This window comes from Doryrhamphus excisus, linkage group LG4, assembly GCF_037039965.1.
Source record: "Doryrhamphus excisus strain RoL-2023G ecotype Guam linkage group LG4, RoL_Dexc_Guam_v1.1, whole genome shotgun sequence".
NCBI classification, from domain to species: domain Eukaryota; kingdom Metazoa; phylum Chordata; class Actinopteri; order Syngnathiformes; family Syngnathidae; genus Doryrhamphus; species Doryrhamphus excisus.
This window is the reverse complement of record NC_136360.1, coordinates 23,818,119-23,940,817: the sequence shown is the minus strand read 5'-3', so window position 1 is coordinate 23,940,817 and position 122,699 is coordinate 23,818,119. Positions and strand designations below refer to the sequence as shown.

Here is a 122,699-nt window from a genome sequence, read left to right as displayed (position 1 = left end):
ATGATTATATTTGTCCACCAGGTGGTGCTATTTCTTTCCCATTCGAAGCATGCAGCAAAAATTCTCACTGTTTACTTATTTATTTTTTATTTATATAATTTTTTAAATTGTTTTATTTTTTTAAATGTATTAATTTATTAAAAAATGAAAAGAATATTTTTAATAAAAAATATTAATTTTTAATAAATATATTATTTTTATTTTTTGTATTAATTGTATTATCTTTATTAATATAATAATAAAATAATAATAATAAAATATGCTATGTATTTTTTAGGGGTTAAAAAATTATATAAATTCAAAAATTATATACCATAGTTTATTATTATTATTATTATATTATTTAGAAATGTATATATATATATATATGGGCCAGATGTGGCAATGAAAGAGGCCGGGGGGGTCTGGTACCGTGTAGCTATAAAAATGATAATATTTTTTTTAACCCCTAAAAAGTTTTCTAGCATATTTTATTACTGGTGTAAAATGATACATGTCCCGTATATCTTTTGCAGAAAACGGTGATAATTTTAGCTGCATGCTTGGAATGGGAAATAAATGTAGCACCATCTGGTGGACAAATATAACAATATAATATATATATATATATATTATATAGGAGTGATATTTGAGAAGCTCTTAGGGTTAAATAAAGTTGCCGTCCTCCATTGAGAGAGGAGATGGTCAGCGAGCCACGAGGATGCTACGTAGGAGCGACCACGGTACCCCAAGCAGGAAGTTTATGGATGTGACTTATATGATGAAACATAATCATGCTATGTTGTGGCGGACAGCAATCAGCCCAGCAACCATGAAAGGTCCCACATTGGGTAAACGGTAAACGGTACCCGGACTCCCCAATCTTTTATCAGGAATCTTTCTGGTCCCTTTGGGGCGAGTCCTGAGCTACGTCTGTTAGCACGGAGTTTGCAAATGAGGGCAAAGAAGCCAAACGGGGCGTGACATAACGTGGTACGACGTGATACTACATGGTACTATGTGATACTACTTCATGGATTGTGCTTGTGTGCGTCTTGGATCCTGGCTTCAGTGCTTGTCTTAGTTTTTGTCCCGTACCGTATCCCGTATCTCCTCATGAAATACTCGTCAACCTGTAATTCAACCTGCGACCACACGGCCGTACCGTTGGGAACATCAATAGCTGGACCGCCGACCTCTGGCTTCCCCTGGTACCATTCCCAGCCAGATATACGTAGTATATGGACATATACTATATATATGTATATATACTATACTAGCAAGGAAGACAGAGAGCATGGCAAATATAAAAGATGAGCTTTTGCATAGATATAAGAACCCCCCCGCCCCCCCACCAAGGCTGCAGCCACGCCCATCAAGCACCAAGGTGCTGAGCAAGGCAGCACAGCAGATTAGGGAACCTTTGGTTGGAAGAAAGGACGTCGTGCTTCCGCATAGAAGACGGTACTTCTCATGGGCTGCCTTGCTCGTTGGCTTTTTACTTTTCACAAACCATCGACTCTTTTCTCAAGGGACAATATTATAGAAATACTACAGTAGTATAGATATTTACTATCCACATCCCCATAGAAATAGTACTGTAGTATAGAAATAGTACAGTAGTATACATTTACTATCCACATGCCCATAGAAATACTACAGTAGTATACATTTACTATCCACATCCCCATAGAAATACTACAGTAGTATACATTTACTATCCACATCCCCATAGAAATACTACAGTAGTATAGAAATAGTACAGTAGTATAGAAATAGTACAATAGTATAGATTTACTAACCACATCCCCGTAGAAATAGTAGTAGTAATAGTAATAGTAGTAGTAGTAGTATAAATGTAGTATCCACATTCCCATCTGTTTCCCATTCCGGTCCAAGCTGCATCATGGCTGCTCCACCAAGACCAGCGCTCAACAAAGACTCCAGTTTCACCGACTCACCGGTACTTGAGGACTCAGGTTTCACTGACTTGTGTGCTAGACCGAGACTGGACTTTCACTGACTCACTGGTGCTCGAAAAAACTCATGCAGAGGCTAACACTCGATGAAGACTCAAGTTTCACTGACTCACGAGTACTCGAAGACCGGACTTTCACTGATGCTGGAAAAACTCGTCTCACAAACTCACGGTTTTTGACAAAGACAAGCACTCAACAAAGACTCGAGTTTCACTGACTCACGAGTACTCGACAAAGACCCGGATTTCACTGACTCACTGGTGCTCGAAAAACGTGTTTCACAAACTTGCGGTGCTTGACAAAGACAAGCGTTCAACAAAGACTCGAGTTCCACTGAGTCACTGGTGCTCGGAAAACATCTTTCCCAAACTCACGTAAAAGCTAACACTCAAAGAAGACTCAAGTTTCACTGACTCACGAGTACTCAACGAAGACCGGACTCACTGACATACTGATGCACGAAAAACCCGTCTCCCAAACTAAACGGTGCTTGACAAAGACAAGCGTTCAACAAAGACTCGAGTTTCACTGACTCACCAGGACTCGACGAAGACCGGACTCACTGATGCTGGAACAACGGAGACTAGTTGCACGGACTCGCTGGTGTGGATTTTCATGGTCTCACAGGTTCTCACCGACCATCTCTTTTAGCCAGACTTGGTGCTTTGCTGAATGAATGAACGACTCACGTGAACGGATACCCGATTCCTTCCAGTGAGTGATTGATGAGAACTAAAGGAATGATGAATCCGTCCAATGAAAAGTTAGCGTCGTGGGAAGTGAAATAAAGATGGCTGAAAGATTCCGAGCTGAGAAGAGCTGAAATGGTGTGAAAGCGGATGGAGGCCATGGCTTGGCGTGTTTTGGGTGTGGTGGGCGTGGTCTGGTGTTGGCATCAAAATAAAACTAGTAGGAAGTAGTAGGAAGTAGTAGGAAGTAGTAGTCGGCATGCGTTTGGAGTAAGGCTTACACAACCTGGCTAAACATTCCATGAATGCAGGAGGTTCTCCGTTTAGTCTCAAGTGCAAAAAGGGAAACTTGTTGAAAAGTCATGCAGGACTTCAGTTTGTTCCCGTTTTTCCAAAAAGGGGACGACGACTAGCCAGGAAGAGAAATTGGAACGTTTCTCTCTGAATCCATTCTTGAGTCTTCCAGAGAATCCCGTTTTTCCGCCAAGTTGTCCGTTTCCCCCCAAAGAACTCATCCGTTGTGTGCGAACACGAGGTCCCTCTGTGAGAGTTCCGCTGTTTGAGTCCGTTTGGAATTGCTGTGTTCTCTAAGGCATCGTTCATACAATCTCCACCCCTTCTTGTGCTCTGGGGTTCCGTCCAACCGGTCCCAGGGAACCAGGGTGAAAGATAGCCGCTTCATTTCAGCTACCGGGTGAGAGGGGGGGTGGGGGCGCATACTACCTTTAGCATTCCTCACATGTCTAAATGAAAGGCTCTCATGAGAAGGTCCAGGTCGCCAATGTTTGCGGCCTGGAAGAGTTCGGGTTGGTCCATCATGGACAAAGCGATCCTGAGAGCAGCCCAGATGTTTCCCGACATCACCTGATGGGACTGCTGGCGACTCCGGCTTTTCCGCTGAAGGCTCAGGGCGGTCAGGAAGTTGCTGGCCGCCTCTCTGGGGGAAGCAACGATAAGTGGAATTAGTGGACTTGCACCATCGACTTGGACCCGACACCCACTCCTAACCTCCGTCGGTTATCATCATCATCATCATCATCTGTTACTCGTCAAAAATCATACAATACTGCACATTTGAATTATCGTTGCTCCAAAGTAGATCCAACAATGAAGCATTTCCAGCATGAAAATGGCTAAACAAGATCAAATATAAACACAAGGCTCGTTCAAAGACGATGATGTCATATTCTACACTGGCCACTAGGTGTCAGTAGTGTTACATTGGGACAATAGACACTGCAGGAAGTACAGTACACAACAGGAAGTTAAAAATGTCCTCATAATGTTTTGTCTTATTTTCACTTAGTATACCACTTAGTACAGCATTCAAATATTTTGGTGTATTATTATTATTATGTAAAAAGGTTATGAAATATCAGACATAACCAGTCATTCACAAGCACCAATGATAGCAATCTTCAAGCCATGTAGTCTTGTGTGTGTCTAAGATATTGGCTAATAGTAACATAAAGGTGACTATAGGGGTGTTATTTCCTATCTGGAGGGCTCTAGTAATGTTATCATGTAGTAACAAGTTTTCTATGCTCTAACTACAAAAAATATTTATGAATGATTATTATTATCACAGTGGGTCGGGTCTGGAGCCGATGAATGTGGTCCACATAGACGGGTTGTTTCTACCGCAGTGCTTTTGTGCCTCGTTCTACCGTCCTTAATTCCCGGCCGGTATCGATCACCTGTGCGCCCCGAGGTTAATGCAGCTGATTCCCAGGTTGTAGCGAGACCTGATGAATCCCGGCTGCAGCTCCAGGGCTCGCGTGTACGCCTCCACCGCCTCCTCGCTCCGGTCCCCGTTTGCCAGCGTGGCCCCCAGTCGGTTCCACAGCAAGTAATCCTGGGTGAAATATACACTTTATTCATATTTTTTTCTATCCGTTCGATTTGAATAATTTGCTTGGCAAACATCACCCAGTTAGGATTTTTGCAGTGGGGGGGGGGGGGGGGGGGGGGGTGAGTCTTTGGCCAGCGGTGCAGCCCCCTGCTAACCTAACGAGGGTCATTTAAGGTGAGCTGACTTCCATCACTCAGGGTGTCCTTGTGCTTGTTCCCCACCTGGAGGCTCACGTACACACGGAGGTCACGGTCTACTACAGTGGGGGGTGGGGGGGGGGGCCTTCATCTCTCTGTAAGCCTTGCAGTGGGGATATAATGATCTCCTTTTGCGTTCAGAGATCCTTTCCCAGCAGGGGGGGCATATTACCAAGTCAAATGCAGGGGGGAGGTTGGATTTAATGGAGGCTGTTTGTGTCACCCTGGAATGTCATGGGGGGGGGGGGGGGGGCAGAGACTGATTTTCATGAAGTTTTTTTTGGATTGATGTTTTCTCGTGTTAATGAGTGTTGAGCAGATCTGGACCGGTGAGTGGATCCATCCAGGTACGACTCGGATCCCCGTACGTTTTTGTGAAGGCTTGGAGACGGCAAAATAATGTGGGTGGGGCTGGGGGGGGGGGCTCTGCACTTTCAGCTGATATATGACACAGCTTGTCCACTTGGACAAATTGACAATAAAATGTCCGGTGTATCCGTTTATGGAGTAGGGTCAAACGTGGAGCAATGCCCTAACGTTCCCAAGAAACTTTTGCAAGATCCTGAGAAGGATTTGGGAGATTCACAGAGAATTTAGAGATCTCAAAAAAGTTCCGCCAGATCCTCTGAAAGGTTTACACGATTCCGAGCAACTATTGTACACTCCCAAGAGAATGTTGCGGGATCCTGAAAAACCAGTGTGAGATCCCAAGTAACCTTTGTGGGATCCAGAGAAACTTTTTCAAAATTGTTAGAAAGTTTCACAAGAACCTCAGACTTCCAAGATTCCGAGAAACCGTTAAGAGATCCAAAGGAATCTTTGTGGGATCCCAGAGACACCATTAAGGGATTGTAAGGAAGCTTTGCGAGATCCCGACAACCAAGGAAGATTTACAAGATCCTCCAGAAATATTTCTGAGGTTCTGAGAAAACTATTGGGAGATCCTGAGAAACTTTTGCAAGATCCGAAGGAACATTTGTGGAATCCCAAGAAATGTTTGCGACCCCCCTAGGAAGTTTTGCCAGATTTTTGAGATTTCCAAGAGACTGTTGTGCAATCCCGAGGGAATTTTGCATGATTCTGAAAGACTTGTAAGATCCCGAGAAACTTTTACAAGAAATCCAAAAGGAACCTTTGTGGGATCCTTAGGAAGTTTCCAGAGATCCCAAGAAAATGTTGCAAAATTCAAAGGAACATTTGTGGGATCCCGAGAAACCTTTGAAAGATCCTGAAAACAGAGTAGCAGAGTCTTAGAAAGGTTTTTGAGATTCCATGAGACCTTTGGGAGATCCCGAGAAACTTTTTCAAGCTCCAAAGGAACCTTTGTTTTTTTGCACGAATCCTAATCCTGACAAAGATTTACTAGATTCAGAGAGATTATTGCGAGATCCCAAGTGACTACTGAGTAATCCTGAGGGAGTTTTGTGAGAAACGGTGAGAAACTGCTGTGATCCTAAAGTTTCTAAAAGTTACTTGTGACATCTCAGGGTCACCTGGTGTTCATTTTGAGATTGGCGTCAAACATAAAGCCAAAATGTGATTTGCTGTGGATATGGTTTTCATATTTCTATATTTCTAAGCTACCTCGGGCCGCACTGACAGGGCCGTGTTGAAGGCCTCCACCGCTTTGTTGAACTCGCCGCTGAGGTTGTAGAGCACCCCGAGGCCGGTCTGCAAGTCCGGGTCCACGGTGTCTGAGTTGTGCTGGACGGCTTCCAGGAAGACCTCCTTGACCTCTGGTAGCATGGCGCTGTGGACAAGGCGTGTCAGATTAGGATTAGCCATGTGACTGCGGCCTGCTTATTGTTGAGGAAGACAACGAGAGGGAAAAATGGATCTAATTCAATTTGTTGAGCTGAAAGAGTTCTGTCCTGTCTCCTTCCCTCCAAGGGCAGGCATTACTAGCGGATGGAAGAAAGACAAGAAGAACAAGGCCGTTTACCAGCCGGGTTAAAGGAGAAGGATGGAGTGAGCAGCGGAAAGAATAGTGGAGATCCAGCATGGATTAACTGGACCGTCACAGTAATTGAGATGTACTTGTACTTGTACCTGTACCTGTACCTGAACCTGTATCTCTTCACTTTGACCAGACCATTAATGCTTTTGTTCCTCAGGAGAAGAATGAAGCCTTCGCTATCTGATGTACAAAGATTAAAACCCTCGTTTTTAACGGCTTAAGATAGAAACGTCTTCCTACAGCAAAGAGCCACAGAGTGCTTTGAGGAGGAGCAGGAGGCCCTCTGGTCTACACGAGATACGATGGTGATGGAAGTCTCAAATACCGACATGAATGAAATGATACGCCCAAAACACCATAGCCTGAAATGCTGTTACCAAAATACCACAACCTGAAATGATACAACCCAAAACACCATATCCTGAAATGCCATAATCTGAAACACCACAACCCAAAGCGCTGTAAACCAAAACATCACAACCTGAAATGTCATAACCCGAAACACCATAGCCTGAAATGCAGTTACCGAAATACCACAACCTGAAATGATACAACCCCAAACACCATATCCTGAAATGTCATAACCCGAAACACCATAGCCTGAAACGCTGTAAACCAAAACATCACAACCTGAAATGTCATTACCCGAAACACCATAGCCTGAAATGCAGTTACCGAAATACCACAACCTGAAATGATACAACCCAAAACACCATATCCTGAAATGTCATAACCCAAAACACCATAGCCTGAAATGCCATAATCTGAAACACCATAACCCAAAGCGCTGTAAACCAAAACATCACAACCTGAAATGTCATAACCCGAAACACTATAGCCTGAAATGCAGTTACCGAAATACCACAACCTGAAATGATACCACCCAAAACACCATATCCTGAAATGTCATAACCCAAAACACCATAGCCTGAAATGCCATAATCTGAAACACCATAACCCAAAGCGCTGTAAACCAAAACATCACAACCTGAAATGTCATAACCCGAAACACTATAGCCTGAAATGCAGTTACCGAAATACCACAACCTGAAATGATACCACCCAAAACACCGTAGCCTGAAACGCCATAACCAGAACCACCAGAGTCTGAAACATCATCACATGTGTGAGGGAGCTGCCAATCCTCCCTCACTGATCACTACACACCCCACCTACACACTGTCCGGTTTCTCTTTGTGGCTTTTGTTATTTACATATATTTTGGTTAGTACTTTAATTATATTTCTTTGCCATTTAAGTTGTTTAATTGCCACTTTAGTTAGTTTTTCATTCAGAAGTCATTTGTGGTGTTCCTAATTTCTCATCAGTTTCTCCTTTTTTTTGAGGTGATTGGTCGTGGCCCAAACATGGAGGCGCGCCCATGGGAGTGCAGGCCAGAGGCTGATCACCTTAATTGGACTCTCCCAAGTGCCACCTGGAGGAGGGGGGATTAACTGGGTGGTAGTTCGGGAATCTAAGTTGTTAGGTGTACTTGAGTGTTTAAACAAATACAGGAAGTGACACTTCAGTGTGGAACTCTTGAAAGACTTGTAATATAAAAGAAGGGGGTATGAATGTAAATCGGGTACCTTTTGGAACATTGCTTCACCCTCTCGTTGGGAACTGTGGTTGGCCCTTCACAGGTAAAAGGGGCTGGGTGAACTGGTTTGGGAGAGGCCAGTTGTGTGTGCTGGGGGAAATGCTGCGGCACTGTCTTGCCAAATAAACTGGAAGAGCTCTCAAGTCCTGGTCTGGTGTACATTTCAGCTGCTATGGCTATCCCGGGCTCGTAACAGGCCATTGTTTTCCAACTGAAATCTTACAACATGAAACGCCATAACTCAAAACATCACAAACCAAAAAATTGTAACCAGAGGTAGCGGTAACCTGAAACACTGTAGCTTGAAACTCAAGAAATACCAGAAATACCAGAAATACCACAATCTGAAACAACCTAACCTGAACGGCCATAACCTGAATTGCCACAACCCGAAACAGTCTAACCCGAAACACCACAGCCTGAAAATGCCACAACCCGAAGTTCTGTAGCTGAAAACATCTCCACCAAAATGCCACAACTGGAAATGCGACACATGGAAATGGAATATTCAAATACCATAAACCAAAAACTACCTGAAACATAACCAGTAGCGCCGTAAGTAAAAAAAATCATAACCAGAAATGTCGTAACCCGAAACACCATAGCCAGAAACGTTGAAAGCCAAAACGTCATAACCCGAAACCTGATACGAGTAGCGCCTGAACCAGCCGTGGTTCTGAAGAAGTAGGTTCTGTAGTAGTAGAAGTTCTGGTGCTTTGTCATGCTAACGATCATGCTAATATTATAATCAACATATTACTACGTAAAAGTTTCTCTGTGCCAACCAGAACGAGATTTGACGCTGGTCACTTTTTTTTGAACCTCGATCAGAATAAAAACTTTTCAAAAATTCAAGAAACAACTCATGGCAAAACCGGAAGGAGGTGTCCGTGGTGAAGTCCTTTCTGGAAGGGGCTAATTGGATTGACATTAGGTTTGTCTGTATCCACGACGACAACAGAGGTTGAAAATGGCGGCGTACCTTTCATGCCGGCCCACGTTGGGCGCATGCGACATCCTGCGCTGGGCGTTAGGCGAGCCCAGCAGGTGGTTTTTGCCCTTCAGAAGCTGCTTGTACTTCGGGTTGTGTCGCAGCCAGCGGAGCAGGGCCTCGCAGGCGTCGTAGCGCATCCCCGTGTTGGTCAGGCTCACCGCCAAGGCCATCAGGGCCGGGAGGTTGTTGGGGTGAAGCTCCAAACATCTGCATGAAGACAAGGACGTGGGGGGGGGGGTGAGGTCGCTTGCAGGGGAACTTTGTTGTGCATCGAAAGTGTCCAGCAGATGAAGAAGGAGGAACATTTTGGATTAGTTTAAAGACGAAAAGAGGAGCCAGAATGAGATTTAGCGACATGTACTCATGTGCCAAGATCTTAATCTCTGCTAAATTATTTTACTCCTCACCCCAGCGTGTTGGAGGTGAGGGTCACATTAAGTTCCGCCCAAATCCTCTCCACACACTGTGGGCCCTTGTCGTCTTCATTCCAAATCCCAACACACTACAAATAGATTTGTTTCACTTGCATGGCACATCAAATGAAATATCGGAACAATACGAAATGTAAGCGTAAAATGATTGGACACGTGCCAGTTAAAGCCTCGCCGTGGCAACCCTGACAGGACGGATGCCAGGTAAACATCTAATCGGGCTTCGTAGCGACACATGGCACACAGATGGCAGTTGTTGCATAACAAAAACAAGCCCATATTTCACTGCTGGATTAAGCACAGCTCTGACAAAAAAGTCTTTCTAGTCATTTTGTTTACTTGGAATATGCTGCCGCAGTGATTTTAATCTTTTTCTGTCGGCTTTTTGTCATGTAATTCCGTGGCGGGTCTCTTGTTGATTCCTGCTCACAGACCAGCACTCGCAAAGTTTGACTGGTTTTCCTTTTCTGCTCAAAATGTATGCCCATGTTTTGCCTGAGTTTGTGTGCATTTGAAAATGAGCATACAATGTAGCACGCGGCTTATTCATTCAATGCATTATTTCAGCAGAAAACCCCCTGCTAGCATCTTTAGCTTAGCTAACAAAATGGCAGCCAGAAGTTAGTCGCATCGCCCATCTGTGATGTCATCAGTGTTTGACACTAAAATTGTTAGTACAAAACACGTTTTTATAGTTTTACCATTTTTATACTTATTTATTCTAAATGATTTGTAATTAACCACCGCCACCTTCCTGTTTTGCCATGAGTTACTACTTGAATTCATTACTATTTCTCACCCTCTTTATTAAAATGTTGCCATTTGAGGTGAGAAATAGAGAAGTAACTCATGGCAAAACAGGAAGGTGGTGGTGAAGAGGGTGAGAAACCTATTGAATTCAAGAAGTAACTCGTGGCAAAACAGGAAGGTGGTGAAGAGGGTGAGAAACACTAGTGAATTCAAGAAGTAACTCATGGCAAAACAGAAAGGTGGTGGTGAAGAGGGTGAGAAACAGCTATTGAATTCAAGAAGTAACTCAAGGCAAACCAGGAAGGTGGTGGTGAAGAGACTGAGAAACAGTATTGAATTAAAAAAGTAACTCATGGCAAAACAGGAAGGTGGTGGTGAAGAGGTTGAAAAATAACTATTGAATTCAAGAAGTAACTCATGGATAAACAGGAAGGTGGTGGTGAAGAGGATGAGAAACAGTATTGAGTTAAAAAAGTAACTCATGGCAAAACAGGAAGGTGGTGGTGAAGAGGGTGAGAAACCGTATTGAATTCAAGAAGTAACTCACGGCAAAACAGAAAGGTGGTGGTGAAGAGGGTGAGAACGGTATTGAATTAAAAAAGTAACTCATGGCAAAACAGGAAGGTGGTGGTCAAGAGGGTGAGAAATAACTATGGAATTCAAGAAGTAACTCATGGCAAAACAGAAAGGTGGTGGTGAAGAGGGTGAGAAACACTAATGAATTCAAGTAGTAACTCATGGCAAAACAGGAAGGTGGTGGTGCCAGTCGGTTAATCGATTGTCGATTAAGGAACAGTTGCAGCTGTAAATAATTCAACATATTTTTGTACGAAACGTAAGTGTTCATCTCCCACGGATGCAAACACAGCAAAGTCCTTAACATCTACGAGAAGGCATTTGATTGATGTGATTTCTGTATGTATTTACCTCTGGAGGGAGACAATGGCCGCCTGCTCATTCTCATTTTCAGCCTGGGTGGTCCCCAGGACTTGCCAGGCCTGCAAAAGAGGAACAAGGTTACAGTAAAGGAGAACTTGGACTCAAGTGCTTTAAAAATAAATAAACATTCTCCATAGTACTTAAAGTTATAGAAGACCATTTCTGCCACTGACAGAAAAATAATTATGCACCAAAAAGTTAAAATGATGAAATAAAGACATAATCGTGAGCTAAAAAGTGGAAATTATGTGATAAAAAGTCCCAATTGTGAGAGTAATTATGAGTCATAATTAAGAGATACAAAAATCTAAATAATGAGAAAGTAAACATTCTGACATGAGTCATAATTATGATTGCAGAAATGATGAGAAAAAGTCAAAATAATAAGATGAAGTCATAATTAGTGTCCATTATGAGATACAAGCTGTGCACTGGCTGCCATCTTGGCTGGAACCTTCGTCACGTGTGCACTTTTTATCTCATCATTTGGATTATGGATCTCATTATCAGGACTTTTTTCTCATAATTAGAATGTTTTAAGTATAACTTTGCTATCTCACTGAGATTTATCGCATACTTTTTAATCTCATAGTTATGACATTATCCTCATAATTTAGAATTTTTATGTCATAATTTCAACTTTTTAATCTCATAAATATGACTAAATATGACTCCCCATTGGTGTAAATCGTACAAAAAGCTAGTCTCTTTGCTTTCTGCAGGGAAAATGATCATTATGTCACTATGTGTATTTTTTGTTCATATTTCCGAGTGTCTAGAACGTTATTGAGACAAAAAAATAAGTCAAGTTTGCTTAAATGAGCAAAAGAGCGATGGAGTGATGCGGTGAAATTTTAAAGGAGAAGCATAGCGAGGGATTACTGGAAGGGAAATTTTCCAAAAATAAGGGAAAATTTGAAAGCGGTAAAAGAACGCTGAACTTTACGCTGAAGTTTAACAGGTGTGACACCACCGTAAGACAAGGAATATATTGGATTAGATCAACTTGTTGTCAAGAATACGATTCAAGGGAAAAACAACAAAAGTTTCCTGTCATCCAAACCGGAGGGCAAATTGGCTCATTTTGAATCCATAATGTGAGATTAAAAGATCAGCAGCGTGTAAAACCCGACTTTAAAAGCTAAAAGCTAAAAGCTCATCCCTGCATACGCCTTTTGTTGTTGTTGCTACACTCTTTTGAAATAAAAGGAGAAGTGATTTCTCCCAGGGTCTTCAGAGGGTGCGGCAACGAGCCACTAAGCGCCCTGGGTGGAATTTGGGAATCGTATTAGTTCCATACACTGAGGGATTATCCTTTCCCTGCAAAAACTGGCACACTGCTGCGTATTCCGGGGGATTGGGAGAGCGCTCGGCGTTGCAGGCTTTGCTCTTTCAACCTGCAAAGAGGTCACTCTTATTAAAATAGGGTGTCAAAACGAAATGGGCTATTATTCATCTCAGCGCTCAAATGGAAATTGTCGTCGCGACCATGACCAGGAGGGAGCGTTCCTTACAGGAAACTACTCAAGACGGGGGAAAAAGCCAATCAGGAGGACAAAGTCTGTACTGGTACAGTACTGGTACAGTACTGGTACTGGTCGGCTTGGACCCAGCGTTCTCTTGGACTAAATGATTGATTTCCATTTTGAGCCTAAAATCATCTTTTTCTACCGGAGAAATCTCTTCCTCTCAAATTCAAGCACTCGTGGCCAAATTTAGCACCAAATTGACGCAGCCGAAATAACCCGCAAGGCATGCTGGGGAACTCACACAGGCATACTACCACGGGAGGATGTTCCCCAGCATGCCTTGAGGGTTAGGAATGACGCCAAAATTATTCCTTAGCTCATCATTATTTTAAAAACGCAACGCATCCGTCTGTGCATTATTTTTTCAATGTTCCAAATATTTAAACTTTCTTCTAGAACAATTGTGATATTAAACAATAGAAATTTGAATATTCTCATAATATTATTAATTTAAGTGCTGTATTAGTTTTTATATTTAATATTTTAATAAATATTTAATATTTAATAAATATTTAAATTTTAATAAATTAAATATTTAAATTTTATAATTATATATATAAATATATCCCAAAATTAATTTTCAAAAAATTCCAACTTTATTCGGTTCAACACCATGCCACTAAAATTAATTTTTTTCCTCATAATAGTACAAGTTTATAATACATTTTTTTCGCTTAATATTTCTGCTGATTTTTTTTATTGTCACCTTATTCCCCTTATTCTTGTAACATAACTTTTCCACAAATATTGAACAATGTTTTTCATATTATAAGTTCAAAAAATATTTCTTCTAATATTTCAACTTTATGCTGCAAAAATGTTATTTCCCCTCCTAATATACTGTATGTTATGTCATATACTACATGATTCTTGCAACATTATGACTTTTCTCATGTGACTACAACTTGTAAAATTATTGCAGATTTTTCAATTTCTGGTGTTGTTAAAAAAAAGTGATCATATTATATTTGTAGAATGTGCCCCACTTTGGACACCCCTGATGTAGGTAGACGAAGGGTAGTTCCAAGTAAGGACATGGCACCCATACTTTGTGTTTGATGATGAATGTGCACCAATGCATTGACCTCTGAATCGTGAGGATCCTGCAGGACGGCGGCTTCCAGCAAAAGCACGGCGTTTGGCAGGTCTCCTTCTCTCGACTTCTTAAGCCCCTCCTCGAATGCGTTGGGCAAGTCCTTATAAGGATTATCCGTGTGGAAGTAGTAACCCTGTCAGCAGAAACAGAAGCACAACAAGAAAAAGCCAGTTGAGCGGCGATCTGGGCTGCAAAAGCGGGCGCTGCTGTCCCCCCTCCCAGCAGTTTGAGCAGCAAGGAATCGATCTTTTGGTGCAACACATCAAGCCCAGCCTGAGCTCCCCGGGGCTTTTCTGTTCTTTTTAAATGTTAAACTTTGAATTTTCCAAGCGTGATTACCCGAGTGTGTTTACGGCAGCCTCTGAGCAAGACCACTTTGAAAGGAGCGCTTCTGCACTGGGATCAATCAGGAGGCCCACAAGTGGCCCCTCTGAAGGCTTCCTCATAGGGAAGGTCAGCTCACGATGAAGTCCAGCTCTGCTTTTGACTTGTCGGGCCTTTAAAATTCAACTTACTGACTTGCATTATTTATGTTGGATACTGCTGGACGATATTCCAAGATTGACTTGGAAAACATCGTGTGAATGCTCGCACATTCCCCAATCGGCACTCAAGGCCGGAAGCTACTTTACACTTGGAAAATCCCAGTATGAGCGCTACTGCGTTGCTCCTCCGTACATCACTCATCTTTTTACAGGCGCATGCATCACAGACAGGCTTTAGTGACCTTCTCATGGGGCGAGACCGTGGAGGGAATCTGGCCTTGCTCGTTCTCCGTGAGCCAGTTCCGGCGAGCGAGTTCCTCCCACTCGGCCTGCATCTTATCCCAGAACTCCGTATCCGACTACAGACGGCACAGGGACAGAGGTGGGAGGACGGGATGGGAAACAGAGACACGGATCAATGATGGGAGCACGGCAGACGTCATTTCATGTCATCGCTCAGTGTGGAAACATCAGCTTTCTTCTGCTCGCTGGCTGGAGGGAATATGATGACTTCCAATGACTCAGGGCCTTGGAAGGGACAGGAAGGAATTAAAGGCACACAAAGCAACCGTCATTCCTAGAAATCCATATGCAGCACAGGGATGTCAGTCAAGCGTGACGCTGACGCTTCTGATGGCCAAAAAAAAAGAAAGTAGAAAACGCCGATCGACATTGTTAGCATTCCCGGTCCTGGCTGCTCAAACACGGGGACCGTCATGAAGAATAAAGATTGTAGCGTTGAACACGGGGAAGGATCTGCTCCTATTAAAATGGACAGTGATAACCAAGCAGTGCCATGCTAGGACCCAAACTTGTTCTCCTGTACAGGTTTGGAACCTATCACAAGAATGTTCCCATTTAAAAAAGTAGGGCTGTCAATCCAACGGGATATCAATTTGGGAACATTAAAAAATAGTCAGCAAACATATTTTTGTATTACTATTTTTCTTCATTATTAGCATGTTAGCTCTTAAACTCGCCCACAAACGTTCAGCAAACAATTAAATAAAAATAAAATAACAAAAAATAATCCAAAAAAATGTCTGTCAGCCCAAAATAAGAATTGTTTATTTCTGATACTTCAATTCTAAATGTTTGTTTAAACTATTTAGCAACATCCAGAAATTATTGTTTTTTTAAAGATTATTAAAGAATTGCCTGAATGCAGCTTTCCTTCATAGAATGTACAAACGGAAACACCTAAAACATTACAGTAAATATTATTTTATTACAATACTCTGTTTCCACAGTTCTTGAATGTTTAAAGCGATTTGCGATTTGTCCTACTTTTTCGACGGTCATTGAACGCACCGACGCACCGTTCTCCGACGCAAAGAGGGCCGTATGGATGGATTTGGATGGATTTGAGCCCTTTTTCTTTCACCTCATACTCGCTCCCGAATGCTGATACTATGTGGGAACGCATAAAGGTAAGATTTGATGACTTTGAGCGCTAATGTGCATCATTGTGGCAGTTCGATGCTAACTCGCTAACGCTAGCAAAACACTGTAGTCCAGCCACCGTCATCACATCGACGGCCCGTCAATAGCAGCTGGAAATAAATTGAATTTAAATTTACAATTTAGCTGGCTGTTCGATGCCAAAATAACCAGAGACGTGTAAAAATGTGGAAAAACACTGGTTAGTTGTGCCACTCTTATGCTATGGTAGCACCGGATATGACAATAAAAACAATACCTGCACTGCTCCAGTCCATGTAATCCGTGATAAGTGAAACACAGCGACAGTAGATAAATAAATAACTTTGGTGTAACTACAAGAGCCGTCTAACAGGGCTTTGAAGCTAACTTTACCAATATAAATACTCTTTTCTTCCATTTCCCATCAATATCTGTTCCTGCTTGTGGTAAGTTACCTGCTTCAACAATCAAACTACGGTGGGCGCCGAGGGTCAAAAGGGGGCGTTACATCAAAAAATGTAACGTTAACTTTGACAGACAAAACACATTTTATCCACAGTAATTATGGATACATGCAGAATTGGTGCAAAAATAATGACAAATAAATGAATGGACAACTGAACATTTAACATCCATTTTAGTTTTGGATGTTAACTAAAAAACACGCTAACAGGAGTCGGACGTTAACAGAGGTACTGCTGTAATTTGTAACCTGCAAGGCATGCTGGGTAACTTCCTGTTGTGAAGCTGTGCGTATGAGCTTCCCAGCAGCCATTCCGTCCCAGAAGGTCCAACTCAAACCAAAAAGGACTCTAACCAAAGCAAATTTTCTCATTGAAAATAATGCAAAATCCAATTAATCTGTTTCAGTCCCCCCCAAAATGTTAATACAAAACACATTTTATAGACAGTAATTATATATTTTGTGCAAAAATAATGACAAATGACAAATGAACATTTAACATCCATTTTACCTTTGGATGTTAACTGAAAAACACGCTAACAGGAGTCAGACGTTAACCGAGGTACTGCTGTAATTTGTAATTTAAGGCTAACTTTGAGAGTCCTTAAAAAAAGCAATTTCTTTGGCCCTTGTGAGAGAAGTGACTAAATATTTCCTTGTCGGCGGTTTTGCATCTCTCATCTCTCCACCCGCTTGATATTTGAACTGTTTGTTGGCATTTGAGTGCCGAGCTCATCCTGAAAGGTTACAATACTGCTGCAAAATGCATGGAAGATGCCAATCTCCACTGGGAAGTAAATAGATGTTCATATCTGTCAAGCTCAGTGTAATTCCACACACTTTTCGCTTACTGTGTGTGGACTTCAGCACGTTGAAAAATTGCCTTTCGTTCCCGAGTGTGTCCTAATATTGATATTAAAAACTCAATTTGCTTGTCAACTGTACAATATACAATCCCCTCCAAAAGTATTGGAACAGTGAGGCAAAAGCCGACTGGAAACGTTTGGTTTGACACCAAAAGATGAACATTTCAGCTTTTATTTGCAGGTATTTACATAAAGAGTTTAGAAGATAGAATTACATATATGAAATATGCTCATAGTTTGTGTGTTTTTTGTTCATCCATTCATTGCTATCGTTGAAGAATGAATGCCAATCAAAGCAGAACAACTCCAGCGAATCGCACGCCGACTCGTTCATCGTCAGGAGCCAAAAGGCCTTTCTTTGGCATCCCGCCGTGTGCGCTGACACTCGAGACGGGATGACGGCAGAGATCCTCTGTGAAAGAGCGCTGCCGATGTCATAGGTCCTCTCATCAGCTCTCTGCAGAGGCTTGTGATTGACATGCAGGCCATTGTGGCTCCTGACAGGCAGCACGGCAGGTAATTGGCAGATGCTGACACTCAAAGCCACTGGAAGGGAGTTTTCATCCTGAGGTGCCTGGTGTACATCACACAGGAGCAGGAGTACACCAACCCTTCTTACTGTAGTCATACTGTACAACATTTAAAGGCAAATGAACCTAGAAGTCATACAGCAGCTCCTCTCCACGAGCGCCGGGTCCTCCCACGTGAATTCAGAAAACAACAAAACAAAGTGACAGAAGCGAGTTCATTTGTCGCTTTTTACGTTTTCTGCTCACTTTTTCTAAATGCGTCATGGCCAATTAGGTAAGAAAAAGTACTGTACAAACCCAAGAAATGTCTCTTATATTTAATGTGCTGTGTCGTTGTTGTTATGAAACATGAAACGGCGTCTAATACATGCAGCCAGCAGAATGAAAATGCTGTCATATTTCTACATCACTCTGAGAAAAGTGTGTGTGTGTCTGTTTTTTTTATTTTTAATAACGCAGGCATTTTCAGCGTAATTACGTGGAACAAGTCGAGGTAATTTACAGCCGCTGTGTCGCTGGAGCGAGCTGTTACTCTAATTTATAGCGTTGCCGACGGAGAGTTACTGAAGGATGCATGCAGGCTGAGCATGAATAACACGGAAGATGATGATGATGCCAACATTATCTAGAGCTGCTTGGAAACAAATAGGAAGTAGGACCTGAAGGAGGCTTTAAAAGCTGCTACTTTCATTTTCCTTGAAGGAATATTCCGCACACAACCACAACAAAACAGCAACATACACTTTCTATTTCCCGATAATGAAAATATTTTTAAAATACCACTGTTTGAAATTATTTCATACCAGTTAATCCTAATTTGTAACCCGCAAGGCATGCTGGGTAACTTCCTGTTGTGAAGCTGTGCATATGAGCTTCCCAGCAGCCAATCCGTTCCAGAAGGTCCAACTCAAACCAAAACAGACTCTAACCAAAGCAAATTTTCCCATAGAAAATCAAGCAAAATCCAATTAATTCGTTTCAGATACGCAAAAATGTGAATACAAAACACATTTTATACACAGTAATTATAGATTTGGTGCAAAAATAATGACAAATAACAAATGAATGGACAACTGAACATTTAACATCCATTTTACCTTTGGATGTTAACTGAAAAACACGCTAACAGGAGTCAGACGTTAACAGAGGTACTGCTGTAATTTGTAACCTGCAAGGCATGCCGGGTAACTTCCTGTTGTGAAGCTGTGCATATGAGCTTCCCAGCAGCCATTCCGTCCCAGAAGGTCCAACTCAAACCAAAGCAAATGTTCTCATAGAAAATAATGTAAAGCCAATTAACCTGTTCTTCCTGTTGTGAATCTGTGCATGCGGGCTTCCCAGCATACCTTGCGGGTTGTACATTAGCATAAAGCACAAGTAGTAGCACATATTTTCTCATGTTTTTGTGAAGTGAAATGAACAAGCAATTGTTCATTTCAGTGATGTTGACAACCGTTTGTGTCGACGTGAGTCGGCCTGTTTTGAGGGGCGTCGGCTTAAATCCAGGTTCCTTTGTATTGTCACATACAATAATCCAATTATTCCCTTGAATTGGTTCCAGACCCGACCATACCGAGTGAATTTCCAGGAACTTAGATCGTTTTATTGAGAAATAAAACATTGTTGTCATTAGAATGGAACATAGAAAACCTGCTTCCAACCTTCTCGATATGTTAGAGCCCTCATTAGAGCCCTCTAGACATGAAATAACACCCCTATAGTCACCTTTACACTCCAATGAGACGGTATACCGTGCTTGGGTGTGTTGCTGTAAATGGGTTTGTGGTGCTGGGGGGGTGGAAATGCGTCTTCTGATTGGCGTATAATATTAATATTTGCATATTTGTGACAGGTAACAGGCTGTAGTTAACCACAAAGCAGCACGGTTTATTAATTCATATGAAAGCGTAAAGCGGGGAGGGATTATGTTGCTATCCAGCTTGCTAGCATCCATATGATAGCAGCTTTACTGCTGAGATGATCGGGGGGGGGTAATTATTCATTGACTTTCTCCATTCCTTCCCAGCGTTGTCTGGACAACATTTCTGTGTGATAATGCCAAGACGGGCTCAGACTGATGTTCCAGGAGATAACGGCGCACCCGTCCTGCTGTTGTTTCCATCAAGGAAATGCCACACTCGCAGTTTCGCTTTCGCCTTCGCTTTCGCCTTCGCCTTCGCCTCGCCACTCAGGGAGCTCTGTTTCTCACGCAGCACCGCCAAAACTAGTCGCAATTGATCCTGCGTGATTCAATATAAGTGTAATGGTATGCCCCGGGTAATTGGAAGTGTCCCAATGTAGCATGAAGACACTCACCCACCTGGAAGATGGAATATTTCATCAGCTTTAACAGACGCTTTTTGTCAAATGATATTTGGGAGTCTGCTTTCTCATCTCTTACGTTTGTCTGCTTCATCTAATCATCTGCTTTCTCATCTCTTACGTTTGTCTGCTTCATCTAATCATCTGCTTTCTCATCTCTTACGTTTGTCTGCTTCATCTAATCATCTGGTTTCTCATCTCTTACGTTTGTCTGCTTCATCTAATCATCTGCTTTCTCATCTCTTACGTTTGTCTGCTTCATCTAATCATCTGGTTTCTCATCTCTTACGTTTGTCTGCTTCATCTAATCATCTGCTTTCTCATCTCTTACGTTTGTCTGCTTCATCTAATCATCTGGTTTCTCATCTCTTACGTTTGTCTGCTTCATCTAATCATCTGGTTTCTCATCTCTTACGTTTGTCTGCTTCATCTAATCATCTGGTTTCTCATCTCTTACGTTTGTCTGCTTCATCTAATCATCTGGTTTCTCATCTCTTACGTTTGTCTGCTTCATCTAATCATCTGGTTTCTCATCTCTTACGTTTGTCTGCTTCATCTAATCATCTGGTTTCTCATCTCTTACGTTTGTCTGCTTCATCTAATCATCTGGTTTCTCATCTCTTACGTTTGTCTGCTTCATCTAATCATCTGCTTTCTCATCTCTTACGTTTGTCTGCTTCATCTAATCATCTGCTTTCTCATCTCTTACGTTTGTCTGCTTCATCTAATCATCTGGTTTCTCATCTCTTACGTTTGTCTGCTTCATCTAATCATCTGGTTTCTCATCTCTTACGTTTGTCTGCTTCATCTAATCATCTGGTTTCTCATCTCTTACGTTTGTCTGCTTCATCTAATCATCTGGTTTCTCATCTCTTACGTTTGTCTGCTTCATCTAATCATCTAATCAACTGTGATTATAGCGAGGGATGACGGTCATCCGGGCAGGTAGGTCTTTAGCTCCACAGAAAAGGGGATGTGGTTATAGCTACTAAGGCTACGCTGATCTGATTGTGTGGATTCCATACTGAAAACTGAAACCCAAACGGCACGAGCACGAGCACGAGCACAAGCACGAGCACGAGCACGAGCACAGAGCTCCATGAAGAGCGGCGCTAGGAGATAAAGTTACCAATCGATGATCCATCACTCTCACGCCGCAGACGCCAGACCGCCATGGACCTCATCTCACGTGGAACCTGCCCCGGGGCCGCCGATCCTGACCCAAAAGCCAAATATGCCGAAGGCTTACACAACCTGTGACGTCACTGCTAAATTTAGGACGGGATCCCCAAGCGGGCGAGTCGCGCTGCCCCTTCACTGCTCCTCTCACTTTCCGACCATCTTTCTGTTCCTCTTCTATTATTCATCACTGCGGCGTGCAACAACGTGTCGTCTTCAGTACGAGGAACTCAATCATCTGGCTGTGGGAAGTCATCTTTGTTCTCATTATTTACTTTGGTTACTGTCAAAAAGCAATCTTCAAATAGTACGATTTTCTACTATACACTGTAAACGCAATGTTTATAGTACTTAAATAAATGAAGTTATGCATACTCAAAGTTCTTTAAAAAGTTCTAATGACTTCATTATGTCAAGTTCATTTAACGTGTTGTTGCATTTTGAGTACTTTTAACTAATAGGTTTTGATTCAATTCAACTATGCTAATGCTAATGCTAATGCTAATGGTAATGGTTTAATTTCATTTGAACATGCATCAGATTCCAATTGAGTGCATCCCATAATCAGTTCCCAGTTCCACATGTCCAAAAGGAGTAGGAAGAAGCAAAGCTTATTAAATCCTACCCCTCCATCTGGTACTTTTACAATCACTAACTGTTACATTTGTTCACTTCCTGCTTTCATAGTATAGTTTAAGGTTTTTTTTAAATTATGGTTAAAACTATGGCTATATTAAGTAAGATTAATTTAAAAACATAGTTCACATCCAACTTAACTGTAACACTGTAAATCCAAATGTTGAAAATAATGACTTGGTATAAGTATAGTTAACATTCTACTTGTAAATGTTGATTGTCAGTTTATTTAACTTGTCATTTTGATTAATATGAACTTTTTGCAGATTTGTGTAACCTACTTAAAATAATTAAATGTAGTTACTAAAAAAAACATGAATAAATCAAAGCAAGAATCAATGAAGAATAAATCCATTGATCCATCAGATCAGGTTTATACTGTGTAGGTAACACGTGCACGCCTTCTTCCTATGGAAAGATTGAAATAGAAGGAAAAGGAAAGAATGGAGAATGCATGGCAGAGAGAATGAGAAAAAGAGAGCTATTTCTCTTTTCAGCCCAACATTAATAAATAAAAGTATATCTAATATCATCTCCAAATATTTAAGCTCTGATATAATCAAATGTTTGAGTTTATGAACTCCAAAAAAATGTGGCCTCACTTTTTTGGAGTTCTGAGAACTTATTGGAGAATACGGTGGAGGTAACAAAAACATTCCATGATGTCCCAAACCCTTCCAATGACAGATATTATATATATAGATATTATATATACACTCCAATATGGAATGAAGCCATGTCTAATTACCGGAACCCGCCCGCGTGATATCCGATATGTCTCGTCACAAAAACGACTGACCTACTTCCTGTCACGTAGTTCGCCAGATGAAGATTGGGAATGAGTTTTTTTTTTCTGGGTCAAACACTCCTTGAACCGGATTGTGTGGATTTGACGCGGCTTATTAGCTTGTCAACTGTCACAGCAGTCAGCGCTGATCTTTGGCTCAACCTAATTGGACCGAGGCTCCGTGGGACCTCAGGTAGGCTTGGCATCGCAGCCGCCATCATCAGGCTCAACGTGTGCTGGTCCAATATGGTTTCCTGCCGTGAGCGATGCAAGGCACATCTGTGCTTGGTCTTTCTTTGCATATTGTTGCTGCCGCCGATTAACATAAATGAGATTGAAGTGGATTTTGGGGGGGCCGTGACAGAGGTCTGACCTCTCTAGGTGTTGGGTTTTTTTTACCGATCCGTGATAAATGGGCTGTTGGATGGTGTTATATTGGATATCCACCACCTTCTGTAGTACATTAGAGGAACAGTTTTCAGGTTAAAACGGCTAAATATTTCATGGTTTCAGCCTGGGACTGGGAAAATCGTGTAAGGACACTCCCGTCCCCACCTTGTCATGTGACCAGGAGCAATATTTGACGACAAGCCGACATGATAGCTGAATATTTGTTGATATGCCTTGTGTGATTTGCCTATCCTTTTCACCCATTATTCCCTTCCCGTCTGGATGCAACTATTTGCTAATTCGGCTAATTCGGGACACAAGTTTTTTGGGCCTTAAATGATATCTCCAAAGTAAGGAAAGACTTAAAGCTGGTATTATTTGCGGATGATACCACTGCTTTTTGTTCTGGGGGGAGTACAGATGAAATCATTAGAAAGGTCATAGAAGAAATGGTCCCACTAAAAAGTTGCTTTGATGATAATAGATTGTCCTTGAACCTAAATAAAACTAAAATCATGCTGTTTGCTAACAGCAGAAAGGACACGTACCAGCAAATACGAATAGACGATGTAGACATTGAAAGGGTGGAGGAAAATACATTTCTGGGGATCACAATAGATGAAAATATGAGCTGGAAACCTCATATTACAAATATACAACATAAGGTGGACAGAAATATTTCAATATTGAACAAAGCAAAATTTGTTCTCAATCAGAAATCACTCCACACTCTTTATTGCTCTCTGGTTCTACCATATCTTACTTATTGTGTGGAAATATGGGATAATAACTATAAAAGCAATCTTCACTGGCTAAATGGACTGCAAAAAAGGTCAGTAAGGGACAAAAAATAAAATAAATTAAATGAATAAAATAAAAAATATTCATTAATGAACCAAATGAAAATAAAATTAATTAATAAAATAAAAAGATATTCATTTTTTCATGAATGAATATTTTTTATTTAAGTAATAAAATAAAATAATAAAATAAAAAAAATATTAATTTGTTCATTTACTCATGAATGAATATTTTTTATTTTATTCATTTATTTTAATAATTTATTTTATTTTATTTGTCATGTACTAAAGTACAAAATAAAAATAAAACAATAAAAAAATAAAACAATAAAAATAAAAAATTAATAAAATAAAGTTTAAAAAAAAGTTAAACTATATTATGAAAGCAGGAAGTGAACAAATGTAAGAGTTAGTGATTGTAAAAGTACCAGATGGAGGGGTAGGATTTAATAAGCTTTGCTTCTTCCTACTCCTTTTGGACATGTGGAACTGGGAACTGATTATGGGATGCACTCAATTGGAATCTGATGCATGTTCAAATGGAATAAAACCATCACAATTAGCATTAGCATTACCATTAGCATAAATACAGGAGCCCTGTTTTAGTCTACGCCCCTCAGATTGTCTGACTCCGGGCTGGATGTTCGCCCCCCTCTGCTCTACTCCAATGGCGGTCACATGATTGTAAGTGTATTATTTTCTGTAGAAGCATGATACAGTTAGCATATATACATCAATGCCCCCCCCCCCATTAGGCTGAAGAGACAAACATAGCCAAGCTCTCCCGAGGCCACGAGGTGGTTTTTACCTCAACGGCAGCCTTGGCTCGTTCAAACTCCTCCTCCAGGGACTGATGTCTGGACAAAAGGGCGCTGCCCCACCGCTGATCCTTGGTTAGACGAGCCTGTTACATATACACACACGTTTGATCATAATATATATATAATATATATATAGTACACATGCACGAGCACAGCCCATCAATCATCCACATATACGGCCACGCACACACATCAGCCGGGGGGGGGGCAGGCAGGGACATTGGCAGGACTCAGCCTTCTTTCTCAGGGACCGCTCGACATCTCTGATACCCTCAACAAAGTCTATGACATGCTTAGCGGGGGGCTGCATTTACTTCATTCATTGGAAAAGAAAAGAAAACTCACAATAGCACTCACAGTCTATGAACATCCAGCAGCAACACAATGTTTTGGCGTGACTACTGTTTCAATGAACCGAGTCAAGCATCCACCCGGAGACGAGCTTGTTTACTCTGCTTTAGCTGAATGATGTCCCTTCCTGAAATGAGGCTGAATTGTGAGCGCTTGCTGGTCACGGCTAGCTAGCGCCATCAACGATAAAAGTCATTAGAATTTACTCTTTGCTTTTTCAACAATTCAGATCATAATCACAAAGAAATGGAAGATTTAAGCCAAGATGCTAAATCCCGTCAGGGACCCTTAAAGCTTTTTGGTGTGCCTTGACCTTCCATGGTGGAGTCAAACACTGAAGAAGAACAATTAGCAGGAAGGGGGATTTTCCGATGCTCGTTTGTGTTTCAGCATTTTGTGTGCGTCTCGGAAAATCCACCCCAAATCTCTAAGCCCTTTCCAAACCTTTCTAAACCTTTTCCATCGTGGGTCACATGCTAAAAACACCAAAGGATGCAAGGACTGGTGCTGCTCTTGTATTCTCATTGGTTGATTGTACAAATCCTTTTTGTAATGGAATGACAATAAACAGAAGATTAGTCGATTTTTTGGCTAATTCTGGCATATTGACGCACTGTAAATAAATAATAAAAAAATAAAAAATGAAAAAAATTCTGATTTATAATATTTGCATAATAACATTTTTTGCTCAAACTAATTTTCAAAAATATTACAACTTTATTTTGTTTCATGATTCTCATAATATTAAGGCTTAATTTTTTTTCTTTAATATTGATACTAAATTTACTTTATTCCTCTTAATATTTTGACATTATCTTTGTAAAATTAGTCAAAAAAACCCAATTATAACTTTCTAGTTGCAAATGTTATTGACTATACATTTTTCTTTAATATTTAGTTTTATTTATTTATTTAATTGATTTAATCATAATATACTACGTTATTTTTCCCAAATTGTAACAACTTTTTTTTTTTTAGTATTCATATTAAATTCTATTTTTAGAATGTGCCGTGGGCAGCAAATGGTCCCCGAGCCGCACTTTGGACACCATTGGTCTAGATTAGACGAGTTTCCTTTGCACATCCCGGTTCCACGATGAAAGAAACGGAAGCAAGTATCGTAACGTTGTAATGTGCCGTAGCGCCAGGAAGGGAAATATTTGATCCTCTGCTGATCAAACATTTCATTCAAATAGATTAGTGTCATTTGAGTGTTCAAGTGTCTGAAATGTGTCAATAACTTGTATGAGCGCTAGTACAGCAGCTGCTACTCTTTCCTAAAATCCCATGCATTTTCCGGCATAGAACACGAGATGCGTTCCAGAGCTCACAGAAGCATCTGGAAGCATCTGGAAGCATCTGGAATGGAGAACATTTGGGATCCAAAGGACTGGTTGAGCTCCAATGCTGCATGATTATGGTGGGGCTGGATTTTTCCATGGATTCATTATTCCGTTCACTCGCAAGGAAATTTCATGCAAAACGTATCTTCAGTTTTTTGCATGCAGCCTGTGTGTGTGTGCGTGTGTGTGTGCGTGTGTGTGTGTGCGTGTGCGTACGGTGGATACCAACTAGCAGGAGACGCTGGATGGAACTTGTGCTCCACCAAATTTAGGAGCGCTTGTGTCCATCTGGGATGGCTATCTTTAATCCGGAATGAATTATTAAGGGGGGGGGGGGTGCTGAAAAGGTGACGTATGTCCAGATCAACACTGATGGGCTCGGGGTAAACGTCTTAATAATTCATGGACTATTCATCTAATAATGGCATGAGAAATAAGAGCCTCTTATGCAGACCTACACAGACGTCCACCCAGCAGGAAGGCGCCTCACATTTGGACCTGGTAGGACCAGCAGGGAAGTCTTAGGGTTAGGTTAGGCTCGTTTAGGAAGTCCAATTTGCCAACACGGTGCGTGATGCTGGTTTGCCGGTGCAAATGCTGGCGTCTTCCGTGTGAAATGAAAGGATGCATAAGGAGGCTTACATGTCTTCCACTAATATACGGCCTGTTGAGCTGAAATGGAAGAATTGGACTCGTTAGGACAAATGACGGGCTAACAATCACAGCAGGATGCTAACCTGGAGGGTTGGCATGCAGTGGGGGGGGGGGTGTTAACGGGGTCTAACCGTCTGCCGGTTCAACACTGAATACAGAATAGGATGATAGGATGTTGATCACCGTCGCTACTCACTTGAGATGCGAGAGCCGACTCTGGCTCCGCTTTGGTGTTTGATTCCACGCTGTTCTTATTCAACGGCTCTAGTTGCGTTTTACACTCAATGGACCTGAAGTGGAGAGGAAGTGGTTGACATTAGTGCAGTATTGACATCAACTGCACCTGCGGCGGAACCCCTAAAGCCCACCGTCCCCCAAGTCCCCCTCAAGTCGCAATCAGACACAATTTTATGAAAAAGTGGCAAACACGTTCCAATATGATGGTGAGCATCTCTGATGAGCGATCCATGAACGACTTGTTCAAAGTCTTTTTTACTGAATCGGGGCTCGCGGATACTCTTTTGTCTCAATTGGGTCTACGGGAAAAGCAACAGATCTGGTCCTTGCCTCAAATCACCTCCATTTTGCTGCATCACAGACTTCCCCAAACGAACGATTCACTCGCTCAGCCCGAGAGTTGCACTGACTCATGGGTGCTCAACGAAGACTTGAGTTTCATTAACTAACTTGTACTTGACACAAACTTAAGTTTCATCAACTCATGGGGTGACCAAGACTCGGGTTTCACTAACTCACGGGTACTCAACGGAAACCCAAGTTTCACTGACTCATGGGTACTCGAGGACTGATGCTTCAGCAATTGACGGGTACTTGACGAAGACTAGAGTTTCACTGACTCATGAGTTGACAAAAACTGGAGTTTTTCTAAATTGTGGGTACTCGACAAAATCTGAAGTTTTTGTAACTCGTAGGTACTCGACAAAAACTGGAGTTTTTCGAACTCGTGGGTACTCGACAAAGACTGGAGTTTCTCTAACTCACGATTACTCAACAAAGACTAGAGTTAACTCGAGGACTGATGTTTCAGCAACTGACGGGTACTTGACGAAGACTAGAGTTTCACTGACTCATGAGATGACAAAAACTGGAGTTTTTCTAAATTGTGGGTACTCGACAAAAACTGGAGTTTTTTGAACTCATGGGTACTCGACAAAGACTGAAGTTTCTCTAAGTCACGGTTACTCGACAAAAACGAGAGTTAACCTAAATCACAGGTACTCAACTGAAACTCAAGTTTCACTGACTCATGGGTACTCGAGGACTGATGTTTCAGCAACTGACGGGTACTTGACGAAGACTAGAGTTTCACTGACTCATGAGTTGACAAAAACTGGAGTTTCTTGAACTCGTGGGTACTCGACAAAGACTGGAGTTTCTCTAAGTTGGGGGTACTCGACAAAAATGAGAGTCAACCTAACTCACAGGTACTCAACGGAAACCCAAGTTTCACTGACTCATGGGTACTCGAGGACTGATGTTTCAGCAACTGACGGGTACTTGACGAAGACTAGAGTTTCACTGACTCATGAGTTGACAAAAACTGGAGTTTTTCTAAATTGTGGGTACTCGACAAAAACTGGAGTTTTTTGAACTCATGGGTACTCGACAAAGACTGAAGTTTCTCTAAGTCACGGTTACTCGACAAAAACGAGAGTTAACCTAAATCACAGGTACTCAACTGAAACTCAAGTTTCACTGACTCATGGGTACTCGAGGACTGATGTTTCAGCAACTGACGGGTACTTGACGAAGACTAGAGTTTCACTGACTCATGAGTTGACAAAAACTGGAGTTTCTTGAACTCGTGGGTACTCGACAAAGACTGGAGTTTCTCTAAGTTGGGGGTACTCGACAAAAATGAGAGTCAACCTAACTCACAGGTACTCAACGGAAACCCAAGTTTCACTGACTCATGGGTACTCGAGGACTGATGTTTCAGCAACTGACGGGTACTTGACAAAGACTAGAGTTTTACTCTCATGAGTTGACAAAACTGGAGTTTTTGTAACTCGTGGGTACTCGACAAAAACTGGAGTTTCTCTAACTCACAGGTACTCAACGGAAACCCAAGTTTCACTGACTCATGGGTTGCCAAAACTAGCTAACTCCAATCTGCACGTGTTTGACAAAAAGGTATTGAAGTATCCATGCTGGTTCTCACCATAGAAGTTCACTGGAGGAGTTCTTGGAAGAACGCCGTCTCTCCAACTTCCACTTCCTGTTGCCATTTCTCTCGGGGTTGGGGTTCAGGTCTTCCCATTTATCCAGCGGCGAAGCGATGATAACTGCACAAAGATTCATTTTGCATTCTTGTCAGCATATCAGCTCAAAGTGGACGAACGAGCGGAAAAACAACAATTAGTAGCGTGAGATCTCCAAGATCTCCAAGATCTCCAAGATCTCCAAGGTCTCCAAAAACAGCCTGTGGCTGCAGTCCAAGCAGGTTTTGTTGAAACAACAGAAGCATTATACTCCCTTCCATGAATGATTCACCAGACCGCTGTTCAACTTCTTGTGGAATTACTTCCCAGTGAATGCTTTATTCCTGGGACTAAAAGTTCAAACGGCCTTACTTCCGTATGGGAATGTTTTTGGAATGTTTGCACGCCGTCCATACCCGAGTCCAGCGACGCCCTCTCCGGCGTGGGCACCCTCTGCTCCACCTCCACGTGGATCAGCTCCGTCTCGGCCGTCTTCTTCCTGTGAGGGCTGTTCAACTTGTCGCTCCGTGCCGAGAGAGGACTCTTCCTGTCCTTGTTGTGGCGCTGCTCGCTGGGCTCGCTCAAGTCCAGCAGGTCCAGCGTTGACGACAGGACTGTGAAAGTTGTGGAAGTCTACATTTCTTGTGTTCTTTCAAGGAAAAGTGCATTTAAAAATACAATTCCATCCTTGGGGAGGATGAGCAACATTTTTTCCTGTGCACATTACCCATTTTTTACACGATTTATCTGACACAGCAACACAGGTCAGCAGAATCGGTGTTGTGTTGCTAGGCAGAGTTCAGAGGGCTCAATTATAAGTGCCCCGTCGGCCAACAAAAACATTGCCATGTGTCCATACCTGTCAACATCTGCGTTTGGAAATAAGGGAAACTTGGCTACACGGAAAAATCACATCACTCGACTTAAGTGGGAGGCAGACGTCTAAGTCAAAGGAAAGTGAAAGTGAAAGTGAAGCCAAATGAAAACATTGTAAAATGCTCAAAGTGGAGAAACGCTGCAAACCAATCTGCTCCTATCAAATTTTTCCCTCCTTATATGACTTTATTTACGTTTTATTCCGTTTAATATCACTTTTCGTCCAATCTGATTTTTTCAAAAATGATCATTTTATTTTGTTTAGTTTCTCATAATATTAAGGCTTTTATTTTGTCTTGACTATTTCAACTCGATGCTACTAAAATGCCATTTTTTTCCTTCATAATATAAAGTTAATTCTGGTTAAATTTAGACTCCATTTTCTCGTAATATTTTGACTATTAATATTTACTTGAAAAGCCTGTCTCTCCCTCTGTTGCAACGCCCCTTTCAGTAGCAAAACGTTTCATTGGTGTATTTATTGACTTTGTTGTTATTAGCTTGGTATTAGACAGAGGACCTCCTGTGTTTATATTTGAAATGAAAAGTGTAACCCTTCCACTTCCTGCCTGTTAATGGTGTTCATAGTCATAGTTCCGTAGTTCCGTAGTTCCGTAGTTCCATAGTTCCATAGTTCCATAGTTCCATAGTTCCATAGTTCCATAGTTCCATAGTTCCATAGTTCCATAGTTCTATAGTTCCATAGTTCCATAGTTCCATAGTTCCATAGTTCCATAGTTCCATAGTTCCATAGTTCCATAGTTCCATAGTTCCATAGTTCCATAGTTCCATAGTTCTATAGTTCCATAGTTCCATAGTTCCGTAGTTCCATAGTTCCATAGTTCCTTTGCAATCATCTTCCTGCACATGACTGCCTTTTTTGGGACGCCTGTACAGTGGGTGGCAAATATTGCAATGTAACATTTGTGCAATCTCACTGAAATGTGCGGCCCCCTGGCTGACTGTTTCCACGGCGTAACGAGAGCTCAGAGCGGCACAAAGATGACGAGATAATTGGCGCCGCCGTTTCATGATAACCAGCTGAGAGGGTTTGTTGACTGAAATCGGGGCGTAATCAGAGCGTATGCTTGTCGCCCGTGACTATTTAGATGACAAGCGCAATTACAAATCCGTGGGGGGGGGGGATAGTGTTGCACTCACGGGGAAGGTTGCCTGAAGTGTTTTTAGCATCAAAGCCAAACACCAAAGCGAAGGCATTTGTTCTAAAGCAGCTCTGTCAAAATGCCCGGAGACCCTTGAGCAGCAACTAATGACAATGGCAAGACCATCCTTCCAACTGGGAACCAACTGGGAACTTTTATTTAGAAACCTCCATTTTCCATGTGGTGCTTGATTGGAAGGTTGGTATGATGCCCTCAGACTAAACAAATAAATGTGGCAATTGGGGTATGTTTTGTATTTATATAAGGCTGTTGATTTTAAGAACATTTGTTTTTTTTAGGTCTTTTTCTGACTTGGGAATCATTTTTTTTTGTGGAGTTCTCGCCGCATGACGCTTTGACTTTCACGCCTTTACTGTATCACGCTCTTTATAATATATACCGTATTTTCTGGACTATAAGTGGCTGCGGAGTATAAGTCGCACTAGACCAAAACATACATAAGTCGCATTTTTTGTGGGTTATTTATTTATTTTTCAAGACCAGGTGAGATTTTTTAAATCCATTTTATCTAATCTAATTTATTTTCCAAACGACTTGACCAAAACAGACATTACATCATCTTGGAAGGCCAGTTGTAATATTAATAAAAGAATAGAGAACAGGCTGAATAGGTGTAAGATATGCTAACACAATGCTTATTCAGCTACACAAAAAATAAACATGAACACAAAAGGAACATAAACACTTTTTTCATGTATAAGTCGCTCTGGAGTATAAGTGGCAGGAACAGCCAACCTAGGAAAAAAAGTGAGACCTATAGTCCGGAAAATACGGTATTCATTAATAAATCATAATTTTTCATGGTTGAATATAGCCTGTGATTAGTCAAAATTATGCATATTGAGGCAAATTAAAAAAAATACATTTTTGGTTTAGGCAAAGATTTTTTGGTTATCCAAACTTTTTCCAGGGAGTTGCAAAAAAAATAATGAAAGGATGTGGGGGGGGGGCACTTTGACATATTATTATTATTTTTTAATTTACAGAAAAAAAACAACAAGCAACTTTGTGTTACGTGTTGTTTTTAATTTTTACGTTTCCAAATATTTCTTCATGCTCTGATTCTGATTTTATTTAAGGACAAGTCGTCAACCCCTGATTTCTCTTTGAGATTCAAACCCGCAGCCGCCATATTGAACCTTGGCTGTTTTCGTTGGACCCATGAAACAGAACTAGCAAGTCCTGCTGGATTTGCAAATATTTCAGCTTGTCATTCAAATTCTGCATTGATTTTCTCCGCTTGCTTCCTCCTGCTTACTCCAGCATCATTCCCAGCTTCTGGAGTCCATCACGTTGTGGGACAGGCTGACAAAGGATCACACCCAAATCCACTTCACCAGACGGTGGGAGGAGAGCGGTTCGAGATCTTTGCTCGCCTCGTGAAACAAAACCTTTCCACGGAGATCTTTTTGTACGTGAAGAATCCATCTTCCTTACGTTCTTACGTGGCCTTCAGGAGCTACGTCAGATGTTTGGAATGCTGAGACTTTCCCACAGCATCTTCAATGTAATGGGCGGCCGCTTTAAAGATGAGGGATCATCTGCTGCCACTCATGTTGACGTCTTATTTTTATCACGGTTATTGTACACTGGAAGGGACGTTGCAAGGGAGGGAGAGATAGAGAGATAGGCTTATCGGGAGGAGGAACATTCTACTGTCTCGTTTTCCTTTTCACTTTCCTTTTATTGACCAAAGGCCCAAAAAATGTCTTTTTTGTTATGATAAATGATTAATGGGGGGGGGGGGGCGTCCTAACCACGGAGGTTCATAACAAAACGCCGTAACACCAAACGTCATCATACAAAGACCGCCTATGGTTGTGAAACACTTTTAAAGACGCATCCACCACTGTGAAGTACTGCGAAGTACTGCGAAGTACTGCGAAGGTAACATGCTAAGGTGTCTCCTTGGCTGCTTGTACCTGCTGTGTTGGACGTCACCGGGCGGGAAAGTCCATCGCATTTGGTCTCGCAGAGGAAATCATCAATAGACGGACTCAGAAGAGGGCGGCTCTCTTGTTGCTCACCCACCAACTGGAACCACAAAACACACAATCACTCCTCAACACTTTGCCTGTTTCAGACATCCCAGTAAAAAGTATTTGTATTGGTGATACTGGTACTGATGCTGATATTTCATTGATTCCAACAGTTGCAGTACTGGCCACTCCTAGTAGCAGTCAAAATGAAAAATATGTGTATCAGAGATACTGGCTTTGTACACACTTGGTATGGGCTCCATTCCAAACTTTGTAGTAACGGCCACCTCTTAAAGTAGAGGAGTAGTACAGGAAGTGGGTAAGACAGGTACTGAATGAGGTCCACCTGTGTGGCAGGAGAGGTTAAACAACAACTACTAAAGAGAAGACGATTTGGACAGTAAATAAGAATTCCGAGGGGGAACGACGTCAAGACGTCACTTTGGGACCTTAGCTAACAAAGTAGAGAGTCACCACTCAAGTCCAAGATGAGCTTGGCTGTGCGTAAAATCCAGTAGACGTAAGAAAAGCAATCACCCGACATCTTCCTTTTCATGACAAGCGTTTTTTTTTGTGTTCCGTTGAACCGGACTTCCAGTGGAGTCCAATTCATTTGTGCGATGGCGACGCTCCGACGCTCCGACGCTCGGACGCTCCGGGAGGCCAATGGCTGCTTCGTGATTGCAGGAGCCACCAGCCAATTTGGTCCCGGAGGAAGGAGGTAAGCGGTGGTGTCAGCTTGTGTGCTTGGCATGGAGGAAACTTGACATTTGCTGGTGTTGCCCCCCCCCACACCCAACCCCCCCCCGGGTTGAATTTGCATAGAGAATTTTAATGAATCACCATTAGCACACAATGACTAATTATACTGGAAGTCGTGGTAGTGGGGATCTACACCATTGGATGGATTTATGCTTCACAAAGATAATGTTGCTGCCCTGCTAAAAACACAGAGGGGGGCCGGGGGGGGGCGTCTGTAAATATATCAACAGAAAGGTCGTTAGTGTGTTCCCAAAGAGTTTTTGCCACGCTGCAAAAAGATGACCCAGCACAGGTAATTAGAGTTTGTGCTGTGTTAGAATAAAAACTTGACTTTATATTGATGTTGTAATGTTGTACACCAGCTCCCAGCAGCCAACGCTGGATCTTTACAAAACGTACATGACAACTGGCGGGAACAACTCAATCAAACGTTACACCTCATACTCAAAAGTAACAGCATAGAACCTGTTTACAACCTTCTAAATATGCCTTTTAATATTATTAGAGCCCCCCACACATGAAATAGAAGACCTATAGTCACCTTTACACTCCTATTACCCAATACAGTCGACATAATAAGACAAAATATGACATATAAGACATAGAAAACCTGTTTACCAACTTCTAAATACAATTTTAAACATTATGAAAGCCCTCTAAATATGAAATAACACCCCACATTCATCTTTATACTCCTATTACCCAATATAGTTGACATAATAAGACATAATACCATATATAAGACATATAAAACATGTTTACCACCTTCTGAATAAAATTTTAAACATTATGAAAGCCCTCTAAATATCAAATAACACCCCACAGTCATCTTTATCTCCTATTACCCAATACAGTCGACATAATAAAACAAAATATGACATATAAGACATAGAAAACCTGTTTACCAACTTCTAAATACAATTTTAAACATTATGAAAGCCCTCTAAATATGAAATAACACCCCACAGTCATCTTTATACTCCTATTACCCAATATAGTTGACGTAATAAGACATAACACCATATATAAGACATAGAAAACATGTTTACCACCTTCTGAATACAATTTTAAACATTATGAAAGCCCTCTAAATATGAAATGACACCCCACAGTCATCTTTATCTCCTATTACCCAATATAGTCGACAAAATAGGATATATAAGACATAGACAACCTGTTTTCCAACTTCTAAATACAATTTTTAAACATTAAGAAAGCCCTCTAAACATGAAATAACACCCCACAGTCATCTTTATACTCCTATTACCCAATATAGTAAACATAATAAGACAAAATACGACATATAAGACATAAAAAAATGTGTTTACCACCTTCTAAATACAATTGTAAACATTATGAAAGCCCTCTAAACATGAAATAACACCCCACATTCATCTTTATACTCCTATTACCCAATATAGTAAACATAATAAGACAAAATACGACATATAAGACATAAAACATGTGTTTACCACCTTCTAAATACAATTTTAAACATTATGAAAGCCCTCTAAACATGAAATAACACCCCACAGTCATCTTTATACTCCTATTACCCAATATAGTCAACATAATAAGACAAAATATGACATATAAGACATAGAAAACTTGTTTACCACCCTCTAAACACAACTTTAAACATCATAACAGGAAATAAGACATCAAAGAAACTAGTGTACCACCTTTTAAATACATTTTTGAAACATTATTAGAGACACCTAGGCATGAAATAACAGCCCTATAGTCAGGTTTCCACTCCTATTACCCAATATAGTCGACATAATAAGACAAAATAAGACAAAGTAATACTTGTAACATGATTAGATCCCTCTGGGTGTGAGATGGTAAATGCTTCTAGTCACTTCTACACTCGCCGCCTCGGGCTCCATGTTTGCCCCTCAATCCAAAGTTGCTAATATGAAATATTCCTGCTCAGAGGCATGGTATTCATCCGCAGTATCGTGCTTTATTGTTGACATGAAAGATGTACTTTTGCACATATTTCCAGCGTGTAAAAACCTTTAATAAAGTGCATCCATGTACTGTATAAATAAATACTCATGAGGGCAACTTGTATTCCAAACGTAAACGTTATTCCTAAATACACGTTCCCTGAATCAGAGGAACATCATCCAGAGGAACAGAGGACTCATCCCTCCCTCGCCATTCCACGCTTCCAATTGGCTTCTCTCTCTCTTCTGTCATGTGTTTTTCAGGAATATGTGAATGAATAAAGCCTCATTGTTTGTGGTTGAATACGGTCTATTATTAGTCACAGGATAGACATACGTATTTTACTACAGTTGATCTACTTTTTGCTGAAAATATTCCAAAGGTGCATTCAAATACTATATTGTTTGTGGTTGTGGTATGTAGTATTCTACACTGGTCACTACACGACAAGTGTCGGTAATATTACATTGACAATAGCCACTGCAGGAAGTACTACACAGAACAGGAACAAGAAACTCTCACAATGCTAACATGTCTTAACAGTTTAAACTGTCTTATTTCCTTTAATTATGTCTATGTCTATGTCTATATTGGCTAATAGGAGTGGAAAGGTGACTATAGGGGTGTTATTTCATGTCCAGAGGGCTCTAATGATATTAAAAAGTGTATTTAGAATGCAGTAGACAGGTTTTCTATGTCTTATTTTCCTCTTATATCTTCTATATTGGGTAATATGAGTATAAAGGTGACTATAGGGGTGTTATTTCATGTCCAGAGGGCTCTAATGATATAAAAAAGTGTATTTAGAATGCAGTAGACAGGTTTTGTAGGTCTTATCTTCCTCTTATATCTTCTATATTGGGTAATATGAATGTAAAGGTGACTATAGGGGTGTTACTTCATGTCTGGAGGGCTCTATTAATATTAAAAGTGTATTTAGAATGCAGTAGACAGGTTTTCTATGTCTTATTTTCCTCTTATATCTTCTATATTGGGTAATATAAGTGTATAGGTGACTATAGGGGTGTTATTTCATGTCAAGAAGTCTCTAATAATGTTAAAGCATATTTAGAAGGTGGTAAACAGTTTTTTATGTATTAAATGTTTAATTTTCATTTCCAAATAAGGCACCCTACTGGGCAGCAATTCTCCTATCACAGTTGAGTCTGGAGCCAATTAAAGAAGGGATGATAGTACTCAAGAGTAGTCAGTGTACAGCTTGTAAAGCAGTTCTTAGACATTCAAAATGAGTCAATGTGAGATATTTGTATCATTTTTTTAAAATGAAAATGAAAAAAAGCTATACATATGTGCCTTATGCATCACTGATGTAGTTTGTGTCCTTGAATGCAGCATCCATGTTCTGTGTTTAGTACGTGTGTGAGGCGTACTCTTACTCATACTTTAGGGCTTAAACCTGGACGGCGTCGCCAGTGAGCGACGGCCATTGGGAGTGCAATGGCCGGGTTATTGCAAATTGGAAGAGGGGGGGGGGGCGAACCTTGAAGTCATCTCTTCAGCGTTCCAATAATTATTTTTTGTGAGGTGGTGCAGGGTGCAAACAGCAATTAGCAGCGACAGCGCTAGCGCTAGCGCTATCTCTGCAAGGAGTTTGTCCTTTCCTCTAGCGCCTCCAAGCAAGGCACCTTGACTTGACATTTTGCCCGCCGCTGCTTTCAGGAGGAATCTAGTCAATTATGTCATGGAAAACTTGCGCTAATTGTGTCGCTGAGCTTTACTCGGGAGATGCTGGGATGTTGCTGTCAAGGGAGCCGCCTGAACTCGTCACAGCTTCCGAGGTGATGTTACATAAAGTTGGGATAAAACCCAGAGGCCTGGTGAGGGACGGGACCAGGCAGGCGGGTGCTGACGATACTTGATCCAGAATCACGTTGAGTGGTTTTACCTTCAGCTTGCATTCAATATTATTCATCATGTTTTTCATCCTTTGCTCTTTCTGAGATTTGATGTTCTCTCTACTAATATTTCTATCCTTTTCCTGGAAGCTCTTGCATCTTTTCCTTATTTTCAATGCTTTATTTCATTTGAATGGAAAAAAAGCCGGCATGGGAATCAATTATCAGATGTTTGCTCAACCTGAAAATGCCTTGGCTCTGCTGGGGACTCGAACACCTGCTGCTGCGACCTTTGGAGATGTCTCTTGGCCTATTTCATTGTGGGAACATTCTTCATGAATTTATTACTCTTATTGTGTAAACGCTGGGAAGCATCCTGCACCACTTTACATCTATGGTAATGCTAATGGTAACGGTAATGCTAATGCTAATGCTAATGCTAATGCTAATGCTAATGCTAATGCTAATGGTTTTATTTCATTTGAACATGCATCAGATTCCAATTGAGTGCATTCCATAATCAATTCCCAGTTCCACATGTCCAAAAGGAGTAGGAAGAAGCAAAGCTTATTAAATCATACCCCTCCATCTGGTACTTTTACAATCACTAACTGTTACATTTGTTCACTTCCTGCTTTCTTAATTTAATTTAATTTAATTTAATTTAATTTAATTTAATTTAATTTAATTTAATTTAATTTAATTTAATTTAATTTCATTTCATTTCATTTCATTTCATTTCATTTCATTTCATTATGATGATGAGTCAGTGAAACTGGAGTCGTGAGTCAGTGAAACTCGAGTCTTTGTTAAGTACCCGTGAGTCACTGAAACTGGAGTCTTTGTCAAGTACCCGTGAGTCAACAAAAACTGGAGTCTTTGTCAAGTACCCGTGAGTCAGTGAAACTGGAGTCTTTGTCAAGTACCCATGAGTCAGTAAAACTGGAGTCTTTGTCAAGTACCCATGAGTCAGTGAAACTGGAGTCTTTGTCAAGTACCCATGAGTCAGTGAAACTGGAGTCGTGAGTCAGTGAAACTCGAGTCTTTGTTAAGTACCCGTGAGTCACTGAAACTGGAGTCTTTGTCAAGTACCCGTGAGTCAGTGAAACTGGAGTCTTTGTCAAGTACCCGTGAGTCAACAAAAACTGGAATCTTTGTCAAGTACCCGTGAGTCAGTGAAACTGGAGTCTTTGTCAAGTAACCATGAGTCAGTGAAACTGGAGTCTTTGCCAAGTACCCATGAGTCAGTGAAACTGGAGTCTTTGTCAAGTACCCGTGAGTCAGTGAAACTGGAGTCTTTATCAAGTACCCGTGAGTCAGTGAAACTGGAGTCTTTATCAAGTACCCGTGAGTCAGTGAAACTGGAGTCTTTGTCAAGTACCCATGAGTCAGTGAAACTGGAGTCGTGAGTCAGTGAAACTCGAGTCTTTGTTAAGTACCCGTGAGTCACTGAAACTGGAGTCTTTGTCAAGTATCCGTGAGTCAGTGAAACTGGAGTTGTGAGTCAGTGAAACTGGAGTCTTTCTCAAGTACCCGTGAGTCAACAAAAACTGGAGTCTTTGTCAAGTACCCGTGAGTCAGTGAAACTGGAGTCTTTCTCAAGTACCCGTGAGTCAACAAAAACTGGAGTCTTTGTCAAGTACCCGTGAGTCAGTGAAACTGGAGTCTTTGTCAAGTACCCGTGAGTCAGTGAAACTGGAGTCTTTGTCAAGTACCCGTGAGTCAGTGAAACTGGAGTCTTTGTCAAGTACCCGTGAGTCAGTGAAACTGGAGTCTTTGTCAAGTACCCGTGAGTCAGTGAAACTGGAGTCTTTGTCAAGTACCCGTGAGTCAGTGAAACTGGAGTCTTTGTCAAGTACCCGTGAATCAGTGAAACTAAAAACAACAGCGACATCAGCGGGTTCCCCTGTACTGCTGTACAACACTAAAGTATGTACACATTTCCACATTGCAGTAAAAGCTGCAATCGAACATTTCCTAGTTGTTAATGAGCATCGTGCAGCTTGGAACGCCGCTGTGCCGCATCCAAAAGCCTTCCGTGATGGACAAGCATCCTGGTTGGATGGCAGCTTATCGGATGAGACATTAGGAATTCAATCCAATATAAAGGATGCTTCGGCTTATTGGATCAGACACAAAGACAACACACACACACACACACACACACACACACTTTACCTAAGCAATCAAGGAACGAAGCAACCAAGAGTTAGTACAGGTGTGTGTGTGTGTGTGTGTGTGTTAAAAGTTAATGAGGAGGTTTATGAGACTTGATTAGCGAGATTAAATGTGCATTGACCCCCTGGGTAATCTAATCCCTCCTGGAAACATTCATAGACAATAAATACTGACGTGGAAATTAGAACATGACTTTCATGGAGGCCATGTGAACATTTAGCGCTTCGTGGAGTTGAACGGCAAGACATCTGAGACACTGTTTATTTTTATTAGGATCACATTTTAAAATTCTGTTTATCTTTTACTTTTTTTTGTTTAATTTTGCCCTCTGGTTCTACCATATCTTACTTATTGTGTGGAAATATGGGCTAATAACTATAAAAGCAATCTTCACTGGCTAAATGTACTGCAAAAAAGGCCAGTAAGGATAATTCATAATGCCGCCTACAGAGAACATATTAACTCCTTATTTCTAAAATCATAAATACTTCAACTTGCTGATATAGTTCATCTTCAAACAGCTAAAATAATGCATAAGACTAAAAATAAGCAATTAGCTAAAAATGTCATCCAATACTTCTCTACAAGAGAGGAGAAATATGATCTCAGGGAAGAAGTACATTTGAAACACTTCTATGCTAGGACTACGTTATGCTAGCCATAGCATTTCAGTATGTGGAATCAAACTATGGAATGGATTGAGTAAGGGAATCAAACAATGCACAACGATGAGCCAATTCAAGAAACAATACAAGCAGTTGATGTTTGCTAAATACAAGGATGAAGAGTCTTGAACCAGTCATGATGTGCTATATATATCACTATATTGACACGCACTATGGTACCCATTATGGCATTGGATGCTCATATCATATACATAAATTTTAATTTAATTTAATTTAATTTAATTTAATTTAATTTAATTTAATTTAATTTAATTTAATTTAATTATGAAAGCAGGAAGTGAACAAATGTAACAGTTAGTGATTGTAAAAGTACCAGATGGAGGGATAGGATTTAATAAGCTTTGCTTCTTCCTACTCCTTTTGGACATGTGGAATCTGATGCATGTTCAAATTAAACCATTAGCATTAGCATTAGCATTAGCATTAGCATTAGCATTACCATTACCATTACCACTACCATTACCATTACCATTAGCATTACCATTAGCATTAGCATTAGCATTAGCATTACCATTACCATTAGCATTAGCATTAGCATTAGCATTACCATTTTATTTCGGGGCTAAAAACAACTTTGAGTTACACCTTGAAATAAGTAGACGAATAAATCCAGAATAAAAATAAATATAATTAAAATAAAAAAGCAATATGATCTAACTGTAATCCAGGAAAACATGACTGTAAGTGTCCTTGTCGTCGTTCCTGCCGCTTCCTAAATGAGCTCCATCCTTTCCTAAATGAAGCGTCAGAGCAGCCCAAGATGAAGAAAAGTGAAATGTACGTGTTGAAACTGAAATCATACGTATAAGGATGTCAAACGGCAGTATAGCATTACAGCACGATCATGTGAATGCATCTTTGGCCCCATCCCGACCCCCTACAGCCGCACACCGGCAATACATAGCTGTGGATATGCTAGCATCGGTTAGCAATGGAAGCTTTGTTATTGCATTTGTCTGCACAACCAACACAGGAGGCAGGGGGATGTTCTGGAACGGTTGTGCCCACCTTGGTAGTCACTGTGAGGAGGGGCTTCCCTTCTGACGACGCCTTACTGGGTATCTCCTTCAGGACCATGGCAACAGTCTTATCTGCAGCCCTAGAGTCTTTGCCCTACAACAGTGAGATCAACAATGACTTGCGTCAGGACAGTTGGACATCCACGGCGTCTTACAGACAAGACTTGATCTTATGATGATGGAAACACTAAGTGAGGCTCTCTACGGCGACACCACATCCACAAGACTATGACCATGGGAAGTCACGGGACAATGTGTGGACTTCAGACCGTCATGGGCGGGGTTCATCCACAGCCAGGATGGCAGCTCCTTGGTTTTGTGTTGACTTCATGGTGTGTTGCAATATTGGCAACCTGATCGTAGAAGCTTAAACGGGGATGGTAAATTGTGACGGCGGTATGCCGGCTCCAACTCCCAGCTCTCAACGCGGGACCGTAGTTTCAATCTCTTAATTGGACTTAATTAGCTTGGACTTCATGGTGAAAACGACACACAACACCAACTACAATCGCACTGCAAACACACGCTACAAATGTAGCTCTAGCCGCAAGGCATGCTGGGAGTGATTCTGGCTCCCAGCATGCTTTGCGGCAACTTTTTGTTACAATATAAACTGTATGATTCTGGCCATCTCAGACAAAAGATGCGTCATCGTGGTTGACATCGCAGCAAGGCGGGGTCAAATAGGCTAGCAAGCGGCTAGCAAACCAATGGCGCCAACCAATGAAACACACCATGAAATAACATAAACACCATGGCAACCACACGAGGGCTGGGATGACGTGTCCACGCCATCGATGACATCGACACAAAAAATACGTCGACACAAGGACTGCATGTCGATGCGCCTTCAATTCGTGGTGAGAAAAAACTTTCATTTCAGTCATTCTGCTTCATTCGGTAAAAAGATCCGTTCATTTCGCTCAATTGGTCGTTAGCCTGTGATCTCCCCCTGTGGATATACCCGGTTACTTGTATCGAGTCAGTCCGTTCACTCGTGTTCACGTTGGTTCCGACTCAACAGCTCACTAACTCGTGCTGTGTCGGTCATGAACAAAACGGCCGGCGGACTGAACGGGTATTTTATGAACGGTTCATTCGTTCGCAAAAAAGAACTAGTTCTTTTGACCCGTTCGTTCACCAACTCCACACCACTACTCAGAATCAAAACAAGTAGTATTTGTGATTTTAGAAATAAGGAGTTAGTATGTTCTCTGTAGGCAGCATTATGAATTATCCTTACTGGCCTTTTTTGCAGTACATTTAGCCATCTTTTTAGTGGGACCATTTCTTCTCTGACCTTTCTAATGATTATTAATTCATGAATTAATCCATTACAGAAATAATGGTTTAACCCAGCCCTAGTCCACACAGTCCCGGCCTCTTATCACCGCCATCATCGGCGCCATCAGCGGAAAATACAAATGAGATTGAGGACAAACTGAGGCCTAAAATGTCTATTTGAAGAACAAAGGTCACACACTAATCACCCAATGAAGGTGCGTTTAAAGACTTTTGGGCAAGGTTCCTTCAGGTTCCTTGTCTGGTTGTTCCAAAAGTGTGTGATGGGGTTCTTCCACCTCATGAACATGAACATGAACATGAACATGAACATGAACATGAACATGAACATGAACATCGCTCGCTAACGGTCAACTTTTTGATCCGAGTCCTTCAGGAGCTCGCTGACTTTGAAAGTCCCCTCAGCCAGACGAGGCCTGTTGGCACAACTAGCGGCGAGACTCACAGATGCTCAGTGGAAACTCGAATGAGCCATTAAATTTGGGGGGACGAATCCTCTGCTGGTCGCGTCCTTGAAGCGACAAACGGGAGGCCTTAATGGCTCCTAAACGCATCATCATGTTAAATAGCGATGCACAAAAGGGCGCGGTTTGGCGTGGATGGAGGAATTTGTTGCTCAGTGTTGATAACATCTCTTGGCTAGCAGCTAGCCAGTGTGGCGAGGTGTCACTACGCCATTGATGTAGTTCTTTTGGAATTCCTTTAGTCATCCATGAAAGCAACCCCGGTTCCCATCGATGAACCCTTAACTATAACCCTAACCCAAACCCTGAAACCTAACCCAAACCCTGAACCCAAACCCTTAACTATGACCCAACCCAAACCCTTAACCCTAACTGTGAACCCCAACCCTTAACTCTAACCAAAACCCTGAGCCATAACCACTAACCTAAATCCTTAGCCCTAACTGCGAAGCCTAACCCAAACCCTTAACCCTAACCCAACCCAAATCCTTAACCCAAATCCTTAACCCAAACCCTTAACTATAACCCAACCCAAACCTTTAACCCCAACCCTAAACCCTAACCGTGAACCCCAACCCTTAACTCTTACCCAAGCCCTTAACTCAACCTAACCCAGCCCAAAGATATGCCTTTAAGATTAAGATATGCCTTTATTTGTCCCTCAGTGGGGAAATTTGCAAACCCTTAACCCTAACCGTGAACCCCAACCCTTAAGTCTTATCCAAACCCTTAACTCTAACCCAACCCAAACCCTTAACCCTAACCGTGAACCCCAACCCTTAAGTCTTATCCAAACCCTTAACTCTAACCCAACCCAAACCCTTAACCCTAACCGTGAACCCCAACCCTTAACACCAAAAACCCTGAGCCATAGGAGGAATTTGTTGCTCAGTGTAATTGATAACATCACGTGGCTAGCAGCTAGCCGGTGTGGCGAGGTGTCACTACGCCATTGATGTAGTTCTTCGGTGTAAAGGTTTTTTCCATAAACCTTTATTAGTGACCTATTTTTATGTCTTGTATTTTTATGTCTTATGTCTATTTTTATGCAAATGTTTTTTTTTTAAAGTGTACTTTAAACTCTAACTGCACGCTCCCTGACGTCATCGGTGTTGTTTTTTGGTGAACTTTCCAAAAAGCTGAGACATGTCATGGCTAACCTGAGCCGCCCCCATCAAGGACCCAAGCTTATCCAACGGCGAGGGATTAGTTTTAGCTTTATCACAAAGGCCTGCAATCTTTGTCCCTGGCAGGTTCGCTTCCTCCCTGCGTCCTTTTCCTACTGGGAATAACAGATGGCGGGAGGCTTATGGAGCTCAAACAATTCATTGACAACTTTTTTATTTTTTATTTTAAAATGTAAACATCCTCTGAGTTCAGCTCATCAAATGTAAATATTTTAGAATTCCTTTAGTCTTCCATGAAAGCAACCCCGCTTCCCATGGATGATGATGACACAGCATCAGGAGCAACTGGGGGTTCAGTATCCTGGCCAAGGGTCCTTGGACCTGGTCACAGGAGAACACAGGATCAATGCTGTCATTTTCAAGTCGGGAGACGATGAAAATCCTTTCTGGTCCATTTTCCTGACTTTGAGGTGTAAACTTTGTTACTGTGGAGGTACGGAGAACATTCTGTAGTCCTTAACGGTGATTTATTCATACAACCTCTGAGTCCCAGTCGGGCAGCTAAAGCCGTCTGGTGCTGCTGTCGCTGTCCGTATATAATTATATATGTTCACACGGGCGTCCCTGTGATCATGGATGACATTGTTTGCGACCTTTCTCTGTGAAGCCAAGAGCGAATGCAGGAGGTGGCAGGAGGTGAGAGGGGAGGAGCATCAAAACGCCCGCGGTGCATTATCCCGCTCTCTGATGTAGCACGTGGAAAACGTTGCTTTCCTTCACAGTTGGGACTTCAATCACATTTTTGATGACACATCCATGCTGGGAAACGACTTTCCCTGGAAACAACGTCAACAACCAAACATTAGCTGGGGAGAAATCAATTTCCATTGCTTGGCTCCTGTTGGGACGTCTGCTGTGCTGTTTGACAGGAAGTCAAACACCACTGCTGAAATATCCCTAATCCAAACCCTTAACCCTCGCGGCTAAACCGAAAACCGGAACTCTAATTGATAACCTCAACCGCTAACCAAACCCAAACATTTAACCTTAAAACAAGCCCTTAATCCCAACCACTAACCCCAAACCAAACCCTTAACTCTAACCAAAACCCTTAGCCCTAACAGCTAACTCAAACCCTTAACCCTAACCGCTAATCCAAACCCTTAACTCTAACCAAAACCCTTAACCCTAGCCAAAACCCTTAGCCGTAACTGCTAATCAAAACCCTTAACTCTAACCAAAACCCTGAGCCATAACCGCTAACCCAAACCCTTAGCCCTAACTGCAAAGCCTAACCCAAACCCTTAACCCAAACCCTTAACCCAAACCCTTAACCCAAACCCTTAACCCAAACCCTTAACCCAAACCCTTAACCCAAACCCTTAACCCAAACCCTTAACCCAAACCCTTAACCCAAACCCTTAACCCTAACCCAAACTCTTAACCCCAACCCTAACTGTGAACCCCAACCCTTAACTCTAACCAAAACCCTGCGCCATAACTGCTAACCCAAACCATTAACTATAACCCTAACCAAACCCTGAACCCTAACCCTTAACTATAACCCAACCCAAACCCTTAACCCTACCTGTGAACCCCAACCCTTAACCCTTAACTAACCAAAACCCTGACCCTAAATCCTTAGCCCTAACTGCGAAGCCTAACCCAAACCCTTGACCCTAACCCAACCCAAATCCTTAACCCAAACCCTTAACTATAACCCAACCCAAACCCTTAACCCTGACCGTGAACCCCAACCCTTAACACCACAAACCCTAAGCCATAACGGCTAACCCAAACCCTTGGCCCTAACAGCTAAACCTAAACCAAACCTAAACCCAACCACTAATTGACACTATGAATACAGTAAGTACTGCATGTATTGACATATATTGGTTCTTGTTATGTGTAATATTAGTCAGCGATAACAAAGCTCACTGTTTTTCTCCAGCTTTACCCGTGAAGACGTTAGCTTGACCTGACCTTGTGTAACATGTTTGGCTAAAGTCCTTAAGTGTTACATAAGATGGAGGCCTGCGTGTTAATGAGCACAGTTACACGGACGGTCCCATTATAATGGGTTTTGGGGTGAGACAGGCCAACTGGGAATTGGATATGCGGCGACCCATCACAAATGTTTGGAAACTCTGGAAGTACACTTCCAAGTTTTGGCAATGGAGAGTCTCCAACTACACCCCCTGACGGTGTGAGTCCTCCACCCGGTCTTCCAGCCAATCATTGACTTCCAGTGGGCTTTAGGATAAGCCCTGCTGATATTTATGAATGTTGGCTTCGTTTCATTGCCTCATTTCCTCTAATACCCGCAATGACGTCTTTTCCTGTGTCGGTTTGACATTTCCTGCCGCTGTTTATTGCCTTTCATGACTTTTACGACGAGCGAATGTTTATAACGAACGGGAATCCTGGCGACACGACTCACGTGTGACTGACAATTACAGCCTCGTCTGGACTAAAAGATTAATAGAATGACAAGTTGCGGCGTGTATATGTGCACTTCCTGTCATCCATCACTGTCACAAAGTGTTGGCTCGTACCGAGACCGGCTCTGAAGGAGGCTGGCGACAAAGACCAGCCATTCCTTGGCCAATCGTGTGTCCTCCTGCAGCCTGCTGTAATTGTCACTAAAACCACTACACCACGTCTTGTCTCCATCTTGTCTCCATCTTGTCTCCATCTTGTCTCCATCTTGTCTCCATCTTGTCTCCGTCGGCCGCGTTTTCCTATCTGCTCGTGATGACAAAATGAACGTGACGTGAAGTCATCGGCCGTTGGCTTGTTTTCGTCCCCAGGCGACATTCTTTTGTGCCCGGAGCAATAATGACCTGATTTCCCCGGAACCGTTCTTTGTGCTCGTCATTACGAGCCTGAATGGCAGCACGGTGGCTTCATGGCGGCTTCATGGCTCTTCTCCAATCACTTCCTTTCTGAGACTTCTGAGGTGGCACAAAAGTTGTTCTACTCATTTAGCTCTCATATGCGCTCATTGTTGCCACGCCCCTGTGACACAATGTTGGAAAAATACACGACCGCTCCAAAGTTTGGGATCACTTGGACATTTGAGATCTGGCTTTTCCTTGGCAGTCCTGCTATGAAGTCCAGCATCCTGAAGTGGCCGCTTCACTGTTGATACTGACACTGGTGATTGACGCCTACTATTTAGTGCAGCTGCCAGGTGACCACCTGTCTTAAACTACACACTCTCACATATTTGTCTGCAGCGTTTTTCTGTCCTTGTTAGACCCAGTTTGTGCTGCTCTCTGAAGGGAGTAGTTAACAGCATGGTAAGAGATTTTAGTTTTAGTTGAAACCCCTGGGAATCCCATTATATATTCATTGGGATTGGCACTTTTCTTTGGGAATGATGTGTATACAAAGGTTAGATAATAACCCCAATGGAATTGTAATATTTGGTCCATGTACTATACGTGGCTAGTATTTGTTATTTTCTATTTCTATTTGAACACAGCACGGACTGTTCCAATGCTAAATCCCTAGCACTGTATCTGATGACCTGGTAATTAAAAAGAAATGAAATGGCCGCCATAGCAGCCAGCTTAAGGAGGATGTCACGCTCATAAAAACTAATCAGCTTTCTCACTCTTTCATTTTTCCCTCCCCCGGTGTGGCATTAAAGTCAATAGTTCCATCAATGCTGCCCTCACCTGAAGGTGTGTTGTGTTTGCTTCTGGTACTCCAGCAGGCATCTGGATTGGAACCCTCGCTTTTTATTTCAGAGGCACCACATTTTTTTTCTCCCTTTTTTTCTTGCATCAGCACTCTCGGCCAAGGGAGGGGGGATGGAGGGGGGATGGAGGGCTCACTCGTACGGTTCGTCCCGTCTTTGGCTGGGAATAATGCTCAGGGAAAATATGTATTTAAGATTTAGCTTACTCAGTGCTCATATTGCTGGGCGGGGAGGGGGTTGGCCTTTTAGCCCCCCCAATCTGTTTGCCTCTATGATGTTACAACGCTAGTAATTAATCCTTTACAATGACGGACGACCTATCCCTGGTGGAATATGCCTTTGTATTCACACTTTGTCAACACAAATCATCTTGTACTCCTTTTACTGACGACTGTACTACAGTTCTACTTAAACATTTGGATTCTCTTTAACGCTTGGAGATTTCCTTGATCTGGATGAGTGACAATGGACCCGACCAAAGGTGAGCAAACTACAGCCCGGGGGCCACATGCGGCCCACCAAGTGTTGGAATCCGGCCCGCCAGTTGCTTTTTCAACTTTTAACCTACACTACCGCTCCAAAGTTTGGGATGACTTGGAAATGTTTTAGTCCGGTCTGAGATCTGTTTTTTCCTTGGCAGTCCTGCTATGAAGTCCAGCATCCTGAAGTGGCCGCTTCACTGTTGATACTGACACTGGTGTTTGACGCCTACTATTTAGTGCAGCTGCCAGGTGACCACCTGTCTTAAACTACACACTCTCACATATTTGCCTGCAGCGTTTTTCTGTCCTTGTTAGACCCAGTTTGTGCTATTGCGAAGGATTTTTTTTGTCTTAATTAATTAATTGGTTACAGACCTGTTTTTAATTATTTCCACAATATAGGATTCCAAGTCAATACATGGAATATTTTTGTAGTTGGAGCACGGAAAATTCGTTTATGACTTTGTAAATACGAGGGATTTATGTTGCCGATTTTGATACCAATCATCCATGAGTGAAATTGAGCGATTCTGACACGGATCATATGGAATAATTCTTCTTTGTTTCTTCTTGCACAGTTGTGCAGCGTTTTTCTGTCCTTGTTAGACCCAGTTTGTGCTGCTCTCTGAAGGTAGTAGTTACCAGCATGGTAAGAGATTTTAGCTTTAGTTGAGATTTTTAGATGGCTTTTCTAATCACCTATTAGCCTTGTTTGTGAAATGCATGAAAATGTGTTTTTCTTTGGACATTTACAAGTGACCCCAAACTTTTGAGCGGCAGTGTACAAACCGGCAACATGACTTGCAAGTTGGATGTCTTATTTAGTAAAAAAACAACAAAACTTTACAATTAAATTCCGGACTTTGATGTGGTCTGATGTTTAAAGTATGAGAACATACAGCTGACACTTTTACACTTTTACAGATCAAATTTGACAAATAATTCAAGGAAAATTCTAAGCATAAAATAGTGTGTGTGTTAAGTATACGTTCTAGGTCTCCTAGCTGTGAGGTCTGCGTGCTAACCACTCGTCCACCGTGCAGTCCACAGCACTAACCTATGACTAACTAACGTATATGAACGTATTCTATTGGAGTATTCATAACAATTAGTCAGGCGGCTGTAAAACGTAAAGCACAATAAGCCAAATATGATCCTGAGATAATTGATTAGAAGGCCGCCATCCAACGTTTCTGATATGTTGTATGAGTCAAGGCTTAAAACTCACTACTCTGAAAAACTATTATCTCCAAAAAAACCACATTTTTATAAGACGGGGCTTATACTTATCTTTATGTTGAGCCCCAATTCATTAACCAGAACATAATTAAGTGCAAACTCATCCACCACACCAGCTCTAATTGTCCCCTATTAGATTGGGAAGGAAATCATTACTCTGACAATTTCCTGTTCAGCCCGTCCCCCCATAATGCTTTATGATCTGGATAGATGGCCACAATGGCTTCCTTGCGGTCTTCAGGCTGATCCTCTACGGGGGACAGCTGAGCAAATATGTAGGAATAGATATGACAGAAAGTATGTGCCAGATTCTAATGAACCAACCGGCCACCAGGCTACTTTGAGTTCCTGGGCGCTGAGCAGATGTTTGCCAGCGGCCTGTTGGCAAGAGTTGCAGGGACGTGGACGTGACACTCACGGGACCGAAGAACACTTTGTCACCTTTCATTCTCATGACGTTCAAATATGGACTCACTATATGGTCTCTTGCCGCAACACTGAAAACCGTAGGTTGGCAAAACGCTGGACTTGTGTACAGTTTCGGTATAATACTCTACCAGGGGGGGGGCAAAACTCAAAGCCTGCTTTTGAGTAGGTGGTCCCCAACTTATTATTTATGTGTAATTGTCAACACTTGTATATTTCTGCATATTGAAAGTATTAAAAAGCTTTTAAGCAACATAATTGATGAATGAAGAACACTTTGAAACATGAAATACATTAATACAACATAATACAATTAATACATTAAAATTAAAAACATTAATACAATGAGGTTGTGTTTTCAGGTTGGGACAAAACGTGCTTGACAGCTGGTGAATGTGTTGTTATGTGAAATGGGCAGATCACGCATTTCCCAGCATGCTTTGCTGTCGTTACAATGATCACTTTTGACTGTCTTATGCCAATTATTTAGACATTTGGTCTGAATCCGCCACCCTGATTAACTCATTCGCGACCAAAGATGTGTTTGTATGTCGCTTATATTCTTTGGTAAGGTGATAATGCAATACAACATTTCATGTTATGATGTTTCGTTTTATGGTATTTCATGTTATGGCGTTTTGTTTTATGACATTGGGTGTTATGGCTTTTCATGTTAAGGCATTCCTGGTTACAGCATTTCATGTTATGGCGTTTTGTGTTATGGTATTTCATGCTACATTTCATGTTATGATGTTTGGTGTTATGACATTTCATGTTACGTTTCGTTTTATGACATTTCATGTTATGGCGTTTCGTGTTATGACATTGGGTGTTATGGCTTTTCATGTTAAGGCATTCCTGGTTACAGCATTTCATGTTATGGCATTTGTCTTATGGTATTTCATGCTACATTTCATGTTATGATGTTTCGTGTTATGACATTTCATGTTACGTTTCGTTTTATGACATTTCATGTTATGGCGTTTCGTGTTATGACATTGGGTGTTATGGCTTTTCATGTTAAGGCATTCCTGGTTACAGCATTTCATGTTATGGCGTTTGTCTTATGGTATTTCATGCTACATTTCATGTTATGATGTTTCGTGTTATGACATTTCATGTTACAACATTTCATGTTATGTTTCGTTTTATGACATTTCATGTTATGGCGTTTCGTGTTATGACATTGGGTGTTATGGCTTTTCATGTTAAGGCATTCCTGGTTACAGCATTTCATGTTATGGCGTTTGTCTTATGGTATTTCATGCTACATTTCATGTTATGATGTTTGGTGTTATGACATTTCATTTTATGATGTTTTGTTTTATGATATTTCATGTTATGGCGTTTCATGTTATGACATTGGGTGTTATGGCTTTTCATGTTGAGGCATTCCTGGTTACAGCATTTCATGTTATGGCGTTTGTCTTATGGTATTTCATGCTACATTTCATGTTATGATGTTTGGTGTTATGACATTTCATTTTATGATGTTTTGTTTTATGATATTTCATGTTATGGCGTTTCGTGTTATGACATTGGGTGTTATGGCTTTTCATGTTAAGGCATTCCTGGTTACAGCATTTCATGTTATGGCGTTTGTCTTATGGTATTTCATGCTACATTTCATGTTATGATGTTTCGTGTTATGACATTTCATTTTATGATGTTTTGTTTTATGATATTTCATGTTATGGCGTTTCGTGTTATGACATTGGGTGTTATGGCTTTTCATGTTAAGGCATTCCTGGTTACAGCATTTCATGTTATGGCGTTTTGTGTTATGGTATTTCATGCTACATTTCATGTTATGATGTTTGGTGTTATGACATTTCATTTTATGACATTTCATGTTATGGCGTTTCATGTTATGACATTGGGTGTTACGGCTTTTCATGTTGAGGCATTCCTGGTTCATCGTGTTATTTTCATGTAAAAGGACCATTTTTCGTATTGTTTATGTTGCAAACCTAAACCAGCTACCGGCGGGACGCACATGGAAGCAACTACAAGGTGATAGGAAACCTTTCCACATGATCCACATGAATGGGATCCATATCCAATATGGATGCCGTAAGCGCGTGATGAAACCTGAAACACGGGCAGCCTCCCATGAAACATGAACATGGGATGACATAGCATGTAAAAAGCATGTCAGTGTCATCTCCTGGGGCAACACGCATCCTCCGCCAGGTGATGTATGTTCTAGTCATAAATATGGAAGCGCTGCTGGGTACGCCATCCCGTGGCTGCAAATCTTCTGTCCACCGGTGAACAGGAAGTGTTGCCATCAGTGGAAGGAGTAGCCCAGAGCGTTCCCCCCCCCCTCTCGTGTTACTCCTCGTAGATATCTTGGCTAATGAGTTCTCTCGTTAATGAGCTTCTTATTTGGCAGGAACAACACAGTGAATTTGCTGATGTTTCCTCCGTGCTTATTTGCACAATTTGCAGTGTCTAATTATTTTCTAATTATGACCACCCTCGACTCATTTTTAACGTCATGTGACCTCGGTTGCACTTTCACATAAGGCACATACGTGTTAGGACCTTTCGTGTTAGGACATTGGGACTCACGGCTTTCCATGTTAAGGCATTCCTGGTTACAGCATTTCATGTTATGATGTTTCGTGTTATGATATTTCATGTTATGATGTTTCCTGTTATGATATTTCATGTTATGATGTTTTGTGTTATGATATTTCATGTTATGATGTTTCCTGTTATGACATTTCATTTTACAGCATTTCCTGTCACAGCATTTCATGTTACAATGTTTCATGTTACAACATTTCATGTTATGTTTCGTGTTATGATATTTCATGTTATGATGTTTCCTGTTATGACATTTAATTTTACAGCATTTCCTGTCACAGCATTTCATGTTATGATGTTTCGTGTTATGATATTTCATGTTATGATGTTTCCTGTTATGACATTTCATTTTACAGCATTTCCTGTCACAGCATTTCATGTTACAAAGTTTCATGTTACAACATTTCATGTTATGATGTTTTGTGTTATGATATTTCATGTTATGATGTTTCCTGTTATGATATTTCATGTTATGATGTTTCCTGTTATGGTATTTCATGTTATGATGTTTCCTGTTATGACATTTCATTTTACAGCATTTCCTGTCACAGCATTTCATGTTACAATGTTTCATGTTACAATGTTTCATGTTACAACATTTCATGTTATCATGTTTCGTGTTATGGTATTTCATTTTACAGCATTTCATGTTATGACATTTCAGGTTGCAACATTTCCTGTCACAGCATTTCATGTTACAATGTTTCATGTTACAACATTTCATGTTATGATGTTTCGTGTTATGGTATTTCATGTTATGGCGTTTCGTGTTATGACATTTCGTGTTATGACATTTCATGTTATGATGTTTTTGTGTCATGACATTTTCATTTGAGTAGATTTAACCTCCATCATGTCTCCCTAGGTTGATGTGAAATTAGACTTTGAAAAATCCCCCAAAAGTGAAGAATAAAGAATAAAGATGGCATCTTTGACCATGTGAAAGGATCCGCTCCGATAAAAGCGAGAGTTGTAACTCCACATATAATAAATCTTCTTCATGTGTTCATGTTTAGACCAGGCTTACACTAAAAATCTAATTAAGACCAGAAGTGAAACACAGACGGAGGACCTCCTGTACATCATGTAGTGTACATCATGTAGTGTACATCATGTAGTGTACATCATGTAGTGTACATCATGTAGTGTACATCCATGTAGTGTACATCCATGTAGTGTACATCATGTAGTGTACATCATGTAGTGTACATCCATGTAGTGTACATCCATGTAGTGTACATCATGTAGTGTACATCATGTAGTGTACATCATGTAGTGTACATCATGTAGTGTACATCATGTAGTGTACATTCATGTAGTGTACATCCATGTAGTGTACATCATGTAGTGTACATCATGTAGTGTACATACATGTAGTGTACATCATGTAGTGTACATCATGTAGTGTACATCCATGTAGTGTACATCCATGTAGTGTACATCATGTAGTGTACATCATGTAGTGTACATCATGTAGTGTACATACATGTAGTGTACATCCATGCAGCCCATGCAACCCACTATCATGTCAAATGTGCATTTTGTCACCATGGATGTTACTTTTGATGGCCAGTAAACATCAGACACCAATCAGAGTTGGGGCAGCATCTGTTCATGCCAGCGAGTCCATATGCTTTACGTTTGCATGTTGGACTTTTATGGAGCTAATTGACAACACCTGCATTAGCGACATGCTAGTCACACGTACGACGCGTCACGCTGTTTGCTGCTCACCTCAACGCCTTCTTCTCTAAACATCTTCAGACTTCTGCTCTATTAGGTAACATGGCGCCAAATAATCAACTCTTTTTTTATTCAATTTTTCATCTCTACATATTTGGACTGCATTGCTGATGATTGCTGTTCCAGGCCTGACACACGAAGGAACATCGCTCGGCCATTTGCACCAAATGTGGTTAAATTCTTGAGCCCACCATTCCATCCTTTTAGATATCATTACAACACCTTTACATTCGGTCTTGCTGACACACACTCACATAGCACAATCAGAGTTGCACAACACATACATATGACTGATGGAGAAATAATTGGTCCTTCTCCTGTTCAAGAAGTAATTAAAAAAAATGTTCATTTGGAAAAGTTAAAATATTGTGCGGAAAAGTCCAAATATTTAGAGAAAAAAAGTTGAAATCTTTTTGGAAAAGTTATAATATTGTGGGAAAAAGTCCTAATATTTAGAGAGAAAAAAAGTTGTAATTTTTTGGGAAAAGTGGTTATATTGTGGGGAAAAGTCCAAATATTTCGAGAAAAAAAGTAGTATTTTTGGGGGGGGAAAGTGGTTATATTGTGGGGAAAAGTCCAAATATTTAGAGAAAAAAAGTAGTATTTTTGGGGGGGGGGTGGTTATATTGTGGGGAAAAGTCCAAATAACACCATTTTAATAGCATAAGTTTGAAATAAGGTTGTTTTTTAAAGTTGTAATCTTATGAGAAACAAACAAAATAACAAAAAGTTGCCATTTTTGGGAAATTAGGTTGCGGAAAAAAAAACTGTTCCAAGAATACAGAGAAATGATTATTGGAATAAAGTCACACTACAAGAACATTTACGAGAAGAAAGTTGAAATAGCAGAAAAATTTTAGGAGAACCAAAAGCGTGTGAAAGTGAAGTGAAAGGTCTTGGAATGGACAACAAACACGTTGCTGCTCAGGTTCAAAACAGAGTGGAAAATGTTCCATTCCTACCGCTACACTAAACCTATCGCGTGTCTACCAATCCACATCTACCGTTCCTCCGGAGAAGAAACAGTGGTTCAGGAAGAGTGACTTTAGAGCTTAAAGGGGCCAACATAATGACGGCGTTGAGGCGCTGAGGCGCTGAGGCGCTGAGGCGCTGAGGGAATGAAAGTGGCTGAAAGTAATGGAGGATGGCCCATAACCACCAGACTCCTTAACGGAACAAAAGCCCTCTCCTGGCTCCCGTGGCCAATTTCCTGTCTTCCCATTACCTCGGCATTAAGGCAAACTCCGGCAAGCAAGGACACGGAGATGCGTCCTGCACGCCGTCATTACTCGCACTGCAGCCTCACAGCTTGGCCGGCGGCCGCTAATGATGAGCGATGGCGGCCAAAAGCAAGAGGATGTCGTCTGAGTCTAACCTGATTACGAGCGACTGGCTCTACATTCTCGCTTTCTCTCTCTCGCCGCCTCCCGCCGCCTCCCGCCGCCTCCCGCCGCCTCCATCGCCGAGGCTGCACGGCCGTCGGTTTCTGTGGATGAGTTTATCATCAAGCGGCGCCTTTCGCCTTTCCTTACTCTCGTTTCTACTCTCCTTTTGATTTAATCACCCCCCCCCCCACCAAGGGATGCAGATCTGGCCTCCTTTCAATTACGGAGACATTAGCCGCTGTGTGCCGTCGGGGGTTATAGCTGGGAAGTGGACAGCGCTAACGGGTTCAAACACCAGCAACGTGTGATTATGCAACGTCTACGCTGGGAATTGGTCTCACGGCAATCTTTTACTCCGATCCACTTCAAGAGGAATATGTGGCTTTTATCATTTGGATACCGGAAATTCTGTCTAAAATAGACGCCAGCTATTTATGGAACCAACGAGGCAGACAGAAAAAAACATGGCGTCTTGTCGACGTCCTTGTTGTTAAAAAAAGTCTCTGTCAGCATCGCTTTATATAGCTGGACGTCTATTACTGTAGTACGTTACTGTAATACGCTACTGTAATACGTTACTGTAATACGCTACTGTAATACGCTACTGTAATACATTACTGTAATACGATACTGCAATACGTTACTGCAATACGTTACTGTAATACGTTACTGTAATACGCTACTGTAATACGTTACTGTAATACGTTACTGTAATACGTTACTGTAATACATCCACCACTGGAAGCAATCAGTCTGCAGCTGCAGCGGACTCATACGAGGCGTCCATGGAGGATGACCAGGAAGCCAAAGTCAACCAGAACTTTATTTAGAATTTCACATGAATAAGGTCAAAATGTAAACAGAAAAAAATTGTAATCTCACATGAAGTTGTAATTTTTATAATATTTTTATAATAATTTTTATAATAATTATTTTAATAGCAAAAAATGCATAAAAAAACAAAATGACAAAATTATTATTCAGCAAAATTAAATGATCAGGATGATAAAGTCAAAATATCATGGGGATAAAGTCATAATTACAATAAAGCAGAAAGTCAAATTATTACGACAAAAAGTTGCAATTTTATGGGAATGGACTTGTAATTTCTTTAAAAGTCATAATATTATGAAAAACAAAACAACAAATAAATACATTTTTGGGAAAAATAGATTGAGATAAAGTTATTATATTATGTTATGTTCTATTATTTATTATATATTATTAAGTTTATATATTATGGGAATAAAGTCATAATTTGAGAAGAACATTTACAAAAATAAATGTGGTAATGAAATCAAAAGAATAGTTGCAAAAATACAAAAAAACAGCAAAAAATTAAAAAAATACTAATTTGATGAGAATGTCAAAATACTAAGAGGAAAAATGTAAAATTCTAACAAGGACAAAAAAAATCATATTATTAGTCATAATAAAACTAAATTCAATGAAACTAAATAAACTAAAATTATACTAAAAGTTTATATATTATGTGAATAAAGTCATAATTTGAGAAGATTTGAGAAAATTTACAATAATAAAGTTGGTAATAAAATCAAAAGAATAGTTGAAAAAATACAAAAAAAACAGCAAAAATTGAAACAAACTGTAATTTGATGAGAATGTCAAAATACTAAGAGGAAAAACGTAAAATTCTAACAAGGACAAAAAAAAATCATAATATTAGTCATAATTATGAGATTAAATATTTACAAAATTCAACAAAAAATATGAACAAAACAAGTATTAATATGCTTTTTCACCTATATGGCTTATTCTTGAAATATATATGTATGTATATACCTCTTAGCATTTTAGCATTTTACATGTGTTGCTTTACAAAATAAAGTAGCAGCCTTTCGTTTTCCCGTTGTGGCCCCTCGCTGGAAAAAGTCCCTGATTTAGATGTTCTCCTGCCATCAGCAACTGCTGACTTCAGTGGCGCACACACACATGCACACACACGCACACACACACACGCACACACACACACACACACACACACAGTAATCAGGTCTCCAGACGTGGACCCATGAGGCTGATTTTTTCCTTGGTTGACTCTGGCCAATTAAAAGCTTTGGAAGCGTCAGCAGCCGGGATGGAAACCACTGGGAGGGAGGAACAGGAGAGGGTGAGGAAGTGGTTCTCGTCGCTACCAACGCTGCTCCTTTATTCGACTTTGCTGGTGCCATCACGTTGGGTTGACTTCATGACTGCAGTTTCCTTGATGTTGTGGACGGTTCATTGCGGTTGCGGTCATATTTGAAGTGCTTGGATGATTGATTTGTCTGATTATAGATTTTTGGTAAGACTGCTGCTGTCCTCAGTGAATGGTATGGAGCACATTGTGGCTCTTTATTGTGGACACACTAGGTGGCGGGTGGGCTAGTGTCCTGTGGGTCCACAAACGCATCAAATGTAAATAAAAATACATCATACCCGCCAGAGGTGCCGAATATTTATATATAATAATAATTTACATAATCCACCCTTTCCTTGCCAAAGCACGACAGACTATTTAGCATCACATCACTCTTCAGCTCTCAGCAACCAATGAGAGGACAGGAAAATGCTGACATTACTTTGAGCCAGCTAGCTGGCCCGATGAGGTGAATCTGAAATCTGATCGCTTAAACAAACTATGCCATGTACTATCGTACCTATAGGAGTGGGTACTATCGTTCCTATAGGAGTGGGTACTATCGTTCCTATAGGAGTGGGTACTATCGTTCCTATAGGAGTGGGTACTTTCGTTTCTATAGGAGTGGGTACTATCGTACCTATAGGAGTGGGTACTATCGTTCCTATAGGAGTGGGTACTATCGTACCTATAGGAGTGGGTACTATCGTTTCTATAGGAGTGGGTACTATCGTACCTATAGGAGTGAGTACTATCGTTCCTATAGGAGTGAGTACTATCGTACCTATAGGAGTGGGTACTTTCGTTCCTATAGGAGTGAGTACTATCGTTCCTATAGGAGTGGGTACTATCGTTCCTATAGGAGTGGGTACTATCGTTCCTATAGGAGTGGGTACTATCGTTCCTATAGGAGTGAGTACTTTCATTTCTATAGGAGTGGGTACTATCGTTCCTATAGGAGTGGGTACTTTCATTTCTATAGGAGTGGGTACTATCGTTCCTATAGGAGTGAGTACTTTCATTTCTATAGGAGTGGGTACTATCGTTCCTATAGGAGTGGGTACTTTCGTTTCTATAGGAGTGGGTACTATTGTACCTATAGGAGTGGGTACTATCGTTCCTATAGGACTGGGTACTATGGTTCCTATAGGAGTGGGTACTATCATTCCTAATAGGAGTGGGTACTATCGTTTCTATAGGAGTGGGTACTATCGTTTCTATAGGAGTGGGTACTATGGTTCCTATAGGAGTGGGTACTATGGTTCCTATAGGAGTGGGTACTATGGTTCCTATAGGAGTGGGTACTATCATTCCTAATAGGAGTGGGTACTATCGTTCCTATAGGAGTGGGTACTATGGTTTCTATAGGAGTGGGTACTATGGTTCCTATAGGAGTGGGTACTATGGTTCCTATAGGAGTGGGTACTATGGTTCCTATAGGAGTGGGTACTATGGTTCCTATAGGAGTGGGTACTATGGTTCCTATAGGAGTGGGTACTATGGTTCCTATAGGAGTGGGTACTATGGTTCCTATAGGAGTGGGTACTATGGTTCCTATAGGAGTGGGTACTATGGTTCCTATGCATGAATCAACTGGAAAGGAGCCATCAGTGTCTTTATTTTCGTCTCAAGTCTAAACCTGCCTTAGACCCATGGGCCAAGGCACTACACGTTTCTTTGATACTGCCCTCACATAGTGTGATATCCAAGGCATACCAATATATTACAGCATGTACTGTATGACCACCAACAAGGTCAAAATAAAACTAGCATAAAAGTAGGAGGCGGCCCTTTAGCCGTGCATTGCTAACGGTATGGTTGAGCAATGCTAGGTCAAGTGTGGGTCTCCTGGAACCACGTTGATTAATACGACATCACACTCGGCTCCTCGTGGAGCCTTGACACTCCACTCCTCCTCATCGCCGTCGGCCACCAAGCCTCGTGTTGGTTGGCCGGTCCTTGGCTGGGATGCGAGGCCCCGAGGGGCTCGGCTGATAGGCTGCTCGCCAGGGCTTATTGTTGGAGGACCCTCACCCGTGATGGGGGAGGACATGAACGCTCTGGAGATGCACGCATTTGCATATGGCAATAAAAAACTGGAAGGATGCCACGCCTTTGTTAGCTACGCTGGAACCACAAACAAATGCTCATCTTTTCCAAAGCAAAATGCTAGCATATTTTTACCTGAAATGTAATTATTATGCTTTCTTGGGGGGGGGGTCTTTTAAGATGATGTTTGATACCCAGTGGGCACTATCGTTCCTCCAGGAGTGGGTACTGTCGCTCCTATAGGAGTGGGTACTATCGTTCCTATAGGAGTGGGTACTATCGTTCCTCCAGGAGTGGGCTCTATCATTTCTATAGGAGTGGGTACTATGGTTCCTCCAGGAGTGGGTACTATCGTTCCTATAGGAGTGGGTACTATCGTTCCTATAGGAGTGGGTACTATCGTTCCTCCAGGAGTGGGCTCTATCATTTCTATAGGAGTGGGTACTATGGTTCCTCCAGGAGTGGGTACTATCGTTTCTATAGGAGTGGGTACTATCGTTTCTATAGGAGTGGGTACTATGGTTCCTCCAGGAGTGGGTTCTATCGTTACTATAGGAGTGGGTACTGTCACTCCTATAGGAGTGGGTACTGTCGCTCCTATAGGAGCGGGTACTTTCGTTCCTCCAGGAGTGGGCTCTATCATTTCTATAGGAGTGGGTACTATCGTTCCTCCAGGAGTGGGCTCTATCATTTCTATAGGAGTGGGTACTATTGTTCCTATAGGAGTGGGTACTATCGTTCCTCCAGGAGTGGGTACTATCGTTTCTATAGAAGTGGGTACTATCGTTTCTCCAGGAGTGGGTACTATCGTTTCTATAGGAGTGGGTACTATTGTTTCTATAGGAGTGGGTACTATGGTTACTCCAGGAGTGGGTTCTATCGTTACTATAGGAGTGGGTACTGTCGCTCCTATAGGAGTGGGTACTGTCGCTCCTATAGGAGTGGATACTATCGCTCCTATAGGAGCGGGTACTTTCGTTCCTCCAGGAGTGGGCTCTATCATTTCTATAGTAGTGGGTACTATCGTTCCTCCAGGAGTGGGTACTATCGTTTCTATAGGAGTGGGTACTATCGTTTCTCCAGGAGTGGGTACTATCGTTTCCATAGGAGTGGGTACTATTGTTCCTCCAGGAGTGGGTACTATTGTTTCTATAGGAGTGGGTACTATCGTTCCTCCAGGAGTGGGTACTATTGTTTCTTTTACTTTTCTTTTAATATTACGGTACTGAAAGTCAAAATATTATGCGACATAAAGTATGCGGAAAAAAAGCAGAAATATTTGTCATAGTAAAGGTCATCCTTAACACAAAGCTGACATGTTCTTTAAATATAAAAATACATCTTTGGATAGAGGATTTAGATTTTTTAGAACGTGCTTTTTCAGGGACACATGGAGGTCATGTCAGATCCAGTCCTAAAAAAAGAGAACAAGTCCTTAGTTTTGTCCCTGTGATTGTGCTGCACAGCGGGAGGGGCGTTGCAAGGAAGGGAGAGACGGATATAGTTGGGATATAATCTGCAGAAGGTGCTGAGGTAGAGAGTACAAGATAGTCTGGAAAGGACAAGCTCTTCTCCGCCCTGATGTCCTCGTAACAGCACACCGAATCCATGACTCCGTTAGCATTAGCATTCAACCATTTGTATCCATAATAACAGCCGCAACGGTGGAGCGGTTGGTGGGAATGTTTTTAATGACTTGATGGGAGCATTTCGTTACGTTTAAAACATCGGACCACCTGACCAACCGCAGCAACCCCGATGTGGGCGGGTACTTTTTTGCCCATACTTGATTGAACGACCACATGTCTCGATGCTGGATGAATATTATCACAATGTTTTATTATTCATCAAACGCTCCCACGGTTCCAAGAAGACGTCAAGTGCCACAAAGGACATGCAAAGTTTACGGGAGGACTTCCCTGGGGGGCGTTAAGAGGCAATCATGCACTTAGCAAATCATTTGCGCCTGCTGATGTTTTAAAAGCCTTGACTGGACGGACGTGCTCGGCGGAAGCAGTCGGTGGCCATCGGCGTCTTCGACATGCTCTCAGACGTCAACTTGCACTGAACGGCTAAAGGGAAGCCATCTTTGGTTGCTCTTCTCTTTCTGTTTTGCTTTCCAGGGATTTGTTGTATCGATGATGCGCTTGGCCACCATGTTCCCGCACTGCAGGCTAAAGATAGGCACGTCAATCATGGCGCTCCGTGATGATAAAAGCGTATGATGCATCCATCTGATGAAAGGGATGCATACGCACCTGGCTTCCTTTGTGTGCCTTTTAGAGGAAAAGCTACACGCTGATCTCACGTCAGGATTCAAAACATTCAATCTTTGATGCCCCCCCCCCCGAATGTTATTATATTATATTATATTATACCACATTGCTCACAACTCACTCCACTTTGCCCCAGGATGAAATGCAGCTCCATGTCCATTTGCATCGTGATGCCCTTGAACTCATCTTGTGGATTCCAAGTTGAAGTGACACACGGATATAAAATAATTACATGTTGGATTATTTGGGGGTTTAGGGACCCCCCCAAAAGGGGACAATGACATTGCTGAACGAATCTTTCTTTGAACTCTACTTGCACTTGACCTGATGTTGTATCAGTTGCTCTTCTACAACATCAAAGTGTGACGTTTACCCCTCGTGACGCCTCGGGGCCAAAAGCCAAAGGCTCCACTTTGGAAGATGGAAGGATGTCCGGATAAGGAATAACTTCTGGCGATATCGGCTATTCAACTCTTACATAAACGAGTGGAGCTCCTTCTCCGTCTTCAACTCCAATAACGTAGATGCTAAATTATCCCCGGTCTGTGATTGACAGGTGACCAGTCCAGGGTGTACGCCGCCTCTCGACAAAGTCAGCTGGGATAGGCTCCAGCTCCTCCATGACCCCAAATGGCATAAGGAGAAAAAAATGACCTACCGCTTCTCTGATCCCATTGAGTACTTCAAGGAACAATGGCTTCCCTCTAGGGTGATACCCTCAAAGGTACCTTGAAACTTTTATCACTTGGCTCAGCAAAAAAGGTTTATTTTGAGGCACGATGTCATGTTTTGTTACTTTAGAGGTCAACTTTGGGAACAAAAGAAAAAACAATACGGTGAAGCATAATCTCTTCTAGGATGCTGGTCAATCTATAATACATTTTTCCCACAGGAAATCATGGAAGTTAATCAGTTCTGGGGTCAGGGTGTTGTACCGCTATGTCTTTAAAGAGTCATCGTTTGGGAATACATTTGGACCGCCACAAATAATGGAACTGTAGCTTGTCGTTCCAATTCTTCGCAGTAGATGCTTAGTAAGTCGGCTTCTTAACACACCACATATGCCCTGGTTTGCCAGAGAATAAGAACATGTAGTAGGAGGTATCAGTATTGTCAACTTAGCAACACGTTTGCATCTTTTTTGGTTTTATTGGACACACTTATTGCACTCTAACATGAAATCCCGTACAGACGTCCCTTGTTTACGGCGGTTAATTAGCTCCAAATCAGTGAATTTCCGGAAAATCGGACACAACAAAGAATAACTGAGAACCGCTGATTTACGGCAAGAATGAGTTTGCATCTTTTTTGGTTTTATTGGACACAATAATTGCACTCTAACGTGAAATCCCGTACAGACGTCCCTTGTTTACGGCGGTTAATTAGCTCCAAATCAGTGAATTTCCGGAAAATCGGACACAACAGAGAATAACTGAGAACCGCTGATTTACGGCAAGAATGAGTTTGCATCTTTTTTGGTTTTATTGGACACACTAATTGCACTCTAACATGAAATCCCGTACAGACGTCCCTTGTTTACGGCGGTTAATTAGCTCCAAATCAGTGAATTTCCGGAAAATCGGACACAACAAAGAATAACTGAGAACCGCTGATTTACGGCAAGAATAAGTACAGTTTGCTTAAATATGAAACACACCACGCTCATGCGGACGGATTCCAAACCGTACGACATAAGGAGCGTTTGAATTCAGAGGTTAAACTTGACGGTTGCTTTAAACTCCCCAATCCTTCTGGTAATGTGACAGCTAATCAATCCCAACTGGCAATGGGCTACTCGGGCCGGATACCTTTTACTGCAAGGGATGATAAAAGTATCTGGAGGGATTTTCTCCCTGAGCCTTTTATCACAGTAAGACTGATGTCCTGATAGGGCAGCTCCTACGAAGTCAAAGTACACTTCAACAGGTTTTCAGGAGACCATGGCTCTGCAGTCAAATATCAATGTTGGTTAGTTCACTGAATTCTTCCCGAGACGTTTTGTTTTGGTTCTTATTAGTCCAAGTCCCATTACCGTCACGCCCGTCTCATCTGGCGCTAAGGTCTAATCCTGCTAAGATTGCTAATTGCTATTGATAAGGATGTTTTTTGGTTCCTACATTGGGGGAGTAAAACGCCTGGAAGGTTTTTTATGGGGCATTACAGCCTGTGAAGTCAATGCTAACACATCTTATGCTAGTTTGTTGTTGCTCCATTTGTACACCCAGCAGTTTTCTGTACTGTTTGTCCTATTGGAATGCTGGAGCCTATCTCAGCTGTCGTTGGTCGAGAGACAGGCTACACCCTGGACTGGTCGTTCCTCCATTTGTGCATGTTTTGGTTTGGATTCTTACAATATATACAATATGGCAGCCTTGACTATCAACCGACATCAACATCAATGCAATCCAATATCGCATGAATCATAAATATTACTTATTGGTGTCGAATGTTCGATCTGCTAAGGCAAAACTGTAAATTTACCAGTTGGCGTTCCTACCCTCATCTACGGTCTTCAGCTTTGGGGAGTGACTGAAAGGACAAGGTTGCGGGTACAAGCGGTCCAAGTTAATTCCCTCTGTCGAGAACTCCGAGCATTGAGAGCCAGATGAGGTGGCTCGGACATCTGGTCAGGATGCTTCCCGGACGCCTCCCTGGGGAGGTGTCCATGGCCTCCGACCGGTAGGAGGCGTCAGGGAAGATCCAGGACATGTTTGTTGAGAGGCTGTGGTTCTCAACACCACCGGATCTGCTGGGTCGGAGCTCGCAACCAGGCAAGCAACCAGGGAGAGGAAAGTCTGGACTTATGGTCTTTTTGGGGATTTGACAATAAGTGCAGTCAGATGGTCGACGTTGTTCTTCTCCTGAATGCTAATATCGAGGATATTCGATTGAGGTTGATATAATCTGATAATAGTTTTTTGCTGATCTTGGAACAAGATTGAGATCAGAGCAGGGCAAAGTTTATGTTGACCAAAGTGGTCGACCATATCTACGGATGGACCAGGACTTGATGAGACGGGTCGATGGCCTGAACAGGGTAGCCTTAAACAGGATTGGCTGTCAGGATCGACTTTCAGAACCTATTCCCGAATGCAACTTGCTTTCTTCTCGTCTGAACGGAGAAGCAAAGTGTTCGATTCCAGCGTGATTTCCAACTCCAATGTGATTTCTATTTGTTATCAGGTTATTGCGGCATAATTCAATCTGTTATGGTTAATTCATAATTGCATAATTGAATCTGTGTCATTTATTCACCAGAACACGCTGAACCGCATGCTAGCAAGCCACCAGTGGAAGCTGCCGTCTTCATCAATGGGAATGAAATTTAGCATGACAATTTTCTCACGCTCGGTCACTCGAGTCTCACGCGGCCCAGATGCTAATGTTGTATCGCTTCCCTCACGGAAACGTCGCCTTTTCAGAATAAATCTCCATAGCGAGGAGTCATCAAAGGGCAATTTGTTCACTGATCACCCACAGTGGCTCCATGGCACGTGGATGCGTGGATGCGTGTGTGCGTGGGTGCGTGAGCGCGTGGTGGGAGCCCCTCATACGTGATTAGATGCGAGCAACGCCGCTGATTACACAAGGAGCTCGCAGGGCGCGCACACGCGCGTCACGCCATCCAGTTCCAGTTTGTTAGCATCTCACGGATCCGCGTGGCAGCCTGGAGTCCTTCCCTTCCTTCCTTCCTTCCTTCCTTCCTTCTCCTTTCAACAACTTAGCCAGGAAAAATAGTGTCAACAGGATCACAATGCAATCACCACAATGCTCTGAAGAGGCTGCCGTCTTTGATGGTTACTTGAAATATGAAATATCCCCCCCCCCCCACACACACACACACTTGTGATGATTGAAGTTGGCGCCGATAACCCCAAAACGACTTGTAGGACGACAATGCATCCTCTCCCCATTGAAAGAATGAAGGCTGCTTAGGTTCCATTTCCATAATGAGGATGATGCCACATCACAATGGAGGAGGTTTATGGAGATCATGTTGCTCATTTGACTAACATTATGGACTAACATTATGGACTAACATTATGGACTAACATTATGGACTAACATTATGGACTAACATTATGGACTAACATTATGGACTAACATTATGGACTAACATTATGGACTAACATTATGGACTAACATTATGGACTAACATTATGGACTAACATGGACTAACATTATGGACTAACATTATGGACTAACATTATGGACTAACATTATGGACTAACATTATGGACTAACATTATGGACTAACATTATGGACTAACATTACGGACTAACATTACGGACTAACATTATGGACTAACATTATGGACTAACATTATGGACTAACATTATGGACTAACATTATGGACTAACATTATGGACTAACATTATGGACTAACATTATGGACTAACATTATGCATGCATGACTTGCACTGGAAACTTAACTACACTGGAAACATGGACACATTTACATTGGAATCACTGGATTGTTGGAAGATTGGAAGTTCATCCGTTCATTCATTTTCTACCGCTTATCCTCAGCAGGGTCGCAGGGGTGCTGGAGCCTATCCCAGCTGTCTTGGGGTGAGAGGCGGGGTACACCCTGGACTGGTGGCCTTATTATGTTTGCTATATTGGATAATAGGAGTATAAAGATGAATGCGGGGTGTTATTTCATATTTAGAGGGCTTTCATAATGTTTGAAATTGTATTTAGAAGGTGATAAACAAGTTGTCTATGTCTTATATGTCGTATTTTGTCTTATTATGTTTGCTATATTGGATAATAGGAGTATAAAGATGACTGTGAGGTGTTATTTCATATTTAGAGGGCTTTCATAATGTTTAAAATTGTATTTAGAAGGTGATAAACAAGTTGTCTATGTCTTATATGTCGTATTTTGTCTTATTATGTTGACTATATTGGGTAATAGGAGTATAAAGATGACTGTGGGGTGTTATTTCATATTTAGAGGGCTTTCATAATGTTTAAAATTGTATTTAGAAGGTGATAAACAAGTTGTCTATGTCTTATATGTCATATTTTGTCTTATTATGTTGACTATATTGGGTAATAGGAGTATAAAGATGACTGTGGGGTGTTATTTCATATTTAGAGGGCTTTCATAATGTTTAAAATTGTATTTAGAAGGTGATAAACAGGTTGTCTATGTCTTATATGTCGTATTTTGTCTTATTATGTTTACTATATTGGTATTAGGAGTATAAAGATGACTGTGGGGTGTCATTTCATATTTAGAGGGCTTTCATAATATTTAAAATTTAGAAGTTTTGATGTTTTCTATGTCTTATATGTCGTATTTTGTCTTATTATGTGTACTATATTGGGTAATGAACTTGGATTAGCAGCCATAGCAGGAGATTGATGCAGAGGACTGACAGTTGTTGATAGTAGGCCTCTATGCAAAAATATACATCCTTCTTTCAAAATCATCTCATTCATTTTCATTGTTTGGGAAATGCAAAAAAAATATTTTTCTTTGGAAACCAAAGAACCTTTTGAGCGGTCGTGTATTATCAATGCCTTAATATCGATGTCCCGACATGTCACCCCTAAAAATGGTCTCCTTTAACAAAGTGTTTTGAGATGATAATTGGGGGAGAGACGTGACTATCAATGTTCCGGTACCTCTCCGCTTAGGATGGGAACAAACTGTTATGAGACGATATTTGGGGGGACCACTAACAAGCTGTTTTGCCACCAGGCGGGTGAAGGACCAATTGTTCACCAGTCAATTTAGAAAGGTACGAATCCTTTTGGGTGAAAGGTGACACGTCTTCAGCAGACAAGAAGAATCCGGTTTCCTGGATCCAACTTCAGCAGGACTACCCCAACCTGGATGACGGAGACTCTACTCAGACCCAAAACCGTATACCTGCCGTGTGTGGTTTTTCGGTGAAAGCGCCTTATGTCTATCTGCTCCATCGTTAAGGATGTTGCTGACCTTTCCCATAGCAACCCCGTCTCACCACCCTGGGGTGTAGATGCCTTCAGGATCCGCCTTAATTGATGTGCTAGCATTGTTGAGGTTACAAGAGGGTTAGAGTGGAGCAGGAAGTGGAATGGAGAAATTGGAAAGGCTTGCACTGCAGAGTTTGAACATGCCTCTTCATGACAAAGAGGGAAGCCGTACATCCATATCCATATCCATATTCATATTCATATATATCCATACATCCATCCTTCCCAGTGCCGGGTCGGAAGATGCTAAAAATGCTTCAAGGTGAACAGAAGTCGTTTTTTCACTTGGATTTCTTGATAACCATCTTACACTCTTACACTTCCTGACTGCACACTTTTTCAGCAGCTTATGTTTTTTTATTTTTGGGAGGGGGGGGGGGGGGCGCCAGTGCCAAAATAAAATGCCTAGTTGTTGGAAATGTTCCATTACGGAGACATGCAGCTGTTATCGCTGATTGCTTATCTCTTGACGGTAAGACGGCTGCTTTTAAGATAAAGTATTTTTCTGTTTCACTCGCTGAGGACGTCCACGGATGGATGCATGATGTTTTCATTCATTCTCTGTTATGCTGCACTATATCACAGTCTATATCATATCAATATCATATCACTATATCAGCTCATTACTACATCCAAAACAGAACTACAGAACTACAACTGAAACGCAGGGTAGCAATGGGGCCATGGGAATATACCTTGTAACATGAAAATGTAGTACTAGTGTCACGATGTGGGCGTCACCCTCTCGTGACAGCTCCTTTAGTTTCCTTCCTCGCCTCTGTTCATGCCCTTATTTTGGTACTACTTCCTTTCTGGTTCCGTTCTGCTTTCTCTGACTCATTTCACACACCTGTCTCTAATTTCCACTCTCCCTATTTAGTTCAGGTGTGTGCTCTTTCCTTTGTGGCGTCATTGTCTTTGTGTTGGGTTTGCCTGTAGTTGCTGTCTACGTTGCTTAAACGCCATTCAATTCCTTGTACCTCCGTTTCTGGTCCTGCTCCCTGCATCCTGGGGTCGCATCGCTAAGCTCGCAAGCCTGCTCGTGACAACTAGTCCTAGTACTAGTCCTTTTCTATGAATATTGTACAGAGTATATCGTGGCAAACACCCCACAAGAGATCGTCTGAGAGCTTCTTTAACCCTTCGATGCACGAGTGACTGGACCCTAAACTCTTCCATAAGTGGGCCAAAAGTCACCCATATTAGAATCAATGTGTTTTCAAGCCATTTTTGCCATTTTGGTTAGGAATAATGCTATAGCTAATGCTATACATTAGCAGTGATCGGGAAGCCTGTGCATTATAATGTAAAGAGTCTGAAAAATGATGAAAAAAACATATAAAAAAGTGATAAACAGCGTTTCTATGAAAATATTCCATGTATGAATACCACCATAACCACCATAAACAAGAAAAGACAATAATCACAAATAAAAACGTGAAAACATGAGTTTCCCCAGGTTAAAAATCCAACCACTATTCCTAGCGAGACCGCCATGACCGCTTCATCCATGCTTCCATGGAAGCATCTCTAGTCACATTGCATCAGTACAAGTGAGAAGAACCAAGCTTGGTCTGTCCCATCACGGCATATTTCATTTTAGGACCTTCTCAAACACGAAGCCTCCCCCACACAGACGTGGACTTGATAAAAGGCTGGCCAAAAATAGCATCAAACTCTGCTATCTTTGTTATATGAAGAAGACTTGCAAGCAAATGATACACGAGCCCCGCTGGTGCGATAGCGACCGCGTGGTGTACACACTCATTACTGCTGTCATTGATGGATGACGCCCCCCAGGAATCAATTGGACGCTACAATGGACCAATGTTTGCCTTGTCCACCTTTTAAACAATGAGACACATCAATTGTCCCTGCTTCCTGTGTCTTTTATGTCTTTTACGTCTTTTATGTCTTTTATGTCACATGTCGTCCACCTGGCGCCCAAACAACGGCGTCCTGCTCACGTCCCGTTGGCGGGATTTGCTCTCCTTACCGCACCCGTACTGCATCATTTAGCAAAATGCAGCAATGTGGGCTAATTGCACCATAAAACGCCATGTACTATAGTATGGTATAGACTACAGTCTACAGTATATACAGTAATGGTAATGGTAATGGTTTTATTTCATTTGAACATGCATCAGATTCCAATTGAGTGCATCCCATAATCAGTTCCCAGTTCCGCATGTCCAAAAGGAGTAGGAAGAAGCAAAGCTTATTAAATCCTACCCCTCCATCTGGTACTTTTACAATCACTAACTGTTACATTTGTTCACTTCCTGCTTTCCTAATATAATTTAAGTTTTTTTTTTTACTTTATTTTATTAATTATTTTATTTTATTATTATTTTGTTGTCCCGTACCAAAGTACTGGGTGATATGAGCATCCAATGCCATAATGGGTACCATAGTAAGTGTCAATATAGTATGTTCTCTGTAGGCGGCATTATGAATTATCCTTACTGACCTTTTTTGCAGTATCTGCTTTGAAATAGGAAACATGAATGCCAAGTTGGATGCCTGTCTGTAAATCATGCGGCGAAAAAATACATCGGCGAACCCATGCGCGTATCAGCCGATACCGATTCAAGTAAAGAAGGCAAATATAGTCCCGATATATGGATGTATCGGTCGATTATTAATATACAGCATATACAACAACATAACATGAAGGAGATGCTACAGTGCTAACTCACATTTTAACAGCAACATCATGCTAGGTTAGCTTATTGGCTAAGAAAAACACACTCACAGCTCCCGTGTGACTGATCAAGCTCCAGGCTGTTTTAGGACGTGTAGCGAAGCCTGCTGAGTGGAGCAAAAAAGTGAAGATATGATAGATTTTTCTTACCGTCGGTGGTCTTAAACATACTGGAGCGCAGAAAATATTAGGAGAATAAAGTCCTAATAGACGAAAGACCCGCCCACATTGTTGCCCATAGTTGCCTAGCAGGATTTGCTAATTGGCTAATAAATAAATAACAGTGTTGTGCTATATGCAGCACACAGCTTCCATAAGGCTCCTATACCTCAACGTGCCATATTGTTCAGCATAAAATAGGGAAGCCAGGGTAGCGCCACCTTTGACCCCGCATGGCTCTAATACTGGTAAATACTGGTAAATACTGGTAAATACTGGTAAATACTGGTAAATACTGGTAAATATTGGTAAATACTGGTAAATACTGGTAAATACTGGTAAATATTGGTAAATACTGGTAAATACTGGTAAATACTGGTAAATACTGGTAAATACTGGTAAATACTGGTAAATATTGGTAAATACTGGTAAATACTGGTAAATATTGGTAAATACTGGTAAATATGACTCGCATGTCTGTGTCTTTTCTCATGACTTCTGCTTGTGTCAACATAACAACCCTGCCCGCGTGCTTATGGGCATCCAGATGCATCCAGATGCATCCAGATACACGCACGTACTCGGGTTCCGCATTTGGGAAAAAACGTGATGGCAAATATTTAGTGAACCCGCACTGGGAGACTGGGAGACTGGGAGAGTCGGGTTCACAACCTGTGGGTCGGCTCCAGGCGGGCGACGGCATCCTGCTTGAGAAAAGTGCCTGCCTTTTTTCCACCGCTCAGCCGGTGTACCCTTGAACTCGGCATACGTACCATCTGCACACCCCCGGCCCCCCCTCCCCCATCCCCCCTAACACAGCCCAGCCCTCAACTTCTGCCAGGGAGTTCATTAAGCGTACGCTACCTGCCATCACCTGCCGTCACCTGCCGACTGATGCACGCCAGCAAACCCCATGAAAGATGCCCAGACTAATGCAAGAAAGCTTCTGCGTTCTATTCAATTCAGTTCTAGTCAAAGGGAACAAACCATTCCAGAACTTTATGGCGAGACACCCAAACATCCATTCCGGATTCTGGTTGTCCTCCATCACGTCATCACCACGCTGGTGTACAAATGTGAACCAATGTTCAGTGGTGGCTGAGAGGCAGGATTTGGCAGCCATGTTTCCATCAGACGACCGCAGGGCAGCTGTAACTACAGATGTAGTTTACCACCACCAGGGTATGGCTTTGCTTCATTGTGGAACGCTCTGGGTGCTGTGAAAACATTCATTCATTCATTCATTCATTCATGCATTCATGCATTCATGCATTCATTCATTCATTCATGCATTCATTCATTCATGCATTCATTCATTCATGCATTCATTCATGCATTCATGCATTCATGCATTCATTCATTCATTCATTCATTCATTCATGCATGCATTCATTCATTCATGCATTCATTCATGCATGCATTCATTCATTCATTCATGCATTCATTCATGCATTCATTCATTCATTCATGCATTCATTCATTCATCCATGCATTCATGCATTCGTTCATTTTCTACCGCTTATCCTCACGAGGGTCGCGGGGGGTGCTGGAGCCTATCCCAGCTGTCTTGGGGCGAGAGAGAGGCGGGGTCCACCCTGGACTGGTGGCCAGCCAATCCCAGGGCACATATAGACAAACAACCATTCACACTCACATTCATACCTATGGACAATTTGGAGTGGCCAATTATTTTTATTTGTTTTTTTTTTAAATCTTATTAAATAATATTCATGCATTTTTTCCTCGTAATATTATGACTATGGTTCCACGATATTTTGAATTAATTTCCAGAGTATTATTTGAAATTTCTTTTTTGCAACTCGTGTTTTGTCTCTCATATTATTTTGATTTATGATATTATCACATTTTTTTGCTATTTCAACTCTAAATTGTATTATTTATTTAATATGATGTTATTCTCGTAATATTGTAACCTTTTTTCCATTACAATACAACTTTTTTCCTTCATATTTTATTCTCAATTGTTTTTTTTTTTGCTGTTTTTCCATTTGTGCTTTTAAAAAGTTCCAACTTTCTTATTGATTAACCTGGAATGTTTTTGGAATGTGGGAGGAAACCGGAGTACCTGGAGAAAAGCCACGCATGCACGGGGAGAACATGCAAACTCCACACAGAGATGGCCGAGAGTGGAATTGAACCCTGGTCTCCTAGCTGTGAGGTCTGCATGCTAACCACTCGACCATTGTGCCGCACTGAAAATGTACAATTTTATAAAAATGAATATTGGAGGAAGAATTCCATATGTGCTAAGTCAGCAGACGCCATGTGGATTGGACGTTCGGGGAAATGGGAATGTCACATGTTACGTGGATTTACCCACAATGCTACACGGAGATTATTGATTTGCTGATGGATGCTTCCCATTCCACCAGCACCTTCTTTTTCCGTAGAAATCAGCTGACGAGCGTAATCATCCATCCGTGGCGTTCTTGCTACGGCAGCCATTCGCCTCTCGCCGTGCGCCTCCTGCCCAACTCTCCCACGCCCCCCCGGGGAGGTGTGACTGACAGCTGGAACAGCCCTGATTGGAACAGCTGCTCTAAGTCTGCCTTTGCCAGCCACGGTAACCCGCTGCCTTGACTTAGCGTTATTGTGTTATGCTAGGCGTGGGAACGCCCACCAAGCGGTCGCCAATTGTCATTTATATTTCAGAACATGGGAAGTTTAGCCACAAGCTAATTGGCGCCACGACTAGTTTAGCCACAAGCTAATTGGCGCCACAACTAGTTTAGCCACAAGCTAATTGGCGCCACGACTAGTTTAGCCACAAGCTAATTGGCGCCACGACTAGTTTAGCCACAAGCTAATTGGCGCCACGACTAGTTTAGCCACAAGCTAATTGGCGCCACAACTAGTTTAGCCACAAGCTAATTGGCGCCACAACTAGTTTAGCCACAAGCTAATTGGCGCCACGACTAGTTTAGCCACAAGCTAATTGGCGCCACGACTAGTTTAGCCACAAGCTAATTGGCCCCACGACTAGTTTAGCCACAAGCTAATTGGCGCCACGACTAGTTTAGCCACAAGCTAATTGGCGCCACAACTAGTTTAGCCACAAGCTAATTGGCGCCACAACTAGTTTAGCCACAAGCTAATTGGCGCCACAACTAGTTTAGCCACAAGCTAATTGGCGCCACAACTAGTTTAGCCACAAGCTAATTGGCGCCACGACTAGTTTAGCCACAAGCTAATTGGTGCCACAACTAGTTTAGCCACAAGCTAATTGGCCCCACAACTAGTTTAGCCACAAGCTAATTGGTGCCACAACTAGTTTAGCCACAAGCTAATTGGTGCCACAACTAGTTTAGCCACAAGCTAATTGGCGCCACGACTAGTTTAGCCACAAGCTAATTGGCGCCACGACTAGTTTAGCCACAAGCTAATTGGCGCCACAACTAGTTTAGCCACAAGCTAATTGGCGCCACAACTAGTTTAGCCACAAGCTAATTGGTGCCACGACTAGTTTAGCCACAAGCTAATTGGCGCCACGACTAGCGTGCTAGCGTGGTCCTTACATCTGTCTGACTAGAACACCCGCTCGGAAGGACGGGTCTCTTGCGTTGGACAAAGGCCGCGGGTTCAAACCTGGAGGTGCCATGTCAGGAGCCAACATATGAAAAGATGAACATCTCTGGCTTGAGGCGCTAAGCAGATTCCCTCAGCAAAACCGTCAGGACAAAGGTGCTCTTTTAAGACCGGGATTTTTGATACGGAAAGCTGCTTCAGTTTCCTTCACTGCAAATTCCACGCTACCCCCCCCCCCCATCCTCCCCCACCGCCACCCCAACCCCCCCAGGGGATAAACAACATGCATGCTTAGCCGCACGTAATGTATGAGCTTTAGCAAGTGTTTTTGTTTAGTCGGCAGAATATCAATTCTAGGATGTAAATCCAACCTCCTCTCCTCACAATGGCATTCCATTCACACACACAATACAAACGTCTGTATGTCCATTCACATACACTACATCCATAACACAAATATATGTCCATAATACATACATAACACAAACAGCTGTTTGTCCATTCACTCAGTTTGTCATTCAGATACTCAAGGTGCAAAAACCTGTACATCCATTCACACACACTGCAAACATCAGCCTGCTTTTCCATTCACATACACGCGTGGAATAAGCATCTGTCCATCCATCACCGCACACTGTAAATATTAGCCTGTTTTTCCATTCACATACACACATCAAAAACGTCTGCCCGTTCATTCCCACAGACTGTAAGTAAGCATCAGTCTGTTTTTCCATTCACATACACACATGGAATAAGCATCTGTCCATCCATTACCACACACTGTAAATATTAGCCTGTTTTTCCATTCACATACACACATGAAAAAGGTCTGCCCATTCATTCCCACAGACTGGAAGCATCAGTCTGTTTTTCCATTCACATACACACGTGGAACAAGCATATGTCCATCCATCACCGCACACTGTAAATATTAGCCTGTTTTTCAATTCACATACACACATGAGAAAGGTCTGCCCGTTCATTCCCACAAACTGGAAGTAAGCATCAGTCTGTTTTTCCATTCACATACACGCGTGGAACTAGCATCTGTCCATCCATTACCGGACACTGTAAATATTAGCCTGTTTTTCCATTCACATACACACATGAAAAACGTCTGCCCATTCATTCCCACAGACTAAGTAAGCATCAGTCTGTTTTTCCATTCACATACACACGTGGAACAAGCATCTGTCCATCCATTACCACACAATGTAAACATCAGTCTGTTTTTCCATTCACATTAATGTATGAAACAAACATCTGTCCATCTATTCCCACAAAAATAAATATTAGCCTGTTTTTCCATTCATGTACACACATGAAAAAGGTCCGCCCATTCATTCCCACACACTGTAAGCATCAGTCTGTTTTTCCATTCACATACACGTGTGGAAGGAACATCTATCCATCCTTTCACAAACACACAAAATGGACGTCTTAGCCATGTAAAGTTCAGGTTTAAGATCATAAGTGTAATGAATATAGCTCAGATCACAGCACTAGCATATGGATATGGATATGGATATGGATATTATTCCTACTAACAGTAGTCCCATTCAAATACTAAACTAATGTGTTGTAGGAGTTGGAGGCCACATTGTCTTCCTCACTCTGTCCCTCTTAGCAATGGAATGAATGAATTATCCTACACAAATGTTGTCATGAGACGAGGATAGGATTCATCCAGCGGCCATAAATGTCAACACCGAATCTCACAGCCGTCCGTCCTCGAACCTCCATCACTGCAGGTCATCGTAAAGGACAGCCGGCAAGGTCAACACTCTCACCTTCCGAAATGGCAACTGTCTCACAAACAATAAATATTGGATTCACAGATGCTCCAGATTGGCTTTTTGGGTTTTACCAATAACCCGTGTCGCGATATTGTCCAGATCTTCATTATTCATACCATAGTGATATTGTCCAGATCTTTTGGATTATTGATACCAATATTGGCAGCACCCCCCCCCCCTCAAACTGTGTATACTTCTTTTACCAGGACAAAAACTGCAATATGAAATACAAGTTGAATAAATGAATAAATGATGGCTGTTTGGGTGGTAGACTATGGTCTATTATGGTCTATTATGGTCTATTATGGTCTATTATGGTCTATGATGGTCTATTATGGTCTATTATGGTCTATTATTAGTCAACATAAAAATACAAGTCAAATGAAGTATTGTGGTATTCACTAGGTGGCAGTAATGCCACATTATATCACCGCACCTTTGGCTCCATGTAGCCAGCCATGGATGCAGAGTGAAAAAGGTTCTCCTCCCATTAGGTGTGGAAGTGGTGATGTTTTTGGCTTCTTACTTTTTGTTTCTTCCCCACTCCATATGAAAGCCTTAGTTTAGAAGAAATACATTTCAGGTTAACTGGTTAGCTTGCTAGCTCACTTGCTTGCTAGCAAAAATCACATTGCACTCCCTTTGTCCTGACTTTTCCCCGCCCGGGCCAATAGTATTATCATAATTAAAGTAGTAATATTATAAATCAATTTTAAAAATTTGAATTTAAAGGGCTTAGTATGCAGATCAAAAAAAGATGCGCCGTGGCGACTCCGTAATCAGGAAAAAGCCGAAGAAACAAACAAGAATTATTCCATATGATCGGTGTCGGTATCGACCGATTTCAATTTCCATCTAAAAATCTCAACTAAAACTAAAATCTCTTACCATGCTGGTAACTACTCCCTTCAGAGAGCAGCACAAACTGGGTCTAACAAGGAAAGAAAAACGCTGCACAACTGTGCAAGAAGAAACAAAGAAACAAAGAAGAATTATTCCATATGATCGGTGTTGGAATCGGTCAATTTCACTCATGGATGATTGGTATCAAAATGGGCAACATAAATCCCTCGTATTTACAAAGTCATAAACAGATTTTCCGTGCTCCAACTACAAAAATATTCCATGTATTGACTTGGAATCCTATATCGTGGAAATTAATTTATCGCTGGCAGGTCTGTAACCAATTAATTAAACCAGGGGTGACTGTAATCATGAAAGAAAAAAAAAATCCTTAGCAATAGCACAAACTGGGTCTAACAAGGACAGAAAAATCCTGCAGACAAATTTGTGAGAGTGTGTAGTTTAAGACAGGTGGTCACCTGGCAGCTGCACTAAATAGTAGGCGTCAAACACCAGTGTCAGTATCAACAGTGAAGCGGCCACTTCAGGATGCTGGACTTCATAGCAGGACTGCCAAGGAAAAGCCAGATCTCAGACCGGACTAAAACATTTCCAAGTCATCCCAAACTTCCCCAAACAGAAATTCCCCAAGTAGGGTCCAGTTCAGTCCAGTCCACAAAGATGGTGTTCACATCTGCCACACCAAGCACATATTTATCAACCAAGCGCTGTCGTCAGCGCAGGAGCGCACCCTTCCCTCTGAGGACCAAATACCTGCTGCCTCAAGTCCAACACGGCGAGTCCTGCTTTGTGGAGCAAATGAATTCCCAGGTGGAGAAGGAGTGTGTTATGAACGGCTTGGTAGAGATGGATGGGCTACCTATTCTTCCACGGCCCCGCGCTCACGCTAACAAAGATGCTGAGGCTCGTCCTACTTTTGTGAGGGGGGGGGGGGATGTGTCTTTGTACAGTAGCTCAGGGGACTTTGCGGGGCTGCTGCGTTAACACAGTCGGCATCTAAGGGTGGAACTGATGTATGACCATGAACCAGACCATACGTCTCTCTATGATGTATGATATTTACTTCACCAGGTCAACACACGTCTTTAGAAAAAACGTATATTCAGCATTCTATATGACAAGCAGGGGTCTCCAACCACCGGGCCGGGACTCGGCACCGGTCTTTGGGCCCAGGATGTGGGAAGCTTTCAGGTACTCTGATCGCATGTATATTTTGTTTGTTGCTTGTAATGGTAATGGTAATGGTAATGGTAATGGTAATGGTAATGCTAATGCTAATGCTAATGCTAATGCTAATGCTAATGCTAATGCTAATGGTTTAATTTCATTTGAACATGCATCAGATTCCAATTGAGTGCATCCCATAATCAGTTCCCAGTTCCACATGTCCAAAAGGAGTAGGAAGAAGCAAAGCTTATTAAATCCTACCCCTCCATCTGGTACTTTTACAATCACTAACTCTTACATTTGTTCACTTCCTGCTTTCATAATTTATTTTTATTTTTTTATTTTTATTTTTATTTTTATTTTTATTTTTATTTTTATTTTTATTTTTATTTTTATTTTTATTTTTATTTTTATTTTTATTTTTATTTTTATTTTTATTTTTATTTTTATTTTTGCTTGTATTGTTTCTTGAATTGGCTCATCGTTGTGCATTGTTTGATTCCCTTACTCAATCCATTCCATAGTTTGATTCCACATACTGAAATGCTATGGCTAGCATAACGTAGTCCTAGCATAGAAGTGTTTCAAATGTACTTCTTCCCTGAGATCATATTTCTCCTCTCTTGTAGAGAAGTATTGGATGACATTTTTAGCTAATTGCTTATTTTTAGCCTTATGCATTATTTTAGCTGTTTGAAGATGAACTATATCAGCAAGTTGAAGTATTTGTCATTTTAGAAATAAGGAGTTAGTATGTTCTCTGTAGGCGGCATTATGAATTATCCTTACTGGCCTTTTTTGCAGTCCATTTAGCCAGTGAAGATTGCTTTTCTAGTTATTAGCCCATATTTCCACACAATAAGTAAGATATGGTAGAACCAGAACCAGAAGCAGGTGTGTTCCTTTAAGGCGCCATTGTCCGTATGCTAATTTTGATATCAGATGATATCAGATGGACTAAGTACTATGTTGTATTTTGACCTTTTTTCTTTCACCTTATTTTCGGTGTGAAATGCTGATACAATATGGGAACGCGTCAGGGGAAGATTTCATGACCTTATTGAGTGCTAATGAGCATATTTGTTGGTTCCGCCAGAGATTTGTGGGAACACGAACCAGTCCGTGGGTGGAGAAAAGTTGGGGAGCGCTGCTCTAAAGGACCCACTTGGGCACGGGTCGGTTCCTGGTTTCCAGGCATACCATAGTATAAGAAGGACCCATTATAAAGAACTGCTAGTCAAAGATCCTCTATATGACAATGCTTTGAGATGGTTTTCCACATTTGCTGGTTATTTCCGTACCTTGTCTACTTTAAATTCATTATAATGTCAGATTTGACACGTCTATTAATTCAAAGTCAAACGTTGTGAGAAAAAAGAGCTGAAAGGAGGTTTAATAATAGTAAGGAATGCTGAGTCGGGATAATTCTTTATAAACGCCTGTCATATTACTTTTTATATGTGGGCTTTTTTTCTGGCTTCATAGAAACTTCCAATGGTCTTCCTGCCGGTCTTCATCGGAGGTCTCAGAAGGACAGTTCTTGGAGGGCCTTTCTGATCCTGATATAACCCATCAAGTCCAAACCAAGGCACCACGCATCCCATCTCAGGCCGGTCGGGCCTTAAACGCACCAGGGTTCTGAAAGCATCATTTCTCAGCTTCATTACCTCCCACGAATGAAAATGTTTAACTTCCTGCCCTCTCTCGCCCTCTCTCGCCATCTCGGAGAGCGTTCACTATCTTGGGCGCTTTCGTTCCGGTCGGGGGGGCACCTTATTCCTCTCATTATTCGGGCTCCTCAACTATTCAGGGCTATTAACTCGCTTTTAATCAAGACCATGCTTCATTGTATCGAGGAGTAAAAGTAAAAATAGCAGTTCCGCCATGTCACAGATGGATGGCAGGAGAACGTCAGTGAAGGGTCTTCCATTCTTGAATCAGGGTCTTGAGTCAGGGTCTTCCAGTCCTGAATGGAAGCTCAGTGGAAGATGCAAATCATTTATTTGAATGTTGGATGGTTAGGGTTAGGGTTAGGGTTAGGTTAGGGTAGGGTAGGGTAGGGTAGGGTAGGGTTAGGTTAGGGTAGGGTTAGGGTTAGGGTTAGGTTAGGTTAGGTTAGGGTAGGGTTAGGTTAGGGTAGGGTTAGGGTTAGGGTAGGGTAGGGTAGGGTAGGGTTAGGTTAGGGTAGGGTTAGGGTTAGGGTTAGGTTAGGTTAGGTTAGGGCTAGGGTTAGGGTTAGGGTTAGGGTTAGGGCTAGGGTTAGGGTTAGGTGCCTGCCTGGAAAGAAAAACAATCCGTCCACTGTTGTTGCACAAAACTATTGGGTCACCACGAGCTTTATTGTTGTATTGTAATGACCATTGCCACTTATGGGGCAGTGCGTAAAAGAAAAGGAAAGTTAAATGAAGTGTCCCAAGCAGAAGCAGGCTCTTCCGGTGGGAAGTGCGTAACAGAAAAGGAAAGTGGAATTGGAATTAAGTTTCCCAAGTAAAACGGGCTCTTCTGGAGAAGTGCGCAAAAGAAAAGGAAAGTAGAATTGGAATTCAGTTTCCAAAAGCGTAAAACGAGCTCTTGTGGGGAAAGTGCATAAAAGAAAAGGAAAGTGGAATTGGAATTAAGTTTCCCCAAGCGTAAAATGGTTTCTTCTAGGGGAAGTGTGTAAAAGAAAAGGAAAGTGGAATTGGAATTAAGTTTCCCCAAGCGTAAAATGGTTTCTTCTAGGGGAAGTGTGTAAAAGAAAAGGAAAGTGGAATTGGAATTAAGTTTCTAAAGTAAAACGGACTCTTGTGGAGAGGGTGCATAAAAGAAAAGGAAAGTGGAATTGGAATTAAGTTTCCCCAAGCGTAAAACATGCTCTTCTGGAGGAAGTGTGTAAAAGAAAAGTGGAATTGGAGTTAAATTTCCACAGTAAAATGGGTTCATCTGGGGAAAGTGAGTAAAAGAAAAGGAAAGTGGAATTGGAATTCAGTTTCCAAAAGCGTAAAATGGACTCTTCTGGGGAAAGTGCATAAAAGAAAAGGAAAGTGGAATTGGAATTAAGTTTCCCCAAGCGTAAAACATGGTCTTCTGGGGGAAGTGCGTAAAAGAAAAGGAAAGAAAGTTGTCAAAATTGTTTGTTCAAGATTTTCAAGCTTCATGAAGAAATAAGCTGGTATCAATGAACATGTGAGAGGATCTGTTCCTACGAAACGGACTACTTCTGATCAGCGATAAACTCTGCAGAGATCTTCCCTGGGGGGTGTGGGGGGGTTGCATTATGGTAATCAAATGATGTAATCATGCTGAGCTTAACAGAGTAAACAAGCCAAGGCCTTGGAGTATCTCTGCCATTAATCCAACATCTATTTTGTTCTTGTAATAGAACCACTCCCGTGATTTCATTTACTGTAAAAAATATGTGTGGGGGGGGGTGTTTGGGTGCTGGACGTTGGCTGATGTGGTCTTTGTCAGACGGAGTGCAGTAAAATGATCCCGCCACACTTCCATGTCCTGTTTGGGAAGGAGAAACCCAAGACTCCAGTCTGGCGTTGCTTTTCTTATCAAGTCGTCTGGGTCGCCTGCCAAGGCTTGATGAGTCCATTTTTGCATCGTTGCCGAAACCCAAGTCCCGTCTGCCTGGACATGTGAGCCACCTGATCGTGTATCATCTTGTGCCGAGTCACGGGAACACGGGAACACGGCAAACGTGGTTTTGGATCACCATGTTAGCTCAGCGTATTTATGCGTGTGAAGATATTTGGAAGTAGAAGATGGAGACAATAAATATGAGCGTCCGCCAACCTCCCTGCGGTGTGCTGCACACGGCCGCTTTTTTATTGGACTGCTGCACATTTTCAAAATATCATTATCAGTCTTTTTACAAGGAAGTAAACATTCAACAAAAGTCAACATTGAAAAACGGCATTTTGGTAGCAGCAATTTTAGCATGATATAAACCATACAGACTGGATTTGGTGCAAACGTCTCACGTTTCAAGATGATTCTGCAGGGTTTTTACGGTTGAATAGAGCTTTATTTATTACTTTATTATTGGTTTTGGAGGAAACAGCAAAAAAGACGGTATAAAGGTTACTGGATAAAGACTGTAGCAACCATGTTTACCATCTGTTGTCGGGAGCTGTTGTTAGCTTTGAGCACCCATTCGCTACGCGGCGCGATTGGAGATCCACACAAAGATACAAAGGAGGAGAGGCTACATAGCTATAGTGAACCGCAAAAAAGACGGTATAAAGGTTACTGTATAAGGACTGTAGCAACCATGTTTACCGTCTGTCATCATGGGGAACGTGACATGGAAGCGCTAATGGCGCTAACCCGGCTACAGAGAGACTACTGTGACTTCAGTGTATCTTCTGCAGGGTTTTTAGCGTTGAATAGCGCTTTATTTATTACTTTATTATTGGTTTTGGAGTAAACAGCAAAAAAGACGGTATAAAGGTACAAAGCAACCATGTTTATATCTGTTGTTGGTAGCTGTTGTTAGCTTTGGGCTTTGCTACATGGAGCGATCAGAGATCCACGCAGAGATACAAAGGAGGAGAGGCTACATGTAGCAACCATGTTTACCATCTGTCGTCATGGGGAACGTGACATGGAAGCGCTAATGGCGCTAACCCGGCTACAGAGAGACTACTGTGACTTCAGTGTATCTTCAGCAGCGTTTTTAGTGTCGAATAGCGCTTTATTTATTACTTTATTATTGGTTTTGGGGGCCATACCGACCCCTTTAGCAAGTATGCAGCTATGGGTGTTCATCTTGTTAGCTTTGAGCACCTCTGCGCTATGCCGAGCCATAGGAGAGCTATACGAAGATATGAAGGAGGATAGGCTAAATAGCGGGAGTGAACAGCAAAAAAGACGGTATAAAGGTTACTGCATAAAGACAATCATGCTTAGCATCTGTTGTCATGGGGATCGTGAGACGGAAGCGCTAATGGTGCTAACCCGGCTACAGAGAGACTACCGTGAATGCAGCATGATTGCACTGAATACTGAACATTAGATTTAACTTTTTCTATATTTATTACATTTAATATACTATTTGTATTTCAGCAGATATTGTTCTATAAGATTGTAGTTGCGACTCAATGAACAGCACCTCTGGTGGCTGCAGCCTGGTACTGCACCCCACGGAGACCCGACCAATAAGTCAAGTAGGGATTGTTCTTCCAGGCGTCACCTCCTATGATGACGGTGATGGTCGGTGTTGTCGTGGTATGATGATGTCTGGGCCGGAAACGTCTCAAATGGGCCTGAAAGCTGGTATAACGATGGATGATAAAGATCTATCTATCCATGTGTTGCACCCCGTCCCTCACAGAGCCGCTTCAGTGGGCCGTGATAAATAACGCTGCAAAATCAGACCACTGGCTTTTCATGCATTTTCAATGAATACTGCATGCTTGAGTAATACGTCATGAAATATTCAAGTTTGCTCTATAATGCTGTTGCATACTGACTCCGGCGTTAGCATTATTACGCAATCATGTGTCTGACAGACCCAGTATCTTTCCCAACCTGGCGACACCATGTCCTTACAACACGGGGTCTTACGTCCGTTCACACAAGCCGCTTCCGGGGAACTGGACCCTATCCCAGGTGACTTGTGGGTGAGAGGTGCGGTACACCCTGGAGTGCAGTTGTAGGGGTGTTATTTATTGACTGATGGGCTCTAATAATGTTAAAACGCGTATTTAGAAGGTGGTAAACAGGTTTTGTATGTATTATGATGTTTACTATATTGGATAATAGGCTTATAAGTGTGACTATAGGGGTGTTATTTCATGCCTAGAGGACTCTAATAATGTTAAAACTTGTATTTAGAAGGTGGTAAACAGGTTTTGTATGTATTATGATGTTTACTATATTGGATAATAGGCTTATATGTGTGACTATAGGGGTGTTATTTCATGCCTATAGGACTCTAACAATGTTAAAACTTGTATTTAGAAGGTGGTAAACAGGTTTTCTATGCATTATGATGTTTACTATATTGGGTAATAGGCTTATAAACGTGACCATAGGGGTGTTATTTATTGTCTAATGGGCTCTAATAATGTTAAAACTTGTATTTAGAAGGTGGTAAATAGGTTTTGTATGTATTATGATGTCTACTATATTGGGTAATAGGCATATAAAGGTGACCATAGGGGTGTTATTTATTGTCTAATGGGCTCTAATAATGTAAAATCTGTATTTAGAAGGTGGTAAATAGGTTTTGTATGTATTATGATGTCTACTATATTGGGTAATAGGCATATAAAGGTGACCATAGGGGTGTTATTTATTGTCTAGAGGGCTCTAATAATGTTAAAACACGTATTTAGAAGGTGGTAAACAGGTTTTCTATGCATTATGATGTTTAGTATATCGGGTAATAGGCTTATAAACGTGACTATAGGGGTGTTATTTCATGTCTAGAGGGCTCTAATAATGTTCAAACTTGTATCTAGAAGGTGGTAAACAGGTTTTGTATGTATTATGATGTGTACTATATTGGGTAATAGGCGTACAAACGTGACTATAGGGGTGTTATTTATTGTCTAGTGGGCTCTAATGATGTTAAAAGTATATTTAGAAGGTGGTAAACAGGTTTTCTATGTCTTAGATGTCATATTTTGTATTATTATGTCTACAACATTGGGTGACAGGAGTGTAAAGGCAGTTATAGGGGTGTTATTTCATGTCTAGTGGGCTCTAATAATGTTAAAATGCATATTTAGAAGGTGGTAAACCGGTTTTATATGTCATAGATGTCATATTTACGATGATTATGTCTACAACATTGGGTAATAGGAGTGTAAAGGCAGTTGTAGGGGTGCTATTTCATGGCTAAAGGGCTCTAGTAACTTTAAAATGCATATTTAGAAGATGGTGAACAGGTTTCCTATGTCTTAGATGTCATATTTTGTATTATTACGTCTACAACCGTGGGTGATAGGAGTGTAAAGGCAGTTATAGGGGTGTTATTTCATGTCTGGAGGTCTCTAATAATGTTAAAAGGTGTATTTGGAAGGGCATAAACAGGTTTTCTATGCTCTAACTACTAAAATATTCTATTTCTAAATGAGGAATCCTACTTTGTTTATGACTTTGAGCAAGTATTCAGACCCGTCTAGGTACTTTTCCCAAATAACGATAAGTGACAAATCCAGTAGAGATGTGGGCTCTGTCTTGTTTGTGACATTGAAAAAAATAACACCAAAAAGATATTTCTTCTTTTTCCTCAGTTTGAATGCAAATGTGATGATTGTCTTAATGTTGCAACCCCACGGCCCCAAAGTACCGCTGCCACAAATAGATGCCCCCACCCCAGCCACAGACTTTTAAAGCAAAATAACAAAATAACAAGTCAGCAAAAAGCAGAGGTATAAATATCAATTTCATCAGTCTCGTATGGACGGATGGATGATATGATAGGCGGATGCTCCAACCTCTGGAGAACATAAAACTTCCCACTGAGATGCTCCAAACCAGACACGGATCCTGACCCCCAAAAATGGAATCTCTAAGCCGCACTCGTCTTTTTCCATTTATTTGTATCGTGTTTGATTCCTTCTGGGATATTTTATCCGTATTTTGGGGAGTGTGACCCCAGTTTGGCTCGTGCACTGGTGATGTAACACACGTTGTCTATTCAGTTACACAAAACAAGACAAAAATGACGTCAAATTGTGGTGACGTCACAAGGGCAGCAGCATGCATGGAAGGGAAATAATGAAGTGTGACTCCCTTGTGGCGGGGCTGTTTACATGATCCAAGTATTTACGTGTATAAATACATGAAATACATATCAATACATGTATTCATATTTCCAGGCATTGCGTGAATTGGCGGAAATGATCATCATCGTCCACCTCGACATCCGACACAACATGAAACGTGTTCTTCTAAGCGTCCCTTACCTGTAAGTGGCCCTGGTACATATTGAGGCTCGGCGGGCGGACTTGGACTTGGACTTGTTCCGGACTTGTCAGGCCGAAGGAGAAAGTGCTGACATGGAGGAGAAGCCGGTGAGGAGTTGATGATGAAGAGGCGGGTGAAGCGCTGCCGTCCTCTGCTCAGGTGCGGAATCGAACACTTGTTCTTGTCCCGAACGACGAGCGGCAATGCCGGCATCGCTCAGGTAAGGAAGGAACGCACTTCGGTCATCGTCGCTCTCTCTCTCTCTCTCTCTCTCCCTCTCTCTTCTCCTCTCTCTCTCTCTTCTCCTCTCTCTCTCTCTCAACGGGAGTCGAACGGGACAAAAACAAGTCCCGGTGTCTTCTTCCTCCTCCTCTTCATCATGTGGATGGTGCTGGGCTGGAGTGGAGTGTGCTCCTCCGTCGCGGCTCCTCTTCCTTGTTGGGCGGCTGTGGTCCCTGGAAGTCTGCCCCCTGGTGGCCTAGTTCAGCACCAGCCTCTGGTCCTCAGGACACATCGAATACTTCCTGCTTTTTTTTTACATCATATTTTTACTTTACTCTATAAATATTTGTTATTTTATTGGATTTTATTGATTATTTTATTGATTTTTTTAGTATTGTCCTTTGACAAGATATGCTTGCTGAAATGTGAAGGCTGTACTATATCTACATATCTACAATAAAGTATAGTTATGTATTTTTCCATGCCTGAGAACCAGGATTTATATTCTACCTAGCAACAAGGGACCAGCCCAGCATTTTATAAATATTTTTCAATATTATATCATATATATATATATATTTTTTTTTTTAATTCTAATTAGTTTGTTTAAATATTATATATTAAATTATTGTATATATTATATGATACATACATAATAATAATTTAATTTAATATTTTATTTTATTATTTTATTCGCTATTAATATTAGACATTAGTAATATGCATAACTATATTTGATATTAAATTATTGTATATATGATATGATAAATACATAATTAATTATTTAATATTTTATGTTATTATTTTATTAGCTATTAATATTAGATATTAGTAATATGCATAGATATATTAAATTATTGTATATATTATATGATACATACATAAATAATACTTTCATATTTTATATTATTAGTATTTTATTGGCTATTAATATTAGATAATAGTAATATACATATGTATAGTACATATGAAATTATTGTATATGCTATATGATACATACATAATTAATAATAATTTAATATTTTATTTTATTATTGTATTAGCTATTAATATTAGATATTAGTAGCATGCATAGATATATAGGATATTAAATGTTATATTGTATATATATTATATGATACAATTAATCATCATTTCATATGAAATATTAAACATATTGCATTTCACTGCAATTTTTCTTTGAAATACGTTTACAGAATGATGGCATATAGGTGAATGAATAAATACATAAATGTACGTAAACGTGAAGTGAAATAGAAATATCGAGCATACAGAAGACACATTGAAAAGGGTTGATATGATATGTTGTGTTCTACGCCGGCCACTAGGTGTCAGTAATGTTGCATTCATGCCACAATAGACAGGAAATACAGGAAGTCAAAAAAGATCAACAACACAGAACTATGCTAACAGAGCTTAACGATGTGGCGCTCATCAAGTGGCACTACGGATGAGCATTGTTGATAATTAGGATAAATGTGTGATGATTAGACACGAGAGCCTCGATCAACGTTGAGGAGGATTTGGACTTTGTGTATTCATGACACGGCCCCCCCTCCCTCCCACTTAAGCGGCAGGTGGACATGGCTGAAATAGAATTTGTGAGATAAATGGAGGAAGATAAGATATTCCATTTAGTAGAGAAGTGAAAGTGATGAATGGATTAAAGCGTCGTTAAGAGGACAGAAATAGAGGAAGATGGCGGCCCATTAATGATAACGTCACACGTGATAACGTCACGTGTCCTTCTGACAAAGTGACCAGTTCGAAATGAACATTTGGAATCGTTCTATCCAACACTACCAAACACACACCTCACTTCCTGTTGGAACGGCACATTGTTAGCATTGTTAGCATTGTTAGCGAAGCACCCGGAGAAAACCCACGCATGCACGCATGCAAAACACATGAATGAACATGTCATTTTTACAAGAATAAAGTCCAAATATTAAGAAAAAAAAGTTGTCATCTAATGACAAAAAGTTATAATTTTCCAAGAATAAAGTGGGAATATTATGTGGAAAAATAATGTCATTTTACTAGCACAAAAATAGATTACATTTTAAAAGTAATAATATTATGAAAAACAACAAAAACTACAAATAAAGTTGTAATGTTTGGAAAATTAGGTTGGGTAAAAAGTTATAATGTTATGAGAATAAAGTCAATATGATAGGAATAAAGCCATAATTTGGAGGGAAAAATGTACAAGAATGTACAAGTTAAATAAACAAAAATTAGCTATGATTTTATTTGGCTGAAGTGAAGCTATTAAAAGAACAAAGTTGTATTCCAACATGAAAAAAGTCACAATTTTAGGAGAATAATTCATAATATTATGAGGAAAAATATATATTATTATATTAAATATATATGAAATAATAATATTAAATATATTAAATAAATAATATTATATTAAATAAAAAATAATGTTATTTTCTCTCAAAGTCAACTGGGATAGGCTAATGAGGATAAGCTGAAAATAGAAAATAAATGGATGAATACATCATTTTTGAAAGTTGTACCATTATGAAAAACGGGAAATGGTCACATGATGTGAATAAAACTGTCTCCTTGGGAGGAGCTTGATCTTTGATCTAAGACCAAACGACGAGAGCGATTCATCAAAAGCATCGCGCGGCTATAATTAAAAGTGTCACAATGTGATGTCCTGGCGTCCATTCTCGGGGCGTCGTACCGTTTCATCAATATTTGATGTGTAGAATAAAGTACAGTGTCAGTCGGTGACAGGATAACTGCTGTCTGGAGATGGAAGTCGTGGACCATCACTCATATGGAAAATAACCAAGAATATGCCCTTCATCACTGATTTTCTTCCTAGCCTTTATGGACAATATTTTAATTAATTTTAATTTTAATTTTAATTTTAATTTTAATTTTAATTTTAATTTTAATTTTAATTTTAATTTTAATTTTAATTTTAATTTTAATTTTAATTTTAATTTTAATTTTAAAATTCCACATGTCCAAAAGGAGTAGGAAGAAACAAAGCTTATTAAATCTTACCCCTCCATCTGGTACTTTTACAATCAGTAACTCTTACATTTGTTCACTTCCTGCTTTCCAATGTAATTTAAGATTTTTTTTGGCGGTAAACACAAATCCAAGCTAATACATGTGGAATGAGTGCAGATTCTGGAAGTTCTAGGAGTCCACAAGTCAATACAAAGAGTAAAAAACCCTTGAAGATTTGAATTAAAGTTAGCAGCTTTTAATTGAACTGCTATTCTCAATGGAAAATGTTAGCATGCAATCACTTGGACGATGCTTCTCAGATGTTTATGATGTTTATGATGTTTATGATGTTTATGATGTTTCTGATGGCCCCGCCCAGTGCCGTAATACCGGACATGTAGTCCAGGGTCAGGCAAACATGTGAGCGCGTGAAAGACTGCCTAGACGGGAAAACAGCCGAATACTTGGGCATTCGATGAATCGGACGTTTCTCCACGTTCTCCGGCGTTCTTCAGTCAGCATCACGAGCGAATGTTTGCAGTGGAGATGAACCGCATTTCTGTGTACACATCTGAGGGAATATTTGAGATCCATAAATTATGAATCCCAATCCGTGCACAGACAAGCGGCGTAATGAAGACGGCGGAACAGCGAGATGAGCTACGTATTTAAAGAGGCTATTTCCTTTAAAAATAAAAATAAAAATAAAAATAAAAATAAAAATAAAAATAAAAATAAAAATAAAAATAAAAATAAAAATAAAAATAAAAATAAAAATAAAAATAAAAATAAATGAATAAATGAATAAATGAATAAATGAATAAATGAATAAATGAATAAATGAATAAAAATAAAACCCTAACTCTAACCATAACCCTAACCTTAACCCTAAAAATAAAATAAAATAAAATACAATAAAATAAAATAAAATAAAATAAAATAAAATAAAATAAAATAAAATAAAATAAAATAAAATAAAATAAAATAAAATAAAATAAAATAAAATAAAATAAAAATAGGATGAATATTTCCCTTAAGTTATATTTAAACAATGTAAAAAAAACAGCCCTGCTTGAACTGCATATGTCAATGTGAGTTGGGATGTGTGTGTGTGTGTGTGTGTGTGTGCGTGTGTGTGATGGACTTGATGGTCGGAACGAACCAGATGACCATTTGAATGCGTCTAACCCTTCACCCTTCTCCAGCGTCCAGGAACAGGAACGTCATACCAATGAGTATGGAAAACGATGAGTCATCCCTCATTTGATCCCCCCCCCCCCCACTCTCTCTCTCTCTCTGCCTGTCATTGACTCTCTCGTTTGATTGGCAGGCGGCATGTTCATAGGAAAGGTGAGGAAATGCTGAGATGAACTGCGTTGGCATCCAGATGGAGGGGGCGTGGCCAGAGGCGGGTTAGCTTAGCTTGCGTGCGCTGCTGGATAATTAGCCGACTTTTACAAAGAAGCTAATTAGATATCCTCCCCCTTTACGGCAGCGTCTCCACAGGAGCTCCTGGGGGGGGGGGGGGGGGGGGGATGACATACGGGGACCATTCTACAATACAGTTCACCTGACACACTTCATCATATTTTACATTCATATTCACACGCTTTGATTGATATGGATAGAAATATGTCACATAGATTGTTCCATGCACGTGGCAAATCACTTTTTACCCACGGCGCAGACGTTACGAGCTGTTCTGATGCAAACGGGTTTGGTGACACATCTTCAAGTTAGCCTTTCGGACTGCGGGGAGAGGCGCAGCAGCTTGAGAAAAATAAAGAAACTCCTAAGTTCATTCATTCATTCATTTTCTACCGCTTATCCTCACCTGGGTCGCGGGTGGCGCTGGAGCCTATCCCAGCTGTCTTGGGGCCAGAGGCTAATGTCTGTAATGTCTGTTTTGGTCAAGTCGTTTATAAAATAAATTAGCCGCTTAGTATACTCCAATTAGTATACTCCAATTAGTATACTCCACTTAGTATACTCCACTTAGTATACTCCGATTAGTATACTCCAATTAGTATACTCCACTTAGTATACTCCAATTAGTATACTCCACTTAGTATACTCCAATCAGTATACTCCACTTAGTATACTCCACTTAGTATACTCCACTTAGTATACTCCACTTAGTATACTCCACTTAGTATACTCCAATTAGTATACTCCACTTAGTATACTCCAATTAGTATACTCCACTTAGTATACTCCAATCAGTATACTCCACTTAGTATACTCCACTTAGTATACTCCACTTAGTATACTCCACTTAGTATACTCCACTTAGTATACTCCAATTAGTATACTCCACTTAGTATACTCCAATTAGTATACTCCACTTAGTATACTCCAATCAGTATACTCCACTTAGTATACTCCAATTAGTATACTCCACTTAGTATACTCCAATTAGTATACTCCAATTAGTATACTCCACTTAGTATACTCCAATTAGTATACTCCACTTAGTATACTCCAATTAGTATACTCCACTTAGTATACTCCAATTAGTATACTCCACTTAGTATACTCCAATTAGTATACTCCACTTAGTATACTCCAATTAGTATACTCCACTTAGTATACTCCACTTAGTATACTCCACTTAGTATACTCCAATTAGTATACTCCAATTAGTATACTCCACTTAGTATACTCCACTTAGTATACTCCAATTAGTATACTCCAATTAGTATACTCCACTTAGTATACTCCACTTAGTATACTCCAATTAGTATACTCCACTTAGTATACTCCACTTAGTATACTCCACTTAGTATACTCCAATTAGTATACTCCAATTAGTATACTCCAATTAGTATACTCCACTTAGTATACTCCACTTAGTATACTCCAATTAGTATACTCCAATTAGTATACTCCAATTAGTATACTCCACTTAGTATACTCCAATTAGTATACTCCACTTAGTATACTCCAATTAGTATACTCCAATTAGTATACTCCACTTAGTATACTCCAATTAGTATACTCCAATTAGTATACTCCAATTAGTATACTCCACTTAGTATACTCCACTTAGTATACTCCAATTAGTATACTCCACTTAGTATACTCCAATTAGTATACTCCATTTAGTATACTCCAATTAGTATACTCCACTTAGTATACTCCAATTAGTATACTCCAATACTAAATTTTTTGTAATATTACAACTCTTTAAAGAAATTTTTTCTTCTGACTATTTCAACTTAATGCCACTAAAACGATGTTACTTCTTCATAATGTTCTGACATTAAAAAATGTTAAATATCATAAAATGACAACATTTTCTTTTTACATTTTACAAGATTTTTCATGTCATATTTTAATTTTATTCTTGAAAAATTACAGATGTTTTTTTATTTAGGCTGTTGGTGTTTTTTTTTTTACTTTGCAACAATCTCAACTTCATGGAATTATTTTTCTCATAATTATGACTTTAGTCGGGCAATATTTTGGCTTTATTTTTGCAACATTATAACTTTTTCATTGTCCAAAAATTACAACTTTATTTGTTGTTTTATTTTTCTCTTACAATGTTATGACATTCAAAGAAAAATATTTTTTCTTGATTTGTTCAATGTTCAGGCCACACAGCTAGGACACCGGAGTTCGATTCCACCTGCTTTGAAGGTTCAGATCCCAGGGGTCTGCCAGAGCGAAGAGCAGGGGAGGCTAAATGCATCACGTCGTGGTTTCATCATATGGAACATGAATGGAGTGACATCACCAAGGCTTCTCAGTCGGGACGCTTCAACAGCATCAACACGCCAACACGCCAACACGCCAACATGGATGCTTTTGCTTGGCAGGAAGACCAGCACAAAGAGACAAAGCTGCACGGTAATGTCCTACAAGACAGAATGGGATGCTGCAACACGGCAACACATTCAATCATCATTTCCACCGTCGTTGGAAAATGGGGTGTTGGTGTCACGGGCCATTTGCTCTGCTAATTGGTTTGGGACGTTCTTTGACCCAATTGAGGATTTACACATTTATCATTTCATATTCTCTCTTCATGGTACAGACCAAGTCTTCTTCACACGCGTTTGCTAATGCTAATGTTTTTATTTCATTTAAATATGCATCCCATAATCAGTTCCCAGTTCCACATGTCCAAAAGGAGTAGGAAGAAGCAAAGCTTATTAAATCCTACCCCTCCATCTGGTACTTTTACAATCACTAACTCTTACATTTGTTCACTTCCTGCTTTCCATAATATAATTTAAGTTGTTTTTTTAACTTTATTTTAGAAAATATTTGTAAAAAAAAATTTCTTTTTATTTTTTTCTTGTTCCCTTTTTTTTATGTTATTTATTTATTTTACTGTTACATTTGTTCACTTCCTGCTTTCCTAATATTTTTTTTGATGAATTTTGATTTTTTTTTATTTTATTTATTTGTTACATTTTTTGTCACGTACCAAAGTACGAGGTGATATGACCATACAATGACATAATGGGTACCATAGTATACTGACAGTTACAGTTACTGACAGTAACTGTCAATAGTATATTGACAGTTATGTCATTGTATGGTCATATCACCTCGTACTTCAGTACATGACAAATACAATAAAATAAAAAATTAAAATAAATGAATAAAATAAAAAATATTCATTGATGAATAAATGAATTAATGAATATTTATTTTATTCATTAATTTTAATTAATTTTATTTTCATTTTGTTCATGAATGAATATTTTTTTTATTTTATTCATTTATTTTAATGTTTTTTTTTGTCACGTAGCAAAGTACTGGGTGATATGAGCATCCAATGCCATAATGGGTACCATAGTAAGTGTCAATATAGTGATATACATATGTATATATATATATGTATAATATATATAAATTAATTTAAGTCTTTAAATTAATTAAGTAATTAATTAAGTAATATATATGTATTAAAAATTTAAACACAGAAAAACAGCATATATATGTATGTATAATATATATATATATATATATATATGTTTTTTGTGTTAAATTTTACTTAATACATATATATATGACTATAAATATATGTATTATAAAAAAGCAGAAATGCATATATATGAATATATATATATGTATACATTTCTGCTTTTTGTATTTATTTTTCCCAATATGTATTAAGTAATTAATTTAAGTCTTTAGGTCTTTAAATTTTTTAAAGTTTTTTTTAAAGTAAATAATTAATAATTAATAAATATATATGTATTAAGTAAAATTTAACACAGAAAAACAGCAAATATATATATATATATATATGTGTGTGTGTGTTTGTGTTAAATTTTACTCAATACATTTATATATATATATAGATATAGATTTATATATATATATAAAAGTTTTAAAATATTTTTGTTGTTTTTTCAAAGTTTTTCAAAGCATATAATTCCCATTTTTGCAGTTTTTTTAGTGTTAAATTTGCCTTAATACACGAGTCACAGGCTGCAAATGAAGAATGAAATACACATACAGTAAACTCAAGTGGTTTAACAGATAAAAGATAATTCATTCAAATTGAAACGCAAACATTTGTTGCTGAGGTTTCCCGTTGGAAGTGAAACCCAAAGTGTTGTGAATGTTTGGCTCCCCCTGCTGAGAGAAACTAAGCAGTGCATCCCAAAACATTTATTCAACTACTCCATAGATAAATGGAAGTAATATTATATCAGATTATATATATTATATATATTATATCAGCTCACGCTATACACAAAGCTTATCAATGCTTGTCCAGTCAGTTACACCTAACCACTTTCTCCAACGTCTCCTGGGTCTTCCTGGTCTTACACGTCCCTGAACGCCACCCCATCCTGGCCAGATCAGTCTCCTGGGTCTTCTCAGTCTGACACGCCCTGAACGCCACCCCATCCTGACCAGATCAGTCTCCTGGGTCTTCCTGGTCTTACACGTCCCTGAACGCCACCCCATCCTGACCAGATCAGTCTCCTGGGTCTTGCTGGTCTTACACGTCCCTGAACGCCCCCCCATCCTGACCAGATCAGTCTCCTGGGTCTTCCTGGTCTTACACGTCCCTGAACGCCACCCCATCCAGACCAGATCAGTCTCCTGGGTCTTCCTGGTCTTACACGTCCCTGAACGCCCCCCCATCCTGACCAGATAAGTCTCCTGGGTCTTCTCAGTCTGACACGCCCTGAACGCCCCCCCATCCTGACCAGATCAGTCTCCTGGGTCTTCCTGGTCTTACACGTCCCTGAACGCCACCCCATCCTGACCAGATCAGTCTCCTGGGTCTTCCTGGTCTTACACGTCCCTGAACGCCACCCCATCCTGACCAGATCAGTCTCCTGGGTCTTCCTGGTCTTAAACGTCCCTGAACGCCCCCCCATCCTGACCAGACGCTCCTCCCAATGCGTAGGAGCAGAGGATAGCCCCGGGGCCGGGCTTTGGACATCCCTAGTTGAAGCCGTTTAAAGTCTTTTGGTCTCCGCCTCCCAAACAGGCCTGAGGATGACTTCTTTCCTGTGGGAGAAACTTGTGAGTTTGACCTTGTTTGACCTTTCCCGGCGCTGCAGCAAACGGCCAAAAGACACGGTGACCTTGATCAGCGCTAGCATGCAGGACAGCTCCACCAGCAGCAGGACGCCGTACACTGTTGCTTGGGATTTGCAATGACTTGACGTTCTTCCTTTGTCGTTCTTGCGTGTTGACCATGACTGACTCGGCTCCACGGGACAGGCGACGACTCCAATTGTTGGGGTTGTTGGGGTATTTGGAGTCGTGGTTGTCATGGTGATAGCAATTGTCGTCAGAGCGGTGCTGGGTGAGGTTGTGGTTGCGGTTGTGGTGATTGTCGTTTGTGGCAACGTGCGAACGGACATCGTCGTTGTTGGTAGCGGAGTTGTCGGTGAAGTTATTGTTGTTCTTCGTAAAGTGGCTTCTGTTGTGGTTGGCGGAGGAACTGTAGCTAAAATGGCGGTGGGAGTGGTTGCTACTTGAGATGTTGTACTCGAAGCAGGAAGGGTTGTGCTCGGTTGTGGTGTTGTCGGTGTTGGGGTCGCGAGGACGGTGGTCGGTTCTGCTGAGGTTGTCGATGGGAGTCGTGTCGTGAGGATCGGTTGTGTCGTTGAAGGTGTTGGGGTCGTGAGGACGGTGGTCGGTTCTGCTGATTCCGGTTTTGCGGTTGTCGATGGAAGTCGTGTCGTGAGGATCGGTTGTGTCGTCCAAGGTGTTGGGGTCGCGAGGACGGTGGTCGGTTCCGCTGAGGTTGTCGATGGAAGTCGTGTCGTGAGGATCGGTTGTGTTGTCCAAGGTGTTGGGGTCGCGAGGACGGTGGTCGGTTCTGCTGAGGTTGTCGATGGAAGTCGTGTCGTGAGGCTCAGTTGTGTCGTCGAAGTCGGTAACACCCTAACGGTTGCGGTAGGATCTGCGCGGCAAATCAGTTCCTCCAGCGTCAAGTTTGCGAGCGCCTGTCCTTTAAGGTGTTCCGGATACGTGCACGCAACCACACTGGGAACCAGCTGGGAATTGGCCTTGATCCAGATGTGGAGAGGTACAAGGTTGCAGTCGCAGTTCCAGGGATTGCCATGGAGGTAAACCTTGGTGAGTTTCGGTACAGGTTCGAAAATATCCTCAGGCAGCGTTTGGAGGTTGTTGCCGGACAGATCAAGCGTACTTAGAGATGGAAGCTTCTCAAAAACGTCAAATCCCAGCGACGCGATGGAGTTGTTGCGCAGATTCAAAACGGCGACTTTGTCCAATCCTTCAAAGTAGTCGGCCGACAAAGCGGCGAAGTGGTTCCTTGATAGATCCAGCCTCTTCAGTTTCTTCAGCGGACTGAATATCGCCTTTGGGAGATGACTCAGATGATTTTGACTCAGACTCAAATCTGTGGTTTTCATTTCTCCGAAAAGCACAGCTGGAAGACCGGCCAGTCGATTCTTCTGCAGCGTCAGCGTTTTAAGATTTGGGAAGCCTACAAAGAATCCCCCCGGTAATTTTGCCAGTCGGTTGTCGTCCAAAAGAAGCTTTGTGACTTTGTCTTTATGTGGAAACTGATTTGGGGACAAGTCGCTTATTTTGTTGCCCTGCACAGAAATTTCCTTTAAATTTGGCAAATGATGGAAAATATCCTCAGGAATGGCGCTCAGCTGATTTTCATAAAGCCGAAGCGTTTGCAGTTTGGTCAGCTTGGAGAACCAGCTGGTGGACACGGTGGAGAGGTTGTTTTTGGCCAGATGAAGCGTTGTGAGGTTCTCCAGGTCATCAAACGTCCCGTCTTGGATGGACTGGATCTCGTTGATGTGCAACTGGAGCTCCCGCAGCTTCTGAAGGCCATCAAACAAACCTTTGGGCACATGACGGAGCTTGTTGGACTTTAGGATGATTTTCTCCAGATTGTCCACCCCTGTGAAGACTCCCACTGGGATAGACTCCAGCAGCGTGCCGGAGACTTCGATGTACCTGGCGTTGATCAGACCTTCAAAAGCTCCCGGCTCGATAACGGTTATGTTGGTGTTCAGGAACTCCACCTTTTCCAGGTGGGGGTTTTCCACAAAGGCTGCTTTGGGAATCATCTTGATCTGGCTGTTCAGGAAGAAAAGTTCAGTCACGCCCGGTCTTAGCGTACGAGGGATTTCTGTCACATTGGAACCTAAGACCACTTGGTTTCCTGAGGGACAGTCAGTCTCCTTTTCACATGGTTGATTCCCAGTCAGGAAGGGATTAAAGAGCGCCAGCAGGAGAAACACAATCAGGTCTGGACTCTGCATGGCCAAGCGCTGGAAAACACAAGACATGTATGGAAGCGCTTATATACAGTATCTCACCAAAGTCTGTACGGACATTTTTAATACAAGATATCTTTTTTCCACGGGACAAGGATTTTGAACCACAACTAGTGGCCCCAATTAATCGCAGTTAGGCACAGAAATGGAATAATCCGGAGCATTCCGGAATACGCGTCTGTCTTGGAGACTGTGTCTGTAAGTACTGTGCAACTTTAATTATATGTGCATTGAAAACACACATTTCATTTTCAATGTTTTTATTCAGGCTGCACGGTGGAGGAGTGGTTAGTGTGCAGGACCCACAGCTAGGAGACTAGGGTTCGATTCCACCCATCTGTGTGTGGAGTTTGCATGTTCTCCCCGTGCATGCGTGGCTTTTCTCCGAGTACTCCGGTTTCCTCCCACATTCCAAAAACATGCTAGGTTAATTAGCCACTCCAAATTGTCCATAGGTATGAATGTGAGTGTGAATGGTTGTTTGTCTATATGTGCCCTGGGATTGGCTGGCTGGCCACCAGTCCAGGGTGGACCCCGCCTCTCACCCCAAGACAGCTGGGATAGGCTCCAGCACCCAGCAGCAACATCCAGCAGCAACACAACATTTTGGCATGACTACTATTTTGATGAAAAATATACTTAACCAGGGCTGCACAGTGCACAGCTAGGAGACCCGAGTTCGATTCCACCCTCGGCCATCTCTGTGTGGAGTTTGCATGTTCTCCCCGTGCATGCGTGGGTTTTCTCCGGGTACTCCGGTTTCCTCCCACATTCCAAAAACATGCTAGTTTGCTGTTTTGTCCCCCATTTTTGCTGTTTTTTGCCCCAGATATATTTCAACATTTTTTCAAATAATATAACTTTATTCCCATATATAGATTTTTTCCCCAACCTACTTTTCCAAAAACTTTATTTAGTTTTGTTTCTCATTTGCTGATTTTGTTCAACTTTCTTCTTATAATCAACTTATTCTTACAATTATGACTTTATTTACATAATATTTTGGCTTTATTCTTGTAACATTAGAACTTTTTCCACACCCTAATCTTCCAAAAATTACATTATTTGTTGTTTAGTTTGTTTTTCATTACATGCCAAAATACTAAAATAATGTTTTCCCCTCTGTGGATAGTCAATAGTGCTATACAAGCTGCACACTGACTACTCTAAAACGCATGGAAAAGGTGGCTGACATGTGAGCGTCCATGAAATGTGACGTTATCTGAATCCCGATGGAGCCTACCTGATTATTTCCCGTGGCAGGAAGCAGCAGAGAGGAAATGCAAAGAGACACAAGTTGCGTGAGTTGTTGTCGATATCGTTGTTGCCCTGCAGCGACCCGGCTGGGCGTGGCCAAACAAGCTTCTGCAAGCCGAGATAATTCTAATCTAGGCGTCTTTTTCAGCCAATGGCGGCCCTGGGCTGCAGCGGGGCTCCAACGTCAAGTAGATATGGCGTCTTTAAACACGTTTCATCTTATCGCCGCCATTTTTATTTTTAATGACTTAATGATTATCTGTTGACATCAGAGAGGATGAGCGCAGCAAATACACGTCACTCTCATTTCCGACTGTACTGTACAAGACTTGCATTCATTTTTACCATTATGCTTTAGATGATTTCATAAATTAATTATTGATTATTATGAGTTTGAACAAAAATAAGAAATGGAACCTTACTGTTTGACTTTTGGAGCATTTTGAGGTTTTGTACGTTAGTTCTATTCTCAATTGTGTTCTAATTAAGAACTTGCGTTTGTTTGTATGAGCTGGAATGCTACAAAATTTTATCTTTTAAAAAATGTACAAATGATTAAGACACTTTATTACATTTTTTTAGCGGGGAAATAAATAATTACAGGGCGATCTAGTGGTTAGCACGCAGACCTCACAGCTAGGTGACCAGGGTTCAATTCCACCCTCGGCCATCTCTGTGTGGAGTTCAAGATATCCTTGTTCGAAGATAAGCCTGTGTATACTTAGTAGTACTGAAACACAAGCATAATAAGACACAGACATGATTAAAATATATGCCAAATAGTGATAATAGATCCAAAAATCAATCAAAAAATGTCAATTATAGAATTTATTGTGGTCTTGTAAAAGAGGAGGCTAGAACTTTAAGAGCTGAAGAAGAAGCTAGCTAACATTCAACACGTAGCCTATCAGATTCCACCAAATGATATTTTCAGTCATGGTGTGCCAACAACAAAGCCCCAAAACATCACAAAACAACGCAACAGACAAATAAAAACACACAATACACTATCACTGTTTGAGAAGACCAACAATGAACAACTATGCGACTTCAAACTACAAACTGAAGAACTATTTACATCGACGGTGCCGCAAAGCACGCCGGGAACCAGGAAGTGTTCCCAGCCACGCTACAATAATCTCCTGATGTAGAACCCAAAGTAAATCTTTTCGAGTTTGTATGTAACTGACACATTGAGTAATGAATAATATTTGAAATAATATTATTATTCTTATAATAAATCATGAGTTATTAGCCTTCGTATCAGTTTGTCTGTTCACTGAGTGCTGTTTGATGCGTTATAATAAATGACCAGCAGGTGTCAGTGTTGTAACGAGAATCGTCTTGAGTTACGGAGAAGAAGAGCTTAAGCGTTTCAAAGCAGCGACCTTCTATTTATTCTTTGTAGGCTGGTAAGGTAAAAATATACTTTAAAAAGATATACGTGTGTTCAACGTTCATGTGGCAGTTAGTGTTTCTTTCGTGTTCATGACTGTTATACATGAAAAGGTTATGTTAGCTCATGGCCGCCATTGCATTCATAGACTGCTATTTACCGACTGGCCCTCTGTGCCATGTCGTACATACCTCCAGTTTTATTCAACAAATTGAAGTTGAATTCCACCACAAGTTCAGCAGTTTCGAGTTGAAGTCACAAACTCCACTCAGTGATGGATACAATATTAATTCCATCGAAAAACGTCTGTAATTCTATTCAAATTCTCGAGAGTTACACACGAAGACCAACAGGTGGCGCCAAACTTCTGCTTTTCTTTTCTTTCCTTCCTGCCAATCACGCAAACACGCACCAGTGACATGAAGTGACGTTGAAGTGACAAAGGTGATTGATTGAGGCTACTTTTGATGCAAAGCTAACAGATAAGTCTAAACCTTAGACGTCACTTCCTGTTTGTGGTACTTCAGGCCTGCAGGTTGTTGAAGGTACCTAACAAACAAAGGGATGATGAATATGGGTCACTTTAAAATGCAAAAAAAACGAAAACATTAGGCACTTTTGAGATTGTACACCCATCTAGAGCACAGAGCTCCTGCCCCGATGTCCAATATCTCCTCTTCCTTTTCTCTTCCTTCTCCAGCATAGACAGCCAATGACAGCGGCGCTGATGACGGCCGTGGCGACGACTGCGATGACAATGAGGATGATGGAAGTACGGCCGGAGATTTGTCCTTCTTCCCCGTGTCCGCTTCTTGTGACCGCTTCTGACTCTGTGGAAGACGTGGTCTTGGCGGCAGGCAACTCCTCTGAGGTGAGTAGCGTTTGCTGCGTGGAACTCTTCAGGTTCAAGTCCTCCTCGGTCAGCATGGCAATGACCTCCCCGCTTAGGCCCAGGGGCGTGTCGCACACCACTTGGCTTTGGTTGGTCTTGGTTGGGTGCTTTCTCAGCCAGTTCCTCAGAGGCACAATGTCCTCGTCACACCTCCAAGGGTTCCGATGAAGCAGTATCTCCTCTGCCACAGAGATGGCGTCCAGCGTTTCCTGCGGCAGGTTGGGAAGAGAGTTGTTATTCAGGTCGATCTGTCCCAGGTGGCTCAGACCTTGGAGAAACCCAACAGGCAGTTGAGTGATGAAATTGTGCTCCAAAGAGATGTTTCTCAGCTTGGGAAGACCTCGGAATGTGCCAGCTTGTACGTTCCTGAGCAGGTTGGTGTGCAGGGATATTTCACCGATCTGCTCCAACCCTCGAAAGGCATCGGTAGATACGTAGCCGATCCGGTTGCGGCTGAGCACCAGGAGTTGTAACTGCGTCAGGTTTCTGAAGGTGTCGTCCTCGACTCGACTCAGCTTGTTGTCGTAAAGCCACAACTCCTGCAGGGCCATGGGACCAAACACCCCAGAAGCCAAGCTCTCCAACTGGTTCTCATACAAGGAGATCTGGGCCAGGAGGGGGAGGTGCAGGAAGAGTCCTTGCGGAAGAGTTCTCAGTTGGTTGTTGGAAAGGAACAGCTTTTGGAGGTTGGGCGTCTTGGAGAACAGGTCGTGTTGGAGATGAGTGATGCGATTGTCGTGTAAGGATAGTTCCTCCAGGTTTTTGAGGTCATCAAAACATCCGCTGGGGACTTGCTGTAGTACATTTCTGTTTAGCCGAAGGTACTTGAGCTTCGAAAGACCTTTGAAGGTCCCTCTTGGTAACTGACCGATACTGTTACCTGCGAGCAAAAGGTACACCAGCTCAGTCAGAGGGTGAAAGGTTTCCTCAGGTATGGAGGTCAACTGGTTCCGACTGAGATCAAGGGCAGTCAGTCTTTTGATTGGGGAGAACCATTTTGGATGAAGTACGAGGAGCTTGTTGCTGTTCACGTTCAGAGTCTCAAGCTGCTGAAGATTCCGGAACAAGTCCTCGTGCAGATCTTGCAATTCTGTTCCAGTAAGCACTAAGGCCTTGAGGTTCAGCGTGGAATCAAACGTGCCAGGATGAACCTCCCTCAAAACACAGTGTTTAATCCAAACGCTTATAGCGTTGGTCAGAGAAGTGAAGTCATCTGGCGTCAGAGAGGAGATGCTGCAGTTGGACAAGTAGAAGGCCGTGGTGGACGTTGGTATTTGAGGAACACGTGAGATTCCAACACATAAGATCTGGTTTTCTTTACATTGGCATCCATCGGGACATGACCACACAGCAACACTGAGGGAACAGAGAAGCAGGAGCGCAGGGAAGATGAATGGGAGCGCCATGATTTCCCTGGAAAAAGACAGGACTCATTTTAGCTGATGATCAGGATTAATAACTTGGAATAAGTACTCAAACACAAGTGCGTAGCGACCACACAAGATCTGTACTCAAAACCTGATTGGTTCTGCACATGGGCGAGACCTTCATCACTTCCTCCACTCGCACTTTTTTACAGTAGAGCTTTTTACGTAAAATCACATGCTGGGATTTTTAAAAATGTTTTCAATCTATGAACATTCATTCATTCATTTTCTACCGTTTATCCTCACGAGGGTTGCGGGCGTGCTGGAGCCTATCCCAGCTGTCTTCGAGCGAGAGGCGGGGTACGCCCGCTGTGCAGCCCTGGTTCAGTATATTTTTCATCAAAATAGTAGTCATGCCAAAATGTTGTGTTGCTGCTGGATGTTCACAGTATCCGAGTGATACTGTTGTGGGGGTGCTGGAGCCTATCCCAGCGGTCTTTGGGCGAGATACACCCTGGACTGGTGGCCAGCCAATCCCAGGGCACATATAGACAAACAACCATTCACACTCACATTCATACCTATGGACAATTTGGAGTGGCTAATTGACCTAGCATGTTTTTGGAATGTGGGAGAAAACCGGAGTACCCGGAGAAAACCCACACATGCACGGGGAGAACATGCAAACCCCACACAGAGATTGCTGAGGATGGAATTGAACTCGGGTCTTCTAGCTGCGAAGCCTGTGTGGTAACCACCTGGCCGCTGTGCAGCCTCATATTAATATTATTCATTCATTCATTCATTTTCTACCGTTTATCCTCACGAGGGTCGCGGGGGTGCTGGAGCCTATCCCAGCTGTCTTCGGGCGAGAGGCGGGGTCCACCCTGGACTGGTGGCCAGCCAATCATAGGGCACATATAGACAAACAACCATTCACACTCACATTCATACCTATGGACAATTTGGAGTCACCAATTAGCATGTTTAGCATGTTAGCAAACTAGCATGTTTTTGGAATGTGGGAGGTAACCGGAGTACCCGGAGAAAACCCACGCATGCACAGGGAGAACATGCAAACTCCACACAGAGATGGCTGAAGGTGGAATTGAACTCGGGTCTTTTAGCTGTGTGGCCTGCGGGCTAACCACTAGTACACCGTGCAATGTAGTCAATGTGTAATAAATTGGGGGTTGTTTTCCTTAATGATGTTTATCATAGAGGACCTATTATGCTCATTTTTTGTTCTTTTTATTGAATTATGGACTCCTATAGAACAGCTACACACAATAACCCACACAGGAAGCTTTCTAGATCTTCCAGATTCTGTGCTGTGTGATTCTTTTTCTGCAGTATTTCCATGGACCTCCTGCTTCCGACCCAAACGGTCTGTTTAATTTACTGTTTATTATTTCCTATGAGGTTTTTGACACCACTGTAGGTCCACGTTGGCTGAGTTGGGGTGATTCCCAGCCCGTATAAGGAAGTCAGAAACTGAGCTTGGAGATCCATCCTAAACGTCTTTGAGGGCTCCCTTCCAAATATGTAGACCTCATTATCTATACTTTGGCATTGTTTAACACCGGAATTGTTATAAATATGATCATTATAATAATAAATTAATAAAGAAAGTGAAGATGCGCTCACATGCATGACGAAACCTCTTGACTCCAAATATAAGACGACCGCTCATTTTCAGAGCTTTTTCTCAGCCTATATGTTCCCATTTTAGTGTTGATTCTTCACTTCATGTTCTGAACTCCTGTTTCACTGCCATTTTTCTATTGTTATGCCGTGCCGTAGCAGAATTTGGCTAGTCGCTGTAAATTGTTAGCACGAGGAAAACCACAGCAACGACTGTTAGAGTTTCTTACAGTTTCAGTTTCAGCACAAATGTAGTTCCAGGTCTTCAGACGGGGAAAGTATACGGCTTGGGAAGTGTGGTTTGGTTTTTCGTTATCTGGCGTCTGAGAGAGCGAGAGTTCTGCCAAGCCGCCAGGAAATGAAATGACTAATGATTTCTCCTTTCATGGATTTGCTTTCCCAGTCACGGGATCCCTTCAAAAAATGTCTATTAATAGACCTAAGAAAAGTCTCCATCCATACTGGTTTTACATCCATACATGTTTTGGAAATGGGTGGAAAAACAAGTTTTTTCTTCTTCACTATGAAGTGTTTTGATTTTTAGTTTAGTTTAGCCTACTTTTCCATAAGGATTGCTAAGGATTGAAGCTACTTTTCCAACCAAAGTATGAAGTATGTTGCATAAAAAAGACACACAGCATAATTGTGCATGGCTTACCTTGGATGGTGGCAGGCAACGGAGTAAACACACACCGGGGGGGGGGGGGGGTAGTTGCTGTTATCTTTTATCACGTCCTCCCTCGTGCTGCTGTTTCACCAATCCTCCAATGAACATTTCAACATTCCCATCGGTCTTCATCATCACACAAATCCCTTAAAACAAATGTTGTCCACTCGTCGTCATCACAGTTTCCCAACAGTCTTCTCTCCTTCTGGTTCACATTTTTGTTAAATGTCGGGGTGGGGGGAGATGGGGGGTAGAGGGGAAACCCCACCCTCTGGTGACAGAATGAGTTTGAGCGCTTTTGAGATCCTGGAACATCCATGTGGTTGCAATGACTCTACGTTTGGCTGCGCTTGCAGGAAGCACATGTTGTGTTCATATTGACATTTTATGCACAGGAAGTGTTTGCTTTGAGACAATAGACTTGTTTTTCTTTTAATATGTTGTAAATATGGGCTGTGCGGGCAGCTCATGTCTGCATTTCAATGCCAGGAAATGCCTTTTGTGTACATCACCAGTCGGCCACTCGGTTATAGCTTCCTTCATACCATACTGACAGTAACCTGCTCAACAAACTAAATAATCCATAGACTGTATACATAGATTTTTTAACTGCTCTCGGCTTTGTGATATATGTGAAAAGATACTAAAATAATGTTTTTTTTTATAAATTATTTTACAAATTTATTGTCTGAAGATTGTTTTTTTCCTCATTCAACTTTAACTCTTTTTTCTCTTAATATTTTGACTTTATTTTCCTAAAATTACTGCATTTATTTTGTTTTTTTCCTCCAACTATTTAAATTTTTCCCCTGGTAATTGAGACTTTATTCTCTTAATATTTTCACTTTATTTGCATAATTATTGGTTCTAACTTACCCTACCAAATTTCTTTTAAATACAACTTTATTGCTGTTTTGTTTGTTTCACGAAATATTACATGTTTTACAAAAATAATGTAATATTTCAACACTATGCTACTAACAATATTATCATTTTATTTCCATAATATTTAGATTTGTTTTGGGGTTTTTTTTGTTCAAATTTATGTTACTATTTTATAACTCATAATACCATGATAATACAACTATTTCAACTTTCAATTGGTAAATTTTCCTCTTGTAATTATGTATTTATTCTCATAATAGTTAGATTTCATTCTTGCAAATTTTCCAAAAATGATCTTTACCAACTATATATATTAAAAAAAATTTCAACTCTATGCTACTAAAATAACATTATTTTTCTCATAATATTACGAGTTTATTCAAGTCAAAATTTTGGCTTTTTTTTGGTGAAAGAACCACTTTTTATCTTAATATTTTGACTCTGTTTTTGCAAGATTGTTGATGTTTTTACCGTTTTTGCTGTTTCTTTGCCTAAATATTGAAGCTTTTTTTCTTATAATATTATGATAATATATTTTTCCGACCTAATTATTCTTTAATATTTCAACTTTATGCTACTAAAATAACATTATTTTTTCTCATAATATTGCGAGCTTTTTCAAGTCAAAATTTTGGCTTTTTTTGTGAAAGAACCACTTTTTATCTTAATATTTTGACTCTATTTTTGCAAGATTGTTGATGTTTTTACAGTTTTTGCTGTTACTTTGCCTAAATATTGAAGCTTTTATTTCCTCAAAATATTATGATAATATATTTTTCCAACCTAATTATTCTTTAATATTTCAACTGTATGCTACTAAAATTAAATTTTTTCTCATACTATTGTAAAATTACAACTATACACATTGTTTTTTTTCTTGTACTGTTTTCCATGTTTGCCGCAGCTGTTGGTTTTTAAAAAAATGTTCAAAGGGCCCCCGGGCCACACATTGGACACCACTGGCCTAACTGAATCCATAACGGAGGCTGAGCAGCCAGTTTGAACCTAAACAAACTCCTTCTTATGCATAGCAGCCAGATAGTGAGGGTGGAGCCGCTGTAACGTATACATGTTGGCCGAGCAGCGTCACGCATAATGTGCTGATATACTCTAATATGGGCTAAATATGTGCTGATATACGGCAATATGGGCTAAATATCTGCTGATATACTCTAATATGGGCTAAATATGTGCTGATATACTCTAATATGGGCTAAATATGTGCTGATATACGGCAATATGGGCTAAATATGTGCTGATATACTCTAATATGGGCTAAATATGTGCTGATATACTCTAATATGGGCTAAATATGTGCTGATATACTCTAATATGGGCTAAATATGTGCTGATATACTCTAATATGGGCTAAATATGTGCTGATATACTCTAAATATGTGCTGATATACTCTAATATGTGCTGATATACTCTAATATGTGCTGATATACTCTAATATGAGCTAAATATGTACTGATATACTCAAAATATGTGCTGATATACTGAGAAGTGCTGTCATGATAACACATTTGTCCTCTCTGTATGTTCGCAACGGACAAATAGTTTGGGATGAATTACCCAATGCCACCAACGTGTAAAAGAAAATAAGCGTTTTAACAATTAAATATGTTTGACAAATTCACAATCACTACAAAAATACGACTTGTTGTAAAAATTGTACAACTGAATAAAATGTTTGACTCGTATTCGGAGCTAGTCGCCACATTTAACGCCCAAACTGTTGTATTCCGACGTGACGTTCATCCCACTCGTCAGTGGTTTTTTTCACGTAATATTTCCGCTTGTTTTCTACAGCACCATTTCCCCTGGATTGTGTGTGTGTGTTGTGTATTGTGTGTGTGTGTGTGTGTGTGTGTGTGAGCGCTTTCATAGCTCCTGTTGTGCAAATCCAGCCTAGTGGAAATTCCTAATCAGCCGTTGTCATGGTAACGAACTTGGGAGCCGCTCACTCATCCATCCTCTATTGTGTCCAGTTTGCCTTAAAAGTTATGGAATTTGCGGCATCTGAAATCATTATGGAAAAGATTCCCTACTTTGGAGAAACTCATGTCTTGGCATCAATGAATATGAATAATAATTCATAAACACATTGTTAGGAGGTTACACGTGAATATGAAATATGAACATCCATCTTCATCCAGCTTCACCCAGCAGATCCCGAGGCGTTCCCAGGCCAGTTTAGAGACATAGTCTATGCAACTTGTCCTGGTCTTCCCTCAGGCCTCCTCCCATTCGTACCTGGACCAAGTCCCCTCATATGGCTCCACTCAAGGGGGAGGAGTAGTCCTTCTCGCCTTGTCTCTAAGGCTGTGTTTTGGCCTCATTTGGGCCAACTCCCATCCACTCGGGACAGGAGTTCAACCCCCGACCTGGAGATGGCACTCCACCCTTTTCCATGCGGAAAACATGGACTCAAACTTCGAAAAAAAACATTCCAGGAACAGTTCTGTGCGGGGCTGCACACCAGATTAGCGCACAGGCCACACAGCTAGGAGACCCGAGTTCGATTCCACCCTCGGGCATCTCTGTGTGGAGTTTGCATGTTCTCCCCGTGCATGCGTGGGTTTTCTCCGGGTACTCCGGTTTCCTCCCACATTCCAAAAACATGCTAGTTTGCTAACATGCTAAACATGCTAATTGGCGACTCCAAATTGTCCATAAGTATGAATGTGAGTGTGAATGGTTGTTTGTCTATATGTGCCCTGTGATTGGCTGGTGACCAGTCCTGGGTGTATCTAGGCTCCAGCACCCCCACGACAGTATCACTCGGATACTGTGAACATCCAGCAGCAACACAACATTTTGGCATGACTACTATTTTGATGAAAAATATACTGAACCTGGGCTGCACAGCGGCTGGGTGGTTAGCACACAGGCTTCACAGCTAGGAGACCCGAGTTCAATTCCACCCTCGGCCGTCTCTGATGAATGTGAATGTGAGTGTGAATGGTTGTTTGTCTATATGTGAGTTCCGTGTGGTCAGGTCTTGTGTTCGTGTCTCCTAACATCCTGTCAGCTGGTCCTTTGGTGGCGGTGGAATGCAGATTTGGTTCATTTTCATGACAAAGAGAGACTTTGAGAAGGTTCTAGAGTGGATGCAAATTGCCGTCGTGAAAACTTTTGACCGTGACCGAGTCACTTCCCTCAACGACTGGAAATGTCAGATATGACAGTTTTAGCAACCTGCTTCCTTTACATGAGTCACTTTTGGGAGACATCCGCTCGCTGTTCTTCTCATGCAAAGAGGAAGTGAGATGGCATAGCATAGCATAGCATAGCATAGCATAGCTTAGCATGACCACAAGTATGTACTAGAAATTAGGAGGAAAATTCCACAGCCTCTGAAAGGGAATTTTAATAATGAGCAAATAAACAAACATCAACACGAACGAGTATTCCAGTATTCCAGTATTCCTGTATTCCAGTATTCCAGTATTCCAAATGAATGTTAAAGTGGTTGAGTGGGTCCACCTCACAGTGAACATATACACATTGTGTCCTTGGCGGGAATATTTAAAGTGATCCCAATTATCTACCACTGCCTTGGAATTGAGCAAACCTGCCCAGGTTGTTGCTGGAATCCTGTTTACGATCCGGGTTTGTTTGGGCTCCTTATCGTGTTGGAAAACCAAGGAACGGGGTCACGGTCTGCTCCAGAAGGTTCCATTGATCCACAGTGTTGGCAGCGCTCAATCAGCCCCAGAACTTGACGCCGCCATCGCCACGCTTACTGGTGCTTGCGTGGTGGCGCATCATCGATATGAGGAACCAGTTCTAAGTTCGAACCCTTGAGAGGATAAACAGGAATAAAATGGTTGCTGAAATGCGAGGCTGATCTATCACCCTTCAGTTGGTGCCAACTCCACCCGGAGCTCTTCCACGCGCCCGTTGAGGCGATGAATGGCGTACATGGCTGAAAGGACGAGGAACAAACCCGTGGCCACGAGAAGCACGTGACCAAACGCGAGGAACCCGGCCAAGACGGCGTTGGAGGGCAGAAACCACACGTAGACCCAACCGTTGTGGTGGTTGTGGTGAACGAACTCAGACGGCTCTGCCAGTACCACTTTGTCATAAAACGGCGATGAAGCGTCGTAGCTGGAGGGAACCTCTTCTGGTGGGACGCCAGTTGGAGGTCGGACCCATGAAGCTGATTCCGTGGTTTGAGACGTTGTCGGGATGGCGACTCGTCGGAGCGTTGAAGCTGATTCCGTGGCTTGAGACGTTGTCGGGATGGCGACTGGTCGGGCGGTTGTTGGATCCGTCGTAGACGACTGTGGAGTGGGAACGCGGCTCGGAGTGACTGTGGTAACGTCGCAGACGTTCCACTCCTCGTGGCGCAAAGAGTCCAGGGTACGGAGTGCTCGATACCGCGGACTCTGACATATGGTATCTGCGTTGTCAACAACGGCTTCCTTGTTCCGACTCACCCATCTTGCAAAGCCTCTGATTGGACAGGAGCAGTTCCACGGATTGTTGCTCAGATGAACCTTTAGGAATGGGTTGGACTGGAAAATATCTTCCGGGAGATGATTGAGCTCATTGTTCTTCAAATCCAGCGTGGTAAGAAGTCCAAGCCCCTGAAAGATGTTTCCTGGTAGCTCTTTGAGTTTGTTTTCATTCAGGAGTAAGATGCTCAGCGTGGTTAGCCTGGAGAAAAGATATGGATGAAGCTCCTGGAGGTTGTTGGATTTCAGCGAGAGCTTCTGAAGCTCCGGGATGCAGCAAAACAGATCCGCCGGCAACTCTCGCAGCCTTTCGTTCAGATGGAGGTTGAGGTAGTGCAAGCCAGACATGTTGGCAAAGAGATTCCCCGGAACTGTGGTGAGGTTTGTGTAGAACAGGTAGAACTCCTGGATTCTGGGCATATGTCCCATGAGCTGGTCTGGTAGAGCCAAGAGCGGGTTGTTGTACAGGGTCAGCTTGGACAGGTTGGGCATGTGGTAGAAGCTTCTCTCGGGGACGGACTGCAGTTGATTGGTGGACAGAGTGAGGTTCTTCAAGCTTCTTAGTGACCAGAAGACCCTTTGAGGGATGCTGGCGATCCGGTTGTAATGCATCTGCAGATACTCAAGGTTCACTAGTCCGTCAAAGATCCCGGGTTCCAGCCTCTCTAATTTGTTGTAACACATGATGAGCTCCTTAAGTTTAGTCAAGGAGCCGAAGCTATCAGGCGGAAGTCTCTGTAGGAAGTTATTGCCGAGTTTCAGAGTGGTGAGGTTCACCAGTCCACTGAAAGCTCCTGGAGCGAGACTGGACAATTTGTTGTGGCTTAAGTCCAAATCGTCCAAAGCAACGAGTCCTTCAAACATGTCCACGGTGATTGTGGCCAGTTGGTTCCGGTTCAAGTGAAGCTGCTCCAGAGTCGTCAGGGGGCTGAAGACTCTGGCGGGAAGCGAGGCCAGATTGTTGATCGACAGCTGGACGGACTTGAGCTTTGGAACGGCGTTGAAAGCTCGCGGGTGGATGGTATGGAGGCGGCTGAGCATGAGACTGAAACGCGTCAGCAGGTCCATGTTCTCCAGGCTGTGCTCGTGGATGACGTTCATGCTTGTGGCGTGGAGCTGCAGCGTGTACGTCTGAAGGGGAAGTTGTTTGGGCGTGTCGGTGATGCTGTCGCCGGAGCACCCCACGTTGCCTTGGGCGGAGCAGTGGCAGGCGCTGGGGCAGGCCTTGTTGCTTGTGAAGAGCGGCAGCGCGGCCATCACCAGGACCAGCCGCACCCGACCTGCACATAATCGTATTATACTATTTAGTCGTTCAATCGCAATCACAACGATGAGCCCATTCAAGAAACAATACAAGCAGTTGAAGGATGAAGAGTCTTGAACCAGTCATGATGTGCTATATATATCACTATATTGACACGCTCTATGGTACCCATTATGGCATTGGATGCTCATATCACCCAGTACTTTGGTTAAAAAAAACACACAAAAAAAACTTAAACTATATTAGGAAAGCAGGAAGTGAACAAATGTAAATTACTGATTGTAAAAGAAATGGTAATGGTTTAATTTCATTTGAACATGCATCAGATCCCAGTTCCACATGTCCAAAAGGAGTAGGAAGAAGCAAAGCTTATTAAATCCTACCCCTCCATCTGGTACGTTTACAATCACTAACTCTTACATTTGTTCACTTCCTGCTTTCCTATGTACTTTAATGTTTTTGTTTTTGTTTTCATTTTCGTTTTTTGTTTTTAAAAATTTTATAAATTTTATAAAACAATTTAATTTTTTAAATTTTTGTTCTTGTTTTAAAAATTGTTTCAATTTTAAAATAAATAAATTAAATTAAATTAATTTTTTATTTTTATTTTCTGAGTTTCACATGTCCAAAAGGAGTAGGAAGAAGCAAAGCTTATTAAATCTTACCCCTCCATCTGGTACTTGTACAATCACTAACTCTTACATTTGTTCACTTCCTGCTTTCCTATGTAATTTAATATTTTTGTTTTTGTTTTTGTTTTCATTTTCATTTTTTTGTTTTTAAAAATTTTATAAATTTTATAAAACAAATTAATTTTTTTATTTTTGTTTTTGTTTTAAAAATTGTTTAAATTTTAAAATAAATAAAATAAATTAAATTAAATTAAATTTTTATTTTTATTTTTATTTTTATTTTTATTTTTATTTTTATTTTTATTATCTGAGTTTCCCATGTCCAAAAGGAGTAGGAAGAAGCAAAGCTTATTAAATCCTACCCCTCCATCTGGTACTTTTACAATCACTAACTCTTACATTTGTTCACTTCCTGCTTTCATAATATAGTTTAAGGTTTTTATTTTTTTATTTATTTTTTGTCCCGTACCAAAGTACTGGGTGATATACGTAAGCATCCAATGCCATAATGGGTACCATAGTAAGTGTCAATATAGTGATAGTGTTGCTGCTGGATGTTCATAGTATCTGAGTGGTACTGTAAGTGGTACTGTTTGTTTTCCTTTCCAAAAGATGAAGTTTCATAACGTACCAGATGGAGGGGTAGGATTTAATAAGCTTTGCTTCTTCCTACTCCTTTTGGACATGTGGAACTGGGAACTGATTATGGGATGCACTCAATTGGAATCTGATGCATGTTCAAATGAAATAAAACCATTGCCATTACCATTACCATTACCATTACTATTACCATTAGCATTAGCATTACCATTATTTCCTGGATTTGCCACCTGTGTATTAGTAAATGAGTAAATCTGATACTAACCTCCTAAATATGAATCCATGTTTTTTTGGCGCATCAGTAGCGATCAAGGAGCTTGACACCGTCTTCTAGAAGAGCTCTTTCCCCAAATGCGATGGTTGCCCATCAAAAGTAGACACTGTCTCTGCTCCATGCTGGCGTGCTGTCACTGATAACCAGTGAAGAGGATGCTGGATCATTTCCTGTGGGCTAATAATGTCAGCCTGATATGACACATGGTTTCTTTAGCAGGTTATGGAGAAGTGGTACTTTAGATGTTTTCATAAGGAATAATAATACTATCTGTAGGCCATGCTAATAAGCGTGATGATGATGATGATGATGTGTGTGTTTTCCTGGCCAACTGGTACCAGGCAGGGATGAAAGTTCTGCTCACTAATGGATACTCCCACATTCCAAAGGAGAGTACTACGTGTTTATTGTAGTCCCGTGTGTGTAGTATGTTGCTTACTCCCACTCAAACATACAAAAGTGTGGGCTTGTTAAAAACTATAAAATAATAATAAGTATATTATTATCATATTATACGCTACTTGACGTAGAGATGAGCTATGTTGTAGTCTGGGTCACATTCTCACAGTCAGTCTGATGGTTCTTCAACGCGTTCCGTTGGATTCAGGCCCATTCCCACATTGTTTGGACTGACCCCTGACCCCGTTTCATATTGTTGCTGTAAAACTACAGTATTTCTCTGTGAAACGGCCAAACTAAACACACATTTACATGATCATTTATTTTCAATATGAACAATGCATTTCTACTACAGGAGACAGATGGACAGAAAGAAAGAAATACAAGTAATGTCCCATTCGGCCACAAGAGAGCGACATAAACACACAAGCGGCAGACAGACAATAACCCTGGTGAGATCTTTGCAGTCATCAAGTACTTCCTGTGAGCAGCAGATATTTGTCGTACACGAGCAGACGTCGTTGTGATGAGTTGTCGTTGATGATGAATGGCGGTGTGTCGGACACGGCGTTCACATTACGGGTGTTACGGTTTCTTAAGGCCAGGTTGGGCTTTGCAGCAAGGTTTCACGGTGGTCCTCGTACTCGGGACTGCCAGGTCACACGCAGTACTTCCAGAAGCAGGCTGCCGACAAAAGGAGACCCGATCAGGAACAGTCAAACCTTGGTTAACAAACTTGTCTGATATCGTTACACAAAATCCTGCATGTTGCGGACTCAATGTCTGTGCAATTTTTGTTCATATTTTCGTGTGTCTGGAGCGTACATTATTTCTTATGGGAAAAAATCACCTCGGTTTTAATACATTTGGGCCTATGCCGGACCTTTTGCAAGGAATTCCCAACAAAAAGCAATGTTCCAATGTTTATTCTTAATGCTATACTATGCTATCTACAAACCAGTTTACTATAACCTGTTGCTATCATCAGGAATCAATGATTCATCAATTGTCAAATTCATTGACAGTTATTTTGGTATTCGATCAATGTGGTTTTTTTTTAGGTCAATATATAGGTTTGTCATTTTTCCGATATGTTTATATGTTTCAGACTAACCCGCTAACGTTTAACCCGCTAACGTTTAACCCGCTAACGGGTTCTTTTTGCTCCATCATGATTTGGTCCTTCTGGGGTTGGTTTGTCCAAAAAGTTGGCCACTGATATTTTTTTTTTGAAAGCAATGCATGCAGATACAGTATGCTAAAACGTGATCTATATTTCAAGAAAAAAAGTGCATCTCAATTTTGTCATTTAGGTGAAAAACCATATTATTAATATGACCCTTTTCTCACCATATTTGCAGTTTTTTTAATTAAACTTTTTATTTATATATTGTTAATCATTTAAATACAAATAAAATACAATTTATGTAGTAATTAAAAATATTTGATCATATTTATTTTTTTCAATCTTATTAAATATTAATGCATTTTATATAATAAATAATTATAATATATAATATAATAATATATAATGTTATAATAAATAATTTTAATATAATATTCATGCACTCTAGTTCCACAATATTTTGAATGAATTTCCAGAGCATTATTTGAAATTTCTTTCACTTAATTTTTTTTTGTTTTGTCTCTCATATTATTTTGCTTTACTATATTATCACATTTTTGGGTATATTTCAACTCTAAAATTGCTGCTAAAATTACATTCTTTTTAATATTATTCTCATAAAATTGCAACCTTTTTTCCATTAATTTCCTTTTTTTTCGTAATATTTTATTCTCTTAAATGTTTTTTCCATTTCTGCTTTAGAAAAATTCCAACTATTTAAACTTTCTTTTTTTTTAAACTTTATTCCCATAATATTATAACTTTTCCCGTATTAAGTATTACAACTATTTTTGTAAAGTTTTTCTCATTAGATGACAACATTTTCCTCTTAATATTTAGACTTTAATCTTGTAAAATAATAATTTCAATTAAATGTTATATTTCTTGTTCATTTATATTTGTGGACAGCGCAGCGGGCCAATAAAAAAACAGCCACGGGTCGCAATCGGCCCCAGAGCCACACTTTGAACACAGCCGGCCTGGCATCTAACCAAGTACTCCATCGGTGGAAATAAGGAGCTAAAGATGAAGCGACTAAGAAAGTAACAGTTTCTTGTGTCGAGTGTAACCATGTGACCTTCTTGGACTTTGGGAAGCATGCGGAGAGAATAAGATGGACCTACGTTCTCCTCTCTTCCTTGTCGCGGGTTTGTCCACTAAATTGGCGGTAAGTTCCTTCTCCAGTTCCAGGTCTTCCCTCAGCGCCTCCAACTGTGAGAAGAGTGAAGACTGTTAGACGCCAGCATGCCTTGCCTGCCTGCCCCCGTCGCCCCCATAAAGACCTCACCTCTTCCAATTCAGCTAATTTATCCACCAGTTCCAGTCCTGTCAACAGAAGAACAAGTCAGTCGCATCCCTTTAGTGGTGCATTCCCGGACGTCTCACCTGGAGGATCAATCTTTTCAACCGGAACTGAGCTTCTGTGGAGAAGCAACGCTAGAACTTTTCCCTGGACGTCTGCGTCATCTTTGGGATGGAAAATTGTGTTCCCTGCACGGGCAAAAAGGGAAGTGATGGGTCGGGCACCGCGCCTTGGCAAAGTGGTGCCAAGTAACTCACCTGTGTTGAATAGGTTCCTTCCTTCCACGTGGATGACACCCTGCAGCAGCGCCAACGCCAGGACGCCAAAGAGGTAGTTGACAACGCGAACCCGATCCATGACGCTCGATGTACGGTCCCAAATGGAGCTCTGTGGCGGTCGGTTGTCAAGCCAACGATTCTCCTCCTGGGATGCATCCCACGGATATATATGTATCCTTTGGGAAGCAGGAGGCGGAGCCAGTGGCGACTTGCGTATGAAATGAATGACATGTCACGGCGAGTGTCGTCAGTCGTGGAGCTTTCACTGCGATATCGCAGCTGACTGAAATATGGCGTTGTGGGCAAGGCCAGTGACTCTATATCACTCTGACACAGGGGAATCAAACCCGGAGAGGACGTCGTCAATCAACTTGATGGTCATGAGAGACCACAATCACACTTGTTGGCAGCGGCGGCTCTTTTTCTTTTATATTAATGAATTCTTGAAATAGCCACACAGCGGCGTGTTGCTATCATTGATCCTTCCCAAAGTGCATCCCAGCAGGAGATGAAGTCCAGGACCCATTTGGAGGTGAGGGAACGTTCATCACAGACGGCGAGCCAACTAACCGGCGCCTCGCTACGCGGCCGTACGTTGTGCGTCAATGAAGCTCTGCCAGGAGGGCGGCCATCGTGCGGGCGGCTTGTTAAGGAAATGAGCTGGCTGGCAGCGCATGAATTTGGCTGGTCAAGGTATCATAAAAGTGGGCTGGAGAGAGCCCCCCCTCCCCGTGGCTCCCGAGCACCTTTCTGCAGATCCATCACTTAAAGTTATATCCGCTTGGGAATTTAAACCCAGCTCTGGGACTCTGGGAAGAGTGGAGATGTTTTAAAAAAATTAAAGGTCACCGTTGGAGCTTGGGGAGGAAATTAGCAAAGTTTCAGTCATAAAAAACTTTAAAGTCAACAAAAAAAGTAAAGCCCAACTCGTGTTGGAGCGCATCGGCTCGCTAAATAGTAGATCCACCAGGGAATGGATCACTGGGGGAAAACGTGGAATAACACGGAACCACTTTCATTCATTCCTTCATTTTAGAACGCTTATCCTCACCAGGGTCACAACCGTGCTGGAGCCTATCCCAGCTGTCTTGGGGCGAGAGAGAGGCGGGGTCAACCCTGGACTGGTGGCCAGCCAATCCCAGGGCACATATAGACAAACAACCATTCACACTCACATTCATACCTATGGACAATTTGGAGTGGCTAATTATTTTTATTTGTATTTTTTTCAATCTTATTAAATAATATTCATGCATTTTTTCTCGTAATATTATGACTCTGGTTCCACAATATTTTGAATGAATTTCCAGAGTATTATTTGAAATTTCTTTCACTTTTGTTGCACTTTTCAAAAATTGCAACTTGTGTTTTGTCATTCATATTATTTTGATTTACTATAATAATAATCACTTTTTTTTCTAACCCTAACCCTAAATTGTTTTATTTTTTTAATTATGTTATTCTTGTAATATTGTAACCTTTCATATTACTTCATATTTTATTCTCAATTGTTTTTTTGCTGTTTTTCCATTTGTGCTTTAAAAAAAAATTCAAACTTCCTTATTGATTAACCTGGAATGTTTTTGGAACGTGGGAGGAAACCGGAATACCCAGAGTAAACCCACGCATGCACGGGGAGAACATGCAAACTCCACACAAAAATGGCCGAGGGTGGACTTGAACCCTGGTCTCCTAGCCGTGGGGTCTGTGTGCTAACCACTCACCCACCGTGGAGCCCACAGAACGACTTAAGACACGGAAACTGTAGAACAAGAAAAAACGCAGGTTCTTGAAGTTTGATGATGACGAAGTGGAATTACTTTATAAGACAATAATAATAATAATAAGACAAAAAATATCAGGAGAACCTGGACTGGGACTTCTTCCACTTATCCGAGGTTGGGTCACGGGGGCAGCGGTCTCAGCAGAGAAGATTGGTTTTACATCGCCTATGTGAGTATGTGTCCTGCATGTGGATTGGCTAGCGACCCGTCCGGGGTGGTCCCCGCCTCTGGGATTGGCTCCAGCTCACCTGACTCTATCATAAGGGCACGGATGGACGGATATAGGTTCTAGCTGACACCAGCTGCAGTTGTTAACATGACGTGATGCCACGTGATGTGTGTTGTGTAAATATGAGATATTTTGCTTTCATGTCCCATCCTATGTGTTTCATCGACCTTTTGTCATTCTTGGTTTAGGCTCAAACATAGCTTGCATTCAAATTGTTGTTATTTTATTGTATGATTTTGCTCAAACAAGTGTTGGTAATAAAAGGAAGTGAGAGCATAATTATATGTTTTGATATTGTTACATTATCTTCTATTTATATATTGATACATCATTTTGTTGAGAAGTATTTTTTCCTACACTCGTTGTTTTATTCTATATAATCAACAAATTCAAGGAAAAAATCACAAAATCTTTAAAGGATGTTGAAAAATTGCGAGGAAAATATTGTAGGTATTGACTGCGTATTTATTGTGGGATCGAAACCAGTATCGCCAAATTTGCAGTATCGCCCAACCCTCGTCTGCAGCTGCAGTCTGTCAACGGAAAGAGATGTGTCAAGACAGCGAAATAGTGATCGGAAGTAAAGACCGTATTTTCACAATGCGACACAAATGTAACAAAAATATATTACATCGCCGCCATGGCTTTGATTTAAAGAAATAAGTTGTACAGTTGAGTATCTGTGACTTAAAATGAACAATTTATCCGTTATCGTATACGTTATATGACGCCATTACACGGCATTGTATTTTACTTTGACATCCTCAAACGGAAACAAGGATCTCACACGTATCCGTCCTGCAGGTGGGAGTGAAGGAAGAGATTCTTGTCACAAAAAAAACCCCGACACGCTAGCTGGGGCAGGGTGGCTGCCATCTACGGAAAGCAATCAGAGTGACCGTCCGCCACCTGAACCATCCGTCCGGTTTATGAGATAAGGCGATCAATCTGCCGCCGGGCGGGGAGAGAAAGACGCATAGGTGCAATTTACGACCTTCGACTCCCGATTGGCGACAACATGGCTGAGTGTAACGTTAGCATCGACCAGGATAAACTACCTGGAGTGAAAGAGGGTAACGTCCACAACGACGCACCATTTTCCGCTTCACTTGTCACGTCTAAATCCTTTCAATGTGTTGTTTAGAGCTTGTCACGTTTAAACATTTCACGTTGTTTTCACTCGGCATGTTTAACTATATAAACACAGCTAACGCCGGCGTCGCTAGTGCTACAAGTTAGCAAAACAAATGTGTTCCAAATGGGTTAGCATGGATGGCTAGCAAACGTTATCATAGTTAAAAGGTCTAATTAGGGTCTTTTTTTCAATTGACGTCATCTTTTGAATACTAACACGCGTGTCCTTACGAGGTAGCTGTAGAATGAGTGAAATAGTTCAAGGTAGTGGAAATGTGTTAAGCTAGGTTAAGATGTCAACCCATTCAGCATGTCCGAAAAGGAGAAGGAAGAAGCAGCGCTTACTGTATTTATTCCTACTCTCCTTCTCAATTTTCACACCTGCTTCTGATAGTTTGACTTTTGTCATCATGTTGTTGACTATTAAAATGTGCAATAGAAAATCCATTAGAGTTGATGTATAGTAATAAAGAATACATTTAATTTTCTTAGTCAGCTGTTCTGTTGATGCAGAGGACTTTTGGCGCCTGTTTTGAAAATGCAGCACCGCCCACTGCACTCTTTGGGTACCTGTCTCACCCGACTGCAAAGGTGACACCACAGATGGAGTTTTCCTGAGGATTGGAATGGGGATGTTTTATGGCGGAAAAAAAAGAAAAGCAGCAGCTGGTCAGTTGGATGCTTGTTATTCCGGTCAGAGAGAAGCCGGGCTAGCCTGCAGAGGGAGCGGAGCGTGCCTGAGGGGAATGATTCTGTCCTGTGCTGACGGTGTTCCTCAACGGTTGGCTTATGTTGCTTGGTGTCCAAACTACAGTTACAGTACAGAAATACAAACTGCTGCTCGCTTTCCCAGTTAAGAAGATTAAGCATATGGTCGAGAAATATCAGCATTTAATCACATCCCACCATGGTCTGAGAGGCACTGGGGGGGGCTTTGTGGAGGTCTCGCCCTCCTCATCCAAGCATCTGCTGTCTCATCTGCGAGCTTTAGTGCAGAGAATTAGTCCGCAATATTTGGAATATTCTTCTGCAAATTCTTGCAGTTATGATTTTATATTTACTATATTATATTTGTTCCATAGAACAACGGCATGAACAGAGTGAGCCCTTTTGTCACTTCTACAGTCTCTTTGTGTCAGTGGGTGGAGGCGGGGTGGCTAGCATACACAGAAGAGTGTAACAGTAGAAATCATATTAGTAGATTGAATTTTTTAAAATATTTTTCTTTTCTTAAACATAATCTTTTTCAAAATCAAAATCTTTGACCAAAAAAAATGTAGTATTTCATTTTTATTCCCATAATATAATTTTCCCCCAACCTAAATTTCCAAAATGTACAACTTTCATTTGTTTCTTATATTACATATACAAATACATTTTTTCTGTAATATTTCACCTTTGTTAGAATTATATCAATATTTTGAATTTATTCTCATAAAATTACAGCCGTTTTTTCCATTTCTGCTGTAATTTTCCAACTATTTCAGCTTTCTCCTTCTTCTTGTATGCTGACTTTATTGGCATAATATTGTGTCTTTATTACCATATTATAGCTTTTCCACAACCTAACTTTCCAAGCAATACAATTGTTTAGTTTGTGTCTCATATTATGAAAACTTGAATTAATATTTCATATTTCTACTCCCATAATGACATCACATGTACTCGTACTATTACAAAGTAGTTCTTGTAAAATTGTGACTTTTTCACAGAATGTTTGGCCTTTACAGGTATTCTTGTAACATCACTTTTTTAATTAATTTCTTGTTATAAATAAATTTATAAAGAATATTTTTTAAATGTCCTGCGGGACAATTAACAAAAAAAACAAAAAACTACAAAATGCACTTTGGACATTACTATGGCAGTGATCTACTTTAGAGTAGTCAGGGTACAGCTTGTATAAGTTTACTGAGTCAACACAGCTATTGTTTAAACAACTGGCAAGACAAGTGATTTCAAACTTTTCTTCAAAATTTCCCAAACTTTCAGACACCCCTTCCGTATATTAGGTGTGCAGTCACTGTTTTCATTTGGATTCTAAACATTTTATTTTGCTGTCTTAGGACAGGCAGTGTAGCTGTGGTGGGTCTGTACGTTACATATGATGAGGTTCACATCCTATCATAGCTCGGAGCGTGAGAGAGGGCACAGCACAGGAAGCAGAACAGACCGCATCAAACCACCGCTGAAGTCTAGATATGAAGATAAAACGCTGACCAGTTTGCTTTCAGAACTCCAGCACTTTATCTGACAAAATGTCTCCTCCTTTCCCCGCGCCGATATCACCCACATTAAATGTACACGCTGCAAGCTAAAAGACCGCAAAGTCGTTCTATAATGAAAAGGAATCA

The 122,699-nt window shown here is 41.2% G+C and overlaps 5 protein-coding genes across 9 annotated transcripts in view; 1 reads left to right on the top strand and 4 right to left on the bottom strand.

Moving 5' to 3' along the window:
- Positions 1-1,330: 1,330 nt before the first annotated feature.
- Positions 1,331-87,118, bottom strand: pex5la (peroxisomal biogenesis factor 5-like a). Of its 3 annotated transcripts, XM_058072419.2 has the most exons (15): positions 86,799-87,118; positions 41,746-41,850; positions 33,246-33,357; positions 29,680-29,877; positions 29,224-29,347; positions 27,238-27,331; positions 27,030-27,059; positions 24,681-24,776; positions 14,720-14,836; positions 13,982-14,125; positions 11,356-11,426; positions 9,236-9,454; positions 6,281-6,446; positions 4,345-4,502; positions 1,331-3,584 (listed from the first exon to the last, which is right to left on the bottom strand). In XM_058072419.2, the coding sequence occupies exons 1-15, from the start codon at positions 86,817-86,819 to the stop codon at positions 3,383-3,385; spliced, it is 1,857 nt and encodes a 618-aa protein (XP_057928402.2). In that variant the 5' UTR covers positions 86,820-87,118; the 3' UTR covers positions 1,331-3,382. The 3 variants fall into 3 exon arrangements, with proteins under 3 accessions (XP_057928402.2, XP_057928403.2, XP_057928404.2); XM_058072420.2 differs by lacking the exon at positions 27,030-27,059; XM_058072421.2 differs by lacking the exon at positions 41,746-41,850.
- Positions 87,119-95,363: 8,245 nt separating this feature from the next.
- lrrc15 (leucine rich repeat containing 15) lies at positions 95,364-106,189 on the bottom strand. Its single transcript, XM_078789936.1, has 3 exons — positions 105,962-106,189; positions 102,039-103,705; positions 95,364-98,770 (listed from the first exon to the last, which is right to left on the bottom strand). The coding sequence occupies exons 2-3, from the start codon at positions 103,696-103,698 to the stop codon at positions 96,432-96,434; spliced, it is 3,999 nt and encodes a 1,332-aa protein (XP_078646062.1). The 5' UTR covers positions 103,699-103,705; positions 105,962-106,189; the 3' UTR covers positions 95,364-96,431.
- Positions 106,190-110,223: 4,034 nt separating this feature from the next.
- LOC144898322 (uncharacterized) lies at positions 110,224-114,197 on the bottom strand. Its single transcript, XM_078789907.1, has 2 exons — positions 114,084-114,197; positions 110,224-112,602 (listed from the first exon to the last, which is right to left on the bottom strand). The coding sequence occupies exons 1-2, from the start codon at positions 114,115-114,117 to the stop codon at positions 110,714-110,716; spliced, it is 1,923 nt and encodes a 640-aa protein (XP_078646033.1). The 5' UTR covers positions 114,118-114,197; the 3' UTR covers positions 110,224-110,713.
- A 649-nt stretch (positions 114,198-114,846) lies between these two features.
- uts2d (urotensin 2 domain containing) lies at positions 114,847-117,833 on the bottom strand. 2 transcript variants are annotated; one of them, XM_058072698.2, is made up of 5 exons: positions 117,178-117,833; positions 117,004-117,108; positions 116,906-116,943; positions 116,742-116,829; positions 114,847-115,175 (listed from the first exon to the last, which is right to left on the bottom strand). In XM_058072698.2, the coding sequence occupies exons 1-5, from the start codon at positions 117,275-117,277 to the stop codon at positions 115,150-115,152; spliced, it is 357 nt and encodes a 118-aa protein (XP_057928681.2). In that variant the 5' UTR covers positions 117,278-117,833; the 3' UTR covers positions 114,847-115,149. The 2 variants fall into 2 exon arrangements, with proteins under 2 accessions (XP_057928681.2, XP_078646032.1); XM_078789906.1 differs by having other exon boundaries at positions 117,004-117,833.
- Positions 117,834-120,003: 2,170 nt separating this feature from the next.
- Positions 120,004-122,699, top strand: part of ccdc50a (coiled-coil domain containing 50a) — a 16,602-nt gene continuing 13,906 nt past the window's right edge. For both annotated transcript variants that reach the window (XM_058072695.2, XM_058072694.2), the window contains exon 1: positions 120,004-120,284. In XM_058072695.2, coding sequence (XP_057928678.2) covers positions 120,230-120,284 — 55 coding nt within the window. In that variant the 5' untranslated portion in view covers positions 120,004-120,229. The remainder of the gene's footprint in view (positions 120,285-122,699) is intronic.

What these genes read in the sequence shown, in the direction of transcription:
- lrrc15 (XM_078789936.1), bottom strand. Translation starts at nt 103,698, where the DNA reads ATGGCGCTCCCATTCATCTTCCCTGCGCTCCTGCTTCTCTGTTCCCTC. An exon ending in GGGCAGGAGCTCTGTGCTCT is followed by an intron (nt 98,771 to 102,038) that starts AGATGGGTGTAC and finishes ACTGTATATAAG; the next exon opens with CGCTTCCATACATGTCTTGT.
- LOC144898322 (XM_078789907.1), bottom strand. Translation starts at nt 114,117, where the DNA reads ATGCGCCAAAAAAACATGGATTCATATTTAGGAG. An exon ending in CATGGATTCATATTTAGGAG is followed by an intron (nt 112,603 to 114,083) that starts GTTAGTATCAGA and finishes GATTATGTGCAG; the next exon opens with GTCGGGTGCGGCTGGTCCTG.
- uts2d (XM_078789906.1), bottom strand. Translation starts at nt 117,277, where the DNA reads ATGGATCGGGTTCGCGTTGTCAACTACCTCTTTGGCGTCCTGGCGTTG. An exon ending in TGAAAAGATTGATCCTCCAG is followed by an intron (nt 116,944 to 117,003) that starts GTGAGACGTCCG and finishes TTCTGTTGACAG; the next exon opens with GACTGGAACTGGTGGATAAA. An exon ending in AATTAGCTGAATTGGAAGAG is followed by an intron (nt 116,830 to 116,905) that starts GTGAGGTCTTTA and finishes CTCTTCTCACAG; the next exon opens with TTGGAGGCGCTGAGGGAAGA.
- pex5la (XM_058072419.2), bottom strand. Translation starts at nt 86,819, where the DNA reads ATGTACCAGGGCCACTTACAG. An exon ending in TCCTCACAGTGACTACCAAG is followed by an intron (nt 33,358 to 41,745) that starts GTGGGCACAACC and finishes TTGTGGTTCCAG; the next exon opens with TTGGTGGGTGAGCAACAAGA. An exon ending in AGGATCCTCACGATTCAGAG is followed by an intron (nt 11,427 to 13,981) that starts GTCAATGCATTG and finishes CCTCTTTTGCAG; the next exon opens with GCCTGGCAAGTCCTGGGGAC.